The 144179-nt window shown below is 28.1% G+C and overlaps 1 protein-coding gene across 2 annotated transcripts; it reads right to left on the reverse strand.

Moving 5' to 3' along the window:
* Positions 1-30788: 30788 nt before the first annotated feature.
* LOC107450101 (uncharacterized) lies at positions 30789-92040 on the reverse strand. 2 transcript variants are annotated; one of them, XM_016065829.5, is made up of 4 exons: positions 91314-92040; positions 54506-55988; positions 43308-43367; positions 30789-33227 (listed from the first exon to the last, which is right to left on the reverse strand). In XM_016065829.5, the coding sequence occupies exons 1-4, from the start codon at positions 91449-91451 to the stop codon at positions 33022-33024; spliced, it is 1887 nt and encodes a 628-aa protein (XP_015921315.3). In that variant the 5' UTR covers positions 91452-92040; the 3' UTR covers positions 30789-33021. The 2 variants fall into 2 exon arrangements, with proteins under 2 accessions (XP_015921315.3, XP_015921316.3); XM_016065830.4 differs by lacking the exon at positions 91314-92040 and adding an exon at positions 69961-70438.
* Positions 92041-144179: the final 52139 nt, after the last annotated feature.

Here is a 144179-nt window from a genome sequence, read left to right on the forward strand (position 1 = left end):
TAATGTAAATAAATATATATTACAATAAAATTAATATATTTTTGAAAAACCTAATTAATAACTTATTAAATAATCTAATATATAAATATTAATTTATAGATTACGAAAAGGAACTTTTCACACTCAATACTATTTAATAAAATAGTTATGACTCTTATGCAGTACTAACATTGTACTAAATTTCAATAATTATGCTCATTGTGTAGTGATATAATAATAATAATTAATAATAATGTACAAATAATACTTCTTCAACGAGTTTTTTTTAATTGTATTAAATTAAAATACTTTATCATTTTCGTTTATTGATTGTCAACTGATTAAAATATTTACCGTCTGAGATACTATTGTTAATTGATTTAATTATTACAATAATTATAATAATACTCTTAGATATTATGTAATTGCTATAAAGTTTAAAGAGTTCCTTTCAGTCAACATCAAATTAAACTTTGAATATGAATTCATTTTCTAAAAAAATATCTAATTACGTTCGAATACTAATTAAATTCTGGTTTAACGGCCAAATTTTATTTTAAATTTATATTGAAGTTAATGAGATGCTTTTTCTTTCTGATGTTCATTTTTCCGGTGCTCTTTTCTAGATTATATCTTTCAGTGTTTTTAAGTTTAGGACAATGTTAGTTATCGAATTTAGTAGTTATTACGAATCTTCGTGCTTTTATGTTCAGTAGGGTAGATTCGGAATAAGGAAAATAATTTTTTAAATGGTTTGAACGAATAATATACATTGAAACAGTATTTAAAACCTACTGTGTTTCGTTTAGTTTAACTCGTTTAGTTATTTCATTTAGTTCGTTTAGTTTAACGATTTTCGGTAGAATGCATCACGACAGATCCAAATAGTTGAAAGCAAATGACATGCGTACATATTCTAAAAGACAAGAATCAGAAAATTTTTACATCTAATTAGACGAATTAAAGACAGCAAATGGAAACAATTCTGAAAGCGTCATGCTTTAAAAAGAAAATGTACTGCCTAATGTGTCTTTGATAACTCGACAAAATTTATTAGAGTTTGGTTGGATCATCCCATTCACTAAATTAACAGACTCTGTTCCACCGATTTCAAACAATCTCCATCATTATTAAATTTCCTTTACGGAAAAACTCGTTTGACAGGATCCAGGAAAAACAGGATTTTCAAATTACCTGAACCATAGAAAAAGTTATGAAAAAGTATGCCACCTAAATAATTTCATAAATATATACCAAAATTTAAGCTCATTACGCTTTAATTTTCACGAATTTCCAGGACAACCTTACATTTACCATTCAATGGAAACTGGAATGATACCATTTCAAAAAACTTACTAAAAATTATTAAATCTATAATGTGTTAACTGAAAAATATAATAAAAGAAAAAACAATTAAATCACTAATTTGTTGTACGCTAGAAAAATGTACAAGTGTTTGCTTTCTATGTGCATCAAGTTTTTTTCGCAAAAAAAAAAAAATACCATCTGATCTTCTTTAAAATGTTTGAAACCAGATTTGAATCTCTCTCTCTTTTCTCACAACACGAAATATCGAATTCGGCACGTATAGGCAATAAAGAGTCGCACGCTCAATTAAGTTTCAATAGGTTTCTTAAAAGGGGAAGAATATGCCGCTTGAATGAAAAAAAGTACATCATGTGCTTTCCCTTCTCCTTGCATCCAATGAAAAAAATATATACTATTCAAGTTGAGGGAATTTTCCCACACATTTATCCTTAAAAAGAACTTCTGCCCTTACTGAAAATGAAGTATCTCTTCAATTTAGTAAAATGTCAATTATTTGTTAAGTGATTCAAGTGATTCCGGTAATGATCTCTCACTCTCTTTAGATTCCATAATTGCTAGCAGAAGTCAAAAGAATGCACAGAGCACTTGCACTGTACACTTTCAGAAAAATCGGCTCAATGTTGAACCATTTAGTAATTTGAATCAAAATACCATCCTAAACTCCACAAATTTATCCTTAAAATCTCCTGCCCTGAGTGAAAAGGAAGTATCTCTTAATAATGTCAATTATTGAGAGATACTTCCTTTTCACTCAAAATGTCAATTATTTCTTCAGTGATTCCGATAAAAATACGGCACTCTTTTTCGATTCCATCATTGCTAACAGAAGTCAATAGAATGCACAGTACACTTTCAGAAAAATTGGTTCAATGTTGAACATTTTAGTAATTTGAATCAAAATACCATCCTAAACTCCACAAATTTATCCTTAAAACCTCCTGCCCTGATTGAAAAGGAAGTATCTCTTCAATTTATTAAAATGTCAATTATTTCTTCAGTGATTCCGATAATAAATCGGCACTCTTTTAAGATTCCATCATTGCTAACAGAAGTGAAAAGAATGCACAGTATACTTTCAGAGAAATTGGTTCAATGTTGAACCATTTAGTAATTTGAATCAAAATACCATCCTAAACTCCACAAATTTATCCTTAAAAACTCCTGCCCTGAGTGAAAATGAAGTATCTCTTCAATTTAGTAAAATGCCAATTACTTTGTTAAGTCATTCCGGTAATGATATTTCACTCTCTTTAGATTGTTGATTAGATTGTTTAGATGTTGATTACATTATTTTTTAAAAGGGCTTTCAGAAAAATCAGTTCAATGAACCATTTAGTACTTTAAACCATTAAAAAATCCTAATTTGATGCAACTTTAATGTTAAATTGAACCTTATTTCCAATCAAGTTGAACCATAATATAAAGTAGTCAAGATTGAAAAAATTTTTAACTCTTTAACGCAGAATTTTTATTTTACATATTTTCATAATTTTACATTAATTTAGGTCAAAATAAGTGAAAAATATTATATTCAGCATTTTAATGATTTATGATTATGAAATGCAGTATGAAGCAAATGCGTCCTTTTCAGCGTGGAAGGTAAAATTTTCCAAACACGCCTCACTTTCAAGCAATAATTTTTCAAATTTGCACTTATTTGCAGTCATTTAGATCAAAGAGAAACAGTTATTCATCATTGAAATTTCTTTGATTTACAAAATCAATTATTGATAAATTTTTGAAAATGAATGAGGAAAAAAATTCTAACTACTTTTTTTGCTCCTTATATTTTAGAACAAATATAACTCCGATAATCTAACAGTTTTTTTAGTAACCATTAGACTTTTTTTATAATTAAAATATAAGAAAATACATTTTTGCTTGCAATTAGAGCATCAGAAAAAAACATCAAAGAAACACTGGTGTCCCATCTGCGTTAAAGGGTAAACTTGTACAATAACTAGGTTCAACTTAAAACAGTATTAATGTTGCAGCAAATTTGAACTATATTATAGGTAAATGTGGCAATTTTATCATGATACCTTGGAGTATGGCATAAAAACTATTTATTTGATTAACTTTACTTTTCAGTTTTGAATTTTTTGCTAAATGTGTAGCAATATGAACTATAATTTTGAAAATAAGTATTTCCGGTCAACAGTTTTCATACGAATGGTAAAAGTGCCAAGTGTATGGTTTAAATACCGTATATTTTGGTTCACAAAAATGATGTTTTAATTTATTATGTCAATAATTTTACCAAAATTTATTTCTCCGTGTGATTTGATTAAAAACTTGATACGTACACATGCACCTTAGTTCAAACGAATCCATAAATTAGTTCGTAATTTTATTTACATTATTATTCTTTGTATACATATACTTTGTATGGTTCAATTTTTAATTTGAGCAAATGTACAATAAATTTGTACAATAAATTAACGCATATTAAATAAGATTGTAAATTTTGTGCAAAAAATTATGTTAGCAAACTACAACAGAGTTTGCCAAGAAAAATAAACATGTAGTTTTTAAGAAAAAACACAATAAATAAAATTTTTCATATTTTTAATTTGTGCGGAACACATATCGTATGGTATATATCGTCGAGTTGTATGCAAAAAGTATTTGTGAACGATTTGAAAATATCAGATTTCTATCACATTTCAAAATCATTAATTAGCACTGACTTACTAGTGGTAATATAAGTAATTTTAAAATGCTTTAAAATGTGTTCTAAATTACCCTACCTCACTAAAAAAACAGCAACTTGAAATGGTTATAGCCCACAGGCTTTTAAAATTGCTGCAGAAGTCCTCTTAAAGTGTTTTTTTAAGCTCATCTTTTAAACGGAATTTTATAACACGTCTAATTATTAAAAAAAAAATCTCACTTTTATTATTTATTTTAAATTTATTTTTCAAAACTGTTATATATATAAATACTTAATCATACGTCAGAACAATAACAACATAATAAAAAAATTTTGGGTGCCTATTTATCTTAAATATATTTTTTTCTTTTAAATCCTTCCAAGAGCAAGGAAAAATAATATCCACCTAAAAACAATAGTAATTTAATTTTTTTTCTTTCTATTCCACATCCGTATGCGCCCACTTTTCACATTTTATGAATTCGTACAAGATAAATACCACATCAGAGAACAACAAGTCACAGCTCACATTATTGGCGTTAGTTGATGAAGTGTTCTTTTCGAGGCAGAACTATAATTTAGTGATTCCTGATACTCCATCACTATCAACAAAATTAGAGTCTTTAAGCCCTCTTTGTTCATTTCCCCACCCCCTTTACCTTTCTTTATGAGTGGGAGGGTTTATACCAAGCTAAAAGCAGAAAAACAATACCTGTCTAGTGTTAAGTGGAATTAGGTGGAACTCACGGATTTCCGTTAAGACAGGTGAATTTGATTTAGTATATGTTTGTATTTTTTTAAGAAAGTATAGGCTTTTTTTTTTTGTATTCTTCTTATAATCAAATATGATTAACAAATATAAACAAGCGTAACATAAGTTTAAGATGCTTAGCATGCTGTGTCGGCTTCTTATAACCACCGCTTATCTTCTCAATGGCACATTAAAGATTATTTTTCTTGAAGTTAGTGTTAAGTCATTAGCGTATTATAATAACGAAATAATATATTACTGATTATAATTGAAGTTTATGCATATAGCTTCAAGCTTGGTCACAAAAGAGGGTTCATACTTATGTATTTAATTTTTTAAAAGTATTAAATGTGACTTGAATACAATTTTTTCAAACCTTTTTTTGTTTTTATGTTAATGCACTCAAAAATTTATGCGTTATAAATTTTATCACTTCAATTAGTTGCCGACCGGCCTGTGTAGGGGTTAGGGAACTGCCCTTGCGTCAGAAAGGTTCTGGGTTCGAATCCCGGGCAAGGCAGGGATGTTCTTTCCTTCTCTGTGCTATCTGTCCTTACTGTGGGATCAACGTTGGCCCACCTAATATGGTGCCCCTGAAAGAGTGGCCAACAAATCTACCCTTTAGATGCCTGTATGACGTAAGTCATTCCCCAGGTGGGCATTGGAAAAAAGAAAAAAAAAACTTCAATTAGTTTGACTAGAGTTGCAAACTCGCAAAAATTCAAGCTACTTTTCCCTCTGAGAAAAAATATGGTAAAAATTACCAGATTATCGTAAAATTTACCGTTTTTCAGGCCCTATGGGAACACCAAAAATCTTGGTAATTTTTACCGATGCACTTTGAAAATGATTTTGATAAAATAAACAATGAAATATAGTTTTATAATATGTGATATATTTTGGTAAATGTGGTAAAATTAGGTAATTTTATCATGATACTTTCGAGCATGGTATAAAAATAAACCATTTATTCGGTTAAATTTACTTTTCAGTTTTGTATTTCTTAATAAATGTGTGGTAATATGAACTAGAATTTCGGAAACAAGATTTTCCGGTTGACCGTTACCATATGAACGGAAAAATTACCATATTAATGGTTTGAATACTATATATTTCGCTTTTTATTAACAACAAACAAAAATATCATTACCATACAGTACATTAATTTATTAGATTTTTTTCTCCGTGCAAGATTTTAAAGTTAAATTTCTCACCATTATTTTTTGGTTGTTAATTGGGTACTTAAACTTTCGCTGAAAGCAACAACTATGCTCTACATTCTGTTTCGCATTTACGTGTTTCATTAAATAATATCTGTTTTTAGGAGCGTGGAGAATGTAAAATTGTCTAATTTAAATATCAATGCAACCTCATAACTTACATTTACCAATGATCTGAAGATAATTTTTAAGTGTGGCTTCTTTTAAGTAAATGTAGTTATTCTCATTGTTATTATAAATGACGAGACAAATACGAAAAATTATTATAAATGACGAGAAAATATTTTAATGCTTTTTATGCATTTGTCCATTTTTAAGCATTCTTTTGGATAACATGGTACACTGAGTATAATTTTTCAGCGTCCACAAGGATGATTGAAGACTAATTAAAAATTTTTAATGTATGATAATAATCATTCATATGCATAAAGGATACAGCCAATAATTATATCACTGTTGTGTAGTTTTCCCTAAACAATGAAATCCTCGTTTGCCCTATTCAAACGCATATTATGTTTATGAAACTTCATTTATCCGTTTAAAAACATTATTTTGATATTCTATGGTATTTTTCATTTTGAATACCTCTATTATATATATAGCCTTTAATTACGTTTTATTTTAATCTATTACTACACAATTTTATAACAATTTCAAGTCTCTCTAAAAAATTTCTGCTATTTGAACATAAGATTTTTTTTTTATTTAAAAATTTTATTAATCCGAATGTTCCACTTGATGTTAATTTTATTTATCTTGTCAATTTTGCATCCATTCCATTACCAAAATTGAAAATTTACTATATTTATTCAGTGCAGCACAGTATGTATTTATTAAAGCTGAAACTCAAGAAAAGGAAATAAAGTCCATATAAAATTTACAGACATTTATAAATAAAGTTCTTTGCATAAGAAATTTTTGACTAAGTTACTAGTTTTTGCATTAATATTAATGTAAAGAAAAAAAAATTACACTGAATGAGAAAGAGAGTATTGATTAGAAAGCATTTATTTCTTCAAAAATATTTTTTGAATTTGAAATATTATACAGAGAAAATGCTAACGATCAGTCTGATAGTCATACTCTGGTAAGAATCTTGAGTTTTCCGCCAAAATTAACATACAAATTTAACCATAAAATGCTCGAGTATGAATCATTTTTAAAAGTATTTGAAAAAGTTTAGGTAAAATAACTATTTGCAGCACAACTAAGAAAACTGATAATTCCCAGAACACAACAATGCTAATTAAGCACCAATTACTTTCAGCATTTCATTTGCTCTAAAAGTAATGACTAAAGATTCATTTTCAAACGCTTTTCTCCAGCTAAAAGAAATGAAATTTACTAAACATTAGAAACTATTCATTTTACTTATAATAATTTTTTGTGCTATTAAAAAAACGAAATATTTCAATCGTTTACTCGGTGAGGCATCTTACGTAAAGTAATGATGCTTTTACTTCAATGGAGTTTGTATCTTAAGGTTTCATTTCAACAGAAACCACTTCGTAAGTATATAAAAGTGTAACCTTGAAGATAATTCTTTTCAAAATACAAGGAATTTGCAGTACTGTCAAGTACTGCAAGTCTGGTAACTCCCAGAATACATCAAATCTAGTCAAATACAACTCTTAATTTCTCTAAAAAATAATGGCTTGAAACAACATGAACATTATTGCCTACTGATATTTTTTTTCTCAAAATGCAACAGCGAAGAAGTCTAATAATTCCAAAGTTAATCAAGCTCCAGCTACTATAAACACTTCAATTTACCTAAAACTAATGACTCGGGACAAATTAATGTCCCACAGCTGATATTTTTACTCTAAAAGAGTCGGCACCTATATATTCAACAGAGGCATCTTAATTATGAAAAGGTGTGATTTTAAGGATCATTTTGTAAAATATGATTAATTTGGGTGACGAAAAATTAACTCTGAGGAAAAATATAATCTTGTTTTAAAGAACAACCAGGTGAAAGATTAATGACTGTTTCTGAAACAACAAACCTCCCTCTTTCTTAGAAAAATACAAACAAATGCATTGTTTCTTTTACAAAAATTGCAGTGAAAAAAATAATAATTTAGTTTTTTTTTAACTCGCGAAAAAAATAGCTGATAACCACTCTTATGGAACTGTTTCAATATCAATTGATTTCTTCCTCAACACTAACAGCACCTTATTATCCTTTAGAAATCGCCAAATTTGGCGATGATGACTGGCAAACAATTCGTGAACTTCGTGTTGGCCTCACCCCCTCCTTTTTAGCGCACACTCCAAACCCGGCACTCTAGGGGAAAATTAATAGGGGGGAGTTAATGTTCGAAAATAAGAAGAACAAAAAACAAAATTAGAATCGCATAGTTCAAAAGTCAAAGGTACGATGCACATTGCGAAGGATTACTGTCCAACATGCTTCCTGCTAACCCCACGACCTGACTGTGGGTTGCTCGCCCACCATATTGCCTGAAGCACTTTTGGGATCCATTAGTGGGTCTATAAGTTGGGGGTCTGATAAAATCGTGCTTTACCACGTGGATAGGCACGCGTAAGGTCGCGCGAGTCCCTGCAGGTATATCGTGCCTTGTCGATTTTGTTTTGTTTTTTTATTTTGTGGTGTTAGAAAAGATAGATGAATGGTAGAGAAATTACGTACGGTATGCAGGCTTGCTTCATCAGTATCTAGTTCCGGGGGAAAACTGTTATAAGTATTTGCACCCCGCATCATGTTGTATTAGACGAACCACTTATAAAGAGCCTTTGTTATTATTTCGTTCTTACATTCTATTTTTATAAGAAATCTTCTGTTGTGGTCAGAAGTAAAATTGTTTTCTCTGTATGAAGTAATTGTAATAGCGGTTGGTATCGACATGTCGTCGCCAACCCTTGCAAGGGTTCAGAAGCAAGTAAAGCACATTTCCGTCTGGGGAAACCAGCGGTTAATGTATTGTTAATGATTCCCAGATCATATTAGTTTCAAGGAAACATTTATTTCACTCGTTGTTTCAATGAAAGGGCAACTTTATCAGTTATACAAGACTTTTTTTCATTTTCTGTCTAGTACTTTTTTGAACTTGTTTTCTTTTTCTTACGACTTACAGAAATATTTTACTACTCATGACTGGTTCAGTGCTATGAAGAGCTTGGAGCAATGACAAGCCTAATTTCAAATTGGGAGTTAAGATGTGACTGTCAATTTATTTTCATGGTGTTTATGGGAAGTTTCAGAAACATGTAGTGCACCCATTACTAAGGAACACTTTGATGTAAAAATGCTCATGCGGGTATGAAGCTGGTTTTTAAAGGGTTAGAATGTTAACGTTTACAACCTGAATAGTTCATTGCTGTGAAAAGTTTGGATGAGTAAAATGCTAAGACTAATTTCGAGTTTTCTCAGGCAAACATTTGTCATGAAAAAACCCATGATTTCAATTTAGGAAACAAAATGTTTCTGTGAATCTATTATGTTGTTATTAAAAGGAAGTTCTAGAAATTTGCAAAGTACGTACCTGTTGTTAAGGAACATTTTGATGTAAAAATGTTTATATGGTATAAAGTAGGTTTTACAGCTGCTAGATTAAGGGTTAAAACGTTTATACTTATATTCAATCTTTGAAAGTAAAACCAGAAGCAAGACACTGTAACAAAATTTTTATGTTCATCCATGTATTTATGCTTATCTGGAAGATTACTAAAATGGCTTTAGCTATCTTGTAGTTGTCGTTAACATCCAAAAGACTATTAACATGACCTAAACTAAGAGTGCTTGTTACTATTTAGAAAGCTTTTTAAATGATTCTGAACTCTGTGCATATTTTCGAAAACTGGGTATCAGAACTTGGGAAACTGGGTACAGAACGTATATTTTGTTGGTTAAAGCATGTATAACAAATTGTTTTTTCAATTTAAGATTTAAAAAAAAGAATTTCTAAAAATATTTGAACAAATAAATTTGCATTTGAAAGTCATTTGAGTTTGGGATCCGATTCGGAATTTCTGTTCTTGTTTTACTAAATGTTTACAATATATGTGATTATTAAACATAAATGTTGAAAATAATTCATTTTATTTGCACAGCTAGTTTTTTTTTAAAGTTTTTTAAAAATATTTTTGTTGTATTTTACTATCTGAAGTTTAAATTTAGCTCTGAAATAAAAACGTTTTCATAATATCATAATTGGATTTATAGTGGAGGGAAATTTGTTGTCGAAATACATATCTTTATAATATTATATTTGTTTCTTTTACTTTATTTTAAAAAAAAAAATGATTTTATGCTTTAATGAAGTTGAATAACTTTCGACAGAAAGTGAAAAACCGAGTTAACTAGAAAAATTTAAATATTTTTCTTCCTAAATGTATTCTACATATTTCTTTGATATGAAATTTGATATTTTCAATTGCTAATAAGAATAATTACATACTACGGAAAAATCTCACTGAACTTTAATTTCGACACAAATATTATAGTTTTTCTTCAATTGTAAAATTTGTTATCAAGACATTAACGCTATAATTATTTCTCAAAAACTATAAATTATTAGAATTTATATTACAATTGAAGCAACATCAGCTTTAAAAATTTGATTTCAAATAGGGAGGAGTATAATTCAAAAGGAATGCTAACTTGGAATTATCAAATAATTCTTTTGGGGCCTACGGCAGGGAATTCATTTTTTATCCCACAATTCCCTTCCTACATCCTCCTACTACAGTTTTATCTCTCGTAGAAATATATACATTTCTAAGTTTAATTAAATTTTTATCCTGCTGTGAGATCTTGGTGTCAATTTTGGTATCCCTTTTTGTTAGTTTGAGTGTGATCCCTCCCCCAATTCATTGCGTAACCTTGCTGCCCTCATCTTTTCACTGAGTCCAGCCATGAAAAATCGTGATTAGTATACCAACTAAGAAAATGGCTGTAATTTTTACTACAAAGATATTGTCCACACTTAAGGGACCTCCTCTGTATGTTTTTTTTTCTTCCGTCTCTCTCCAGTCGAAGTAATTTACGATCGTAGAACATAATGGGTAATTAATTAAAAAAAGCATTACTTTATTCATTAATTTGTTATTGCTAACATCTTTAGTATCTTAAGCCTTAACAGCTCGAAAATATTTTTGACTTAAATTTTTATTTGACGCATATTAACTATCTTAAGTTTTAACACCTCAAGAATATTTGAGACGTACATTTTTATTTGAAACATATTAACTGAGTAAATGCTTATGCAGTAGAATCTACAAAAAATAGAAATGGGTAAACCAAAACTAATTTTTCAGGGACGGTGTATTATGAAATGAAAAGTGATAAAATCGCAAAATTATATAATATGATGTATTAAGTAATATTTTCATTTACTGCAACATAGAATCAGTAGTTTTTTCATACTTTTTTTAAATACTTTTACTTTGAACTAGGTAAAAAACTCCCCATTGGAAATTTCTATGCTACTATCTGGAAATTACTGCATACTTTACACTTTCTATCCCCTCTTTACAGCTTTGAGATTGCTGAAACTTTTACATTAAACAGCAAAAATGTCATTTGAGCTAAGGTAATTTTTGATTAAAGTTTTCGGGGAAAGAAAACTGGTTCCTTGCTAAAGCTTACTGGAGTCATCCACTCTTTTTTTCTAATCGATATGGTGCCTAAGTGATTGGGATTTTTCAACTCTTGATTATCTAGTATATAAATTTTTAATTATCTTATTTAAAAAGTAATTTTGATTTTATAAGTTATTCAAATATTTAGATTTTTTTTAATATTAAGAATAGGCATATTTTTTTCTTAACTATAAAAATGAATATGGTATTAAAAATTATAAAAAGTGAACAATAATAAAACTTCAAATATTTACTGGTCTCTAAAAGTGTTAAAAGGTACCTTACCTTACTCTAAATTATCTATTCAATTATCATTAATGCACGCGGAAAGAAAATTTAGAAGTTGCATCCACAATGTAAATTTTGTCAGTGTAATATTGTAAACGAAATTTAGGAGGCACAATTTGAATCAGACAATTTTTTTCATAAACATTAATAACCAAAAATTGGAGAAAAACATTTTTATAATATTTTCTCTAATTAAAAATAGTTTTTTTTTATCCCTTTGAAAATTGCGAAATTGCTTTAGTAACTTACAAAAATATAATACGATTAATAGATTTTTAGATCCATACTCGTTTCAATATATTTAAATTTATTTGTATTAAGTAAAGCGTTTATTAATAGAAAAAGGCATAATTTTTTCAAAGTAAAATATTCAGTTTTTTTCTTTCGAATTCACAATTTAAAATAAAAAATAATGCAAAAGTTATAGAAAAAAATACATTATTATAATACATTCATATTTGCGAAAAGTACAACCATGAAGGAATTATGCAAATAGAATTGAACTTATAGGAAATGTAAAGTAAAATTAGACATGCAAATGATTAGAATTACAAAGCGATATCGCATTGTACAACTATTGCGCATGCTTATTTGTATCACTATAAGTATTATGTGGACTTCCTTCATGGTGTTGCAGTATTTGCACAAACATTAGTGTACTGTATTTCCACCCAAACTTTACAAGAGAAACTTTTTAAGTTTGTTTCTGTTTTTGATAATCCATTCTAGTGTAAAATTTTCAGAGAAAAACAAAGCACCTCAACATTTATTTCGTAAATATTCAAAAGCGATTTGCATTTAATTTCAGAAATTTAATTTGTGGAATTTTAAGGATATTTTTATATGCACTTAAATCCACATCTTTTTATAAAATATTTTTAATGATTAAGTTCTTAATACTTTTTATTATCATAATTCATTACTATAATTTTTTAACGGAAATAACAGAAATTATATTGTATGGTATAATTTACCTCATCCAACTACTTCAAAATAAATCTAATCGTGACTTTTACAATTATAATTCAAAGATTTCATTCCAATTCAAAACCTTATACGCTAAATGCCCTTTAACTTCTTTTTCAATTCATATTCATCTTTATAATACAAGATGAATAATTCGTGCGCACAACCCAAGATCGTAGTTCATAGATGCCCTTTACCTCTATACTCTTCAGTGTATAAAATTAGTACTTAATACCCATAGTCAAAGCAAGATGAAAAAAGTATAATCTGTCTTTTGATTGTGACAAAAGAAAGTAACAAAGGTCACCAAAGAAGATGATCTCTCCATTAATATGAACGATAGTCTAAAGCAAACCCAAATGATTGTAGACTTCAGAATCAGAAGTTACAAAAGATAACACATTCGTAACAAAAAATGTGTTGTTATTAACACTGATGTCCAAAGGCATTTTGTTGTGGTTAAGGCGAGACTAGAGAACAAATTACAGATTGTAAATGCGTGATAAGCATGAATAGCAATGAAAAGAATCATAAAGGGTTTATAAGCGCAAAAACATTCTGAAATTCGCAGTAGAAACCCTTATGTGGTTCTAATGTTTTTATAACCAGGCATGGATTTATTTAAAATGTTCTGAATTCATTGTTTGAAGATGTTAACAATATTACTTTTTTATTTTTTTATTTGCTTCCTTTTTTTGCAGAAGTTTGTTTACTATTATTTCATTATGGCTGTTTTTCCAATACTCTGTCGTCATATGATATCATCGCGCTTTTTTTTCCTTCCTTTTTTTTGCATTAGTTCATTTACTATTATTTCATTAAGGCTGTTTTTCCAATGCTCTGTCGTCATATAAAATAATGCTTCGTTTCATACTAAAAGTATATTCATTTCATTAAGGCTGTTTTTGGAATGCTTTGTCATTTTATGATATATCGTTTTCTTTTTTTTTTTTTTTTTTTTTTTTTGCATAAGTTCGTTACTATTATTACGCTTTTCTTTTTTTTTCCATGAGTTTATTTACCATTATTTCATTCAGGCTGTTTTTTTGAAGACTTTGTCGTCATATGATAGGACGCTTTTCTTTTGCGAATAATATGCTATTTTCTTAACCACTATGAATTTTTATGACTTTTAGGTCAAGTTTATCCACTCTTTAGCCAGAAGCCCCTATAATAATTCTGAAAATGGTTGAAAACGTCACTATGTAGAAAAGTCACAATTTGTGAAAAGGAAAAACTTTGTGATTTAAATTATTATTATTTGAAAAGTTACTCCAACGCTACATTATCTTGGTTCATTAAAATAAGCAATTCATCAATTTTGATAATTTTTCTAGGTGGAAACATCTCGCCAAATTGGTGACTTTTAAATGAAGTTTAATAATTTTCAAAATATTTATAACATAAGTTATTATAAGTTATTTGCTTGTTCTAAAGCTCTAATGATTTTCTAAGGCAAGATGGTATATATAGTTTATAATTATAGCTTTGACTCTTGTATAAAACACTTAAACTGAGTCTTGAGAAAGAGCTCGAATATATACTACTCTGAAATTTTTTAAAGCATATTAAACAAAAATATCCTTTAAACTTTATGAAAGCTTAATTTAATGCTTGGCTTAATTATATTATCGTAATTCTTACACTTGATTACATGATAATATGGTTTAGTTTGAACGGACACATGGATGGTTCAATTTAACACCTTAATATTTTTGCTGCAATCATGTTGCACTTTATATTGCGATTCAACGAGCCGATATTATGGTTCGCCGTTGAATCAATTTTTTCTCATAGTATGAAGGGCAACATCAAAAATATTTTACCGAACACTATAAAAATTTAAAATTAATTATTATAATTATTTGTAACTCTGATCATCATCAACAATTTTTGGACTTATTTTGGAATTTACGCAATTTAAAAACATTTTCAACTATAGTTTATCTATTAATATTCGAAAATAAATTATATATTGTATTTTAATCATTAATGAATTCTGCACAATTCAAGTCTTATTGTTTATTTTAAATTATTTTAACAAACTGAATGACATGGGACGCAAATGGAGCGTATTTAAGTTGATATGAACCAGAAATATTTCATGATAGCATATATTTCTGGTTATTTTCGCTTAATTCTTCTAGAGTGCGTCTTTTAAATAGAAGTTACCTTTCAGATATAAACTTTCAGTATCATAAGCATAAAGAAATGAACACATTTGCCAGTGTAACATTACCATTATGTCATGGGGTTGCAAAAGCAAAAGGCAATTGTTACATTGAATGCAAAGCAAAAGCACAAAATAAAATATATGTTTTAATTAAGCTTATGTAAATAATTTTCAATACTTAAAGGGAAAATTTGAGCTTGTTTAGTTGCATAGTTCTTGAACTATGCCAATTTAAAAGCACGACTTCAAGTATGAATAATTTTTTTTAATTATTTATTAAATTAAAACATCTGAGGAGCCTATTTAACACATATTTAAAGAAAAAAGAAAAAAAAGACATTTTAGGTTAGACGAAAATTACATGATGTTTTATGAAATCTGTTTGCTCGCATAGAGTGCTTTTCTAATATCGAGTGTTTTTGCTTTATTCAGCGAATAAAAAACCTAAAATCTTTCGCATTTGCAATGCCAAGTTTTACTACTAAAAATGCTATCACCCACTATAATATACATGTAAAAGAGATTCTCTGATGCTACTTTTAAAGATGGACTGAATAAAAGTCAAATAGTCAAAAAGTTACATTCTGAAAACGCAATTCCTAATTTGCATTAAATTTGGAAATTTTTTTCCAAATAATATCATTACGAATTGTAGTCATAATATTATAAGGCCAGCATACTATAAAATATTTAGATCTTAAACATTACTATGCTGTTAAATAACTATTTAAACTTTCATTTTAAATTAAGTTTTTTATTTATGTGTCTGATACTAATTATTATTTTTAAATAGTCATAAATTATAACCTTTGGAGGAAAATTTTTATATGCTTATGAGTTTAATAATCAAAGTTGATGAATGCTGAAATTAATATTAATTTGAATATTAGACGAATTAAAGTAAAATTTTTAAGCCAATAAACTTTTTTGTTAATATATAGTAGCGTGCATATAAATTTTTGTTATAATTTGATGATAATAAAAAAATGAAAATGATTTTTTTTTCAAAACAGAGCCTTATGATGTAAATGCAGCCTGCATCTTTTTAACAAAAATTAAAGTATCCCTCTAATGTTACATGTACAAAAGACAAAAACTGACAAAATTTATAAACTAATATACTGAGACTTTTACACACCACTGCAATCAATTTCTTACCCTAAAATTTCAGGGTTACCCTAAATTACTGGATCTGAGTTAAAAAAAAGGTTTTTTCACCTCAGAATATTTATGAACGAATTTATTTCTGCTTTAATTATTTTAAAAAATCATTATGGGAAGAGTTTTAAATCCAGAAAGAAGCAACATAATTACACCAAATCATTAAATTCTGTCCGAGAATATTTAATTTAAGAATCTCAAAGCATATCAAATTCAGTTTAAAGAGTCAGGCGACAAAAGCAAATTTATATATCTAAAGAATGATAAACAAGCATATATAAACTTTCTGAAAGTTATGGTAAAAACCCTAACAAGAAAGTTTTAAAACTCATGTTATTTATTATTAAAACTTAGTGAGTGAATTCTTTTTTTTAAATGCATTCTGCTTTAATTTCAACAATATAGCACGTAAAATAACTAAGCAAATGCTATTTGGGGGGGGGGGGGATTGAATTAAGATTTTTGGAAATAATAAACCAAATACATTAAAAAATAAATAATTAAAAATTTCAACCAATGTCGTAAAGAATTATTTTTTTAAGAAATATTTCCTTTTATTTTGTTTGATAATGCTTTTTCATCTTATTCGAAGAGAAATATGATATGGTTTCATTATTAACATAAGTGATAAATTGTTTCTATTAAAAATAGAGATTGTTTCAAGCTATCTTCTAAATAAAAGCTGCTTTCACCTCGGAGCGTTTAAGATGAAAAACGCCTTCAATTTTTCTTAACGAACAGAAAAATTGTCATATTTCCGCTTTAACCTTTCTTTCAATTCCTTAGGTCAGCTAGGGCTAAGGGAAAGAGGTGAACAAGAAAATAGAAAATACTGTGCGAGGGAGAGAGAGGAAAAAAAAAAAAAATAAATGAATCCCAAATGGAAAATAAATAATGAACACGGAGATCCTGAAGAAAATGAGCATCTGTAGTTTGGACAGAACTACTAAATGAATGAAACAAAGCTAAAGAATAGTTGTTGTCTTTGATATAGCAGAAGCCGCTTAACAAATCTAAACGCGACCTCTACTCAAAGGGATAACCTACCACACCCAAAGTGTTTTATGGTCCAAGTGCTAAAAGTGACTTCAACCTATTTCGATCACGTACCATTCCACACTCGAATGTTAAGAAGATTAACTCAAACGAAAATATTTAAGTATTTTTTTAATGGCGGCTAAAAACTCACCGAGGAAGGGTCATGATTAAAATGGTGTCCAACGATATTGTTAATGCATGCTATATTCTTGGAGCATTTTGAAGTGAATTATTTTGACGTGGGCTGTTTAGTCCTACATGCTAATCTTGCCTATAAATAGATTCTGTATAGATTTATTCAGTCTTTCTTGTGCTTTTGACTATTAAGTAAGACTGGTCATCATTTATTGCATCTTTTCTCGGTGTACGTGACTCTTTTGTTGCTGCAACTCTTTCTTAAAGTTAGCTGGTGACAGCAATGCTAAAATGTTGAAACCATTTAAATCTTTTTTCCGGTTGAATATATAACATTTTGAATAGGTTTTTCTCACTCGATCTCATGATTTGCTTTGGCAGTTTACTAATTTGAGTTGCAAGAAAAGTATGTAATTTATAGATATATTTATGTATATCGGGAAGTCTCGTCGCATTTAAATAGGAGTATTTTATGAATATTCAGTAATAATACAGAACATTTTAAAGATTTGAACTTCTTTAAAATGTACTGAAGTTGACATAATTTTTAAATTTATAAAATAATTAATAAGACTGGTCATCATTTATTGCAACTTTTCTCGGTGTACGTGATCTTTTGTTGCTGCAACTTTTTCTTAAAGTTAGCTGGTGACAGCAATGCTAAAATGTTGAAACCATTTAAATCTTTTTTCCGGTTGAATATATAACATTTTGAATAGGTTTTTCTCACTCGCTCTCATGATTTGCTTTGGCAGTTTACTAATTTGAGTTGCAAGAAAAGTATGTAATTTATAGATATATTTATGCATATCGGGAAGTTTCGTTGTATTTAAATAAGAGTATTTTATGAATATTCAGTAATAATACAGTACATTTTAAAGATTTGAACTTCTTTGAAATGTACTGAAGTAAAAAGCCTGAAGTTGACATAATTTAAAAATTTATAAAATGATTGGCAATCAAATATTTAAAGTTTAAAGAGGAAAAAAAGAATGGATAATGTCTGAAAAAATGTCAATGATTTAAATTGTTAATGTCTCTTATTTTTTGACTTTAGAAATATTAATTTTTTGAAATTAAAGTAACAGGTGAAAATAAACCAAGTAGTAATTTTCTTAGTTCTTTCTTATTAATTTTATTTTGCATAGCTTTTGTATAAATGCATTGCAAAAGCATTTATCGTATATGAGTTAACAACGTTAATGCACAAAATTTTTCACTCAAACTATTTCCCTACAGCAAGAAAAATTGTGCTTGCAGAAAGTAAGCATGGAAAAATTGTGTAAATTTTGCATTGCAGTTAATTAGATTTTGTAATAATTTTTGTAATCAAAATCTGAAGCATAGTTAGTGTTTGATGAAAGGGAAAATATGATTAATATTGGGAAATTATTTTATAATTTAAGAAATTTACGAGCATTACTTAGTATTATCGTTATTATGAGATTAAATCAGAAGACAGTTTCAGAAAATGATGAGTCTGTGCTCTGTGAATTAAATTTTCGTTGCCAGTAACAATATGGAATCAAATAGTTTCGAAAAGGGATTTTCCAAGATATTTTTGTCTTATTTTACTTTTCATCATTGCTTTAAGATAATTCTTTCTCCCATTTAAAATCAGAAAATATACAGTTTATTAGATTTAGAATACTTTTTTTATCAAACAGCAAAATTATAGAACATGTAGAACAAATGTAGTTGATGTTTATAAACTGAAACTAAATATATAATAGCTAAACAAAGTAACCCCAAGTTCAAATAATTAAGACTTCGATTGCGGAACCATGGATTTTGAAGGTACTGCGTTCAATTCTGATCCAGATCTGGGTCCTATCCAGAACCCCGGATCAACTTGGATAATCGAATTCTGTTTCGCAACAACTATCACTATGCCAATGTAGTGATCCAAGTTCAAATTCTAGCGATGGCTGATCGGAACGAATTTCGTTTCCGTCTCGCACCCGATCACAGAGCTGACGTAAAATATCCTCAGAGGTTGACAGATCAGGGATTACAGTCCCCTTGCCGTCAGGAAAACCGTGGAGGTTTTCGTGGTTTTCCTCCCCATGTAACGCAAATGCGGGGTAGTTCTATCATAAGTCCTCCACGAAGGCAAATTTCTCCCAATACTTGATCCAGGAGTTCCCTTGTTTTAAGGATTGGGTTAAAAACCGTAAGGCTACGGAGTTGAACATTGGTAGTAGTAAAGTCAAAATTGGATTGGCTCTTCAACGACTGTCATATATATATATATATATATATATATATATATATATATATATATATATATATATATATATATATATATATATATATATATATATGACAGTCGTTGAAGAGCCAATCCAATTTTGACTTTACTACTACCAATGTATATATATATATATATATATATATATATATATATATATATATATATATATATATATATATATATATATATATATATATATATATATATATATATATATATATATATATGACAGTCGTTGAAGAGCCAATCCAATTTTGACTTTACTACTACCAATGTTCAACTCCGTAGCCTTACGGTTTTTAACCCAATATATATATATATATATATATATATATATATATACCAAACAATAAATATTTGCACACTTGTAATCGAAGCATTTCGAATGCTAGTGAAAATTAGATTGAATTCATAAATTGGTTGGTTCTAATGCCACTTGCCACACGGGCAAGTCTGCTTGGTGAAACCGAGAAAATTTAAGGCAGAGTGTGTACTTCTTGTTTTTCAGTGGCGCCATCTATGGCCAAGAATTCTACTTCTGTCACACCATGCGTCGCACCCGCTTATGGGGCGGACAAATTCATACATCCATTCATTCATCCACAGATCGTAATTTTGACCTGAATCAGAGAACGATCGATCTCCAATCCAGTACCCCCATAGGTATTGATTTGTTATGGGAACATGGAGGACTTTTGCGACTCGACAGATTTAACAGGCATCAGTCACTTTACGACTCGGGGAGTCTTCGGCCGGCGGGGCTCGAACCCACGAACTCTCGGACATAGGCCCAGCGCCCTACCAACCAGGCTATCCCGCCCCCTGAATTCATATATGTACTCATCAAAGGGGGGAGCAATTTTTTTCATGATTTCAAAACCTATCTTTACTGAGTGCCGTTCTATTGTTCATAGTTAAAGAGAAAAAAAAATTTTTAAGGTTTAGCACTGCAGCAATGGACATTTTTTCTCCGAAGTTCATTAAATAGTTTTTTAAAAAAAGTTTTTTATTCATTTTTGATTGTTTAAGTGGTAGAAAAACAATTGTTTTGAGTCTAAAATCATCTAACCAAAATTACATTTTTCCATTTTTTTCAAAATTTCAATCCCTTGCAGAAAGTAATAAATTTCAATATTTTTCATTATTTATTTATGTATTGATTTTACTAATTTTCCTGCTATAATTCACCTTTCCTTCATGGGTAAATTCTGATTAATAATATTTTGATAATTTAACCAAAAATAAATAACACTTTTGAAAAAAACGTTTAGACAAGTGAAACTACCTACTATTAAGCTTTGAACTTGGCAGCATCGAATTTAAGACTTGTGGCAATATCATACTTTCAAATAATTTTTCAGTTGTTCTTGTGTTCTCATTGTTTTTCTTTTAATTTCCATATCATAGAACGTCTTTTTTGAAAATGTAGATTCTGATTAATAATAATGTCTTTAACGTAATAAGTTTAGCTAAATATTGAAAATAAATATACATACTAAATTTTTTTAAAAATGCACTCTAGAACTTTTTTTTATACAAAAATGTTTCACGTGATTATAATTTTATCAAGATCAGTCTTAGCTGACCTAAATATAAGACTACCTGTTGCTATTCTGATAACCTTTCAACGTAACTGAGAAATGGAAACCAAATTGGATTACATACATGTACAACAAACCACGCTTTTTTCATGTACTCAAATCAGTCATAAAATACAATTATTTTGTTTCAGATATCTTCTTGAAACATGTTTTTTCGTGATAAATTCATTTAGATTGAAAGAAGTGATAACGCGTTTAAATTGATATGATTTATAATAGTTCAGGATGAGCGAAGTAAAAAGTTAAAAATGTGAAGTTCACTGCTTTAATTTTAAAAAATAAACTCTAACCAAAGTTTCTATTAACTTTAATACTGTCTTTTTAAGCTTTGTTATAGCTAAACAATGACTGTTTCCTTCGGATATGGTTTTAATAATAGTAATATATCTTTAGTGAGATATATTTGCGCATTCTAAAAACTTATTCTTAGCTAAAATTGAAAAAATTATTGCTTTTTTCCAATAAATCAATAGTTATTCACCACACTGAGAAAAAACGTATGATCAAAACTACCAGAATATGGTAACATTTACCGTGTGTCTGGCTCTATGGAAACACCAAAAAGCATAGTAATTTTTACCGAGGTGCTTTGATAATGTTTCGGTAAAATTTACAATAAATTATTGTTTTATAATTTGTGATAAAATTTGGTAAATGTGGCAAAATTTAGTAATTTTATCATAATACTTTAGGACAGTTTTTTCCAACCCCTAGACCGGTTTCGGTCCATTGATCAAATGCTACTGGGCAGCCCAAGGAACATTAAATTATTTCAACTTTATTTAATGGAGTGTATTTCTCTCAGGTTCGTACGATTTTCCATTGATAAGAGGTTAACCGGGAGCTGAGAGATGTCACCTAAATCAGTACAAATACAGTGCACGTAATTGTATTTTATTTTGAAGGCATGTTTAAATACAATTAAAGTTATTAAATCAAAAGAATCTAAAATATAAAAAAATCAACATTCTTCACCCCCTCATTAGGCCGCGGCAAAATTATCAAACGTTGATTGGTCCATGGCGATAAAAAATTTGGAATGCACTACTTTAGAGCATTATATAAAAGCCATTTATTCGGTTAAATTTACTTTTCAATTTCGTACTTTTTACAAAGTGCGCGGTAATAAGGATTATAATTTTGAAAACCAGAATTTCCTGTGAACTATTACATATGAACGCAAAACTTACCAAATGAATGCTGTAAATACCGTATATTTCGGTTTTATTAACCAGAATAATTTTTTTAACCAGAAATGTCGTTACCATACGGTACAGTAATTTCATCAAAATTCGTTTTTTCGTGCAGGGAATGAAGCTTGAGCCATACTCAATCTTTGTAGAAATGCCACTAGCATTAGCTACTATCAAGTAATTAAAATTAAATAAAGTTTATCAAAAGACCAGTTCACAAATTTATATGAGATTCTATTGCTGTTCAAAAAGAATGATAAATTCGTTTTATTTTCTCTTTGTGTCTTTAAATGTGTAGAATTTTCCTTAACTTGTTTTTAACAAGGAAGTCTATGAGAAAAAGTCTAAGTTCTAATTAATGTTATTTTTATTTTAAATATAAAATTTTTTAATTATTGCTTTTTTACATTAAAATTTATGTGCATAATAGAAGAAAATTTTTCTGAAATCTCTTGTTTGTGTATTTTTACTTCGATTGCAAATTTAGGACATAAATTCTTTTCCCTAGCAATTAAACTTGACTACCATTCGAAGAACTTGGAATTAACGGAAACTACGGATAGTTTTACTGATACTAAATTCGTACTTAGAGCATTAGATTAAGTTTTATGTTAACCATAAACTTTTAGCGTTGTAGAGAAATATCATGGAACGTTCTAAACAGAACAAAAATAAAGAGTTGGTAAAGACAATAAATTAAAATTGTTATCTCTAAGAAGAACCGGTCGTCTCAAGTCTGAAATGTGCTGATTTATGTTGCGGGTGAGACTCGAATCCAATTCCAATTTACAACATGACCCCTAGAATCGAATATTTAGCTCCTGGTGCTTCTTTTGATCTGCAACGCCCACTGGATGCTTTAAAAAGGTTTGCAAGTTGACGAACTTTTTCAGCGTGGAGTGGTTTGCGATTTTTCGGTGCACTTGCGTTGGTTGATACTAATGTAGGGGTGGTAAATTTGAATCATTATTTCAATCGTAGAAGTTATGGAAATTTTAGATGGCGTAGGCAGTAAATAGTCCTTATTTTATGTTTATGCGAAGAATCATGACCACGTATAAAGAAATATTTAATAGTTTCATTGTACTTAAGATATTTGTTTTTGAGATTAAATAAACTTGAATGTATCGTAGTTTATGATATAGCTTAAAGGAATAAAATATCTAATCCCTCTCTGACTTCCGTAGTGGAAATATTTAATTTTTTATATCAGAATATCCTATTACGATTATTATTCTACAGCTTAAGACAGTTTCGCTGCTTGGGGTCCACATATCCCGGGGATAACATTGTTTGTTTATCAGATCAATGGACTCATATAATTATACAAAGTTTTATTATTTACTGAAGCTTTTATCTTATTAATTTTTTTATGCAGATTTTATATGTTTGAAGAATACACTATTTAAACTTTTGAATCGCGCTTCCGAAATACCGATAGTTTGACGAAATATTGAAAAATGCAATGTTGTTGTCTTAATTCCTAATTTGTAAAAGCTTTTAAAATCTTTTGCTGATTAAAATAAAAAATAAATTGAATGCATCAAAAAGATAACACTACAGCCGGAAATCTACTATTTCATAGAATTATTTGTTATTTTATGAGAAATCTGATCTATTCATTAAAATGAGTTATAAGATTTAACTAATAGTTTCACATTTTTACTATTCATTCCACAAATAACGGTAATGGACATAATTTAACAAATGGTAAGCATTTACAGCGTAAAGTTTGAATAAATCATATGCAGATAGTGATTTCGACAATAGCACAATTAAATCATATGTTTCAATGGTAGCAATTACACTGTAAAATATTCCAGATCAATTTACGGTAAAATATTTCATCCGTAAAATCTATTTTACCAAAAAATCCATTCTTACTGTAAAACTTTATGCCGTACTTTTTCCAGCAATATTTATTTATTTACAGTGATTAAATGATTTTATTGTAAATATTACTGCAAAAATTGTGGTATATCAGATTTTTTGTTTTGTAAAATTTTACGGTAAAAACTTAGCAGCACTTTTCACAGTAACTTTGTACAGTGTTCTAAAAGGAAATACTCACAGACAGTTCGTTCACTTGCTTCTTCATTTTAAAAAAGTGTCTCACAATTCTTTTTTCCTACAGGAAAATCTATTTTAAGCGCTTATTTTTCAGACATAGACACTATTTTGCAAAAGTAATGTAAATAAATTATTTCTATAATTGTTTTGATGAAAAAATGCAATTTTTATTGTTTTTTAAATTCTTAAAAATGTTGTTGCTGCGAAATTCTCAATAAAACTTTATAGTTCATAGAAAGCTTCATAGTTCATAGAAAATCGTTTGATTGTTTGATATCTCACTAGTACCTTCAATTAAGTAGTGTTGGCTTCCGTTTTAAATTTTCAAAATTACAGAGAAAAGCTTATGTGACGAACTTTTTTTTTCACAAAGTAATTCAAGGAACACGAGAAGGTGGTCGATAAAATATTTTTTAAATCATTCGTTGATTTTGATGTCACGTTGATGCTTGACTTTGTAAAGTCAATAAGGGATTATAGGGTGTAAAAAAACATTAAATCTACCAATTTGTTCCTGATAACAGTAATTTTGAAAGCCTGAAAATTAAATTTATTCTCACTTTTCGTTCTGTATTTTTCTCTATCTAAATTAATTTTTGTTACTTTCAAATCAATATCTTTTAATATTTAAAAATAATCACTCCAAGTAAATGAAGTAAAATGAATCACTCCAAATAACGAGAAAAAAAAGTTTTATCGATTTTCCATAAATACAGATTAGTTAATGTATATTGTACAGCTTAATAAGCTAAATACAAATACTGAACTAGAGTAATAAAATACAAAAATTGAACGATATCAAAATACTAGAGTTCCAAGGAAAAAAATAATCCATTAGATAAAAATAAATAAATATTGTTTCATTTTATATTGATCACGTCAGGTTCGAAAATTATTAGTTCTGCTTTTTTCTTCTCCGTTACTTAAGAGAAATGAAGTGGTAGTTTCAGCATAAATATTATTATTATTTGTTTTTTTAAACTGCTGCTGAACGCACAAATTCAAATCTTGATCCTAATCTTTTCTTAAAGCTGTCTGCATTCATTTTATTTCAAATGCATAGTTTCACCAACTGAATAAATTTACCTATGTCTTATATATAACCTCTCATGTATTAAAATAGAGTTATTTATACAGATACTGCTTATGGGTCGCATGCTATGAGCTCGTTCTTAGTATTTTGGTGATCAGCTGGAGCTAAAATCTGTATCGTAGCCATCTTCAGAATCTGTAGAAGGCAGAATTAATTTAAAAACAATCCTTCCTTTTCATATACATTGCAAAAGCTTCCATACAATTCTTGCTACAGATAACCCAAATTATTTAATTTTATACCAATAATAATATATAAAGTGTTATTTGAAGTAAATGAATTTAATAAAACATATGTTTCATTGTACCACTTTCTTAAATTATAGGGGAAAAAATATTAAAAATTTTCTGATGTTTATTTACTTTATTTTATTTATTTATTTATTTTTTTTTTGTTGCATTTGTTACCATTTTTATTAAAAAACATTTAGTAAAATAAAGAAAACTAAAAAGTAAATTTAACCGAATAAAAGGTTTTTACGTAATTTTCTTAAGGCATCATAAAAAAATAACCACATTTAATAAATTTTATCACATATTATGAAAAAAAAAATTTGTTGTTAATTTTACCAAAATCATTACGAAAACGGTAAAAATTACCGAGTATTTTGATAATCTTACAGAACCAGATACACGGTAAGTTTTACCATATTCTTGTAGTTTTGTCCATAATTTTTTTTTCTCAGTTTGTTGTAAAAGTGTGAATGTATCCAAATGAGTAATTAAAACATATAGTTATATAATATATCTTTATATCGCAATTTTCTGCGACAAATTTAAATAATTTTAGATTGAATGTTTTATTGTGCCCCATGTTTCATCAGAGTCCGAATTTTCCTTAAATATTCACACCAGTTATAAACAAATAACCTTAATTACATACCATAGAACCATAGTTCTTAATCTGCAGTCTGAATCAAGAAATTATAAACTAGAACTCTTCATAAAATTTATAAAACATGCTATAAAATAAAAAGGAAATTCAATTGTGTACTTAATTTTGGCGTCAGAAACATGGTATTTTCGTTATTTAAAAAAAAGAAGAAAAAACTTCAGAGACTAAAAATATCAGACAATCCAAAGATTATGTAGACTCTGAGTGTGCGCTAAGTTTCAGTCTTCATAGTTGTTAATAATGTTCTCAAAATCCTAATTTGTAACTTTTATAACTTTATTTTTACTGGAAGAAAAAAATTGTGTCTTGCATTTTTCCTACTAACTGTAAGAAAATAGAAAGGCGGTCCTCAGACACCCTTTCCCTTGGATTTGCACTCAAACCGTCAAACAAACGTGGAAGAAGAGGGGGGGGGAATTTCTTAATCGTTAATATTTAATTTTCACAACCAAATTCATAATTAATATTTACTCAACCCATCAATATCTTAGAAAAAAATACAAGGTCATCGTCCAAGCAGAAAACAAGAGAAGTTTAACGTTCGGTATTTCAGATTTTCTTCTAACAAATTTATACCAATGCGATTCTGAAATTAGTATATTTAGGAAGCTAGCTTTGATTTATACCATTGTCTGATTTAAGAGTTTTTAAATATCTTTATTTTTGAGTAAGTAAAGTTTAAAGAATTTTTCAGCTTCATGCAAATCGGTTTAATTGAGTTTAAACCAAAAGAGTAAATTTTTAAAAATATAAACACAGACAAATCTACAGAAATGAGTTACTTATTCATGGTTACTTGAAGCATGATTTCTGTAGTTTATTTTTTGGAGAAAAATCCGTAGAAATGCTAAACGTCATCAAGCACTATTCTCTCCAAACGTAGACAGAATGAGAAGAACGTTCCTAACCCCCACTTTTTTTTTTCCTTTTTGGAAGATGTGAAATAATATTCTGTCATGAAAAGTTTATTTAGTACACGAAACTCAAGCGAAACTGTTCTCTAAAATCAAAATTTTGCACCATGAAACCCTTATTTTTTGAGCATAAATAATTTCTGCAAAAGTAGTATTCTAAAATGTTGTAATACATTACGGGTTTGAGTGTTAACTTTAACCAAAAATAGAAATCAAAAGTAGAGTTTTTTTTTCTAAGCTTTAAGCTTAGAAGTTCTAAGCTTTTTGCAATACAGTTGTACCTTTTTCCAAAAAAAAAAAAAAAAAAGTAATAAAACTATTCAATGTGTTGTCCTTTTCTAACTACTGATAATACCTTTTTCTAACTACCTTTACTTTAATTACGTGTGTCATTTTTTAAGATATTGCCATACACTCTGATTTTTTCCGTTTTAACTTTAATCAAAAAATGGAAATCATACGTCAAGTTTTTTTAATTTTTCACTAAACAGAGACTTAATTTGTAATGATAGCAGGATAGCTTTAGAAATTGACTTCTCAAATTTGCACAACAAAGTTTATAATTTTAAGATATAAATATTTCAAACGAGTATCGCTCCTTAATAGAAAATGGCATTCAAATATAAAGTTGTTTTCATCAAAACGTGTTTTAACATTACAAGAGTCACTTCAGAAACTAATTTCGAAATTTTTCATGCACTTTGAGTTTGCTTTGTTAATTTCACCAAAAATGACAATCGAATATTGATTGAGTAATTTATTTATTAATGTTTAACGAAATAGTGACTTAATTTCAACGGAAAGGTGAAATTTTTAGAAATTGAGTTCTGAGATTTACACTACAAAAATTTAAATTTTAAAACATAAATATTTTCTACGCGTTCCATTCTTCAAATGATTCTATGCACTCGCATTTAGGTTTCAATTTATGGTAGTCAAAAAATTTTCTTAAGGGGGAAAAAAAGCTGTTTTTTAAGTTTTAACGCTGCACAGGAAACTTTAGATATTAGTTTGCACCGATAAGCCTATATTTTTAGAAAGTACGAGATTTTACGTGTGTTGTCCTTTTAAAAAGTGCTATTCACTTTTAGTTAGAATGGTAACTTTTTCCGAAAATAGCAATCAAAGGTCCATTGAGAAAAAGTGATTGAAATGGAATAGTCACTCAAGTATCTGTTACACAAATTTTTACCATGAAACTAATATTTTTTAACTTATAGAAGGATTCTCCATAGGTCGCTATTTAAAATGTTGCCACACACTTTGAGGTCGAACTCTTATTTTTTCGAATAATAGAAATCAAGAAACTTTTTTGGATTGTTTAATTATTAAATTGTTAATTCGATCGCTTTTAGAAACTATTTTAGTTTAAAGCAATCTAAAGAGAAAAAGTAAGAAAAAAGTATGACCAAAACTAATTAATAATGTAGAATTTTTGGAAAACTGTTACCGTATGAAAACTTATCAAATAAACTATTTAAATGCCGTACATTTAGTTTTTATTAACCAAAATATTGTTTGTTTGTTTTTATCAGAAATGTCATTACAGTACGGTAATTTAACCATATTTTTTTTCTCTGTGTAATATTCTCTATGTATCCATGCACTTAATTCTTCTATTTCGACAAGATCACAAATTCTGAGATGTAAAACAGGGCTGATACTTACCCAGAAAATAGAAACATTTAGTAGTAATACAATTTCATTTTTATTTTTGTTCGAGAGAAAAATGTCTTGATAATAACTTTTTGCGAAATTTCCTGCTAGTAAATATATGTTATTACAGTTTATAATTCATAGAAGTCTCTTCCTTAAAATAATGTAAAAATGAGATGATTTTACTACCATATTATTTTCCGGGTAATTTACATTTCTGATAAACGTCCACGCATACACTGTAAAACTCCACTCGACAAAAATATTTCCGAAAATCTCAGAGAACTTCATTTTAATATCGCACATTTGGTGAAACAATGACGTAACTGCAAAATCAAGTTACGTCATTGTTTCACCAAATGAGCGATATAAGAAATATTATTTTTCCTTTGAAAAACAGTGACCACTGGCCAAAAAAAGTATAAATTCGGATTAATTTTGTATTTATTTTATTTTTTATTATTTTTTTAACATCTCTTTTGATATTTTAACGGGAATAGAGTGTTCTATATATCGCTCATTTGGTGAAACAATGACGTAACATGATTTTGCAGTTACGTCATTGTTTCACCAAATGAGCGATATTATGTTTCCAACCAATTGAGAATCATTTCAATTATTTTCAAAAGTAGGAAACTGAATCGCATTGACGTCCATTTAGTTTCAAAGTGTAGCGTAGCTACCACTACAACTATTAAATTCCAATTCACTAGTATATAAGGCATGTTAACTCAACTCAGCCTTGAGGTACCCTAAGATAGATGGCGGTAGACATTATTAGTAGCTTAGCCCTGTAAGAGTTTTCCGAAATATTAAGAAGCGCTTCAAAATATGAAGGGAAAAAAATTCCGAGACTGCATGAAAATGATTCGAAATATTTCTGAAATACTGCGAAATGTTTCTGAATTTTCAGAAAGAGGTTTACGAAATATCCAGAAATGTTTTAGACAATTACATGCACCGTAGCTTCCCCATATATTCAGAAATGTTTCGGGTTTTTTTTTTTTTTGCAGTGCAGCAATTAAAATTTTGTTACCAATTTTCCCTTAATGCTTAAGCATTAATACATATATTGATTTTTAAGATTCATTTTCCTTTAAAACAAGATTATTTGTCAGTGAACAAATTTGTCAGTGATTATTTGTCAGTGATTTTTACTGTAACAAAATCACGTCTCTTAAAAGATTTTGAAATTGTTGTTGTATTTGTAATTACAAGCTTTGATGTAAAAAGTTCGTTTTTTTTCTTTTCTTTTTTCTATTTCGTAAAATAATAATCAAAGAAATTTGACGGTAAAAAATTTTAATTTGAGAACCGAGAATCTCGCTCCGTTATTTTAAGCTTTAACTACATTTTTCTCAGTGTATATTCATTCCCTTTGTTTGAGTTCTAATGTCAACATTTTATGTATACCACTAACTTGGATGTATTTTTCTTTCTTCTTTCGTGAATTTTTTTTAAAGTTTATCAAAGCAATATAAATTGAAACTTAAATCCAAATTACGCATTCCCGTATAACGCAATCATTTTGATACGTTTATTAAACTGAATTCGTTACAAAGGAATCGTTTGTTTACGTTCATTAAATTAAATCTGTTAAAACGGAATCGTTTGCATACTTTTATTTATTTGAATTTGTTACGAAGAAATCGTTTATGTACGTTCATTAAATCAAATTCGTTGAAATGGAATAGTTTGGATGTGTTCATTAAACTGAATTTTTTTACCGGAATCGTTCGGATGCATTTGTTAAACTGAATTCGTTTACAATAAAATAAGCAACTATTTTACTCACAAAAAATCACAATCCACATATTGTTATAATATATTTAATGGCACTTGAGAAACTCATAACAATGCAGTAACTTTGCTCTAAGAGCTTTCAATGTAAATACAACTTATAATGTTCCATAACTGCATCATAAATTTCACAACCAGACACTTGTGTAAGTATTTATATATAAGGCACTATTAATAAAAATTACGAATGAAAAAATAAGGCACAATATAAATTATACATTGTGAAAGACATCCAAGTGCAATTTAACGAAATTGCTACATGAAGCTTACAAAAAATTTTGAAAGTGGTTTGACAGATTAAACAATTTCAAAGTTTTTAAAACTTATGTACATTATTTATTATTAAAAACTAATAAAATATTAATTTGCAAACATAAATTTAAAAAATGCAATACAAACTACGTGATATTAGCTGTGCAATTTTTACAACGAGTCTACTAGCTCTAAATATTCAAGCCTTAACTTTCTTTCACAACAAATTTTTTTGCAATTTTCATTTTTTTAAAATAAAGACAAAATTAACAAATAAATTTAAAATATTTTTTCAAGAATAGTTATTTATTCGATGATAGTAATTCATTCTTGAATTATTTTTTATAAAATATGAAATTAAAAAAAGTTTAAATTGTTTGGGCAAAACTAAAATAAATATTAATTTTCAGAACCAGTGCCACAATTTCAATGTTGATATTTGTAATATTAATGTTTCACCTTTTAGATGTGCATTAAAATTCTTTTTTTTTTCATTTATATGTATATATATATATTATGTACTTGTTTAAAGTTTTTTAAAAGAGATATGCCAGCCTAAGGCATATTAAATATGCCCTTTTAAGGCACACCCATAGGGGAAAAAGAGGAGTCACATGCTCTTAAAAGTTCAGTAAAATTTTAAGATTTTTGAAATTAGCTTTTTAATATTCACAATAATGTTTTTATTTAAGTTTGCTAAAACGTTTCAAATTATTGTACGAGTAAAAATAAAATTTTAAGAAATAATTTTGTCAAATGCACCCCAGCCTGCCTTATTCTCCACTAAAAATTTTAAAAACACTAAAATGACACTGCTTCTGGGCAATTTCCGCAAACTTTATTTATAAAAATAAATAATAATTCTTCAAATCATTATAAAATGTAACAACAGATTTAAAATTCGAAATGAAAATGTAAAAATTATTATTATACAGTTAAAAATAAATATCAATATTTTTGTAAAATACTTGATTTAAAAAAATCGTGTTCAATCCGTAACTTTTTCTAAAATCTAATTAATAATTTTCGTCTATCTCATATCAAGACTAAGAATGAGATCTTTGCTATTAAAAAGAAAGTAATGGTATAAATACAAATAATGAGTATGATGATACAATTTTAAACAAATGCTGCACGTGGACATCCAGAATTTTAGACTTTATGTTGCAAATCTGCATGAAGCCATTCAAAATGAGCAGCTTGATATGCTTTATTCAGAAGCACAAAACTGTGAAAGTGCTTCAAAATAGGAAATAAAATTTGTGCTTTTGAGGAGAAAAAAATACAATTGCTAATTTAAGATTAACTCAAGCTATAACTACTTACAAAAATTCATCGGAATTTTGGTAAATGTACAGTGAAACATTCAATTTTCCTAAAAATAATATCTACCCTTCAGATGCTGATAAAATTACAAAATCTGGAACATGATTTGACAAATATACATTACTTAAAGTTATCAAAGATTACCAAATCATTGTCCATAAATCACAATGTATGGGTATTGTCTCAAACTAACTTTTGAGCACCATATTGCGGTGGTTATCACTTCAAGAACAATAATGTTCGTCATACAATATTCATAACCAAATAGCAAAATTAACAATAACAACACAGAACAGTTTCATTTAATTTTTTAAAAAAAAAACACAACCTTGGCTTAAAATGATTCATTTTAAGTTATTACTTGAAAAACAAATGCTGACTGAATTCGGTAAAATAACTTTCCAGCAAGAGTTCGTAAACACGGACGGTGAAACACTGTAAGCTAGTTCATTTCTTGTATTTATTTCTACTAATGGAGCGTAGAATCAAAAGTAGAGCAGAAAATATAGTCAAGATGAACGTTTCAAAATCTAGTAAAAAAAAAAGATGAAAATTGTCTTACATCACCCGGTAAGTTTCCACTACAAATCACCAATGATCTGCTAATGCGACAAATTTCTAACGTGTGATCACTTCTAAAACCGATTTACAACCAGCAGTTTTCCCCATCAAGCTGTAGTGGATGGCCGGTTTAGTTTCGGCTGATGGCGCTTCATGTGCAAGGCGAGATGGTCGGAACGTGCAAAAGCACGCTCGCAAACCTGACATTTAAAAGGCTTGTCCCCAGTATGCTTGCGCGTATGCCGAGTTAGTTCATCTGATCGTGCAAACCTCCAATCACATTCAGCCCACTGACACTGGTAAGGTTTTTCACCTAAAAAGAAAAAGTAGATTATTTTACGGCTTTAACAGTATTTTAACTAAAGAAAATTAAATTATACGTGCACGGAGAAAAGAATTTTTGGTTAAATCACCATATTGTAAGGTAATGACATTTCTAGTATTAAAAACCAAAATATACGGTATTCAAACCATTCATTTTATAATTTTTTCGCTTGTATGGTAACTGTACCGGAAATTTTGGTTTCAAAATTATAGTTCTTATTTAGTAAAAAATCCAAAACTGAAAAGTAAATTTAACCGAATAAATGGATTTTATGCCATGCTCTTAGTTAACAAGATGAAATTATTACATTTTCCACGTTTACCGAAATTTTAGCAGATATTATAAAACCATATTTTATCCGAATTTTTCCAGAATCATAGCCAAAGCTCTTCTGGTAAAATTTAACAAGCTTTCCTTAGAGAAAGAAATATGGTAAATTTTATCATATTTTGGTACTGCAATACCCTAGATTATAACATTCACAGATTTTTCAGACAAAATCTATGTAAAAAAAATAATAAATAAGTAAATAAAAAAAAATTGGAATATTAAAACACGTTACAGTATTATTAAAGTCATTACCAGTGTTTTTTTTTTAATTGGATATTTTAAATCTACCATATTAGGTGTAATTAGAGATACTCGGGTATTAAAGGTATAACTTTAGATAAAAATCGAATTATTTTTATCCAGTTTTTCTTATTCAGAATTTTTATTTTTTCAAGAATTTGATAGATGAGAAATTTCAATCCCTTACGAAAAAGAACGAAATGACCGGCGTGAATTAGATTTCTTGGGGGACTAGATTTCTTTGGAATTGGGGGACTTAAATGAAACTTAAGAAAGGGAGGAGTTAAATGAATCAAAATACATTTGTTGCATAGTAAATACGTTGCAGATAAATTGCAGAATAGATTGAATACTTATTTAGAAGCAAAAATCATAGGAATGAATCTTCCCCGCTCGGCTTTTTATCACACAAATAATTGGGAATATTAGTACAGAAATCGCCAAAGTTTAATCAAACTTTTAACTACGGAAAATCTATATCCAACAAAGCACAAATATTTTAAGGAGCCTGGGTGAATTGAATCTATATTTATTGCAATATCAAATTGATTAAAGTAAATAAAAATAGGCAAATTAAATAAATCAATATAGTAATTTTTCTAACGTTTTATAAATAACTTTAAAAGTTAGCGCTTTTTAAAATGAAAAATCCACTGAACAAAGGTAATTATAATAAATGGCGGACACGTAACTTTTTTATTTAAAATCCTTAAATATTTTTCTTTGGTTATCTTTTTTTCTGTCTTTTTTTAGAAAAAAAAAATTTTTTTTTCTAATTTTTTCTCCAAATTCTTAGTAAAAATTAATGTTTTTCGAACTCTTAAATATAAGTTACATATTTTTTAAAACAAAATTTTTTTTAAAAAAAAATAAATAAATATTAGAGCTAATTTACTTTAAATATCATGGGAACGAATAATTTATAATACAGACTATTAGTCTACGTCTACCGGAAAAGACCTCAAAACGGTAAAGAGATTGACAGTAAATCTCTTGCACTAACTTCTCACCCCTCGTTCTTTTTTCCTTTTAAAAAATCCTCATTCAGACAGAAAAGCAAATTTTCAAACAAACTTTGGGAATTTGCCTTTCGGTAATATTTTGAGGCTAACACGAGGCAGGAAGCTAAGTTAGCTTTTAGATTTCAAACGTTTAAAGTAGGGGATTTAAGATGGGGGGGGGGAATTGACTTCTCTAAAAAGTGGCAAAAAATTTCATCCGGGAAGGTTTCAAAATTTGGCGACAATTCGCGATGGATGCTCTATTGCATAATATTCTTCAAAAATTGTTAATCAGTTTAAATTCACATTGGATGCTAGATTACAAGGTATTCTTCGAAATTGTTAATCAGTATCAACTCACGTTGGATATTAGATTACATTATATTCCTCAAAATTGTAAATCTGTTTTAATTTGCAACATATGCCCTATTACATATTTTTCAAAATTGTTAATCAGTATCATATCGCGACGGATGCCCAATTGCATATTTTTCAGAATTCTTAATAAATCAGTATCAATTCGTGACAAATTCTCTATTGCAGATTTTTTTTTTAAATTGTTAGTCAGTATCATATAGCGACGGATGTCCAACTGCATATTTTTCAGAATTCTTAATTAATCAGTATCAATTCGTGACAAATTCTCTATTGCATATTTTTTTTTAAATTGTTAGTCAGTATCATATAGCGACGGATGTCCAACTGCATATTTTTCAGAATTCTTAATAAATCAGTATCAATTCGTGAAAATTCTCTATTGCATATTTTTTTTTTTTAAATTGTTAGTCAGCATCATATAGTGACGGATGCCCAACTGCATATTTTTCAGAATTCTTAATTAATCAGCATCAATTCGTGACAAATTCTCTATTGCATATTTTTTTTTAAATTGTTAATCAGTATCATATAGCGACGGATGTCCAACTGCATATTTTTCAGAATTCTTAATTAATCAGTAACAATTCGTGACAAATTCTCTATTGCATATTTTTTTTTTAATTGTTAGTCAGTATCATATAGCGACGGATGTCCAACTGCATATTTTTCAGAATTCTTAATTAATCAGTATCAATTCGTGACAAATTCTCTATTGCATATTTTTTCAAAGTTGTTAGTCAGTATCAATTCATAATGGATGCTAGATAACATATTTTTTTAAAAATTTTAAATCAGACATATATTTGCTATGGATTCCCAACTACATAACATTCAGCAAAATTGTTATTTGCTTGTAGTCAAGTTTTATATAAATGTACGTTAGATTATCATAATACTTTAATGTCACAAAAAGTTAACTCAAATAAAATTTAGATTTATTTTCATTAGTTAAGACACGCATGATATGTTATTAGACCATGTTTGTTCGAATCTTTAATACCTATGCAGAGAATGATAATCAAATTAAAATAAATTGTAATCTTATAAATAGTAACAGAGAACAGAAAAAAAATTAACTTTCAAATTAAATGATAAAAAATATTTTTTACATAGCTCTCTTATAGAAAATTAGCTGGTTATTGAAACTTATCAATTTAATATTATCTACGAAACGAAAAAATAAATTAGTTTGATTAAATAGTTCATCCAAAATATATTACATTATTTACTAAATCTAAAAAAATATAGACAAGAATGATTGCATTAGAGCAGTGTTGCAATAATAACATAATATAACATATAATTTAAATAAAAATAAGAGGAATAAAAATTTATCTGCCCTTAAATAATCAGTTATTTTAGTTTAATCATCAACAGTTCCTAATAATTTTATTTTTTTAATTACAAGTAACGTTTTATCAGCTAATGTAAAGTAAAATAACTTTTATTAATTTATAAATATAGAATATGCTTCAATTTGCGAAATAAACGTAAAAATATACTTTGTAATTTGTTCGTAAAATTCTATAGGGTTTGAAACTTCTATTTAGTTATTATTCTGCTGAATACCGAATATTAAGTGCAGATTTAAGCACACCATTTTCGGAGTTTCAAAATTTTTAAATGAATTAGTAGTTAAAATCGTACTTTTCGCAAGTTTAATGTTCTCTAAGCGTAATTATAACTTGGCGAACATTTAATTTGCTCAATATTCGCCAGAACGAAACAGGTAACCCAAGCATCGCTCACCCCCCGGGAAAACACCGAAAAAGTATCTTAAAAAAATTCGTGGGGGTTTCCCCAAAAACAAGATTCACTCGACACCCCTGAGTCCACTGATTAATCGTTTTTAGTTCTTCCCCTGTTTGATCCCCTTTTTTTATTTGTCCTAAAAGGCGACATGCACTGCTTTATACTTCGAGATTAATGGCCAATTGATTGCTTATGGGGGGAAAGATATGTATAAGGAAAGATGCTCTTATATATATCTAAAAAGGAAGTTGGGGGTTTGAGGCATGGGCGCGAGTACTTTTTCCCCATTTCCCAATACCGAATTTCGTTCGCCAGAAATTTGTTGAATTTTCTTTTCATTTTTCCATTCTCCCGTTCTAATATCTCCTGCGTAAAAGTGGTGGTCACAATATATCCGATCATTTGTATTCTTCATTCCCATAAGTGTCATTTAAGGAAAGGAAATGAGCCTTCTAATGTAGAAAGGGGGCCTTCCACTTGGTAAATATACTCATATTGCTAGTCAATTAGGAGGGGCTTTCCCCTTAAGGGAACACCTTTTGATTGCAATAGGACTTTTTTTATCAACAAGTACTGAGACAGGTGGTAGCTATATTTTCAACAGGGAATCGCTAATTTATTATTATTATTATTATAATATATATATATATATATATATATATATATATATATATATATATATATATATATATATATATATATATATATATATATATATATATATATATATCTTCATGTAGATGTTATTTGTAAGATAACTACTGATAAAATGGTAAAAAATCTTACAATCTCGTGCATCTCTTTAAAGAACTTGAGGAATCAAAGTGGTAAATCGTACGTTTTTTAAGAAAGTTACTACATTTGTTTTCCCTAGATAGGTTTTTTTAAAGTTTCCTGATTTTTCAAGTAAATAACAGCTCAATACACAGACATCTAATTGCCTAGAAGAGAATCGTCGAATTTTCCACCAAAAACGCTTAAAAATGTATTTTTAATGCTCCTAGCCCATAATTTATGGCTTACTAAAACACTTGAAGTGTATGTTTAGTTTTATATAGCTTTAACGTACACTGTAATAAGCTTTAACGTACACTGTTATAAATTCCGGATCAAATTACGGATAAAGTACCGGCACTCATGTAAACTCATATGTACTCCGGTAAAATCCCTTTTTACCGGAACGTGTTATGGAACAAAAAATCTGATATACTGTAGTTTTAACAGTAATAATTACCGTAAAATCAATGAATCAATCTAATTAAATAAATATTACTGCAAAAATTTGTGGTAAAATATTTTACTGTAAAAATTGATTTTACGGTAAAATTGATTTTATAGATGATCCCAAAACTACTTTTTAACCGTGATTTTTACAGTGTATGTTACATCGAGCTCCAAAATAAGTTGTGAAAAGAAGGTTCTTAATTTGATTGTAATATATTATATTCGTTGTATGAACTATATCTTAGAGGGAAACTAACTCTTATCAAGTTAAAAAACTAGTTGAGGAACCTTTTGTATTCAATCAGTAATTGACTCATGCGTGCATTCGAAATTTGGAATTTTTTTTATCCCGCATTGCTTATAGATTGAACTAATATTATTTTTTATTTCAATCTTATCTCAAAAATTAATAAAATGATTCAAATTATATATACAAAAATACGTATAAAAGCCTAGTAGTTTTAAGAGGGGATTTAATAATAAAAAAGAGTAAAACAAAGTTCACACTGAAACATATTTTACTCCAAACACCAAATAATACTATAAAAAATTCGAAATTTAATAATGGTATAATGTAACGGCACTTTGGGTGCATCATCTATAAAATACATTTCAGCGTAAAATCCATTCTTACCGCAATTTTTAAAGTGATAATTACTGTAAAACCACTGAGAATCTAATTAAATAAATATTCCTGTAAAAAATACGGCTTAATATTTTACGGTTCCAATGATTTCACAGTAATTAATTTGAAAAATACGGTAAATCAGATTTTTTACCCCGTAACATATTACGGTAAAATAAATTTTACGGTTAAAAGCACCGGCACCCTGAGTGCCTAGTATCCATCGATCTAAAGCTGGAGGAACTTCAAAGCAGGAAAACAAGGATGGAGCCCAAGTGTAAGTAGTTGAGCTAAGTAGAGTTATAAATTTAAATTATGAGTAAGAAAAAAAAGAGTAAATGCAACACACAATTTTGAATTATTAAGTTTAGGGTAGGGTATAAACAAATATCAAGCTCATATTACTCATCATATCGCTAAACATTAATTTTGTTCGTTTTAAGCAAGTTTATTCGAAATATGCTCACTTTTCAGATTTCAAGAAAGAAAAAAAAAAAAAAATAAATAAATAAATAAAAATAAACTAAAATTTCGATTTCAGACGTATAAAAACCGTTAACAAATCATTCGAAGAAATTCCACGTGTGTTTATTAAATTTTGTTTGAATTGTTACTTTCATTAAGAAGAATTATACTTGATGGTAGAACATGCTATTTATCTGTTTACTAAATATAACAGACCACAACCCTAAGGCCATAGAGCAATTCCACACTAGGACAATTAGATTATTTTTAAAATATTATTTGAATGGAAATATTTTCACATATTTTCATTTGATAATACAAACATTTTGAGATAATACTATTTCGATAAAAAACTTTCTTCTATTTTTAATTATTTTCATTTATAACAAATTATTTATAAATTAATCAATTCAGTACCGGCAAAGTTCCGGAGAAAAATTAGTGTTTCACTTTCACAAAGAGTGGCTACACTGCTACTGACCTGCAATTTTCGCAAACGCTATTAGTATGTATTTCGGATACACTGTAAAAAATTCTGAATCAGATTACGGTAGGGTGCATCATCCGCAAAATCCACTTTACCGTAAAATCCGTTTTTACCGTAAAATATTACACCAAAATTTTTTTCAATCATATTTATACAATGCGAATGATTCAGAGATTTTACGGTAATTAATACTGTAAAAATTACAGTTTATCAAATTTTTTGTTCCGTAACATATTCTGGTGAAAATGGATTTTACAATAAAAAGTACCGGCATCCTGAGTACCGGTACATTTTACGGTTAGGTTTTACAGTGTAGCACTTATTAAAAGTCCATTCGATGGTAGAGAGTTTGAAACGATCAATTACGTTTTATAAACATCTCTACATTATATTATTAAAAACTCCTCAACATACGTTTAAATCGATTAAAAGAACTAACCTTTACTGCGATAATTATATAATAACGCAACATTATGATGGTCGCAATAAATGTAATTATAATGAAGTTTTAGAAAAATAGTTTTTTTTTAAATTTTATTTGTATTAGTTTATTTATTTATCATTCTTAATTATTTTTGTTAATATAAAAACATTTATTTCTTATTGAAGTACTTAATTCTGTACTCACAGAGTAGTTTGTTTTTTGCATCATGAAAAATATCAAGCATCATGAAGCCAAAGAAGAAAAAAAAAAATTTTTTTTTATGTTTCTTTTTATAACGAGTATAAACTCCAAAATAGATAAGATTTGTCGATATACATCTCATCAAGATTTTGCAGGTGTCTCTAGACCTACACGCGAAATTCGGTAATGTATGCAGGAGCCCCTCAAACACTAGAAAGTCACATTTTCAAGGAAATCTTTAAAGGACTTAGACAACTCGGAAGTAGAACGACATCTTATCACTCCCCTCCTCCTCTACTTTTTTAGAAGAAAAAAAGCGCATAAAAGAATGAAAAAGCATCTCTAAAAGAGGGGAAAAAGCATAAAAAGCGTCCAAAAATCGAGGCGTGAGACTTTCGGGCTTGCATGCATATTATCGATATATATATACGCGCACATGCACAGACATTCATACGCGAATGCGTCCCCCATCCTTTTAACTATAATAATATACAAAAAGTGGATAGCGGTGAAAAAGAGAAAAAAAATTGTTAAAAAAATCCCGCGGCACGCGAATTTCTACCGAGATTAGTGTAATCCTCGCTAAGTCCTATTTTGCGGCAATTTTAGGGACCGACAAAAGATTTCTGCAAGCGGTTTAAAGATATGAAAACATAATTTCTTTTAACCTTCCAAGGGACAAAAGGATTTGTTGGGTTAAATCTCCTTCAATTTCGCGACTTTTTCAGCTTTTCTTTAATTCTAAGCTGGGTCATTTATTTTTTACTCGCATTAACATATTAAGATGATTTCCAAATGTGATGAAAAATATTGGAGGGGTGTGAAAAAGAAAAGATAACTGTAAGCCAGGATTCGAAGGCGTAACCCACACACCTATGTTTTCGCGGTGAACTCGCAATCTCTCTAAAGAAATTATGAAAAAAAAAATCCTGTGTTGTATGGTGTTTATTGTCAAGTGCTCTAAGTGCATTTATTAAAAGTGACAAGCGTTTAGTACGCGGTACTTATTTTGTCCGTGAAAAGTCATTTTTCACGGTATTAATTCTCGCTTACATTTTGTTATACTTTTATATAATGATAAAATCTGTCCTGAATATATGGAAAGCTTTGTATACATTCTAAAAGAATCTAAAGAATTACAAGATGACTAAAGGACATTATACTCGTTCTCACGTTTTTATATTCATTTTGGAATCATTAATTTAGTTAAGCTGCATTTCGATACACGGAAATAGTGCTCAGCAATAGTGATAGATGAATGAAAAAAAAAATTTCAAAAACTTGTTGCAAAAGTTTTCTTTTGCCAGTAACTTTGCAAAAATATTGGAGATTCATTTAAACACTAGACCTTAAATTTCCTACTTCATTATAATAATTTGAAGGAAATCATTAGAAAAACTTCGTGCATTTTGGAATGAAATCTCCTATAAATTCAGCATCTCTAACTTGTTTAATTTTAAAATAATATGAACTTCATATTTTAAAAGAAAAAACTATTTTAAAGATTCGCGGTGAACTCGGGATGACTTTAAAGAATTAATGAAAAGAAATCCTGTGTAGTATGGTGTTTATCGTAAAGTGCGATAAGCGTATTTATTAAAAGTGACAAGCGTTTCGTACGCGGTATTTATTTATACGCGGAAAGTTATTTTTAATGGTAGTAATTCTCGCTTGCCTTTTGTTATACTTATATATAGTGATAAAATCTGTTATGTATATATATGGGAAGCTTGATACATCCTACAGATTATAATTAAATAAAAAATTAAGGAATTATGAGATGACTAAAGGACATTATGATCGTTCTCACGCTTTTATATTCATTTTGGAATTATTAATTTAGTTAAGTTGCATTTTGATACGCGGAAATAGTGTTTAACAATAGGGATTATATGAATGAATTTTTTTTCAAAAGCTTTTTGTAAAAATTTCATTTTACCAGCAGCTTTGCAAAAAGGTTGGCGATGGATGCATTTAAACACTTGGCTATAAATTTCATATTTCATCAAAATATTTTGAAGAAAAACTAGATGCATTTTGAAATCAGAAGAAAAGCTTTATTTATCATTAGAAAAACTTTATGCATTTTGGAATGAGATCTAATATAAATTCAAAATCTCTAGCTTATTTAGTTTTAAATAAATTGCACTTCATATTTTAGAAGAAATAGCTGTTCTAAAAATGTAAAAAATGCTTTAAAAAAAAGTCTAGTTTTGAAAAACTTTTTCAAAACTGGAGACTTCTGGAGATTCAAATTTTGTGTTCAAAATTCATTCAAAATTAATCTTTCTTAAATAAAAAAAATATATGATTGAAAAAGGGGGCCGTACAAATATTACTTAAAACACCTAACAGAGGAAGAGGTTTATGATATGCTTATTTTTGCTCATAATGGGGATCTGTACGATCAATGCTTACATTAGACATTAAAATTCCGTATTTTTAAATTTTCTTAAAAAGGAAATGAAATTGTAACAAAAAAAACATGCATGAAAAATTTTCAGATTTGGAATGAAAGTTGTTGTAATTTTTAAGCAATTTATAAAAGAATCCAAAAGAACATTCTACTCAAAATTTTATAAAATGAATCAAAATGTCATTTGAATTTAATCCAGAAATTAGATACTACAGTAAAAGTCAAAATTAAAGCAAGAACCGGGATTGCTGTTGCGACGTTTTTACGTAAGTAAGGGAGGACATATGTGATTTGCTTATTTTTGCTGACAAGGAGGAAAGGCAGTCCAAAATTCACAAAAAAAATATGCTTACGTAATATTTGAGCAGTAACAAATAACATTCAGTACCTGATACACGTTGTATAATATATTGCTTTTTTATATTATACAACATGTATCAGGTTGATCCATATTGTATAGTATAAGTTACAATATGTATAATAAAGAAATTATGATAGGGAACGTGATTAAGTGATTATACGAACCTGTATGAATTCTCTGATGAGCCTTCAGATGAGAACTTTTAGTATATACTTTATTGCAACCTACAAAACAAGAACAATCATAAATATTTGAAAATGGAGGTTATAAATACTATGAAGTAGTTAAAATATTTACATAAAAAAACGAATAGTACAATAAATCTTTTAAAACGATGGTTAAAAATGCAATTAAGTAGATTATTTCAATAAATAACCAATAGTATAATTATATTTACATATATAAAATTTAAAATGTTAAAATTTTTATTAACTAAGATTTTAAATTTTATCGAAGGGAATAAAAATTTTATTTGAATTTTTATGAATTTAGAATATGTACAACACTTTACATATAAATCAGCTCTAATTGGAACTCAAAAAGAGCATCCATTCTGAAGATTTATAAAGCTGTATATAATCACATTAAGAATGGAATGAAAATGGGAATAGAGCAAAGAAAATAAAGCTTTAAATATAATCCTAGCTTAAATAACATGCCTTGAATAAGCTTTCACATAAATTATACTGATTTTATAAAAGACCTCTTTTCGAGATAATTGAGGATTAAGTTTTCTTTAAATTAAAAGACCTGTCTGTCTGCAGGTTTAATTAAGTTTAGATTTGACCTTAAAACATGCAGAAATTGTAATACGTTTATCTTTAAAAGGAAATTTATTGTTACAAATTCATATTCACACATTATTCAAAGAGAAAACTGGAATGCAATTATAATTGGTTCGAAAATAATTATACTAAAATTATAATAATGAAATGCTTTGAAGGCAACCTCAGTAAACTAATAAACATCAGAGTTGGGAAATATGTAGTTGATTACAAGTAATCAATTACTTTTAAAGATGATTTCCTGATGTCTTGAAATGAAGGTTGCATGTAACTTTACTAACTTTTAATCAAAGATCATTATTACTTTTAATCGTAAATTACCATTACTTGCATTTGTAAATTATGATAGCTAATAATCATGATTACAATTGTAATCGTAAATTTTGATTGCTTGTAAGCAGAAACATGATCTACGATTGTTGCATAGATTACAAGAAGTTGATTAAATGTAATTAAACATATCATGCCCAACTTTTATACATACATGCATAATGTACGTTCAGACAAACCTAGAGTAAGACATGAAATTTCAAGTATTGAAAAGAAATTTTCAAAATACTCGAAATAACAATAAATATATTATAAGACAACTTAAGATTACGCAATGCAGAAGTTCGCTTCCAATAATTTGTTCACATTTTGATATTTAAATTTTTTTTCTTTTTTTAACAATAAAAACTGACTAAACTCACTTTTTCTACTCTATAATAATTCTATAATAACTTTAAATTAGTAATGGAGGTAAAATGGAATTTGTGGTTAAAAGTTTCTCCCGCGTAAAGGCGTCCTCTTAAATAAGCACTTTGTTTTGTAATTCCTACTTTCGTATTTTATTTTATACCCGTCGTTGAACAGCAGACCCAATTTCTGGGTTTACGACTACTAATGTTCAACTACGTAGCCTTGTAATTTTGAACCCAATCCAGAAAACAAGGGGACTCCTCGATCAAATTTAGGGAGAAATTTGCTTTCGTGGAAAACTTTTTGATGGAACTAACCAGCATTTGCGTTACATAGAGTGGAAGACCACGAGAACCTCCCACGGGTAGCCTGACGGCAAGGGGCTTCTAACCCAAGATTTGTCTACCACTGAAGATATTTCATGCTAACATTGTGGTCTGTGCAAGCCGGATGCGGAATTCGTATCGACCAGCCATCGCTAGGATTCGAACCTGGTTCACCTCATTGGAAGGCAAACGCTCCATTCCCTGAGCCATCAAGGGTCTACTTTCGTATTTGAAAAAAAATTAATTAAGATATTTCAAATTTTAATTTATCCGCCTCTTCAAACGGTTTTATACACTTTAATGCTTTTTATTATCGCAAATATACACAAATACGATGATTTTCAATTAATATTGTTTCAATTTATGTTTTTTTTTTCTTTAAAAAAAATATGCCATCTATAATACATTTAAATATCTAACACAAAGCACTTCCGAAACATTTTAGTTTTGGGAATTTTTTAGGATAGATACTAAGCCAGTGAATAGTTATTTCGCTTTTATATAAAGAAAAAAGAAATTTTTTTTAATCTTAATACTGATTTTAATTTATGATCTTTTAAAACTATATTTACACATCGATCCTTCTGCTTTCTTTTGCCTACCCTGAGATGTGGATAGCCACTCCCCTTTATGAATCTCTCAAAGTGTTCTTTGCTAGCACCTTATCATCTCCTCTCGAATACCTTTTCTAACATCACCTTTAAGTCAAAATAGCTCATGATTGATTGCAACATACATTATTCTTAGGACTACAAAAACTGACGTTTTTATGCTGCTAGTTTCGCCACACGAGTCAACAATCGACCACCTGCAGATTAACAGAATGGGGTCCCCCTTTAGATACAAGTTAAAAACTTTTATTAAAACTCCAAACAGCCTCAAGTAAAACATAAGTGTGTCATGAAATATTTTCTCATAAATTATTTCAACTCCAAATTAGGTATCTTACGTTACATTGCTGTAAAATAAATTAAAAAATGTTTTCGATGGTAAGTATTACTGATTAAACATATTTAATGATGAAAGATTAAAAAAAGTTTCAGCGGTACCCAAAGTGCTGTGCAGTTATAATATTGAGTGATTGAACAGAAAAAGTTATTAATTTTTATTAATTTTCTTTTAAAAGAAAAATAAATAAATAAAATCTTTAACATTGTCACACAAGAATTTTTAACATTATCTAAGTTAGGTTTCTGCTACGATAGCATTTTTACCAAATTACTAAGACTATTTAAAAATACTAAAATAGAAAAGTTTTCAAGCTTTTGCTAAAGCATTTTTTTTTTTTAGATTATTTTTACAAGACTAATAATGAATTAATAAGCCCTTTAATGAAATAATCAGAACGAGAATTGCATCTTTCTGTAAATTCTTGCGATTGTTGATTCTCCAAATTGTTACGATTTCAAAATAAGTAGAAATTAACTTTTCTTTAAACTTTTTTTTAAAAAAGGACATTATTAAGCAAAATAGTATAAGAGTTTAAAATTTAGCTGATTTTGCTCATTATTTATTTTACAAAAGTATACATTTTTCTTTATTATGGCAGATAACTGCTCAAAATAAATTATGTTAAAAAACTTAAAAATTAACAATATTTTTTGAGTAAGTCACTTTTGACATCTGGATAATCTTTTGTATTTTGAAACTTTAATTAGTTTTGGACTATAGGTTATCTATAATTACATGCATATGCAAATGATTCTATGGTGTGTAAAATAAATTAGCAACATTCAAAGTTTGAAAGAAAGAGATTGAAAATTCAAGGGAAATTTTATTTCAGTTATAATCTGTGAAATTCAATTTTAAGCATATTCTTTATACTAGACATAAAGCACATTATAGTGATAAAAAATGTCATTATTTTTAAGAGAAAAAGCGTAATATACCGTGTTCTTTATCTTGTAGAATTATGTGTGTCCCTATTTATCAAGATAATTACTTAAAACAAATTAATTATTGGAAAGATTATGATTTTTCTTAATTGTATTATAAATGTACAATAAAGTTAAATTATAATTTGACTATAAATAATAAATTACAGATAACGTTATAAAAGAAATACTCTCGGATTATTTAATCTAAGTGAGTTTAACAGTTGTGAAAAGAAAAACATGCCTGTTATTATTATTAAGCAACGAGAAATGATAAAATCTTTAATGTGATACATATGCTTGATAAATTAATAAGTATCACTTCTAGTTATTATAAGATATAATAATGCTCCAAAAAATCTTAACATAACATTGCTGATGATTAGAAACAATTATGAAAATAAAACTGTGCTACCGTTCAGACGGATCTCTGTTTTATTATCCATGAGTATACAACTTAAACGCAGTTCATCTTGTCAAAACTTTAATGAACGTAATTGTGTCTTCTGTTGTATATTAAACAGATCAATACTTTAACCATAAGGATGTCTATCTCTTTTGTCACAGCCAATTTCCGAGGAAGTCCTTAATGATGTATGACGATGTCACGATGTGTCACTTTATGTCAATGATTGATGAATCGGAATAATTTTACTTTCTATCTTGTTTAAGAAACACTTGACAATAGGTTGAGGGTTTTTACCTGAAGCAATGATTGACTCGTTTGGATCTTCATGAGAAAGAAATAGGATTTTTTTTAATTATTTATTTCTACTTTTGGGTCAAATGTCACTCCAAAAATCTTGCGTTTTATTATCGACTTTGTAAATTACATTGTGTATGCTTTATAAAAAGTTATATGGTATTACAATAAAATTATATAATATGGTATTATAATAAATTTTATATGGTATTCTATTTGTTAATAAATTTTCTTTGTTGTAAAAGTCAAACTTTTATTAATGTTAAAAATAAGTAATCGGATAAGATTATTAAATTAATAATTTAGGTAATGTGGGAACCAAACGTAATTTTTTTCTGGAAATTTTTCGAATTTTTGCACTTGAACCTATGATTCTAAATAAAAAATAAATTAAAACAAATATAATTTTTCATAATAATATTAGATAATGATTAAGTATTATTTTCTACGATGTTAACGTTGCTGCCATTCAAAACATTTCCAATATTGCATTTCGTTTTTATTTTTAACTATAATAGAATTTTCGAATATTAATTTCAAGTTGTAGGTAACAAATTTTAATACTAGAAAAAAAAATGTTTCATTAAAATAATTTTAGTTGCAGTACATTTAATTTAAAAAAAAGTATTACGTTTTAATATACTATCACAATATCCTTCTAAGATACATATATATATATATATATATAGTAAGTAAAGTTCTTAAAGCTTGCATTATAGTTACTTAGTTATGGAGTCCAGCCTTTCATGAGTAAGGAGCCAAGGAGGGTAAAGATTCACAATTTTGCGATCAACAGCTTGACGGTAGCAATGTGCAGAATTGCTCACAGATTGTCATTATCTGTAAATATGCTGATACACGTTGATTTGATACTGGATAGGTTTCAAACCGCCACCGGTAATAAAAGCCCATTTCTTCATAATTATGTTATATGTAATTTAGTATCTCGAGTTTAGCCATGTCCATCACAGGCATTAACTGCTATTTGAAAACTGATAATTTTAAAAAATGTGCATATGTAACAAATAAGAGCTTTTAAAGGAAATAGAAATAAAACTGTAAAAAAAAATGTTTCGTTGGGAAACATAATTAACTGACTATTCATATGGAAATCGAAAGCTTTGTGCACAATATTTGCTCTAAGACTTGAGCCATATTTTGTGGAAAATAAATTTTTTACAATTGGCAATCGCTTCCCCCCCCCCTTTTTTAAAAAAAAATTAGTCACGAAAGAATAATTAAAGAGTGAGTAGTAAGCAGATAGAAGAGTAAAAATAAGAAACTTTGAAAAAGTACATGTAAAAAAACGACTTCTTAAAGTTTAAGGAAATGTATTTCATCATGTTAAATATACTTGGGTAAAAACATATTTGATTACGCTTGAAACTTTACAATTCTTTTAAGAAATGGCAAGCTTTGTAACTATATTATCCCCTAACATACAAAACTGACATCTTAAAACTCAACGATAATCAAAATGATATCTGATTCTCAATGAATGAAAGATAAATGTTTAGAATAAAAAAAGAAGATGGTTGGGATGATAAACTTAGCACATCCTCAACTAAAAACGCACCAACCCGCTGCTTTCCTCCGCGTGAAGTTCCTGTGTTTCATACCCGAAGTTCCGTTGATGAAATAATCATGGGATTCAAAGCCATTAAAAAGGTTAAGTTTACAAAATAGAGCCATCGAACAACCTACTTTAGGAAAATATCTAACTGCCGCTTCCATATAAATTCAGTGATTAACTCGTAAACGGTGAGGTTTGTTAATTCGTGCGTATGTTACGACACGGCGAGATTTAATAAATGCAATTGGATTATCAAGTACAATAAATAAGATACACGTAAAGGAAAAATCATTTTAAGCATCTATTTATACGTAATTTGTTCTTCAGAAACAGCATGTCAACACAATTTCCAGTGGAGTCACTGAAATAAATATATATATATATATATATATATATATATATATATATATATATATATATATATATATATATATATATATATATATATATATATATATATATATATATATATATATATATATATATACACACACAATCAATGATTATATCACTAAGTAAAAATTTCGTTCGGAATACTTAAATTATGTATTATTACTATTTCGATTGAAAATCTTCGTTCATGTAAAAAAAAAAAAGTTCAAAGAAATATGGTGTTCGCTTAGTAGGTTAATATAAATTTTAAAAAGTTGGAGGACTTTATTGTTTAATAATTTGAGATGCATTTTAAAATCGTATAATTTCATTGGAAATTTCGTCTATGATGAATTTAGCTAGACTGATATTTTACAAAATACACTTGTTTATTCTTGATTGATTTTAATATAGATCAGATAAAACAAAAAAAAAGGGCTGCATGACTCCTTTTATTAAGTATAAAATTGTTTATTTCTTATGTCGGTTTTTCGACATTGACGCGTGATTATTCTGGGCATAATTCAAATAAAGAAATTTCAAAAAAGTATTATATTTAAATTCACATTTCTCAGGAACTATTTGACCTATTCTGTTCAAATTTTGCATTTTGTTATTTAAAATTTCTTAATATATAACGAGGTAAAGATATGCATCCCTTATAATTCAGAATTTCTTCCCCTATTATTAAATTAAATAATAACAATTAATAAATTATCTTAAATTGTACTTTACATGAAATTATCTGTCTGCAAACGAGTTTTTTGATTGTATGCAAAAAATAAATAAATAAATATAAAAATTTATTCACTTTAATAGTCCCAAAGATATAAGCTACTAGGTTTAATAGCTACGGTTTCAAAACCATTTTTACTTCTTAAAAGGTTTTTCACCACTATTCATAATTTTGGGAGGAAAAATTTTGACTTATTTCGAAAGTTTGCGAAGATATTTATATAAAAGACAGGCTTCCTCCATATTCACTAACTATATTCACTAATTTTATTTAGTTAATATTAATTAAAAAAAATATTGTCCTATTTTAATTATTTTTCAAAGATATTAATACAAAAATTCCTTTTGTAAGTTTAAAAAACTTTTAAATGCTTCTCACTCAAAACTTATTCTATGTAATAAATTTGTACAATCTTTTTCAGACCATAACAGAATCTGTAGATTCATTACATGAAAGTTTATCTGTTTCTGATTCCATATATTTCAAAAACTATTTCATGCGTAATACTTTTTTAATCTTTAATTTTTTCATGAATAAATTGAGTTTTATAAATGTTGTGTCACATAAATGTTTGTGAAGCCTCTAGTTTTTATGACTGAGTTTAGAATAAGAGCACTCTTTAAAGTGAAATGTATTTTTATGAAAATAAAGTACAGGAAATTCTCAATCATTCGCTGAGTTATGTAGCACGACAACTGCTGATAAGCATATTTTGCAAATAATCTACAATTCAATAGCTTTCACAAATAATTCAATCTCACTAAAACAAAATATCGAAGATCAGAATCTCACTAGGACAAAATATCGAAGGTCAGAATCTTACTTGAACAAAATATCGAGTAACAGAATTCTTTCCGAAAAAAAAAAAAATACTAATAGTATTTAATAATAGTACTAACTATATTTTGTGCTCGCTGGTTTTTATTCCAAAAGTAGACCGTGTATTACTTGAAGTTTACTAAGTTTAAAATTCTAAAACCGCTTAATAAAAGAATATTGGATAAGTGCTTTTTTTTAACAAGATCTTGGTGCCTTTATACCAATAAATACTGAAAACTAACATAACGAAGTTGACAATGTTTAAATAACAATAATCAAAATCCAAACCTTCCAAAATATTGCAACTCATAAAATCTTCAGGAGCATATTAAGATAATTGATCTGAGTAGTTTCATGAAAATTTCATTTCTTGTACTTTAATCTACTATTAAAAAAAATAATGAAGCTGAAATCGAACTCTGGAGGAAAACAGAGGAAAATGTGTAATTAAGGTTAATAATCCACCATATCAAAATATTGGAGACATCTCCTGCGAGTAATTGAAGTATGTTGAAAGAAGTTACTCTGACAAAATTTATAAATGCTAGATCATTCTGATAATCCGATCCCGTTAATGCCGATAATGGTTGATCGGCTTCATGATGGGCGTTGATGCTTAGGTATAATTTCCATAATCGCCATCATTATCATCATTATCATTTTTTCACATAAATAATTCCCAGCACTAAATCAATCTAGAATCTAAAGTTATGACCAAGAGTAAGTTAGAAAATTATACATTTTTTATAGTTTTCGGGAAAAAAAGAACTGAAACTAACAATTATTTTACTTTCAACACGATGTATAAGATTTTGTGGGTAATTATGTAAATAAGAATACGCAAAATTTATGAATAAATTTGATTTTTCTTCATTGGAGCAATGATAATTAGAGCAAAATCATTGTTTTTATTTCAAACTAGAAGCTTTAAAAAAAATGAATGTAAAGAAACACAAGAAAAATTTAGTAAGTACTATTTTTCGCACACTTCAAGGATTTCAAGTATGTTGCTAAATCATTAAAGGATTTTGATAAGAAAGTTAAAAAAAAAAATATTATTTTCACAGTTTTATCTGGAACTATTAAGATATTATTCTTAATCTTAATATCTAAAAAATTTCTGGAAACAAAACAAAAAAGGAAAAACCAAAACAATAGAAAATAAGGAATAATATACTGGTTTAAAGTATTGCTAACTTATTTATGTTGATATAATTAACTAATTTCTGCAACTATCGATCTTATTTGTATAAAAATATAACTACTCACAGCAAAATAATAATTATTTGAAATATAACCTTGTTTTCATTTAAGGAAATAATAATAAACATGAGATTGTTCCAATTGATGAATTGTTAGTTAGTTTTTCTTGATTTTCTAAAATGAATTGGATTTAGCTACCTTAAAAATAGGTTAAATATTTTAAGGCTTTAAATTTAAAACTCTGTAACGCTAATTTTATATTTTCTTTCATCACCTCTAGTATTCTGACTTATGACATTTTATCTCGTTTTAAGTAAACCAAATTCTCATAGCACTAATTACGAATTGTCTAAATACGTAAACACATTGAAATTTAGATATCTTTTGTTGCTACGTAATCTAAAGATATGTGTAAGTAATTAAAAATAACTTTCGTGAAAGAAACTTTACTTATTAACCCTTTTTATTAATTATTACTTGGAGCATCGTTATAAGATAACAAAAAATCTAGTTTAAACTTAAAATGAAAACGCAATTAAAAATAACTTTCTCAAAACAAACTAAACTTTTTAACTCTTACGATTGAATATTACTTTTAAAAAACAAAAATCTAATCATTTATAACTCTTAAGACAGAAATTCGAGTTTACGAGACCACGGTAACAGTTACGATGTGCAAAAACATCAAATTAAAAAAAAAATAAAAGGTCATTAGTTACAAGATAATAAAAAAAAATTCTATTTAGTTTGAAATGAAAAAGAAAAACAATTAAAAATAGCTTTCTCAAAGCAAACTTTACTTATTAAATCTTTTTGTAGATTATTATTTTTAAGAAAAATCTAAGCATTTATTATTAACTCTCTTGTGATAGAAATGCAAGTTTATGAGACAACGATATCGGTTACGATGTACAAGAACATCAAATTAAACTTAAATAAATGTTATCCGTGAAGGTAAAAAAATTCACTTTAGTTTAAAATGACAAACCTTGCGCGCTAGAAAATATCAAACATAAGAAGAATTAACCAGGCAAAAAAAAGTAAATATAATGAAGAGAACTCACTAACGAAGTCACGCAACTTCAAAAAGTTACTTTTGAAATCTGTGATGGCCACCACACCCATAATATTTATGTAATATCTTTTTACTTTGCTTGGTTTATGTCAACGGAACGAGATATGAACGGTCAGCCGTCACCAATTAAATTTTATTTGTCAACTGTGTCAGGCTCAATAGTTTCGTTAAGATTAAAAGGGAAAGACAGCATTAAGACAAAAGTTAAGAAGTCACGTTTTGAAACTCAGATTCAAATCTTTTGACAAGAAGTGACAGAACTTCCTTTGACAACACTTTTTTGTGTTCACAAGAAAAAAGTTAATTTGTTTATCTGATTTTGAACATATTTCTATTCAAATCAGTTATCTCTATCGAGATAACTATGTTTACTTTTTCCAAGCAATGTTTGTTTAAATATGGATTTCAATTTATCATTTACGAGTTGATACTATGAAAGCTAGTTGTTTACTTGTTGAAAAAGTTGTTGTTTCAGTGTTATTTAAAGAATTCAAATTGTTTTTGGAACAATGATGCAAAAATGTGAATTGTTTGTAAAGCAATTTTTTACATCGACGAATAGATTGTTTATAGAGTAATTTTTTTTTACTTAGATGTATGAATTGTTTGTGGATCAATTTTTTTGCATTGAGGTGTAAATTGTGTAGCAATTGTTAATGTAGAAGTGCAATTGATTTCTTATGCCCCACTACACTAAATCCATATTAAACACTTAATCATAATTTAAGAATTATATAGTGCATAAATTGCTCTAAACATTTATTTATTTATTATAAATGACTTTTTACTAATTTTTAAGCATAATTTATTTCTAAAAAGCAGACTTAATAACGCCACTTATTAAAGCAGCACTTAAATAAAGCCACATGTAGCTAAATTTAATTATTTGACAAATAAAAAATATAATATCCACAAAATTTGAATGTAACGAGGAATTAGTTTAAATTTTTTTCAGAAAAAAAAATCACCCAAATGTTTGCATTTTTGTAATCTAACATTAATTAGTAAAGAAAAATAAATGCAAAACTATTTGATTCAAAAATAAAATTTTAAACATGGATGATTTGATGTTAAATATGCTTTGATAATTTGACTGAAAGGTGAAGAAAACTCACGATTAAAAACAATTTTTTTTACGAATTTACATAGTAAAATTCGTAACATTTTTACTTTAATTGATATTTAAAGAAAATATGTATTTAGTATAAGGCTTACCTGGAAAATTACAAAAATGAGTTCTCCGCTTCTCCAGCTCAGGATTATTTCGGCGATTATATTTTGGCTGTTGATCTCCTGCACCTTTAGATCCTGAAAATGGGGCAGGATAAGGTGGGGGAGGAGTTTTCCTGGGCAAACTTTCTAAAGGTGGGCTTGTATTAGGTTCTGAAGGAGGTGGCGTGAGTGGTTCATATGGTGTGCCATTTGGTGTGGTGCCATTGTTTCCCAATCTGAAACAAGGCTGCCTTGTTGGATCAGAAAACTGTTGATGCGGATGAGAATGTTGCAGACTTGATGAAGGTATTGATGGAGAACTAGGATAAGCACTTACAGCAGCAGATGGTAATCGAGATCGAAAGCAATCGTCTTTGGCAATTGGGACACTTCCCATAAACATTTGTTGCTGTTCTGGGGCAGTATATACCCCGTTATTAGCACCGTTGACTGTAAATGGACAGTGATTACGAACTAGTTCAGTTTTTACTGATACAGCATCTTGACTAGATGGCATAACTGAATTCGAGCCATCTAATTTATGACGGATACTTGAACAATTTTCCCCAAAAGCAGCGGGCTTAGCGAATACATCGGTTGTACAATCTGCCTTTGAAGTTTGATGAGAATGATAGAGAGGATTATTTGAATGGTTGGGGCTTTGATGAAAACTAGAATTTACTCCTGTATAATTAATTGAACCCATTTCAAGGGAATTGCCGTTCCCATTATTGTACCCTATTCCGTTACAATGGCTATTATAACAAGATCCATTGCTTGCATTTCCAAAGTTTGTACCGTATTCTGTATTTGCGCTATGGTAATTTAATCTGATATCATTTGGGTATGCAATAGCCGATCTGTTGAAGTTGGGGGTAAGCTCTGATGCTGAAACGGCCATTCTACATGACGTATCAGAATAATTGTACATAGATTGGTTGCTAGAAGATTGTCCCATAAAATAAGGAGAATTCCCAAAGTGCCCAGACTGGGAATAACTACCATTTATACTACTACCAATCATTCCATCATGTGGAGCACCATTAACTCTAGTTTGGGGCATAAACATTTTCGGTACAGAAAATGTATCTTTGTTATTACTATGAGATTCTTGGAGAGTAGATGTGGAGTCAGATGCCAAATAATCTAAACTTCTTTTCGGAATTTCCGTCTTTTCGCAACTTTCTTCGGATTGTTTTATTGGAAATTCAGCTTCAGAAACAATATTACTTTCTTCAGTAAAAGAATTGGAATCACCATTTAAAAATAAACCACCAAAACTTTTTCGAAATATTTCTATTGTCTTCACAAAATCACTGTAATTCTCTTCGGCCTCAATGTTTACTTTTTTAGCTTTAAAATTTTCTCTTTCAATGGAACTGTTATCAACAATCGAGTTGTGTGTAATATATTCTAAACATTTTCCTGGAGTTTTACTATAAGCTGATTCAGACAAAATGTTTGAAGCATTATTTTTCTCATAACCCTGAAATAAAATAAAAATATATATCAGTTTTGCAGTTTTAATGACATTAATTAAAATAGTTATAGATTAATACACAGTTAAAAATTTACTTGTAAATAACATCTGGAAAAGTAAAACATATTTATAGGTTATTGGCATTATCTCTAATGGGAGGTATTCATGTTATATAAGAATTTCATTAAATATTTTTAGCATCTTAAGTTAAGAATATGTGTTTTATATGTTTTAAAATTTACAAGGTATTTTAAATAAACTGAGAAAGAGACAAAATTTATGTGAAATAATTGGCAAAGTAATACGAAGAATAACTCAACTTTCAAAATATTTCTATGAATCACACATAGCATCGATAATTCCAAGTATTTTTGAAAATATAATTCAAAAAGATTTCAACGACCGGGATAGCAAGAAAGCTTATTTTCGTATTGAAATTACGGAAATAATCAAATTTTTTAAAACCTTTTATTTTCAATGTTTTCTTAAATATTTTATATATTTTACAGTACAAAATACTTTAACTCAAAAGAATAAAAAAAGATGATTTTGCAGGTTTTAATCGACTTTAAAAATTAAAAATATATGTATATAAATATTTACCCATTTTCCATCGATCTAAAATGCAATATGCTAATATAAAAGTTATATTAGCATATTGCATTAAACTCAACATCGAAATTTCTGTTTATTTACCTTTTTGCTTCCGGTATTTAAAGTACTTTGTACTATTGAATTTGATCTACACTGCAAACTAAAGGTTTCCTTTTAAATAAAAATGAAAGCAATAAACACAGAAATTCATAATGCATGTACATATTCTACAATTACATTAAATGCTCATATTTATTTTTTAATATAAATTCAATATTTTGGGTGAAAACATTTTAAAATTTGTCGAATAGTTAGCTATCACATAGTACTGTTACAAAATAATTAACAGACACAAAACAATAATTAATGAATGTCTAAACATTTTCATTTAGCCTTTCTTTATTATTGTTAAATATAATTACTGAAACTGTTTTAATCAGAAATTAACAAACTGAATCTTTTATATTCATCCAGTAAACGAACACTTTTTCAAAGTTCAGTAATCAATAAAATAAGAAAAACATATATGTTTCTTTTTTTATTTTATTTTAAATGATGCAAAGCAAATTGATATCCAATTTTCAGAGCTATTCGAAATGCGTTAATTCTAGATACATGACTTGCATTACTTTTCAAAAAAAAGAAAAAATTATAATGATTGATCGAAAATAAGCATTATACATATTTTAAATCCGCTTTTTTGAGTTTCCGATTTGTAAAACCATGGTAACTTTGCCAAATTTTTAAAATAAGATTTATGATATTCTCTTAAACTCCTGAAGGGAATTTTTTTTTAGCTCAAGGAAATTAAATAAAAAATTATAATAATTAAAAACTGAAAAAACTGTTCAAAGTCTGAAAAATATGACATTTTTTTTCATGGGAAGAAAATATCTTTCACTTTAAATACCGTAAAGTAAAAGGCGCCAGAAGTACCATGCATGTAAAGTTTCCTTCAATGTCTTCAAAGATAGGCTTCCTTCTAAGATAATCTTAGGCTTCCTTCAAAGATAGTCTTAATGACGAAGTATCGCTTACTTTATTTAGATTAAATTTTTCTAAAAATATTGCATAAATAATGCACCTTTTATCTATAGCATTTACTCTTGTAATTAATAATTAAATATCATAATATAAGTGTTTTTGAGTTGAAGAAAAAGTACTGAAATAAGACTACTCTGTAGTCATCGTTGATTAGTAACTAAAAACGTTACGTTCATTCACATACAAAATAGCTAACGTATAATTCCAAAAATAACTCTTATTGTAGTGCATAAGCATAACAACAGGCATACATGACGATATTTATATACATATTAAGGCAAGTGGAGGTGAATAGAAAATCATACAGATAAAGTATTGTTGACGTTATGAAATTTTTTATTATGATCATAGTCAAAGCAAAATAAAAGTCGGGGTGCATCGTCCGCATATTAATACACCGGAAAAATGAACACCCAAAGCAATTATACCCGGAAAAGGACTCCCATATTGCTGAACAATTCGGGAAGAAAGAAAAATGATAGAAAGGAGACAGACCCACAAGATATTCGCAGAGGAGGGTGCTTAACTGATAATAAACCGAAATCCCCAACCACAAAGCACAACTTGTCGGTGTTTCAGAGCTTAAGCATGTAGGGAAAAAAAACTCTCAGAAGAATTAAAAAAAGAAATACGACATCAGAAGTAAAGATGAGAGAAAGCGGAAGCACTGGAGATGAGACCGGAAGTTAGGGTGGATAAGAGAAACCGGAAGGAAGCTTGACATCCCAACAAGATGGACAATCGTCCGCAGAAAAATGCAGAGGGGAGGAGGAGTTTTACAAATGTACGGAGTTTTTTTCTTATTATTAATTTTATTTTATTTTATTTTATTTGAACAGGGTGCAAGGAACTACGGCAATTTTATGGTATTTCAATCAGAAATGGAAATATATATTAAAAAAAAAAAAAAAATTATTCGTTGAGCAATAGGATATTAGAATTAGCGAAAATAATCTTTCTCACAAGGAAACGATTTTGCTAAAAAAAAGAAGACTTCATTTTGTCCGATTTGAAACTTGATTCATAAATTAAGTACTTTCCATTTTAAGGATTGATGTATGAAGTCACATTTACTATTTCATAGAAGCAATATTATTTTAATGTCCATTAGAATAGTTTGTTCCAATGTAGTGATCGAAATTTAGACAGTTGATTTATAAATAGTTTATAAGAAGTTTATTTAAACTATTATTTGCTTCGATGTTACCACACAATAAATGTAAAGCACCTTTAAATGAAAGAAGAGTGATATGACCCGCTAAATTTTCTTGCAGAGTCCTAAGTGGTCCTAATTTATGATCATTCATAATCTAGGTAACTTTCCTTTCAAAGGATACAATATATTTATCAATCATGCTTTTTTTTGTTTTGTTTTTTTTGTTTTGAAACTGTATTCACGCTTTTTGTGAAATGTCTGTACCCTTGTGGGGGTTTATTTTTTAGTAAAAATGCGTAGTCTGCGCAAATAACTTGACGTATGTTGTTTTTCGAAAATGGCAACCACAAACCGGCATATTACTTATAATTTCTGTTAGTTACCAAGTTATTAAAGTAAAGCATTACTTTAGTGAAATTGGTCACGTATTTTTTTAGCTCTGAGTTAATATTCTTTTTTATAAACTGCATTGAACAGCCGACCCAATCCTGAGTTCACGACTACCAATTTTCGACTCCTTAGTCTTGTAATTTTGAACCCAACTCAGAGGACAAGAGAAATCCTGGATCAAGCATTAGGAGAAACTTGCCGTCATGGAGGGCTTTTTGATGGAACTACCCCGCATTTGCGTTACATGGAGAGGAAAACCACGAAAACCTGCCACGGTTAGCCCGAAAGCACGAGTTTCGACCGTAATTACTATATTATAACGTTTTTTTATATCACGTATGACATACCAATGTGAAAAAAAATTTTACTAAAATATATTTTTAATTCATGAACCGCCATCTTAGATAACAAGTAAACAAAACAAATTTTGTTTCATCATTTTTCTCATTTAAAAACAACCATAAAACAAGAAGACATTACGTATAAATAAGTAGCAAAGAAAACTTAATGATTATGTAAGGTTTTTCAAGATATGTAAGGTTTTTTAAGTAGGAGGTGGAACCCAAAATGTTTAACTGAAAGTTTAGTAACATAAAAATATATTAGATATTTCTTAACCTTGAATATACAAACTGAACTAAAACTTTTCATTAAAAAAGTGTGAAGAAGAGGCAAACAGTTTAGAAAAATGCTGCAAAAATAAATATTTCCATTTTATAATAATCAAGTTGTTTACACTCTTTCCAAATCCTATCTTCACTCAAAACTAGAAAACTTTTATTTAAGCTGGAATCGTCGATAACATAATGGAAAAATTCTTACTGTTACCTATTTTAAGCTTCTTGGATTTCTATAAGGTCAGGAACCAAGGTCATGAACTCGGATCGAAGATTTTCTTCCTATTTCACTTCTTTTTATGCTTTTCTTTATGAGTTACAGCACTCTCCCCACCGATTATTCTATTGCTGAGTATTACGGAGAAGACCCCCTGCAAAACTCACACCGAATACTAAGCTGTAAATAGTGCACCTTTATGCCTAAATCAAGATGCGATTAAAAAGACAAAAGTTGGTTAGAGCGATCTACAAAATATTAATCGCATCTTGAAGTCTTATCAGTCAAATACTAAAATTTCCTTTCTGTTATGCACATCTTATTCATTTATTTTTTAAATTTTTATCGAGTTCAAAAATAAATGCATTCAAAGACATTAGAAAAGTTTGAGTAAACTTTGAAGTATTAATCGCATCGTGGGGTCTTATGAGTCAAATATTAAATTTTTCATTTCCATTAAATATATATTTTTTTTTAAAAATGTATCGGGTTCAAAAATGAATGCATTAAAAGTATTCATTTAGATAGATTACAGAAAAATGTCTTACCATGCATTTTCACTAAGCTAAACGCTTTTCAGAGATTTCGTATTTATTTTAAATTAATAAAAATATTTGTCTTGCATAAAATTATTTGTATTACAAACTTTCCAACCTCAAAATTAAAAAAGGCTAAGAATTTTCTTGATTACGGTAAAACACAAAAAATAAAACAAAGATTTTCAAAAAATAAATTTACCCATTCATTAAATTATATTTAAGTAGCTTTTTATTACCCCTTAAAATTACTAATAAAGTTTATTTATTGTATTAAAACAAATTGAGTGACTGATTTAGCATTTGAAAAATTAATAAAAAATATTTCTGAAACTTTTTCTGGTTTCCTTAGACAGTAAACACATTTTACTAAGTTTATATTGACCAAGAGCAGAATAAGTCTGGATTTTTATTATGTAGCAAATATTTTCTCATTACTTGCGTCGCTGTGTTTAATACCACCAGCTTTAACTGAATCAACACACCGTAGGCATTAGCTTACCCGCTGCTTCACTTTACACTATTTTAAATCGATCGCATCAAATGAATGAAAGAATTCAAATGTTTTTTAACTGTGAAATACAACACTGAGTTTTTAAAATATTAAGAAACCAGTTCGTTTTCTTATTCTTAAACTCCTACTAACACACAAAAACTATCAACAAAAAACGTGAAGCTTGAAAGAGAAATAATTAATATATTAACTTAAATGAGCTATTTTAGCGTGAATTAATTATCACCTCGTGAAAGAGAAATCATCCGTACATTCTTTGTTAAAAATAATGTTACTTTTATTTAGGTTTATCAATTAAAATAAAAGTTCTAAAAAGGAATTAAAGTTACACCAGATAAAATCGACCCACAAAAATTGCTGTTATAAAATAGGGAACTCACTTTATATGTGAAACGTAGTTTCATATAACGTATACATGTAACTATGGTCATTGATAGTAAGAAAAAAATATTTTGAATAAAAAAAAATTTAAATAACTAGAATTAATATTATATTTGGTAATGAAATTAATTTTTGAAAAGTATGAAAAGTTCTTCATCGTAACCTTCCAAGACCATAAAATGTGCTATATGAAATTTCTTTTGTAAGACTCCATAAAAATAAAAAATTAGCAGAAAAAAGTTTTGAATGTGTGCAGCATCATTTTTTATCACTATTAAAATTCGAACGTTTATCTTCATTTTCAATCATATATAAATTAATTTGAATGTATGCGTTTTAAATTGTCTCTCTCCCCTTCTTTTGAAAAAAAAGTTTGTTTGTATCCTACCATAACCGTATGACATTGAGCTAGTTTGAGCAAGTCATAAGGTTGATTATTTCATATAGTGTTCTTATAAAAGAGCAAGTAAAATTAAAATGAAACTAATTTGATTCTTAAAAAAAAATTTAAATTAAAAAAAATCCTAATACTGCTTATTTTAATTAACATTAAGGCATAATAAATAATAATTTATAATTAAGAATTTGCCTACATTCAAAAATTCCTTCAAACACGGGGAATGAAAATTCCCCGTGTAGTAAAGAATGAAAATTCTTTCAAACACGGAGAAAAAGTTTTGGTAAAATTACCGTACTGTACGGAAATAATATTTCTGGTTTCAAAAAAATAAAATAAAAAGTAAAATAAATTTAGAAAAAAAAACATAATTCTTATAATTAAAACAAAAACATACGGTATTTAAACCATTCATTTGGTAAGCTTTCCGCTAATACTGTAATGGTTTACAGGAAAGTCTTGTTTTCAAAATTATAGGTCTTATTACCATATATTTAGTAAAAAATATAAAACTGAAAAAACAAATGTAATCCAATCATTGGTTTTTATGCCATGCTCCAAGATAACATAATAAAATTATCATATTTTATTGTTAGTTTTATAAAACCATATTTTATTGTTAATGTTTGGTTCTATGGAAGCACCAAAAAGGTGTTTCCATAGAACCAAAAACACTAAGTATTATCCTATTCTGGTAGTTTTCTAAATGTTATCATATTCTGGTGTACTATTTTTTTTCTCAGTGTGAAATAGCTATGATTGCATTCAGAGCTTCATTCTCTACTTAATTGCTGAGAAACAGCTATTATTATTTAACTCTTTTTATTATCACATAAACCCTCTTAATGTCCGCACTAACTCCATTAAATTATTTATTCGTTATTGATTAATTAATTAAATACAAATCAAAAGCGGATGTTCAGATATTTAACAAGAGCAGTCATTTATAGCGCATTCATTTAAAATAAGATAAATAATACTAATTTCATACTTACTAGCATTAGTATTTCGATAACTTTTGCGCAGAACTAGATCTAATATCTCCATTTATATTAAAAAAGAAAAAAAAACTGCACTTACACATGAATATAAATTGCATTAAAGTAAAGCATTTCCACTACAGCCAGCTCGCCGATAAAAAAGGGACGAGGAGGTTAATTCTCTATTCTCCATCCTTCATAATTTCAAGGCAAAATGGTATGGTGGTGGCAATGTGGTCAGCAATGCACACCAGCCACCTTTACTTCCCAGAGTAGCTGATATCGATCCATCGTAAGCTGGGCGAGTAGTTTATGTCACCGGAGATTGAACTCCCGCTTTTTGCAATGCCACTTCTGTGCTTTAACCACAGTGCCATCGCGGCATAAAGTGCACTTATATGCACGAATATAAACTCCGCTTAAATGTGAATGAGAACTGCTCTTGCATATAAATATAAACAGCAATAGAATATAAATATAAACAGCACTTGTATATTTATATAAACTACACTTTCATATGAATAAAAACTGCAACTAACTATAAAAATTTTGGGAACTTTCATCAGTATAATATATTAGCCCGTCGCTTCCTAATGTTCACTCCTGATTGTCCAACACTTTCTAAATTTATTTTACTAGTTTAATCTGGGTTAAAAATCCGTATGAAATGTTTTCTTTGAGAATTCCACGTTTGTTTTTCTTCTGCAATAATCGGAACAAAAGTAAACCTTAAAGGATATAGCACAATAGTGCATTAACAATACAATAAAAACAAATATCTTAATACAATAACGTAATGAATGCCTTCTTTTTTTTTTTACAGATTCGCGAACATAGCGTTCACCGGTAACCCAGCTTAGCAAGTTGAATACGACGCAATGCCTATTTTATTCTTACTTCTCTATTTTTTTTATTTTTAATATTATTTTTGAATCTTTCAATCTCCTCGTATTTTTCAGAGCTTTTCAATGGATTCAATTGCTCTTTGCCCTCATACAGCTAAAGCTCCACAATTGTAATTTGGGGGGCGTTTTGTTGTAGAGGGGGTCACTGCGGGAGACTAAAGACCCCCTTAAAGGAAGCACAACAGGGAAGGAAGATATTTTTTGCCAGCCTTTCTTTCTATCCCTGTTTTTTATTTATTTTTTCGAAATTATTTTTTTATAGAAATAATACAGCAAAACGTTACAGCGGAATCTGAACAAGGGTGCCTTAAAACGAGGATTTAGGCTCAGGTGCTAAAAATTTCAGGGGTAGGTGGGAAGGTAGAAGAAACTTTTGATCATCTATTTTTTTATATATTTATAAATACTTTGCACAGGGTCAAATTTCAAGCGGTTTAAACAGGTGTTAGACTTAGGTGAAAGTGCATAAATGACATCTCAAGAACACTTTTATCAAAACGGAGTTATCGAAATGAAAAAACACTTTCCAAAGCCTAATGCTATCTTTTAATAACGGATTTCTTTCGCAAACTTGCTTTTCCAGAGCCAATTAACTATACATAGTTTATAGTTTATATTGTTAGAAAAAGAATGTAAAAACCTTTTTATGCGCAACTAATACAAATTTATCAAAAAATAAATTAAGAAATAAAAATACATTGGTACCATTTTACTTTAAAATTATTAAAACTATCTTTTCACTTCTAACTAGTGCTGTACGTGATTGTATTAAATGTCAATCGTTGATAATAATAATTACCATATTATCCACGCTCTTATTATCGTATGTTTAACATTGATCGTAATGCATGGTTTTCACGGTGTATCGTGAGAATATTTAAAATATTGTTATAGCGAAGTTTTAACAATATTGATATTTTGCAATACATCGAATAGCTTCACTCGTAACTAATGCACAATAAAAACTCACAAATAACAAAAATAATAAATACAGGCAACAAATAAGCCTTAAAAGTTCTAGAAAAAGCAACTTCGTTAAAGTAAAGAAAAAGTTTAAAAAATTTATCTTTTTTGTTATTGTTTTTGCTAACAGGATATATAGTTTTAATATTTTAATGAAGGTGTAACAAGCGTTTATATACTTACTTATTATATCTACATTTTTCTTTATTTTTACTAGATATTCATTATTAGGTATTTTAGTGCCCATTGCGATGATAAAGTGAAAATAAATATGTTATATGTTCTGTATATTATATAATAAAAATATCTTAAACAACATTTCAGTAATATTGTCTTTCAGAAAAAGTAAAATTATTAGCTTAGTAAAATTTATTCTTTAATGTATGTAATATCACAATCACAACATACTACAATTAAGTACGATTGTTTTAACAATTTAATTGCAAACATTTTATTTATGTTACTAAAAATTTGAGTTTAAAGAAATAAAAACAGTTTGTAGATAACCTTTGAAGAAAAGAAATAATTTTAAATGAGCTTAAATAATAAATTCTTTGAAGATTATAATATTCACTCGAAAAAAGATTACCTTTTTTTATAATTTTGTAAAATGGCATCATAACAGTTTATGCCACAAAGTCATTACTTTATAATTTTTATCGATACATGTATATACAAGTTTTGAATCTACGAAAACATCATACATTGATCAAAATTATATCGATTCAATACTTTCTCACGCTTATTCAAATAATTAATATACAATTACCAATCAGTGTATGTTGTTTTATTTAAAAAAGATTTAGACTTTTTAAATCAAGATAAAATAATGACATTTAAATTTATTTTAAAAATTCAATTATGATTAAAAATTAAAAAATATGAATGATCAATAATGAAAGGAGATTTTTGAAAATGCCCACAGAGTTATGAACATAATAGCAAAATTAATTTTATAAAACTGGAGAGAGATTTTATTTTAAAACCCCTCAATGTTCATTAATTTTGTTTATTTAGTTTTTCGGTATCCCCTGTGCAAATTTTTTTTTATAACTTAATAAGAGATCAAAATAAAATTCAATGGAAATTGTGATAAATATTTATTATAATCAAATTTACAAAAGCTCGTTTATAAAAATATCAGATTTAATTCTAGCTATACATTTCATGTTGCTTAAATTTAATGAATATTTTTTTCAATTTGTGAAAATAAACAAAACAACATTCTATAGTGCTGTTCATATAAGTAAATGTTGCATAATAGTCGCTTAAACAGACACCTTTAAAAAATTTCATTAATTCGCTTTAACAATACCTTTTCCAGCCATCATTTTTTTTCTTTCACTAAATCTATAAATCAGTGATAACACTTTAGCGGAACACCATCATAAAATTAATAGCACATTTCTATTACACACACATCAACATATATGCATATTTTATGTATGCATATTTATATACATATTTATGCATGCATATTTATCTATGCATATTTTATGTACGCATATTTTATGTATACATATTTATATATGCATATTTTATGTATACATATTTATATATGCATATTTTATGTATACATATTTATATATGCATATTTTATGTATACATATTTATATACATATTTATCTATGCATATTATATATAGATATCAATTGGACACCTGAATAATTACAATTTTTCTAAACTCACGGAACACTAGCGTACTGCATAATGTCGGTTAATAATCACTACTGCACCAAATTTTACAATTAAAAACCCCCATTCATTTGACGAGGCTTCTCTACCCGCTTATTAACATTAACACAAGTTTCATACACTGCAGTTGATTGCAATGTTTACTCTTGTAAGTGCAGATTTAATTAAAAACAGAGTTCAGTAAAACAGAATCTATTTATTATAAATTAATATCAAGAAATAAAACAGCATTGCTAGTTTGCGATCAACAACATAACACCAGGCATAACGACAGAGTTCAACGAAAGAACCAACAAGAACTATACCAGTTTCGTATGCAGTGGATAATATATTGTTACATTAATTTGATAAGAATAAAAAGCATTTCTCTTTAAAAACAGCCTCATGTTTTCAAAAAGTACTTGTGCATCTTTAAAAAATTTGCGTCTCTTTACAAAATTACATGCATAAAGAGCCAAAATCTGAACGAAGTTATAAAAAATGTACTAGTCGGAGACTTGTAGCGCTTCTGTACAACAGCGTAATTAAATGTACGAAAGATTAAATTGCCCTCACTATTATGGTCCAACTTGAGGTACGGTTGCAGATAATAAGTGGTTTAAAGTGCACCAGTATTTTTAACAGCATAAAATCTTCTCATTATACCGATGATAATTCTCAGAATAAAACCTTCCTGACTGCAAGAAAGATTTTTATTCACACCTGAAATCGGGTATTGTTGAAGAGTGTTAAGGAAAGGGGATCAATGCACCGGTAGAAAAACATCCGGGGTATTAATGCCGTTACCACATTGTTACGTCCATTGCGCCATGACCTGACCATTCATTTAATTCAGAAGTTGAGAATCACACAAAAACTAATAGGATCCAACAGAAAAGGCGAAGATGACCGGATGGCTCCTACTATAACTGAGGAGAAATTATACCTCTTTATACGTAAACGGAGAAAGGAAATGCATTTCAAGATTTATTAGTTTGAATGTTATGACAGAATTTGAAAGCTAAGGAGTTTAAATCTGATATAAGGCTTTGGTATCACGTTTTCAGGAACATGAATATAACTTCTTCTAATTCAGCTTTATTGAACATTTTCTGTTCAATTAAGATGCATGCAAATTATATGTTTAATTTAATACCAAGTAATTACAAAATAAATTTCTTTTAACAAGTAAAATTATCTGGGTTTTTTTAATTGGTAGAATAGCATGCAAAATAACTAATTACATTTCTCTGGCGCGAAATTTAATGTCAAAAAACTGGGCACTATGGATTTCTTCTCGATTTTCAGACTTAATACTGGTGACTCAGGAGATAAATGCAATTTGAAATAGTAGAACACAGTTTAAATATTTCGAAAATACCGAAAACAGTACTACAATTTTAACAAAACCTAATACACTGAGAAAAAAAAATATGATCTAAGCCACTTGAATATGGTAGAATTAACCAAGTTTCTGGCTGGATGGAAACACTAAAAAGCTTGGTAATTTTTACTGAATCGTTTCAGTAATGATTTTAGTAAAATGAACGCTAAAATATATTTTTCTAATAGGTGATGAAATTTGGTAAAAATAGATAATTCTATTATGATGCCTATAGAAACCATTTATTCGGTTAAATTTATTTTTCATTTTCTTATTATTTAATAAATTTGTGGTAAGAAGAATTATAATTTTGAAAACCAGAAATTACAGTACTACGTTACTATATGAACGGTAAAATTACTAATTGAATAATTTAAATTCCGTATACTTTAGTTTTAATTACAAGAATTACGTATTTTTAAAAAAAAAAAACTAGAAATGTCATTATACAGTTTTATAATTTTTTCTGAATTTTTTTCTCAGTGTAGTTAGTAACTTGTGCTGTTTTAATTGGGGTAGATCTTACAAGAAATTGAGTTTTTTTAAAACTCCTTGTAAAACGTTAAGTACAGTGTAAAGTACTAGAATTTTTCAATTGTACATTAATTGTACAGCATTTGAATTTTTTATCAGCTGAGCAATAATTGTACTACTAGTCGGCAAAATTTAACAATTGCTTTATTTAACGCACGTTGTAAATTTATTGAAAATGTAAAACTAACAACCCTTAACAACAAAGATCTACAGCAAAATTACTCAAGTGTTAAACTTTTATTAACTCTAAAAAAAATATGCTTTTACGATTTTTAATTCTAAAAGTTTGAAATTTAAACATTCAAAGTATGGCTGCATAATGAGCAAAAAGCCAGCTGTTTTTCTAATAATGAAACAGCTGGCTTTTTGCTTATTATACAGCCAAATGATATCCATTCTCTTCTTAAAACTTAACTACAAAAGGAAAATGATGAATGTTAATAAAAGTAATCGTTCTAAATTAGTTAAAAATTGTTAAACAGGTTCTAAATTTGACGAAATTTTCTTATGAAAATGAGTGGGGAGGGGAGATTGCCTACATATTCCGTCGTTTTTTTTTTTTTTTTTCTTTCTTAAAGAATGAGAAAGATGAGATGACAGTTGGTTTCATATTTGAAGATATCGACTGAAACTTAACGCTTTGGAAATTAGTTCCTATCTGATATCGAAATAATTAGTTGCTTAGTTAGTAACAAGTTAGATTCTAATTACAATAAGACTTCATTACAAGAAAAAAAGTTGATAAGTGCAAAAATAAATATCATAAGCAATTAACGTTATTTTAACCTTTGCACGTCGTACATTTTTTGATCTTGTAAAGCCTTCAAGGAAATTGCATATTTCTGTATAATAATATCAACAGTTGAGATGTGTTGAAAAATAAGCGACTAGCGGGGTACTGAAACATCTTGACACTGATTGACAGAATATTTTCATTCATTCATGTAATGCTTCAGCAAATTTTCACATCCTGAATAGTATCATTAATAACATCATAAAACAGGATATCTTTGAGATTGGATATTGAGACTTTCTTTTTTTCTTCCGCAGTCAAAATTTTAATTGTCTGCATTATCTGAATACTATTATTGCGTTTTTTTAAATATCGATGGATTTCATTCAAAAATAAGGGTTTTAAAGTAATTATTTTTTGATTGTTAACGCAATGTTTTGTAGAAAATTCTTTATCTCAATTTAAGGATAGGTATTTGAACAGTTTTAACTGCGAAATAATTTCTCTTGTGCAAACAAGTTCACAATTGAGTTAAAACAATACAGCAGAATTAAGGTCCTATTAAAAATCGGTAAATTAATAAAAAAATTATTTAATTTTATTTCTTTTTTTCATGATGATAAAAGATGAAGAGTACTTATCGATTTTATCACAGTTATTTAACTATTCAATATGAAAATCATAACTCTTCGGTTTTAATCAAAATATGTTTGTCATGAAAATGTATTTTCAATTTATAAAGAACACTGTAGAGAGACACTTTTGATCCATTAGCTTTATTTAGTAAATAAATATTACAAAATTCAAGTCATATAAATTACAAACCTACTTTTCTTTCCTAAAACGGTGACAGTTCCTGTAAAATAATGAGCTTTATCTTACCTTTCAAACGTGAAACGAAAGCCATCAAGTATCATTGCCGGTCATGAAACTAAAATATCTTATTAAATATAAATTACCTGGAAAAATGGAAGTTCTTCTACTTTATTTGAAATACATTGCGTTTTCCTGACAGCAATATACAACATAGTTATTTTCTTTTACTCCTGAAACTTTTCTTTTTCTGTCATGCTCTTGGTTCTTTATATGGCAATATACAACAAAGTTATTTTCTTTTACTCCCGAAACTTTTCTTTTTCTGTCATGCTCTTGGTTCTTTATATGGCAATATACAACATAGATATTTTCTTTTACTCCCGAAACTTTTCTTTTTCAGTCATGCTCTTGGTTCTTTATATGGCTTCTTTTTGACAAGTATTTCGAAATTAGATAATCGAATCCTTTAGAAAATCTTGGAATAAAAAGCTTCATCAATCAGTTAAAATCATCACAAATGGTGTTTTATGTAATCCCACATGTATCAGTCATTATTTTCCTCAACATAAAGGTTACAAAATTTTTCTTGACCATATCTTCTTTCAAAATAATTTCGTTTACCTAAAAAGAATGAAACTGTTAGAATACTATGAATTTAGTGAAACTTAACTTTAAAATTTTATTTTTAGATTTTTAAAACTGTTTCAGAAAGAAAAATACAAAACGAAAACTAAACCGAAAAACAGTAAGAATATTTTATAAAATAAATCTAGAGAATTTATTCAAAAACATAAGAGTTACAGAGAAAATGAATTACTAATGAAAAATATTGGTCAAATAAAAAGAAACAAAAACATAGAATTGAAAACTACTTTTGTATATGAAGTTGATCCTTAAGACTAAAGAGTTAGCATAATTTAACACTATTACATACCATCACCATGCAGCATGCAAATTATGATATGTTCAAATTAATAATTATTTTAAAATGAAATATAGTTCTTAACTTACCTCGCATTTAAGCTCGTTGCCACAAGCTAGCGTCTTCTTCTAAGCTATATTTAACTGAATTTCTTTCTAGAATATATAGTGAGTGATTATTTTTGACATAGTATAATTTGAAACCCTACCCTAAAAGTTAGAAAAAAAATTATATGCAAGCATGCATAATCAATTTTTCATTGATACAAAACAATAGCAAATAAAATAACAAATATTTAATGAAAAAGGAATTTTCTGTTGCTGAAAGAATTACATTCACTAAAATCTGAGAATTATTTTCCAAATCAGCAATAACATTAGAAGATTATTGCCGAGGCTCGCAAAATCAGGGAAATAATGATGTAACAAATTTCAATTAGTATGACACTGAAATTTGTCATTTAGTATAGTTTATTATCAAAGTTACAATTCATATTTATTTGATTTTTCTTAATTTAAAATTTTATTTTCGAAATTAAACTTTTAAAAATTTCAGTTAAAATTATTTTTCCTACTTTTATAGTGTTCCCAGAGCAGATCTGATTTAGAAAAAAAAAAAAAAAACTAAACAAAACAAAACTCACCTCGCTGAAAAATTGCATAGTACTTTCAAGTAAAATCCTTGTTTAGATATTTATTCAATACATCTTCGGCTTTAATTTCAATGTTGGGAAAATTATTAGATATTAATTTATTATTTTATTTTAATGTATATAAGAACATTAACAAATTAATAATACTTCCAATAGGAACTCTTGCTGTAAGAAGCAACAATAGTTCAAAATATTTCAAGCAATAAATTTTCATTCTAATGCAGTTATTTTTTAAAAATAAGCATTCTTTTACAACATTTGTTCAATAATACGCATTGAAATAAAAAGAATCATATTTTGATCATCTTATTCTCCACCTTGGAAAGTTTTTTAGGTATTTGAGCACTTGGTATTAAGTGCTGAAAAGTTCATGAAAAATTGATTTTTTTTTTTCTAAGCATTTATTCTAGAAATTATATACCGAGTTCATTTTTTTAACTTAAAAACATGTTAAAACAATCCGTTAAGTAAATCTCTTACGTGTTAAATGTTTTTCACATTAACATGTTCTTATCTTGTTTTCGCCTCTTCCTTATAGTGTTAATAAGTTATTTAATTTCGACTTAACATATGAAATGGGTCCTGAATTATATTTTATTTAAAGTACTCTAGAAACAAATTTTTTTCTCTTTTTAAGTTAATTTTTAATAATGGGATCGAATGTGCAATTTTTACTATGTAAATAAATATTTATCAATTAAATATTCATACATTCTAAGAACTTAGACTAGGCGGAAAGTGCACTTGAGTCCTTATCATTTTTATTTATTTATTTTCATCCATTATGTTAATAATTACCTCAATCACAAAATTTAAATTGTATTTCAGCAAAAAATTACATTTTAAAATTTGGATAACCGCAATGTAGAAATTAAAATGTCAAAAATTTAGAATGATAGTTTTATTTCAACTATGAATGAATTCCAACAATAAATACACACCCCAAAAAATGTTTATGTTTATGAAGCAGTTAACTCAAAATCAACGATTAATTAAACAAATATCAATATAATAAAATATTGCTCAGATATTTTTAGCATTAAAATCAGTCAAATAAATGCTTTAATGTTAACTTACCTGAAAAATAAGTATAGTAAAATTTTGCCTTTAAAAGAATAAAATAAAATCATGCAAAACTTACCTCCCTCATTTTGTGTTCTTGTTTTAATGAACAAAATGCAACTAACGAACAATATTCTTTTTTAAAAAAATTATGTGCATTGGAAAAGGTAAAAACATTCATTCAACCAAAATTAAAGTCTTCTATTTTAAAACTACACATTTTCCAGCTTTTTCATCTAATACAAAATCTCTTCATCTAAAAAATAGCTTAATTTCCTAAAAATATTAAAAAATTACAAGCCCCGTTAAAAAAAAAAAACTTTACCAAAATTTTTTTTTTTAAGTTGTAAAAGTATCTTCAACTAACGAAAACTTAGTTTTTGTTAGCAAGTATTATCGTTTGTTATCAACATAAAGACCTTTATATTCACATATTCCAATGCAGTTATGTGAATACGTTATAGCTAGAAATATATATTTTTTTCTAACTTAAATAAGACCCAAAAAAGTCTCCATATTCTTATTAATATTCTAGGAAAAACTTGTTCAGCACTGTTGGATAGCAGTCCTTCATTTCAAGTACAAGTGTCCTGTGGTTTCAAAGATGCCTCATGCTGTGACGATTTAAAAGTACACATGAGAAACATAAAACAAGAATCACTGTAGGTAAGGTGGTCCCGAAAGAAATACGAGTTCATTTTGAAAATATATATAACCCCATAGATTATTTTATATTTAGAAACTTAGGACAGAAATGGGTGATCTTATGGTTTATATTCCACACATTAGATTTTCTAGATATCTGGCAACTTAATTGTAAAAAGGGTGTTACTAGCGCGGTAGTAGTACTTCCAGCTGGTTTTCAAGCGATAAATATGATAAGAATGATTTATTCCAAAGATTGAGACAGTCATGTTTTACAGTTTAAGACGAAAAGCTTCTATCATAAATGGACTACCTGGAGAGAATATTGCCAAGAAGTGCTTCCGATTTTATGTGGTCATTTTTTCTTTTATAGATATTTTTGACACATCTCAACATGAAAGAATTTGCAGGTGCTAAAATACGAAAACTAATTCAAAATTTTTTTCCTATACATATTTGTCATTACAATGTCAAAATGTTCAATTTCAACATCTAGTTCAAGTAGTTACTTTATATAACGGGGCATAAGTATACATTAGAAAAATTCCAGATCAAATTACGGTAAAAAGTACCGGTACCCGGAGTGCTAATAATTTTTACCGTGAAATTTATTTTCACCGAAACATGTTAAGGAACAAAAACACTAATATACAGTAATTTTTACAGTAATAATTAGCATAAAATCACTGAATCACTCGAATTAAATAAATATTCATGTAAAATTTACGGTATAATTTTTTACTGTAAAAATGAACTTTACGAATGATGCACCCAAAGTGCCGGTACTTCTATACCGTAATTTCATCCGGAAACTTTTTATCGTGTTTGAAGTGCGAGATAATCAGTACATACCCTCCAACTGCTACCGAATTTCCTTAGTTTAATAAAATATTTTTCCTAGTGTTAGGTAATGTAATAATATTTTAATAGATTAGAATTAAAAGAATTTAACTCACCACTTATAAATAATTTTAAAAATGAAGAAAAAATATAAATGGTCAAATTCTTAAATCCTGATAAAAGTTTTGTAAAATTTATATTCGTTTTAAAATTTTCTGCTTCAATTCATTACCAATTGAAAATATTTCATACAAACCTTAAATGTTGAAGGGTATATCAGTAAATATTTTGCCTAGTTATTGTATAAAATGGATATAGTTTTTCATTAGTTATTCTATAGAATGCATAGGCAATGGTTGAAATATCAATCACTTCATAGTTTGCCGGTTTGCCATTAGTTATTCTATAGAATGCCACTGCAATGTGCAACATATTAGTCATTTTATACTAAGCTTGTCGATGATGTTGCAGAGCTAGTTTTCATACATTTGCGATAAAAAATACAGAAATATCATTGTATTTTTTATCGCAATGGTTAAATGGAGAAAACTTCAGAAACTTGTAAAATTCCAATTTTAAAATAATACTAAGGAACAATTTGATGTAAAGATGTCACTTTTAAAAAAAGTGTAGCTTATCACTATTTTACCCACAAACACTTCAATTATACGCAAAATATTACCACTAAAAGTGTGATACACAAAAATAGTACAAATTAGAACCTTTTTTAATATAAAATATAATGGGAACTGAACTATTTAGCTGCGAATTGGAACAGAAGTGTTCACAACTCTGTAAGAACTATACACACGCGTTTCGAACATATAACAAAAAACAAGGACGTTTTGAATCACTATAAAAACAAATATTGAAACAATTTAAAGATAACATTGAGCCACAACAATAAAGCGGCATTATAAATAAAATAGAAATGATATGAAAATAAAAACGATAGAGGAAAAGTCTCGTGTAGATTTCCAGAAATCAGGTGAAAATGATTCACCTTTTATATCTACCGACAATAACATTGAGGAGATCAAACTTAAGATTGATATATTTTAAAAAATAAAATGATGTGTTTGTGCTTTTTAAACTGTATAATGAGCTACTGTATCTTTTTAATTCAAACTAATATTAACTACATTGATTATATTAACTTTATTGATTGATAGATTGTACTACTACTATGTATTATTATTGTGTATTATGTAGCAATACTTTTGTAGTGCTTCATTAAGTACTACAAAAACCATCCGTAAAATTTCTTTGTGCAGGAAGCCTTATTTCCGAGATTTATTTAAGTAAATCAAATTACACACATGATTAAGAAATTGTAAAATTTTTAGAATAGTTTTAGTGGGTTATTTTTAAATCTTTCAATGGTTTGAGTCTGAAATACTGTACCATTCATTTCCTCAACGAAATAATTCTTATATATATGATATTAAAATAAAAACTTTGATTAATTTAAGCATTCAATTACAATATCAAAGTAATCAACTACTTTTTATTTAAAAAAAAAAAGAATACTCGAAGAAAAATGACTAATACGCATGCTTAAAATTGTTCCGCATTCGTTTGCTTATTTATTGCACAATATTACATCACTCTTTTTGCCAGGAATAGGCAGAAAATTTTATTCAATTCAACTGTAACATCATTCATTTCTAGAAAAATATATGAGCTTTCAAGACAGGAAACAATTGGTTACTGTATCTGGGTGTGATTTTTAATAGCAGGCTTACGATGAAAAAGTAGTAAGATCTTAGCGATCTGATTTTTATTTGCAACACTTTCAATATTTAGTTCACGTCTGAAAAAAGACCTTTATTCTAAAGATTGCAACGATTAAAAGCTTTAACATAATGGTTTTCAAAACTATTGACAGTAATGAATGCTCTTCGGTTCATTGCTTAAGATAATTGCAGCGTTCCTCAAGTCTGAAACCTAGACAGATGTGCATGTCAAACCGTTGTGGGATGAGGTATTCATTTCTATTCAATGAAGACGTTGCATCATGACAATAAAATACACCACGAAAGTAACTTATGATTTACAATAACTTGGTAAAAAAATCAATCGAGAGGTAACTCTGGGTAAGCATTAATACAGAATGGACACGCAAGTCCCAACTACTCAGATGGTGTATCATGACATCATAGAGGTTACAGATGTTCTTCTCAACTTATAAATTTGGTGCGCATCTTCGGATGACCGCACCTATGGAAATTGGCGGTGGGATGGAAATAAATTATTGTAAATTGGTGTGGAAAGTTGTGGCACTGGATAGATGATATTCCCTTTTTTGACATTAATATATACCAAATAATATGTACAACTTAACTCATATCAGTTCAATGCTGTATTTTAATACTCGAGCAAGTTTATTACCATCCTTATTCAAATTTACATTTTTTATCAAATTTTTTGATATTATTCAAGAAATATTTTCTATAAATGAAAACATTTAATTTAAAAAATAACGAAATAAACGAAACTGCAAATGATGATTATTGATGCAATGAAACTAAATCATACAGAACTTCAAAATTGATTTTCACGGTTTTTGCATGCTAGATCTGAATTTTTTTTTTTTTTTTTTTTTAAATATTTACAAATATGGAGCTTTTTTTAATTTTTGAATAGACAATCGACGCGCTCAGTAAACTCAGCTAATGGAAAACAAATGCACTTAATTTACAATGAATTGTAAATCGTTCAAAGAATGGCAGAAACATTTGTTAAACTAAAATACAGCTTTTTGCTCAGTTGTTGCTCTTTATATTATTCAATAAAAATATAAAAAATCGAAACATATAAAATAACTATTTCATTACATTAATTTATTTCGTATTAATGTGACAATGAAATGTGAAATTTAATTAGTAATGCTTAAAAGCAAGTACGTTCGTGTCCGTGAAAATAAAAGTCTTAAATAAAGAAAAAAAAAAGGTACGATATCATGGAAATTGTGTTCTGAAATAACGTAAATGTTTATGCTTAGTGTTGTAGAATTTATTCTCCGATATTAAAACCATTTAAACCATATTAAAACCAACAATTCGGTCTTTAAATCAAGTCATTTGTTACTTTTTCCGTTTATGTGGTAACGGTTTACTGATAATTTTGGTTTTCAAAATTATAGTACTTATTACCACACATTTAGTAAAAAATACAAAATCGAAAAGTAAATTTAAGCAAATAAATGGATTATATGCCATGCTCTAAGTTATAATGATAAAATTACCCAATTTTATCACATATTATAAAATCATACTTTATCTTTAAATTAACCGCAACAAGCGCTTCGGTTAAAATTACTGAGCCTTTTGGTGATCCCATAAAACTAGAAACGCAGTAAGTTTTACCCGCATTCCCGTAATTTTAACCCTAATTTTTTCCTCAGTGTATTATCATTAATTTTAAATTTCATAATTAAGCAACAAAAATTAAATCTTTCTGATAAATTTAAATTAGTTCTAATATAAATTTCAAAATGAAAACTCATTTCTGTGAAATAATGCAAGAAGCCTTACTATTCGACAAAATGAGTGATTAACCAAAATCAAACTCTAAAAGACTATACAGAATATAGCTTTTGAAGAATTTATGCGACTCCGTGAGTGCGTGAAGGTATTTATTATAACGCTTTTGCAAGAATTTTGAAAACGGCATTTAGCCAGATAACGTGAATTAAAGAAGGACTAGATTAAATCCTCCCAGAAACTCTGAAGCAGATAAATTTATATAATTTATTGAATCCCACCACAATAACTAAGACAAGTCTGAAAATGATAAATAGCCTCTTAACGACATTCAACAATATAACTTTAAAATGGCTTCTTACTAAGAATGTCACGGATGAAGTAACAGGCAAATTATAGTAATTTAAAAATAAGCTACTCCAAAATATCAATTTTCTAAATTGGTAAAATACATAGTACTGATGTCATGGTGCACTCTTTAGTACACCCTAACATAAAAACTCCCCCATTCTAACGAACAATGTATTAATTCCCGTTTGCTATACCATAGAGGCAACGTTATTTTAACGCCCATTGGAACATCGAACTAAATCACTCGTTCTAATAAAGTGACCGAAATTAAGTTTATTTTACTTATCACAAACTGAGAAAAAAAGTATAGTCAAAACTACATGAATAAGGTAAAATTTACCGTATTTCTAACTCTATGAGAACATCAAAGAACTCGGTTATTTTTACCAAAGCGATTTGGTAATGATTATCGTCGAATTAACAATAAAATATGGTTTTGTAATGTGTGATAAAATTTGGTAGATGTAGTAAAATTTAGTAATTTAATCATGAACAAAATAACATGAACGAAGTAATTTAATCATGAACCTTACAGAATGGCAAAAAAATCATTTATTCATTAAGTTTACTTATAAATTTTGTATTTTTACTAAAGGTTCGGTAATAAAAACTATAATTTTGAAAACCAGAATTTCTGGTAAACCGTTACCAGGCGAACGAAAAAACGAATGAATGGTTTAAATACCTTATATCTTTATTTTTTTTACCCAGAATTGGGTTTTAATTAGAAATGGCATAACCATCCGTGCAAGTAAATCACTTGAGAAACAACATTTGCATTCTCAATACAAAATTTTTTCAGTGACTAAGAATTACACGAAGACAAAAATTTCAGCTTCGAATGAAGATGAAGTGACACGACCCCCCAAAAAGAATAAGGTTATTCTAGGTGGTCATGAGCGTGACCTATGGTCAAAAAGTTAGTGAAATATAGACTACTTTACATTATTGATGCAAAAGAGGATATTGCATCTTCCTGGAGAAATCCCCATTGTACAGTATTTCTTCAGTTTTAAAAAGATGCATTCTTAATCTTTGTAAACGTCTTTTCTGAGACAATACACTTATCAATCATAACTTTCTGGTTTGAAAATTCTATTTACTTTTTCCTTCTTTTGTCAAATGGCATTATTCCTATGGGTGGTTTATTTTCTAGTTAAAACATGCATTCTTATCCCTCTTGATTTTGTTCAGACTTCGCATTTCTTTGACCGTATGTTATTTAGCGAAAATACATACGCATACATATTCCTTTATCTCTCCTAATTGGAGCATAGGGCTTCTATCATAGCTTTCCATCTCACTCGATTTGTGGCCAGATATTTTGCCTCTCTCCATGTCTTTCCTGTTGTTTTCAATTCGTTTAAAATCGTCCTGCGCCAAGTATTTTTAGGTCTTCCTCTTTTTCCATGGGGGTTCCACTCAAAAATTTGTTTTACTATGAAATTATAGGGTTTACGTAGAACATGACCAATCCATTTCCGTTCAAATTTTTTAATTTGCAGATCTATTGGTTTCTGTTTAGCCTTTCAAAGGATTTCTGCATTGCAAATTTTATGGACTTACTTGATGCGCTAGATTCTTCTTAAACAGTTCTTAATGAATATTTGAAGTTTTTTCATATTATTTTTATTGCAATGCCATGGCTCAGATCCATATAGTGGAACAGATTTAACATAAATATTGAAAATTCTAATTATTGTTAAATTTGTTATGCTTGTTTTTCCAGAATTTATTGAAAATAGTGTGACTGCTTCGGGTTTCATTTAATCTATTTAGTATATAGTCATCAGTTCCTCCTTAGGCGTTAATTATTTAGCAAAAATGGTTGCTGTTATCCAGCATATTATTTTTCAATGCATTTCTCACCTTTATACTATTTTATATGTTACTTTTACGTACTTATTAATATAAAACAAACTGACAAGTTATCAATTATGTTAGTTTTTGAATTTTTATTTTTTTAAACATGCAGGGTTTTGTTAAAATTAGTTGGGCATTCATTAGTTACGAGTAAATATGAAGTATATTTTTGTGCATTTATATTGCAGTAAAATTCACTTATATCGAGCCAGAATTTGAAGAGATTCTGGATTTAACGAGCGAAATGAAATATTTTGTTTGGTTAGCAAACGTGAAGATTAACTTTTAGGTGACGTATATGGCTGTGAGGCTACCTTTTGACCTTTTCTACGATTTTAAAATGATCCGAGTATCTTGAGCACCTTGCGAATTGACGAACCGAAATCTGAAAATCTAATTTATTTCGTGATATGTCTTAGTAATTTTAACACTTTGAAAATTGTCCTCTTCGCGAAATGAACTATCTTGAGTTGAGGCCAGGACATCTGTTATTTAATATCTTTAAGCACTATAATAACTTCATAAACAGAGTTTTAAATATATACGTTACTCACACATTAAAGTAATTTTTTTTGTTTTCAAAATATCATCACAAATTCCTGAAATAAAAACAAGATGTTGTTGGAATTTAAAGTTCTTAAATAGACGCAGTTTTATTGAAAACTTCTACACATCTGAATTCTAAATTTCATTTTTTACATAAAAATTTTAATTACTTCTAGATTGCTTTCCTTCAAATTAAAAAAAAGTAAAGTAAAGCTAGGAGAATTTTAAAAAATTCAACACAAAATAATTAAATCAAATCTTAATATTAAATTATTGCTTAAATATATCCATGAATAATGTTGATTTCATTTATTTTTGATGCATATATTTTAATTGATATTTTATTGTTTTTCTTTAACGCTGTTATAATAAACCCAAGAAAACTCCTCTGTGCTACTTGTTCTTAAAGGTTAGAGAAGATTGTTAACAATTATAACTACAATTAAACTATCAACAATAATAAATGCATTTAAAAGACAATGTTCAAAGATTTTTGTAAACTATTGAATTCAATTTTATAAGTAAAAAATTTTTACTATGGATGAAATCTTAAAGAATCAGAAAATGTAACTTATGATGAATTGGATTGATGACTCTTAAATAGTTGCCATACTTTATCAGTCACTTTTTCTTTTTTGTCAGTCCGAACTTTATGTAATTTCTTTTAGCAAAGAAAGAACACTCCATATTTTAGTAGCCGACGAACAACCTCTCCGATTTTGGTAGGAAAGATTACGCAGTTTTTTATTTAAACATGACCGTTTCAAGAAAAAAATGTCCGCACCGTTAGTCAACGTTCGTATCTCATGAGAAATAATTTTAAAAAATATTTTATTCTACTGCCATTCTATAGAAATTCAGTGAAAGAACTATGAAAATATAAAACGAAATCAAATAGCTATGTTTTATACTCAATGCTCGTAACAATCAGCTTGCTCATTCAAGAACACACTCTAGTATTGTTGAACCACAGCGAGCGTACTGTACTCCTCCCTCCTGATCATGCGTAATATCTCACAGTTTTACTTAACTCTCATAATATAGATAGGTACGCTGAAAGTTTATATTAATTAAACAAAATTATAAGAATGAATATTGACGTGTGATTATATTTGTAAAATAAAATTTAAAATAATTTTATTAATCAACTTATAAAAACTATAAGAAAACTAATTTAGAAATAAAATAAAAGAATAAGCCAAAAGCACTACAGTATTGAAGAGAAAACTAAAATCAAATTTTTCATAATTTCAATTTTAATCGAAGTATTAACTCTACTTCCATATGATTAGGATAGAAAATAAGCTTTTCGGTAATCAAAATTATTTTTTACCTTTTTGTGATTTACAAATTTTGACTTATGCGATATGAACTTCGATACTGAATGACATTTTCTTTTTTTTTTTTTTTTTAAATAAAGAATGTCATCTTGTAAGTAATTCGCTTATTATTTCAACGTGAAATAACGATTTTTACAAAATTTACGTTAACATATTACTAAGTAATATTCCCTTACATTTATTCATATGGCTTTTTTTTTTTATTAAAACATTTGTTTCAGATTTTATATTTTTAGAAAATTCCCTTATAACGTCTCGTAAGGAATGTAAGTATAAAAAACGTCGTATATTCAATTGTAACATTAACTATGTGTTTAACAATAGAAGATTTATATATCTTCAAAGTTTTCATATAAATTTACGAATATTTAAACTTACTGAAATAAATGTTATTATGACAACAACTAAAACTTTTTCTGCTTGAATAACATTCTATATATTTAAACATTATGAACTATTTTGATTAATTTTGTGAGTACAGAGAGAAAAATTCTGGTATAATTATGGTATCATGACACTGTTTAATAATGACATTTCTAATAAAAAAAAATTATTATTGTTTTCAAAACCAAAATATACGGTCATTAAACCATTTATTTGCTAATTATTCCTTCCATATCGTTACGGTTTACCAGAAATTCAGGTTTTCAAAATTATTATTCTTTTTACCACAGATTTAGCATAAAATACAAAACTGAAATGTGAATTTAACCGACTAAATGGTATTTATGTCATGTTCTTATGCCATGATAAAAATTACCAAATCTAACAACATTTTCCAAAACTTATCACTTATTATAAAACCATATTTTATTGTTAAATTAATCAAAATCATTATTACTAAGCACTTCGGTAAAAATTACCGGGCCTTTTAGTAATCCCATTGAGCCAGAAACACGGTAAATTTACCCATATGCTGGTTGTTTTGACCATACTCTTTTCCTAGTGTAAAATTCTCAGAGAAGAAAAAAATATTCCCGTAATTATAATCAGTTAAAACTTTTTTTTTCCTGCATAAGAGGCATCATTCTATTTATTTGAACTTTAAACACTATGTAAAGGTAATGAAGAACACCAACTTTCACTATTCTTCATTTAAAAAGTAGAGAATTGCCCGTAATAAATTACGAATAATTTAATACTATAAATGGATAATTTTAAAAAGTTAGATTGTAAAAGAGCAAAAGAATAATTTAAATACCACTCCCAGCATTAAAATAAATTTATAATATTATTTTAACCTTCTTTTAATGCAATCAAATAACTATTGTCATAGCCACTCCTTGAATAGAATTTCATTATACTAGAAGACCAAATCATTAGATTTAATATAACGCTAGAAGAAAATTAAATAAATTGCTTGCAATTAATGATTAAGATACAAAAAATTAAAAAGAATGCTTTTAAAACATGCATTTTCTTAAATAATGTCATGTTTAAAAACTGTTGTTGGTTTTAGGCAAGTAAAAGTTAGGAAATTTGAATTTTTTCTATTGTCTTCTGCTGTGATATAAAATGACACAAAAATAATTTAATATTCTTTTCCTTTTTTTTTTAGGATAACGTTTTCTACTGGTTTTAGGAAACCCAAAACTATTATAGTAGCCTATTAGTACTTGAAAAGTTCAAAAAACAAAAAACATCATTTATTCTAACTTACCTTGAAGTGCATTGTTTCATTGCAATTCATTACGACGTTGACTACTGACTTCCATACTATTTCTTACGGCACAAAACATACCATTTTAGTGTCATTTAATACTATAAATGGATAATTTTAAAAAGTTAGATTGTAAAAGAGCAAAAGAATAATTTAAATACCACTCCCAGCATTAAAATAAATTTATAATATTATTTTAACCTTCTTTTAATGCAATCAAATAACTATTGTCATAGCCACTCCTTGAATAGAATTTCATTATACTAGAAGACCAAATCATTAGATTTAATATAACGCTAGAAGAAAATTAAATAAATTGCTTGCAATTAATGATTAAGATACAAAAAATTAAAAAGAATACTTTTAAAACATGCATTTTCTTAAATAATGTCATGTTTAAAAACTGTTGTTGGTTTTAGGCAAGTAAAAGTTAGGAAATTTGAATTTTTTCTATTGTCTTCTGCTGTGATATAAAATGACACAAAAATAATTTAATATTCTTTTCCTTTTTTTTTTAGGATAACGTTTTCTACTGGTTTTAGGAAACCCAAAACTATTATAGTAGCCTATTAGTACTTGAAAAGTTCAAAAAACAAAAAACATCATTTATTCTAACTTACCTTGAAGTGCATTGTTTCATTGCAATTCATTACGACGTTGACTACTGACTTCCATACTATTTCTTACGGCACAAAACATACCATTTTAGTGTCAAAATTATTCTTTAAGACCCAAAAACCTAACACTAAGCGTTCGGTTTTATAAGTGTTTCTTAAAAGTCTAACATCTTTCCCGTAAATAAAATATTTAAAATAATTGACTGACTTTTCCAAAGCTTTAGAAGCTTCTGAAATTGCTTCAAAAGAATTATTCCTTCTGTGCTTTACCTCCTTATTTATTAAAAACATTTCTAGGATTAATTAAACACTTGAAACGTTTCAAAACTTGAAATAGACATATTAAACACGTTTTGAAACGTTAAACAAGCACAAAAATATATCACAAAGTGATATATTTGTTATATTTCATATCATTTGTTATGTTTGAAACCTAATTGCATTACTCATCAATTCAGTTAATGGTAAAACTTATCAGGGATTATACTAAATTCCTATTTAATAATACTAAATCTCAAAAGGTAGCTCATTTAATAAAAATGGTCACAAAGAAATATTAAAAAATCGGATTATTTTCTCTAGCGTTCGGAAACTTTTTAAGTTACGTTCTTAAGAGATTAAAAATATATCTTAAACATAAATTAGAAGCTCTGTGCTAAATAGACAAAAAAGTTAAAATAATGTTAACTTTTTATAAATTTTACTTCTTCATAGTACTGTGATATATTTGCCTAATACTTTGAACAAATATCCAGCTGAAACTACTCTAAAAAATTTTTACAATTAACAAGAATTAAATGGATATTCCAATAAAATACACGTTTTCACAAGTTTATAGAATTTTAGACGCGTTAAAAACGATTTACTTTTAAAAAATAAATTAAAATTTGCATTGTTATGAATGTTTATTTTCCCTAAAATTTATATTAGTTATTATTTAAATGATCTATGATTTCTCATCTTATTTGCAAATTTTTAAATTTGCTTTCTTTCATAATTTATATTTTTATAATTCTAAATAAGTAAAAAAAGTCTTTGTCAGAAGCAAAAACGATCAACACTAAGACTGTTGCTTACACTTTATTCTACGTTTTATTTGTTCAATTGATACTTTATTCTTTGATAAATAAAAATTATAAAGCTTATATAGTTTGATAAAGAAGATAGAACACGTACGGTTGGATAAAAATAATTATGAAGAAAATATAAAATTAAAAAAAGAGGATATATATGTTATTAAAATAAAATTATCATCCATGAAATCGAATCACTAAAGAGGACAAAAATTAATCTCATTGTTAATCAAACTTTCTTGATAATTAAAATTAAAACTATTGGAATAACTAAAAAATAATAAATTATTTTCCAAGTAAAGTTTAAAACAATTTAGAATATTTTTTTTTTCTACAAGGAAATTCTATGAAGATATGACGGAAATGTTTTCACGTAAAGGGTAACTTCAAGGGGCATAATCATACGGCTGGCCAAGCACGCGAAAAACGGAAGAAGGGCACATTTTTTGAAAAAAAGAGGGAAAAAGAGCTGATGTAAGAAAAATATTTTAAATAAATAAAAAGAAATAGGAAGGTCAGATTGAAGCAGCTCTCAAAAAGTTAAATATTACAGTGGAAAAATATTGCAATAATAGTACAATTTTAAATTATTTTGTACAATGCTTCTCTTTCCCCCTTTAAATAATTGATAATTTAAGCCAAAATTTACTTTGTTGACTAGTACTCCCACAAGATGTAAGCTTACCAGATTTAAATTAAAAAATAATTATTGAAAAACTGAAATACGTCATATTAGTGATATACTGAATACCTAACAACAATCACTAAGTTTTTTTACGTTATAAATTAATTTTTGTCTAGAACTGTATCAACACGTTGTCTTTAGAAGACAACTCACGCTAATTTTTAATCAGTTTGTAGTGCTACTAAAAATGTGAACTGAATGATGAGAAATAATTCGGGCATATCACACTTGTCCTTTACATTTTTAGAAAAAAAATTGATAAATTTTAGCTGACTAGAAAAATTTAAAATCAATGAAAGAGTTTAAAAAGTTTATCGATTTAAAACTTTAATAGTAAAACTTATTTTCGAACCTTTCCTTTAAAGAGATGCTGAGATAGTACATCTTTTCGAAGTAATAATACGAATAAAAATGCTATATTAAATCCACTTCTTCCTCGAAATTGGATTTTGGCATCCTTAGAACTCTATAAACTCCTAAGATTTTTACAAAAACTGTGCCAAACCATTCTTATGTACCTACTTTCTGTGATAAAAAAAAATTAAATAATAACATTTTAAGAGTAATTTAATTTGATTGAAATATTGAATATGATTGAATTAACTAATTCATTATATTTACTAATCATTCATTAATTAATCGTTCATTAATTAACCAATATTTAATTTGATTGAAATTAACTAATGCTTCATAATAAAATTAAACATTTTAGGTATTGTACAATTTTTGTGTATGTGGAGCTTCATAAAGGCTGCATTTTCGGAAACTATGTGTAAAATTGTACACATTTAAGACACTAAAAACCGAGGAAATTTATATAAGACCCCAATATGTTATAAATTAGTAATGTGTTTTTGGAAGAAATGTAATTATGAAGAATTTTTTTTTTTCAAACATGAAATTACTCTTATTCGAAATAGAATATTATCTTAGATTTAAAAATCCGGTATACTTTATTAAAAAAATTATTGCCATTTTCAAAACAAGAGAATGAAAACATTAAAGATACTATATTTTATAATAGATACTCACATAAAATTACTCTGATAATTAATTACACGGTAGTTATTACGAAATACTTATGGGAAAGTTAGCTTTCCCATTATCTCGCTATAATCATCATATAAATCACAACATTCACAGTACACATGTGTGTGTGCGTGCTTAATGTCCCACAATACATATATAAATTAAATACCGTGATTAAAAATGTGCAAGTTAGTAAAAAAAAAAAAAAATTAATGTAAGTAAAAGTGCGAAGTTTAAGAGTCCTTAACAACTTTCCTTGACTCTGTTTAGTAAAGTAAATAGTTTACCAAACTGAGGAACAAAAGTTATGTGAACTACAGTTTTAAAGATCGAAACACACTAACAAGACGAATTAATGCGCACAAACAACTAATTAAGATCAGAAAAAAGTATCAAAGATATCGTCGACACCTAAAAAATATAATACACACAAAATACTTTTATTTGTGCACAGCAAGTCTTATTTAGGAAAACAATTACGAGGTGAATTATTTAATTGACTTAATCCCTTAATCTTTTCAAATTTTAGCTCTTGGTATAATAGATAAACGCTTAATATCATTTTTTTTAACTTACTCTTGATGAAGTAATAGGCTTAAATTTCTATTTTGCAATGATATTGTATCTTTAAGTTTTTACTCTCAAATTAATACATAATTTAATGGCAAACATGAAGTATTTTTTCTTTCAATAAAAAAAATATATATAAGAAAAACGCTATGAATGTTGTGCGTTTTTTACTAACTGAAAGTGCATAATAATTAAAAATTTAGTATCACATGAAATTTTCTTAAAATAAGTCTATTATAACTATTGGCTTTCATTTCATAAAATTTATGCTAATTTCCCATTTGCATATTTAAAACACAAAATAAGTCAAGTTTACCGAAAAAGAAGCTTAACCACAGTTGTCTTTCATGCAGTACATTTAACCGCGATTTCGAATGAATAATAACATGAAACAAGTTAAGAAAATAACTTCATTGATTCTTTTTTTTTTCTCTTAAAATTTTTACTTGTTTGAATAAAAAGCTTTTCAGTAGACAGAAAGTAGAACAAACATTTAATTCTTCTTGAGAAGAAGTTATTTGTTTTCTAACTCGCCTTATTCTCGGGTAGAAAATATCTTTACACAATGCAGAAATGATTGAAAACTTTTTCCACCATATATAATCAAAAATGGTGATTTCCAATCCAAACGGTAAATATCCATTGTATGAAGGGTTTGGTTAACATATATTTTTAAATGTAGATATCAAAACACAGATAACAATTGAAATTTCTCGCCATAAATGTAACGATAATTAAATCATTCTGTGTCTAGTAGTACATTCAATTTATTGTACTCATGCGTACCAGATTTATACATTCAATTTGTGGTAATCATGAGTATCAGTTAAATTCCAACAATTTTGGATTCCGTATAAAATTGTTAACAGCTTTAATCATTTTGGTCTTAATTATTACAACTTTAAACAACAATAATAATTGAACTCGGTGCACATTTTGCAATTTTAGAAACATTTAATTAACTAAAACTGAGTGGTATTTTTCCTCGTGTTTTCTCATTATAGTTATTTCCATAGAACATTACGTTATTATTAGTTAGATTCTATAAATTAGTTTTCAGTGCAACAAGTTTAAATATGGATAGTATAAATATGGCCAGATAATAACCGAAACACACACGCTTTTCCGTTATAAATAAGTATTTCATAAAAAATAAGGTGTACTCTGCAATATATTAAATTTATAATAATAATGAAGATAAGTTAATTACTATTACTGTTAATTAGCTACCAATAAGCATTCCACTATTGAATGGAAAATATGAAATTACTAGAACAATATAAACCGTATAATGGCCTTTTTTTTCTAACTTATTTTTTTTATTTTTATTATTATTATTTAGAGGGCAGGAATTGATTCTGCTAGACTTATACATACTACGATTCTTTAGAACCCAGGACTTCCGAATTTCTGGATGCTTTATCATAATAAAAGCAAATATATATCTTTATTTTAAAGATATACATAAAAAGTTAATATTATATAATTAGAAAAAAGAATGCAATTAGAAACTGATTTCGTAATAATTAAACAAATTAAAACCAAGCTTACCGCGCCTCTAAAAGATCAAAATCGAATGATCTTTTCAAAAGATAATAAGAGACATGATATTCTTCTTGATGCGTAAACGGCCGATTAGACCATTTACAACAACACTTCGCAAAAGGTTTTACAAAGCAAGTAACACAGAAAACAGATTAGTATACATATATTTCTAGTATGTAAAAAGAATTAGCAAATACCATTAGGCTGCTTTAGCATAATTTTAAGTCAACAACAAATATCAAATTACCATATTCTCATAAAGATATATATCCTAATAATAGATAATTTTCAATGAGTTTTAATTACCACTTAATTATAATGAAAAAATACTACTAATAAGTTGCAACAGATTCGGAAGGAAAATTTGGATTGTAGCAACTATTTGATCTGTCAAATTCTGAGTGAACTTATTTTATTAGATCAATGAATAGAAATAAGATTTACTTTTATTTTTTCAGTTATTGACTTTTTGATTTCATGTTCTTCAATTACAACACTCTAAACTAAAATCGAAATAATTGTCTTAAATTTGTTGGCACGCATTCTGTTAGAGGCATGAAGTTTAAAAATATTTGCTTTATTTTTTTTTCCACTAGCAGAAATCCCCATTGATCTGCAACATCATGGAATAACTGCAGTTCCAAAATCATATTTAAAGTAAATGAAGAAAAACTATGCAGTAAGTACAATATTAAGCAATCACAAAAATAATTTTAGTGATGAAAAAAAAAAAGACACATTATCTGAGCAGCTTGTGTTAAGACAAATTCTCATCTGCTTTCTTATTCATCTATTAATGTGAACATTTATAATTTATTCTAACTAGTGATAGACAAAACAAATAATTTTAAAACAAGAAAAAGAGTTATATTTGAACAAACAAGGTTCATAATTAGAATAATAAATTAGATCTAACACCTGCACCAAGAAAAGAATTTGGACTTGCTTTTCTTAAGGCAGTTATACTATTTAATGAAAACTCAGCAGCTTGGTGGTAGTTTTACTGTTTTATTTCAGATCAGATTTATTTTCCTTTGGTTTTTTTCGCTTATGTGAGTACTTTTTGAGTCTATTTAATTTATTTTGCTATTGCATGTAAGCTGAAGTTTAACAACTAGAAACCCCACTCGTATTGAAATGCAAACAACTTTTAAGTATTTCAATTATAAAAAAAAAAAAAAAAAAAGAAATAAGGATTAAGGGAATGAATGTTATTTTGTCCTATTTAAATATTCCAGTTAAATGCAGTTCCATCTTGCAACCATATTGTCACATATTAATGTCAAAAGTGTAATGAAGTACAATTGAATAAGTAATCTGGTGTTAATATATCTTGTTTAGAGACTAGTAATTCTATATCAAGAAGAGTTGAAACAAAAAAGTTCAAATTTAAAAATAATAACTCGGTTTTATTGAAATCCCAGTTAATCAGCCACGAAATTATCGGCCTTTCACAATAGTATATCAGAAAATGAGAGCTTGAAATATATTTTGATAAATATAAGTTTATAATTAACCAATGAAATATGCAAATACGGAAGCATGGCATTATGGTGGAATTTATGAATATTTTTGCAATCGATAAAACAACAATAGCTACATTATTATGCATTCATAAGCGCTTCTGAAGGGGGGGCGGTATATATGCCCCCCTCACTAATTAGAAATTTCTTGTAAGTCCCAATCAATATTTCACACCAGGAAAATTACTATCAAATTAAACTCATTAAAGATAGAAACAAGAAAGAGATAAAATAAGGAATCTTTATTCAAATACTTTAACACAATTAAGATATTGTTTCTCAATGTGTGAAATTAAGAGAACCCCCTATTGTGACTGTAATTTAATTTCGTCCCCCTTTAAACATTCGACCTCTGCGACACCCATGTGCACACAGCAGCACATAAAGCTTGTAAATCAGGCGAATTAGTTACATCACTAATTTATCAATAAACAATACCTATCGCCCAAATGTAAATTGAAACATTTCAGTCTTATTAACAAAAAGTTTTTTTTTTTTTTACATATCTCTTGTGCACGCCGAGAAACACAAGATATGTGTCTTGGACTCAAGATTTACAACCCCTTCTAACAAATTTCTGGCACTAATTTTGAAACAACAACTTGCATCAACGATTTGTAACAACGTTAAATCAACTTGGGTATTTTACAACAAGCAATGTTTTTTTACAACAAGCAATTTTATAATATTTCAGTAGAAATTTCTACTTAAAATTACAAATCTAATATCTATTAAAATTTAGATTATAAAATAATAATCTAAAATCACGAATCTAAACACTAATAAAAGCAAAGAACACCGGATTACAATATTTACTGATATGAACCCAGTGTTAGTAATTCTGGTCGTAACAAATTAAACTTATAAAACCTTGATTTCGCTTTAATATAAACGAATTCCTAGTCAATTCCCCATTGAGTATTTTAATATTATAATGCAAATTACGAAAAAAATTTGTTTTTAGTTAACTAAATAAATTTTCAGATATAAATTTAGTCTTTAAATGTACATCTTTAAAATGTAGATTGTGTAAAGAATTTTAAACAAGTTATCTACAAAAGAAAGGTAAATAAAAATGTTTTACTTACAGTCAAAATAGAGGGCTTGAACGGATGTGGTATTTCATACTGCTTATTAGTTAAAGTCAATTTTGTACTTGGCACAATCTGATCACCTAATTCTTCACTGTTTTCATCTGCTGGTACAAAATAAAAACTAGCATCCATTGTTTAATTACACTACAAAATGTTTGACCCCTTCGATGGGTCTGAATTCGCTTCAAAATTTTTCTGCATGAGTCAAAAGTTTTACTTGAACAAAAATCAACTAATAATTGTTGACCAAATAATAAATGGACGGAGCAAAACTATCACAGTCACAAACGTATCACAAATATCAAAACAAGTAAATATCCAATGTCTATAGATGATCAAGCCGGTCGTCCGATGAAACAGCGAGGCATTTAAAAAAGCTAATTCTTTCTGATACCTGCATCGGTAGTAATTATACAACAGGCGAATTGGCAGGTTGGTTGAGCGAGCACCGATCACGGACGGTACTGCGGCATGAGACGAATTGGTATGTTTCCCCTATGGGAACAAATTCCGAACTAGCCTATTTAGAGCTTTTAGGACTAGAGATAGAGAGAGGGGGAAAGATTCGAGGACGATATTTTTAGGGATAGATTATTAGAAAAAAAAAGTTTTACAACTTTTTCCCTCTGAGGTACGTTCCTCTCCTGTGGTTAATTTGAAGATCGAATCGCGGTATGGATGGGTGGGAAAATTGTGACGTTCAGTATGACGTTGATATCATCACTCGCTCTTCATTGGCGGAAAGAGTAAAAGTTTTGATATAGGGTTGCCTTAGTAATCGTTGGTATTGCTAGTTTGCGCTTTTTCTCATTTTATTGGCGTAAAGCGTTGATTAATTATTGTGACTTCCAAAGCATTTTATCATACTTTGTCACGTAAGTGGATCATTAGAAAAATTACTTAACTTAGAGCTTTAATTAAACTGAGTGCTTAAAAAATAACTTTTTTTAGCGGAAATCATTTTCCGTTTATTACTTTTATGACACATCATTGACTGATGAAATAATATTTGAATACTTTTCCGTTTTGTGCGTAAGGATAGATTCTGGGGCCCAGGACACTCTTTAAGCAATTAATAAAATAAAGAAATAGATTATTAATATATAATTATGGTGATTATAAAAGCAAGCAAGGATTATGATAAAGCTCTTGTCACAACAAAATGTCTAAGAAAGTGATGTGGCTTAATAGTGTAATAGAAATATTACAAATAATCAAATGAAGTTAAAAAAAAAATTTAAATTGCTATTTAGAGGACCCTCTCAAGTTAGGGACCTCGGGCCGCGAATGCTCACTCTTAATCAGTCTATGTTTATACACTATGTTTATACACTATGTTTATACACTATGCATATACATCGGATCCAAACCTAATAATATTACTCGATATTTCGATTATTATAATTCTATATAAAATCATATTCTTTATATCTATTTTAGTAAATAAAATCCTACGCTACTTCCAGTAATTTTTATAATACAAAATTGGTGAATTATTTAACCTAATATAAATGAATATTTTATATATATATATATATATATATATATATATATATATATATATATATATATATATATATATATATATATATATATATATATATATATATATATATATATATATATATATATATATATATATATATATAACTTCGACTTCACAATGCATGTACTCACACACAGGGTAAGCAATTCTTTGTAGAGCGTACTAGCTATGAAACGAAATATAGCCGAATGTGAAAAAAACCGTGAAAAATATTAAATATAAAATAAAAAAAGAGAATTAAAAAAATAGATTAAAAACTAAAAATGGAATGAAAACTAAGAATAAAAAAAATAATAATAAACATTTTTTTAAGGAGAAAATGTGGAAAAAACACTAACTTAATTCACGTGTTAGTAACAAAATTTAAGTGAAACGTCAACTAAAAATATGAAAAGTTTTAAGTATAGTAACATGTCGTAGTCTGTCAAGGGGGTCACCGTCAACCAAAGGCAAGAATGGTTTCAAGGTGGTCAGCATTGAACGGTGATGACACTTGCTTCTCAGAAAAGCTACTAACCATCCATTTGAAACTGGGTGGTCAGCAGCCACCAGGATAGAACTAAATCCCTAGAAAACGTAAAAGTAAAGTGAAATTAAATTAAATTTCAAGATTTAACTAAACTTCATTAAGACATACAGAATACTTTTTACCTGTTAGTATTTCAAAAACATGAAGATATTAATCAGTTTTTTTTTACTCAATAAAATATATTTAAATAGATATTTATAAACGAAAGAGAAAAAAATGAGCACTCATAAAAAGTAATATCATTGATCATAGCAGCTGTTCTTTTGATTATTTTAATTTTTTCTTATTTATATCCGAGAGTGTTACGCTTAAAACGTCACGTTTAAAACATTGAATTACAAAATCTTGCTTTAAAAGTGTAAAGCATTGGCGAAACATAATTACACGTGTCACATTGATTAAACAAAAGGTTTATTTTCCCTCCTTGTATGTATAATAAAATTAAATAAAATAACTCTAATACAAACTATCATTTTCTATTGTGTCTTCATTTTTCAGCAGAATGTTCCGTAATAACCACCCTTACTATGTACTTTTTATATCCTTATCTGAAGTGCAGTCAAAAATAGAAAGTATTGCATTAAAGATTGCAAAATAATACTTATGCCAAAAAAATCGAAAACGTTATTTTAATCTTACGAATCTCTACTAAGGAAAGCGGAATTGAAAACATCAAAAACGGTTTGATTGCCAGAGGCCAGAGGAAACAGAGAGGAGTTGAGATGGTTATTAGAACAATAAACACTTCCAAAATTCATCAGGCAATCAAATTGGTTTTAATGTTTTCGTTCCCATCTTTCTCACTGGAGATTTGAAAGATTTCGATATCGTTTTTATTTTATCAACACCTTAACATTATTTACAAACCAATTATGTATTTCTTACTTCTTTTTTTTTAAATTTTCAGCTAAGGACTCTAAAAATATATATAGATTAAGAGCGATCTTTAAGGAACATCCTGTGCATACAGAGTTTCGGGCTCAGAATTGAAATAAAATTAATTTATAATCCCAGTGTCTTATAAATATTCCATAAAATAAAATCTATTTTCTTTCACAGTTTTAACTAAGAAATAACACAACAAAGCTTAGGCAAAAAGTAAGGCAACGTAAAATATGTATATTATTATTCCTATTTTAATTTTTAGTATAAATCTCATCTAATAAAATTAACTTTGCCTAAAAATTTGTAATTTTTAAATTTCATTTGTATGACCGCATAATTTTTACAATGTGCACCAAGTTCTTAGTAATTACTTTTTATACTTTTTTTTAACTAAGAAAGATATTTTATTTTGAAAATAGTAAAATTTTTGAAATAGTTTTGATAAAGACTTCGTAAATATATATTAATAAAATGTTTCAAGTAATCCAACTATTAATTACATTTCAAAAATATAAAATACATTTAAAACTGGGGGGAAAAAACGTTTTTTATTTATTATTTTTAAAAAAAATAATGACTTTTTTTTCTCCTTACCTTAATGCCTATGTTTATATTGTATAAAGATCTGAAGACCTCTTGAGGACCATATTATCAAGAATATTTTATTAAATATTTTGGATTTTTTTAATCATTTCTGAGACTTTTACCAGCGCCATCTTGAATTTTAGGTTAAATTTTTTTGTTTTCGTTCTCTTAATGTTCTTTTGCGCTTAAAAAACTTTTGATGATATAGTATTATAAATTATAGTATAATTATTAGTAACCCCAGCATAATGTCTTTTTAAAAAAGTGAAAAATAAAGAGGTCGCTTTATTTGATTAGGAAGAAATAAAGCTTGATAATTTTTGAAACATTTATGAAATTCTCCTCAAAGCTTTAAATCAATGAAAATCTGCGATTTGTATCTTTGAATCAGTAATTTAAAATTGCATATTTGTTAGCTTTTAGATTTTACAAAATTTAATTTATTATGATTTAAACTGATTAAAACCCATTTGGAAGATTCTTATAACGTAAATAAGCACAAAAATAAAGATATTTATAAAAATATTTAAAAACAGAGAATTGTATGTTATTGTATTACCTTTCAAAAACTACTGATTGCAAAACCGTATTAATTTGATTTTGTTAGAAAAAATTTTAAAGATAAACAAATATTAAATTAAAGTTCAGATATATTAAAGCGATCCAAAGTTTGGAACCCTGAATGTTAATTTTACTTTTTGCGTATTTCCCCATATCTTGAGAACTTTTTAAGCGAATTGAAAAAATTTTGCACACAATTATAAAATCCGTCTATCCAAAAGGAATTCCATGCAAAAAATGGCTTTTAGTAAATATTTAATATTTTATTTAATGATGATCGAAAAAAATTTAAATTGTTAGGTATACAATTTTTCCTATATCTTGAAGAATCTAATTTTACGTGGCAAAGATACAAAATTTGAGCAAAAAAGGTTGAATAGTAGTGAGAAATTTAATTTAAAAAAAGTCAGATTATTTAAATTTCAACTTTTCAGGAACTATTCGACCAAATTTAGCATTTTGTCAAGTAAATTTATATTCTTTGAAATGATACAAAAAAATTGTATACCTTACAAATCAAAATTTTTTTTAACCGCTGTTAAATAAAATAATCAATAAATACAAATAGTTATGTTTTGTGTGGAGTTATCTTTGGACAAATGAATGAATTTTATAATTGTGTGCATAGCGAAATATGCAAAAAGTAAAATTAATATTCAGAGGTCCAAACTTTGGACCGCTCTCCTGATCAAACTACTAGAACCATATTTCCCAGATTGCTGATATTTCGGGGGTCAGAAGTCCGATTCCGTCAAACAAAGATATGTTTATTCAGAAAAAGTATGCTTTTGTGTCTTAAAATATCGTTTGCACTTTTTAATAAGCATGTTTGAGGTCACCCCCTCGAGCTATGAAGACAGAGTATTAGAACGTGAAGATCCGATCATTAGATCAAACGTTATTCAGGTTGGTCCGTTTTCTTTGCACACTGTACATATCCTGGCGTGTATGCTCATTACAAAGTGCGGTTTATTGTAAGGCCTAGTCAAGTTGAAGAACAGATTGCTCAAATTAAAGAAAAACTATCTATTGTAATGTGGAAGTAGATGTTTCGAATCCGACCAGATAGCCGGATATGCGTTTGTGAAGTCTTTCTCTATTTTGTGCTATCTGTATTTCGACTTGACAAGGGCATATAAGCCGAGCTTTTCTTTTTTTTCAGTGCGATTTATTAAAATTTTGATTGATGAACTATAAAAATTTCTTTTCCAATTTTTAAGTATTTAAAATCTCTAACTATCTCCTCATTTCAATCTTACGATTTACAAGAAATTTAGGGTTTGATATCAAACTTTAAAAAAAAAAAAATGAAGAAGAAGATGAAGTGTTAAAAGGACATTTGAAATTACAAAAGTCAAAGAATTTTATTTTATAAATATACTGGAGTGCTTAAATTACTTAATAAAGGAGGCCAGAACGAACACTAGTTTACATTAGTAAAATTGTGTACTAACAGTTATCAACAAAAATGATTTTGAAAAAAAAAATTTTTAACAAAAATTACTCTTTTTCAAGTTTAAATAATTTTTCAACTATGCTTTTAATATCAAAATTAGATAAACTAAAAGAGATTTTTGAATAATTACATGAAATAACCTGGCATTTTCGTCGCTTGGTAAATATTAGCACTAGAAAGACGGAAAATTAGTATATACCTATATTGCCTAAAAGCAGTCAAAATGACAGGATTGTAAAAGCGTAAATAAATTTATTTCAAATAAATTTTTAAAATTTTTTACATTATATACAGTAATATAACAAGTTATTAGTAAATATTAACAATAAAAAAAATTATATGTTGTACAAAAAGTCACAAAATTCTAAGAAATTGTCTCATTATATACATCATTGTTTTTCTAATTGAAATTAAAAGCAGTCAAAATGACTTCCTTAGGCAATCTAGAGTTAATAAAAAGATCAGTTAATTGTATTGAGTTTATGGACCCGAATATCCAAAGAAGACTAAATCGCTCATAGCACTAGTTCCGAAATATTAATATCTATAATCAAAACAATAATTCACCTATCAGTCTGTGTGACGGGTTGAGTTTTCGGCAGCATGGGCAGAGATTCAATTCCCCATGCTGCCTGGGGAATTGGGGAAAACCCTAAAGACTTGGTGTTTGATCGGATTATATTTTTTCTTTGACTGAAAAATTTTCTTAGTGGTTCGGAAGCCACTCTAATGTAATGACATCGGCTGTGTCAAAGCAAAGGAAAGTCCTAACACTATTCGGGAGAGTAGTGCGGAGACCGGGTGATTACTACCACCATATAACCGCTGATACAGAATGCGCATGCGCCAGTATTGTCTTTGGATCATCATCAAAGATGAGTCCGAGACCATCGCCAATAGCCTGCTAGTATAGATCTAGTGCGATATTGAAAACCAAACCAAATCAAAAACACAATTGAAATGAATATGATATGTCCAGTGATTTGAGAAGAATATTGTCGAAAATAATATACTAGTTTCAGGAATTTCAACTTTATCATCGCTTCACTTAATTATTAGAAGTAATTCTACGTGATGTTTCGTGCTATATTCGAGTGTTCAGAGCCTGAATCCTCAAAATCCGATTGAATATTACATCCTACACCGAAAAAAAAATTTTCAAGGAAAAAAAAAACTACATTGGCACGGTAAAGACATTTCTGATTAAAAATTACCAGACTTTTCTACAGAATAAACGATTTTACGATTTAGTTGATATTTTTAAGACTGCTGGCAATGCCTTTTAACCAAATGAAATTAAATTCCTGTTTACCATGCCTTATGGTATGGTTTATTTAAATTGGCGTCACTGTGCTGATAAGAGTTAGATGACATAGTTTTTAATTGCTTTGTCACACTATTTCTAATTATTTCTTTTTCCATTATAATATTTTTTTTAATTTTTCCTAATATATTTCTCAATTACAACAGAGGGAAAAGGGACGGTGATGATTTTTTTCACGTATTTAATTCAAGTGTGTTAAACCTTCTAGATTCCTGTGGCTTTGAATTTACGTAGTGGTCAATGGTACATATTATTTCTGTATAGCGATATGAAACTTAAATAAAGTTTCAATATTATATATATATATATATATATATATTGAAAGATAAATTTTATTTATTACGCAGCCTATTACTTTTTTTTTTTTTTTTTACATAAATGATTTTGACTGACAGTTGTGATGGCCGAAGGCTCTCGTTATTTGTTTTAATGCTCGTATCTGCCTCATAAAATCTTTTTATTAAGCTATAAATTATAGTTTCATTTACATATGTTTTTGCCAACCTTTTGAAATCTTACTGGCTCCAAATATGAGCAATTTTCTAGTTAATATATTCTAAAAAAGGAATCTGAAACAAATTCCGTTTTATTGTTATTGCTAAGTTAGTCATCATTTTATTGTACAAAGCTTGAATAAAACTAGTACATCAAAGTACTTGAAGGAAAAATAATAATCCAGCGGCCCCAATCAATATGGGCGCAGTTCTCAAAACGTGGGAGCAGAAAACTAATAACTTTAAACTTTGGCAACAATTAAGTTAAAATTTAATTCGCAGTAGAATTGTAGAGTAAATTTGGAATTCTGTTTAAAGAGAAAAATTAACATAAATTATCGCAATTTTTTTTTTTTTCATTTATATCTTAATTATTTTTTTTTCTATTTAAAATGGCCAATTTCAGATATTCATGCTTTAAACTGAGCTAATGTAGAAATCAGCAAAAAAAACTTTTTTTTTACAGTTTCCAGTTGTTTTAAAATAAAAGAAAATGAATTCAGCGAGATGATTACTTGATAATATTCCTAACAAATGGAAGCATTATAAAGTAAGTTATATTTTATTGTGCGGAAAGGCTTTAGAAAAAGCAATTTAGTGATTTGACGCAGTCTTTAGATTCAATGATTTTTATGTTTTTTATTTTTTTGTTACTCCAAATTAATTAATACCAAAATAAAGGTAATTTGATTAATATTTTAGAATAGGCAGAATGTTTCACAAGTAAGAAGAACAATTTATGTACTTATACTTATGTAGGTGTCATAGCTATCTAGACGTGTGATGCATTGTTTCTTATGTATAATTTTGCTCTTAATTCAATAAAATCAAAAGTAAGTGAATAGAATTAATAGTTTCGAAAGCATAAATATTTTAAGCGTAACAAAATATAAATTAAAAATTATAATTTTGATACTTGAGACTCTTATAACTTCTAAACTTTTAATCCCATTAACTTGATTTTGGTCTTATTCAATACAGCATAAAACAATACTTTTCTCTCTTATATAGTAATATCATATACGGAAATAGGTATGTAAATGTAAAACTATACTTTTGTACATAAATACTTTAATAACACCTGAACTATTAATTTTATAGAATTTGTTTCGGTTTTATTCAATTCAACGCAAAAAGTAAGGAAGGAATAATACCTCATTAGTCTAGTTAGGTGTTTTAGACGTATTAATAGGTATAATAAAAAATTGAATTTTTTTCTACTTCATACTTAGTAAATTCTTAATAACTTCAAAGCTATTAGTCTTATCAATTTGATTTTGTTGATATTAGATTTAGCGTAGAAAATACATAGTAAATAATACCCAACTTGTCTATATGGCAATATTTAAATTTTCCGCCTTCTTGATCTCCTCTCATACTCAATAAATTCAAGATGGCGGATAAGGCTCACTTCGGAGGAGAAGGGCACTTCAGGTATCCTAATTGGATTAAAACCGCATATATTTAAACCATTTCCTGCTTTCCTTAAATTATTTTTTCTTTCAACTACTGAGGAACTGGCCATTACACATTTTTGCAAACAAAGGAGCCTGTTGAACAATAATAAAGAGATTTTGCAAAGCGCTTATCTATCCGTAAAGCTAAACCTTATGCGGCACTACAATTCGCAGAAATATATTTGCCCCTGTATTATTGAGCTCAAATAGCGTTAGCTATAGAGTTAGTGTAAACCGTAAAGCTTTGCAAAATTTCTCTAATATCTTTCAAAGTTGCTACAGCCTTAATATAGTGCTAAATTTAACTAATTATCGCATTTCTTTAAACTTGATTTCACTATACTATGGTTCAACTTGAACGGCAAAATGGTTCATTTAACATATTATTAAAGTTGCAGTAAATTTACTTAGTATATTATGGCTCAAGATACCGATATTAAGGTCCAACGTTAAACCGTTTTTCTAAAACTGTATATGGAAGACAACTTACTTTACTAATATAAAAACACAGTTGTAAATGTTTCAAAATAAGAACTAAACGATTACCATTCTAATAAAATATCATTTAAATTCAAAACTTTTATCGCGTTTAAGCTGTTCTTAAATATCGAGTAATAATGAACAGTCACTAACTTCTTATTTTCTTGATTTCATTTCATCTTTTGGGAATAAGTTAATGAGTAAGATCATATGACCTAAGAAGCATATTTAATGTACTTAATGAGCAGGTCAAGTCAACTGAAAAGTTTTAAGTCATTGATCCGGTTTTATAATAGAGAAGCTTGTTAATCCAATTTTAAAAGCAATAATGTATCACTGATTGATAGCAGAACATGAAGTATGGCTCTGCTGATTTGATTCTTACACCACCCGCAGAGATGGGAAAACTTCATCTTCATATTTTGTTCTTTTTTTATGAATTTACTGTCCAAGTGTACAGATTATTATAATATTTTCCTTTTGTTTTATGGCCTTCTCATCGTTTGTTCATTCTCAATTAAAAAGAAAAAAAACCACTCACTTAAAAACAGCAAACACTAACAAGTAAAATAATTTATTGCTCAATCGGAGTGGATTTGCTCAGGGTTTTTTTTTTAAGGAGTGCTTTATATTATGAGCATATTGAAATAAAACTAAACATGAGTGCGTTTTTGAATAGAGCGGGAAAAAAATAGCAAACACAATTAATCGTTAAAAGTAATTCGAAAATTAAAAAAACCAAAAACCTTAATAAAATACTAGTTTAAGTTTAAAGTTTATTACTAAAAATAGAAGAATTTTTTTCAAAAAATTCCTATAATTAATCATAATTTTCTTCAAGCGACTAAATATTAAACCATTTTAAAACGTAAAGCATCAACATTAAATGGAAAAAAATATTTTAATAATCGATTTTACGAAAAAGGAAAATATTTCTTTTGTGACAGTTACAATTATAATTATAGTTGTTATATTATACGAAAAGGCCTTATTATTGAGACAGTGATAAGCCACAAAAAGTAATGGCGAATTTATAATTAATTATAATGGATAGTTTCTTCTTTTAGCAAACACTGAAATTTGAAAGAATAATATTGGTAAAATATTAAACCTAAGTTATAAACTTTTCATTATAAACTTTTTGTACCTTTACTTCAGCAGGAACTGATTACAAATGAAGAAGTTTCGCCACCACTTTTCTTCTTTTTATAAATGTGTCAAAAATGTGATTTATCACTGACTCACAATTTATCCCTTATATACGTTTCAAATGCAAATAAAATACGCAATTTGTACAAGAATAAAAAAAAGAAGTTGCTGGTAATTCCAAAGTATAGTAATTATACTCTAAACCATTGTATCTCCCAAATGTGAGTTTTCACAAATTAAAATTTCTATAGGAGGAGCGGTGGTGGCTTAGGGAATATAGCGCTCGTATCCTGATGAGGTGACCAAGGTTCTAAGCTCAGCTGTGGCTGGTTGATGCGAATTCTTCTCCCGACTCGCACCAACCACAGTACTGGTGTAAGATATCTTCAGCTGTAGACGGATCATGGGTTAGAATCCCTTTGCCATCTGGCTAACTGATGGAGATTTTCCTCTCCATGTGACGCAAAATCCGGGTAAGTCCTTTCAAAAAGTTCTCCACGACGGTTAGTTTGTCCCACAGCTTGATTCAGAAGTTTCTTTGTCTTCTAAGTTAAGTTCAAAATTACAAACTACGGAGTTGAATATAGAGTGTCGTAAACTCAGAATTGGTTCGGCTGCTCAATACCGATTATTAAATAAAACTATAATGGTGACCTTCGAACGTGATGTGAACACGCCTACCTTAACAGAAACTCCTACTACGATTTGAAGACGCCTACTTTGATGAATGTTCCCTATTGAACAGACTTGCTATTTCTGACTGCGACATTGACCTCCTCACGTTGTTGCTACTCAGTCTCGATCACACATAACGTACTATTCATACGACTGCTAAAGGCAACATAGAAGCAACCACGACCGTGAACTTAATACAGCTCTCACGATCAGCACTCAAAAAGTACGGTAATCTTAATACAGTTATTCCAGCTTCTCACAAAGAAACTTCAATGAATCAACTAGGATCTGTTCATCGAATTCCATCGCAGATAAATTTCTGGTAGGGGAGTACTGTAGCGAGTCCATCACTACAAAAATACAGTTCCAATTTCCAAGTATATAAGACATGTTAACTCGATTCTATGGTGGGATAGCTTTTCATAGATGAAGGTTGATATTGTCGATATCTGCTCTTCCCACATTACTGTACTGTAGTGTGTAGAGTACCGTATACACATAGAGTACTGTTGTGCATCTACCACTACAAAAATGTAATTCCAATTCACTAGCATCTAAGATATGTTAACTCAATTCTATGGTGGGGTACCTTTTCATAGATGAAGGTTGACATTGTCGATAATTACTCACTTTCCCCACATTGGTGACCCAGGCGTGGTGTGAACGCCTACCTTGACGGAAACTTCCACTTCGATATATAGGAAATTTATATCTATCTATACATTATGCTCTAATATGTATTACAAGAGAGTTACTCTTGTAGCAACTCCTCTAATCTAATGTAATTCTTATACTATAATTCTGGAAGAAATAGTGATCGATCTGATTTTCTTTTAGTGGAACTGCTGGTATTTTGTCAGTACATGCAGTGTTTAAGTTTATTGACACAGATATAAAATACTTAAAAAGGGGTATTTGGGTACCAATTACAAAAAAGAAAGAACTATATTTTATAGCATTAAGTACCAGAATACAAAAATCTAAGGCTGGACCATAGAAAAACCTAGTACTACATTTTGTGAATAAGCCGTTCACACCATGTGACTTCTGGATGAATGTTTATATGAAAAGCTTGATACACCAAGGAAACGTTAATAGTTTATCTTGAAAACCAAATAATGATGTTAATGTACGTAATAATAATGTACGTGAAGTAAATTGGTGGGGATTTTCGAAATTCTGCCATGAAACATGTGGTCCACGTAATCCTATTTTTGGATGAGACTAATAAAGGGTTGCTTATTCAAACTTATTTGTACTCAAGTTTATATAAAATTATTTTCAACTGCTACTGCAACATAACTAAGTTTCTGCTTCTTTATTTTTCATTTCTAGTGAGTACTTTCTTGTATCAGTCACATTTATATTACGTTAGTCTGAAACATAGATCAAGAAAACATGGCTGCATTAACCACCTTATTAGAAACCTAACTTTAAGCATTATCAATAAAGAGAATGTGCGCAAAGTAACGACGGATCCCCAAGGGTTTTTCAAAGAAATCCCATTTTGCGTCAATTTTGCAATTTTTTTTTCATTAATTTAAGTTTATTTTGTTTGCTTTAAAATTTATTTCTGTAATTTTTTATAACTCGCATTTTTTCTTACTTTCATGCTTTTTTACTATTGTTTTTTTAATTATTATTATGGTTCTTTTTTTCTTTTTTTTTTTTGCTTTTTTAAAAAGATGGCTAAAAAGAACACTGTAAAAAATTCCGAATCAAATTACGGTAAAAAGTACTGGCACTCAGAAGGCCGGTACATTCTACCGTACAATCCATTTTTACCGGAACATGTTATGGAACAAAAAATCAGAAATACCGTAATTTTTACAGTAATAATTACCGCAAATCACTGAATCACTCTAATTAAATATTACTGTAAAAATTAAGGTATAATATTTAACGGTAAAAATAGATTTTACGGATGATGCACCCGAAGTGCCGGTACTTTATACTGTAATCTGATCCGTTTTTTTTTTTTTTTTTTTTTTTTTTTCATAGTGTAGAAATTCTGTGAGCAATAACATTCTTTGCTTTTTTTCTTCTTCTTACCTTAGCCTTGAATTTTCGTATGAATTTAAGATTTAAACGTCAAAAGCTCCACTTTAAAGTGATTATGCATAATTTAGAGAATTTGAAAGCAATTGCCGCTGGAAAAAAAAGTTATGCATTTTATTTTGAAAAAACTGCTCATCAAAAGTTGTATTTTACCGCTTGTTACTATTTCGTTAAAACTGATACTTTAATTCAACCTTGCTTTAACGTATTTTAAAATTATTTTCGTAGCATTCATAAACAAAACTTTCGTATAATTATGTATTTATGGTAAAATGATGTTGATGAAGAAAAATTGATCGAGTTTTGGACATCAAAGACCGAACGTTACCCAAAATTGGCAAAAGTGGCGATTCGATGTTTGTCGGTGCCTACTAACAGCGTGGGCGCAGAAAGATCGTTTTCTAAGTATAAAATGTATTAAGTGATGAAAGACGAAGCAATGAGAATAATCTGACAGTACTTTGTACCAAATGTACAATACTTTATGTGCAATACTTTGTACCAAAATTCTGTTCATTTAAATAAAAAAAAATTAATATTGCTTGAAATTAAAAGAAATACTTTTGTTGTACATTTTTCAAGATTTTTTTTTTATTATTTGAGCAATTTCTGTCTTTTGCATCATTTATATAGTAAATTTTTTTATGTTTAGAATTTACGTAATTTTCAAAATTTCACGCGAATTCTGAGTCTTTTTTCCCGCAACAAACTTGCAGACCTAAGCATGGATCATACAACTTCTCCTCCTCCCTCTCCTTTAAATGAAAATAAGCAAATTACAATCCCCTTCTCCCTTTTTAGGTATTTGAACGTCCTCTCAGGGGTCTGTCTTTATCGTACAGTGAGCAAAAAAGTCCTAATATGATTCCTAATATGTGAAGAAAAAAAATTTTTAGTCAGAAAAAGTACGTTTTTGCGTTCGATTTCGTAACTTAATTAGTAGTTAGCATATTTGAGATCACCTCCAGGAACCATTAAGATTGACACTTAGTACTTGAAAATTCGATCATTAGGAACGAAAGTTACTTAGGATAATATGTCTTTTTTTTTTCTTTGTCCACTGTACAACGCAATTTTCCACCACGTAGTTTCAATTTAAAAGCCAAAAAAAAAAAAAATTTAAAAAAAGCATTTAAGAAATTCCTTAAGTATAAATTTAATTAATATTTAAAATTAAAAAAACTACATAAAATTTATCAAATTAAAATAATATTAAAATTTCATTTTGGATTTATAATAATTACTGCAAGGGTGTTTAAAAATGAATTCTTTTTGGAGCCAAAAAAGAAAAGTCTTAGGGAAATTATAATAATTAGGCCCGTACTATATATTTAAGTCAGAAATATCTGTGTCAATATTTTTCAATACGTTACATTTCTTCCACGTCTGTATATTTCCTCATTCCTATAATTTCAAGGAGTAGTTTAAACGAAGCGGCGCATAATATAAAGCATTTTACTGCCGTTTATTGTTTCGCTACTATGCCAAGAAAAAAGGTATGGTCAAAGCTACCAGAATATGGAAAAATTAACCGTGTTTTTGACTATGAGAACATCTAAGAGCTCGATAATTCTCACCGACGAGCTTTGGTGATAATTTTAGTAAAATTAACAACAAAATATGGCTTTCTAATGTTTGATAAAATTTGGTAAATGTGATCAAATTTGCTAATTTTATCATGATACCTTAGAGCAGTGTCCCCAAAACGTTTCATCGATACTGACCAGAGAAAATTTGATTATATTGCCGCGGCACGCTGGTGAGAGGAGGGACGTTGATTGTTTATATTTTAGACCGTTTTTAATTAATAATTTTAATTTAATTGTTATCTAAGCATGCCTTCACACACGGTATTACTGAGGCTTTAGGGGACGTTTCTCAGCTCCCGATTAACCTCTCGTCCATGGCAAGTTGCAGAAACTCAAGAAAAATAGACCACAGTAAATAAAATAGAAATAATTTAATGCTTCATGAGCTGTTCGGTCCCATTTAATTTACGATCCGCGGACCGAGGGTTGGGGATCACTGCCACAGAACATGGTATAAAAACCATTTATTTGATTCAATTTACTTTTCTATTTTGTGGTACTAAGAACTCCAATTTTGAAAACCAGAATTTTCCGTAAACCGTTACCATATGAACGGTAAAACTACCAAATGACTAGTTTAAATTCCGAATATTTTGGTTTTTATCACCAGAATTATGTAGGGATTACCAAAAATGTCATTATTTACAGTATGGTAATTTTGCGAGGAATGTTTCCTCCGTGTACAGAAGTAACGTAGCACCAGGTAGCTACGATTCCATACAGAAAGAAATAAGATGAATCCTTTTAGAAACTTCGTTTATATGAAAATTATCAATATTGAAGTGGTAAGAATTTTTCTGGCAAGTACTTATGATTCGACATGATATCCACTTCTTTGAAAGTAGTACAGTTCAGTAATTTCACCGGGAATGCTTCCTCAGTATACGGAAGTAACGTAACACCAGCTAGCAATAATTCCATGAAGTAAGAAATAAGATGAATCCTTTTAGAAACTTCGTTTGTATGAAAATGATCGATATCGAAGTGGTAAGAATTTTTCTGGCAAGTACTTATGATTCGACATGATACCCGCTTATGATTCGACATGATATCCACTTATGATTCGATATGATATCCACTTCTTTGAAAGTAGTACAGTGCAGTAATTTTACAAGGAATGTTTTCTCAGTATACGGAAGTAACGTAACACCAGCTGGCTACGATTCCATAAAGTAAGAAATAAGATGAATCCTTTTAGAAACTTCGTTTGTATGAAAATGATCGATATTGAAGTGGTAAGAATTTTTCTGGCAAGTGCTTATGATTCGACATGATATCCACTTCTTTGTAAGTAGAATAGAAATAGGGATCTTTTTTCGTTTTCACTTTCACTCCTTACACCTGTATACACATCATGCTTGATGGACTGCGTGCAATAACTGATTAGCTGTGTAACGGGAAGGGAAGTGAGTGCTACCAAAGAAAATGAATAATATGAAAGGTTAAAGGTTAGTCCTTTTCAATATATTGGAATTTCACTGATTCCCCCATGCAGTGGTTTTCAAGCGCATGGTGTCAATTCCCCCCTCAAGATTGTCCAAAAGAACCGGTACCACACAGTTCTTTACCAATGGGCGATGGAAATATTGGAATATAAAGATTTAGTAGTACCCCAGCTGTGTAAAACCGGACTGTAGTGTCAAACAGCGTCCACTGCTTGATGGACAAAAGACCGAGACTATTGTAATTCCTGGAGTCAGGGGGGTAGAAGAGAAAATGAAAAAGAGGCTACAAAATTGATAGCGCCATATTTCAATGTTCAGTCTACTGGCAAAAAGAAAACGAAGAATTGTAAGGGTGAATATTCCCCTCTTTCTTAAATCAGACCAGTCTTAAACTTCGCGAAAATCGTTTTCCTTACTTTCTTTTTTACCTGTTAAAATTTTGTCAGGTAACCCCTAACTAAAGTTTGAAAGCAATCCTCGTTCACTGCAGCGAATTTTATGAGCTCAATAATTTCCACCTTTTCGAATATAAATCAACAATTATAATCCCACTAAACATCCCTTCAGATTCTTTGAAATGTAAAAGAATTTCAAAAACACAGTTGGTTCATGCAAAAAAGTAGCAAATAAAAGATTTCAAAAAAAAAGAGAGAGTGAGAAAGACTCATTTAGACTCTTTTTCCACACGTTTAATAGTTCATTTGATTTTAAGAAATCGAATAAATGAAAATAAAATAAATCTTTTTTGTTAAATTTTATTTATTTTTTAATTAATGATTGCCTGTATTTTACTATTCAAAAGTAAGAAGGAAGAGAAAAAAAAACTGTACAATAAATATTAATGCAGATCAGCTAAACTTGATGCATAATCATGCTTCAAACTTCATGCATTCCCCGCAATACTTTAAAATAATGATTCTTTTGAGAAACTCGCAGTGTCTATGGATGATTATCAAATCTTTTACTATTTTAATTCTTCGTTCTACAGTAATTTGTACATTCTTCATTTTTCGTAAAAATTACAAATTATACAGTGAATTCTTCAAAATTTATTACGACTACAGAGTGTGGGGGCCGATAAAAAAAATAAATTATTGTGTCTCAACATTACAACGTTTTAATAATAAATTCTCTTTCTTATTTGTTCATTTAAATTTCCCATTTTTTTCTTCATGTTAAACTTTTTTTTCCTTTACTCTACTTTAGACCCTATATTCTTCAGTAATATCCTCATTTTTCGTAAAGATTACAAGGCAAGGGTGCCTATATAAAAATTAATTACTCGATTTCAACTTTATTTATTCTTCAATCTTAACTTCCTTTACTCATTTGTTCATTTAAATTCCCCCTCCCCCTTTTTTTCTCTTTCCTTTCAAGCTTCTTCTTTTTTTTTTTTTTTTTTTTTTTCTTTTTTTTTTTACTATTTCAAACTTTACAATCAACAGTAATCTGTTAATTTTTCGTAAAGATTACAAATTATGGATGCCGATAATAAAATAAATTATTACGTTTCAATATGAACTTCCTTTTCTTATTTGTTCTCTTAAATTTCCCATTTCTTTTTCTTTTAAACTTTTTTTCCTTTCCTATTTTGAAATTTATATTCTATAGTAATTTGTACGTTCCCCATTTTTTTTGTTAAGATTACAACGCATATGTGCCGATGTAAAATAAATAAATAAATAAAAATCCTGAACTAGACGGCTTTTTAATATCAGCAATACTTTATAAAAAATAGATCTATATATAAAAAAAATTAAATCAGTATGAGTAAAAAAATTTGCCTTCGAAAACATTAATATTTTTCCAGTATTTGAAATTTCTGCTACAGTGTGCTAAAAATAAATAGGGCTTAATTTATTTAATTATCAAAACAGATTGAAGATAATCTTACAACGTCATATGAAGGTTAGTGAGAAGATTAAAAAAGATATTTTGAATTTAGGTAACGATGATTATTTTCCCCCTTTGTTAAGAGGTTGTTATTTTTCATACTTTATTTTCTATTCCATATGTGTAAAATAAAACTATCCTTGAAAAAATATCAACGCTTTTCCCCTTTGTGAAATTCCTGCTACATTATGTTAAGATTAAATAGGGGTTAATTGGTTTAGTTAACTTATTATCAAAACAAAGAGAAGATAATTTTGTATTAGAAGGCTTTATTAGAAGGTTTTTAGAGAAAGGATTAAAAAAAAAGGTATTTTAAATCTCGGTAGCGATGATTATTTTGCCACTTTGTAAACTTTTTCCCCCCTGATTTAGATTTATGAAAGAGGAAAATAAAAGTGAATCAATTAGTAAAACGTGTTTTAGCGAATAAATAAAAAAAATGAAAGAAAAAAGTTGACACAAATCTCAACACTGCGAAATTTATCAGTTTCATTCCAAAGATAAATGTTGAAAAACCAAAAATAAAGAAAGAAACAGGTGTAAAAAGCAAGAAGAATAAAAAGAAAGAAAAATAATTGAAAATGTTTCTTTTTTTGGTTGTCATCCAGAGGCTATAAAAAGTCAAAAAAGAAGTGCTGCTAAAAATTAACCCTGAAATAAAAACTTAGCGTTCGAGAGATTTCTAGGTCAAATATTGCCAATTATTCTTAATTACTTTTTATAAAGGAAGACTTTTTCATATCTTAATTTAAAAATAATTTTAACTCTTTTAATAATAATTAAATCTATTAATGGAGAAACTTACGTTTTTGAGTAGTTAGAAAATTTTAAAATGAAAAACAAGTTTGTAAATAGCACGCTGACTTTTTTTTTTTTTTTTTTTATACATTCTAAACCAAATTTTCTCAAATAATCTAAAATGCCACTTGATATATTTTACCCCTATGATTTGATAGGTTGTTCATTTATAGTAACCTATGGAAAACTGAAAAAAATGAGGGGGAAAAATTCTGTTTGAAACAAACACGGATTTTCTTAATGACTTAAAATCTTTTAAAAGTAATCTGCTTCTACTTTTTTTATTTCATTCGTTCCCGATGTTTGATTAAATGACTGATTTGAATAATTCTTCTTCTTCTATTGGCATGACAGCCCTTTGTGGGCCAGAGCCTTCCCTAGAACCTTCCTCCATTCTGTTCTTATCTTTGCAACCGTTGATTTGATTAATTATTATGCAATATTATTATGCAAAAGACAATGGCTCATCTCATTGCTGTTATAACTGTTCCCCTTCCCTTTTGATTGTAATGTAAAAACTTTGCATGCACATTTCAATTAGGATTTCAAGGTCAAGATAGTTGATGTTTATTACTTTGATTATGACTGATTGATTATGATTACAACTAATTAATTATGATTACTTTGGATATGGCTTTGATTATGTTAATATTATTATAATTATTTTGATTATTGGAATGATTATTATGACTGTTAACATTATCATTACTTTGATTATGAGTGTTAACATTATCATTAGTTTGATTATGACGGTTAATATTATAATTACTTTGATCATGACTGTTAATATTATTAATATTTTGATTATTATTACAATTACTTATGACTTGAATTAATGACTGAATCTCTAACTTAACTAATTCTTGAGTTATCGTTGACCTATTCTTGTCATTAATAATATCAGTTAGTGTTTTCAAGATATTTACTAGGAATTTTATTCACAACTTATTTATCATAAGAATAATATAAAAATGATTTTAAGTTTAATGGTTAGCTTTGTTATAATTGTTTTAACACTCTTAGTAGGTAATGAAAGTTATGAAGTGCTAGAATTTGTGCGTTAATTACAGGATTTCAATACAAAGTAGTATATGAAGTTTTAAAAATAAATAAATAAATAATAAAAAAAAAAAAACATTTTTCAGATATTAAAAACCAAAATATACGGTATTTAAACCATTAATTTGGTAATTGCTCCTTTCATATAGTATTGAAAAATAAATTAAACCAACAATGAAAAGTAAATTAAACCGAATAAATTTAAATAAAACCGAATAATATTATTATAATATTATGCTGATATTTTTTACCAAAAGCCTTCGTTAAAAAAAAAAAAAAAAAAAAAAAAAAAAAAAGGTTTGTTGGTTTTCCCATAAAGCCAGAAACACAGTAAATTTTACCATATTCTTGTAGTTTTGACCATACTTTACCACCAGAGAGAAAGAAAAAAAAAACATGTTGAATTAAATCTGATTCGATCATTTACTCAGGAAAGAAATATTGTATTTCAATGTTGAGACGAAATCATTCCAATGTGCTATAGAAATGTCATTCAATGATCTTATTGATATATCGTTTTTTAAAATCGTTGTATAATGTTAGTTCCATGCTATCTTTCACAGGTAAAACCAGATATGAAGTAATTCAATTTAAGATAAGACTTATGTGACACAAATTAATGTAACCCATTATGCAGAAATATTGCAGAGCCTTTTGCAGTCCATAAAGAAATTATAAAGTCACTTTTATTTTTGAAATTAAAATATAAATAAAAATTCTAATTCTAATTTAACGCATAATATATGATACTATAATATATATTTTTGCAATTAGTTTAAAATAATTTTGTAAAATACAATAAATTATTGAAATAAGATTAATATAAGAATTATATGAAAAAATATTGTTCACAAATTATTATATTATTTGTCTAAAAAATGAACCTCCTTCCCCAGTTAGCGTCACATTTTTTTTAACTAGTAGTTACCAGGTTGACCCCCGGTGGCTGAGGGGTAGTGCTTCACGCTCTCGTGCCACAGGACCTGGGTTCGATCCTCGGACCGGGCAAGGTTGACATACCCTTTCAATGGTGATAAATGAGTACCAAGCATGCTTGGGAGCTAAACACAGGGGATTTCGCTTTTGGCTGACCACCAAGACGGATCATCTGCTCCTGCACCCCAGAGCCCAAGGTCAAGAAAACTGAGATGGGCACAGTAGGCCTTGGCCCTCTATGGGCTGTCGCGCAACTGAGTTTAGTTTAGTTACCAGGTTAAGTTCAATTTTAGAAACATTGAGCTGTACTCATAAAATGGCTATTTTCATTTTATTGGCAGGTGGAGACTGTTTATTATAGCTTTGTGATAACTCCGAAAGTAATTTTGACCATTTGACACTTTTTTGACCTTTTGATACATGGGGAAAAAAAACATTGTGTAGCATGATTTAAGAAACCGATGATTCTTTTCAAAATTTTCAAATATTCACTACTATTTCTTTAAAAAAATTAAACTATTCTATTGATAAAAATAGGTCAATAATTTAGAAATTTAAAAAAAAAATCGTACGGAAATATTTAGCACTGATAGAAAAAAAATTTTTTGCCTCACTGTTTCACAGTGCTGACGTAAAATATCCTTATTAGCAAACGGATCAAGGGGTAGAATCCCCATGCCAACTGGTTAACTATGGGAGGTTTTCCTCTCTATGTAACATAAATTCGACTTAGTTTCGTGAAAAGTACTCCGTGAAGGCTACTTTGTGTCAGTGATTGATCCAGGAGTTCCCTTGTCTTCTGGGTAGGGTTTAAATTTACATGGCTACGGGGTCGGACATTGATAGTTGTTATCTCAGAATTGGGTCGACTGTTCAACGCCGATTATAAAAATTAAATAAAATCCATGTAAAAAGAGTCGCGGTGGATCAGGTGATAGAGAGCTCGCCTCTTAACAAGGTGAAACACGTTCGGATTCCAGCGGTGGCTGTTTGATAAGAATTCTGCCTCTTGCTCGTACCTACCACAGTTCTGAAGTAAAGTATATTCAGTGGTAGACGAATCTTGCGGTAGAATCCCCTTGCCGTCGCAGTAGTCGTAAGATGTATTTGTGGTTTTCCTCTCCATCTACAGCAAATATGGGTTAGTTCCATCAAAAAGTAATACACGAAGGCTTGTTTGTTCCAATTCTTAATACAGGAATTCTCTTCTTCCATAGTTGGGTAGAAAATTACAACGCTACGGATTTGAGCATTGATAGTCGTAAATTCCCAAAAATAGATCAACTGTTTAGTGATAAGTTTATTGTGTGTCCTGAGTTTTTTTGTTTATTTATTTCATTTTATATAAACATTTCAGAGTTGTTTTCACATTTCCTGTACGTCCAGGACAGGCAAATCTGATTCGATCAAAGTGTCAATTGTAAAGTAAATTGAAACGAAATTTGCGCTGTCATTAACTAAAATTATTACGTATTTAAAATTAATTCGAATCGTTAAGCTTGCTGATATGTCGAACTTGCCACGCATTCCACGTAAATTGCATTAGGGCTAATATTTTTTCGAAAATATTAATTTCTTAAAGAGAAATAAATTAAGATCATCCTTTTAAGACGCATAAAAAGCGATTATTACTAAAGAGACACGTGTGACTTATAGATAAAAATACTTCCTAGAAGAGATAGAGACAGGAAATTCTCATCTCTGTCGACAAAGTTCACAAACAGGACACTGAGTTTACTGGAAAATATCCACTCCGATATCTTTCTGGGTTTCAGAGTTGATCAGATTGATCTTGGAGGAAGTTATGGTAAAAGAGTTAAAATCTCCACTATTCTACACTTCTCTTTGATACTTAGATAACTTGTCTATTTTTATATTTTTTTATTATCTCATTCGTTAAACATTAAAACGGCATGAATGTTTAACTACTCACCTGATGTTTATTTTGCTGCAAAGTATAATATAACAGATTTATTTTTAACAAAACTTAATATATACACTTGAAAAAAATATTTAGCTCGATATGCACGTTTAAGAAAAAAGGAATTAACTCTAAATGCGTGCTTAAGAAAAAGAACATAGATTGTTATGCGCATTTGAAAAAATAGACAACTCAAAATGTGTGTATGAGAAAGTGTACATATTCATGTATGAAATTTCGGATCAAGTCACGGTAAAAAGAACCAGCACACAGGTTGCCAGTAGTTCTTATCGCAAAACCCATTTTTATCGTAAAATTTTATCGAACAAAAAATCTACTATACCGTAATATTTACTGTAAAAGCACTGTAATTCAGTAAAATTTACTGTTAAAATTACTGTATAATACTTTAAGGGAAAAATGGGTTTTAAGGTAAAATGGATCTTAAGAATGTTGCACTCAGGTTGCCAGTACTTTTTACCGTAATTTGGTCCGGAATTTTTTACACTGTAGTTCCTTGAAAAATAATATATAGCAGTTGTTACTGCTGTGACTATTACTGTTGTGACTAAGTTACTGCTGTAACTGTTGTCTTAACCCCTTCAGAGCGGGAGACGGAAGCGCTTCCCCAGGTCCACACGCTCCGAAAGTATATGATCACGTGAGCGTAATCTTGAGCCGTAAGAATCAAAAAGGCTCGTTTCATATACAGGCATGATGCCGTGGGCAGAGAAGGGAGAATCGCGTAATCACGTGCATGTGATCACCGTCCTGAAAGGGTTAAGAAATTAATAAGATTTTTTTTTAACAAATAACAAAATAGCAATAAAATTTTTTAAACAGTAATTCTCTTGACGAATAAAATTATTTTTATGTATTCACATTAATTATTCACATATCTCAGTCATACATGCTTATAAATTTTTTTTTTTTTTTTTTGACAAATGTATTTATTAATTTTGTGCTTCACATTGAGGGAAAAAAATGTCAAAAAGCTAATATAATCAAAATAAATTTGATTGCATAAATCACTTTGTACAGAGCGCAAAATAAAAAACGAATCACCCTGAATAATTTTTGATCTTATCATCAGATTTTCGCGTACTAGGACTCAATCTTAGTCGTTCGAGGGGGTGACCTCAAATATGCTAATTAATTAGTGCAGGTGATATTTAAAGTTACTAAATCAGACACAAAAATGTACTGTCTCTGAATAATCAGACCTCTTTCCGACGGAATATGATTTCTGAAACCAAAAGTATGAGGGGTTGTCGTAATTTGGGAAATAGGGTCCCAGTAGTTTAATCAGGAGTGCGGTCGAAAATTTGGACCCCTTAGTATTAAATTTTCTTTTGCGTATTTTGCCATATCTCAAAAACTTTTTAGGCGAAATGAAAAAATTTTGGCACAAATAATAAAAATTATTTGTCTAATGTTAGTTTTATCCAATAAATAGTTATCTATAATTTTTTATTATTTCCTTGAATAATGGTAAAAAAAAGTTAGAACTGGAAAGTATGCACAGTTTTGCAGTTTTTTTTAAAATATATTTTTAAATGGCAAAATGCAAAATTTGAATTAAATCAGTCGAATAGTTCCTAATAAATCAAATTTTAAAAAAGTCAAATATTTAAATTTCGATTTCTCAGGAACTATTCGACCAATTTCGTTTCCAGGAAGAACTATTGGGATCATATTTCTCAGATTGCGGCTACCCCTTTTACTTAAGAAGTCTAAAATTATAATCCGTCTAAAAAAAGATATGTTTATTCAGAGAAAGTACGCTTCTGTGCCCGATTTTGTAACTTAAATTATCATCTGCACAAATTAATTAGCATCTTTGACCCCCTCCCACGTGAACTGTTAAGTTTGAGTCCTAGTTCTTAAAAATTCGATCATTAAATCAAAAGTTATTAAAAGCGTTTTTTTTCCTTCTTTTGCCCTGCACATACTCTTAATCTAGGTCTTATTCAACAAATTTGATTTTAAAGGGCGACATTTTTTTTTCCCCTTGGAAGAGGTTTTAATAAAATCCTTGTTCATTTATGATTGCTTTTAATGTTAAAAAGTTAAGCTTTTGCACTCAAATGGTGCCTCTGGAAGAAGCACCTACAAATAATCAGTACTCTGAATGCTAAATTTTTACGCCTTAATGTTTAGTGACTATTCTATTTAGTGATCTCAAGGTGTAATATGATACAGATGTAAACGATGAGTTTTGTCTTATAAGCTGTTAGAGATGGTATCCGTTTTTTTTAACCATTGAAAGGATTCGAGTGGAAAGGGTTAAAAGAATAATTAAATGACATTTAATTAAATTACATTTTGAAAACAATCAAATTTTTGTTTTTAGGAATATGTTTGGTTGGCAGTAATATTAATTTATTTTGATTTATTTATAACGACAATTTGCAATAAATAAATAATAAATTTGCAATAAAAAATAGATTTTCTGAATTTCCAGAAAACGCATCTTTTTATTCGTTCTTACAAAAATTTCTTCAATTAAAAAAAAAAAAAATTGCCCAGAAAAGAGCCAATTTCTATTAAAATTTTATATAACGATTAGAAACAAAGAATTCTTTTAATCCTAATTATGCACAGACTTTCCACCCCCTCCCCCCAAAAAAAAATGCATTATGTGATTTTTTGAATGAGCAAGCTTGCTTTTGAGTTATAATATTATTTTTTTTTACTACTATTATAATAACAGATAAAAGCAGCTTATCTTGTCTAGTTGCTACGTTTTTGAAATTATGTGAACAATGACAGACTAATTTTTCTTTTAATATTTCATTCTCTTAATTACGTTTCAAGTAATTTTACATGACAAAATTACAAAATTTGAACAAAATCGTTGTCAGATATTTAGAAATCGATATCTCAGGAACTATTTGACCGATTTGTTCAAATTTTGTATTTTGCCATATCAAATTAATTTTCTAAGATGATGTAAAATTTTTTTTAATTTACAATTCAAAATTTTATTTATAAGCTATTATTAAATAAATTAATAAAAGATACCAATTGATTATTAAAAATCATTTTTTGCATGGATTATTTTTTGCATCTTTATTCTTTTGCATAACCGAATTTCATTATTGTGAGCAAAAAAATTTCATATATTATTTTAGAAGTTCTGGAGATATGGCGAAATACGCATAAAGTAAAATTACTATACTCCGACCCGCACTATAGGGACCATACCATATATTTCCCAGATTGTGGTTACCTCCTATATCAGAAATCGAATCCATTTTTTAAAAAAAAGTATGTTTATTAAGAGAAAGTGCGTGTTTGTGTCGTAATCTTAAAATAACGTCTGCACTAATTAATTAGCATATTTGTGGTCACCCTCTCAAACCATTAAGATTGAGTCCTAGAACGTGAAGATCCGATCATTAAATCAAAGTTATCCAGGGTGGTGTTTCATTTTCCCTTCTTTAATACTGTATATATCATACTAATATAACTGATCAAGATAATTATTATTTTCCAAATTCAGTTTTTGAGCAATTTAAAGCTATTTGAAAAGAAAAAAAATTATGCAAATAGCAAATATAAAATTTTACAAGAAGAAAAACTTCAATAAACCGGGAAAATTCATAAATGTCAAAACTACCATGAGTAAATTCATTGAATAACGTAGCATTTTATGATGCATTTAGTACAAAATCATTTTTTACTATTTCCGTTTCTAAAATTTTTAATAATCAAGCATCTGGAGATAAGTTGAATAAAACAGTTAAACTATTCATAAATTTTTGGCGCCAGGCAAAACGTGCTCTACAGCCTTCCTGTTACACCCAGGATATAACCAAATTTACTAATGCGCCATATAACTCGATCTTAAATGCTATGATACTATGTACAAAAACGCTTATGTACCAGATGCGGGCCTGTAGCCGCGAATATTTTTTACTTCCTTCTCCAAAGTAGAACGAGAAAAACTTTAAAGCGCGTTGACAAATTCGAATTGTTTGCCGTATCACCCGATTGTTCGCTCCATTGATTATATAGCTGGCAAAAAATCCACGCCGTAAAGTTTAACTTTCGTATTTAGTGATAACCTTGAACTATTCCTTTCAACGTTTTTATTAGGGCAACTCATAACTACGTTCTTACTTCTTCGGACAATGCTTTAGCCACCCTCCCCCTTTGCTTAGACCCCCTCAGCAATACCTTTTATGAATTTCCGATCTCCCCCCTTCTAAGTCCTATTCTTTTTTACCTGTTACTCTTAATAGTCATGAAAAGCTGCGATAAAAGGCTAAAGTAACATTTACTGCTAATATGAAGACGCTGAAAAAAAAGTTACGATCACTTGTTTGATGAAAAATTTTTTTTTAACTGAATCTAAGTGGTATACATACATAAGAAAAAAATGGAAAGTTCGAAGCTTCAGTTACACTATTCCATAGAAAGGGGAGGGGGGGATTTGGAAAAAAAAGAACGAAAAATTCTTTTCGTCACGGATAGTAAAAACTGCCCCTCCCTCTGGCGGTGAGACATTTTACTACTCTCAAATCGGCCAATCGAAACTATGGTTGCCAAAAAATTGATCACCTGCCCGTTTATACAAAACGTTTAAGACATTCGCCAATAAAATCATTAAATTTCACAAAAGTTTACAACCTGTGATTATGAAGATTGTGTAATCTTATTGTCCGAAATGTAGTAAAATAAAAAATTCAACTCACGAATTTAATGACATAAAATTTACAAAACTTACCAAAATTATGATGAATTACTCTCTAAAAGTAATTTATGTCGATCGTAGCGGATAAGAAAAAATTTCTGATAGGGTTATACTGTAATATCATTGATTGATATTGCTCGAATATTGTTTGTATAATAAGAATGGGGGGATGTTTTTCTCAAATGGTATTAATAATTAAATAAAATAAAAAAGGAGAAAAACTAAAACTGAAAAACACCAGTGAAGTATGAAGCAATTATTTAATTAGATATTTATTTATAAAAGCATCAGACATAGATTTTCAGTGTGACTTTCAAAAGTTTGAAACGACATAAAAGAAAGAAGAAAAAAATGTGTGCCGTAAATTAATAAAATCTTTCAATATGCCATGCAAATGATTTTATAACAAAATATGTTTAACTTATTGATAAAGTTTTTTAAATTTATCAAGAATAATTTAAAAAACATACTTAATGGTTGCTTTTTCAATGAACCAATTAAACATAGCTAGTTTTAAAACACAACTTCATTCAATTCAATACAATAATTCTTCAACACGTGGAGTCAAAACCAATGAGGCCAATTAGCATGTAGAGAGCTTTTATTTATTTATTTATTTTAATCTAAATTTCATATTTCCTAGTGTACAGAACAGTAGGTCATACATAGAATCAAACATATTAAACGTTACCACTTGAAACGGGTAACTGAACACTGTAAATTACAAAAACAATTTCATATATACAAGTTTATTATTCACTTTAAAATTACATCATTCATCATATACTTAATTTTAAATATTTCGTTTAATAATGAACAAAAGATCTACGTACAACTTAGGCTTTCTCCCACCCACCCCAAATAATTCGACACGCAAGATAATTAATGAGCATTATTATTATACACAAATTATTACAATACAAACAATCCAACAAATGATGTTAGTCTTTTTAAATAATTTATCGATATAAATTATAGATATATTAAAATGCAAATTATATATTTGAAATACTTTTGCAAGTTTATTAAAAAAATAATTAGAATATCTGATAAACCACATTTTTTTAGCTTTAAACAGAGTATGCAAAAGCGGAAAACAGTTTAATAAAAATAAAAAAATAAATAATTCTGAAATAGCAAAAATTTTCAAGAAATGAATTTGTTCCAAAAGACTATTGCCAGAGAATAAAAATAAAAAAATAAATAATTCTAAAATGGGGAAAAGGTTTCAAGAAATGAATTTGTTCCAAAAGACTACTGCCAAAGAACAAAAATTTAAAAATAAATAATTCTAAAATGGGGAAAAGGTTTCAAGAAATGAATTTGTTCCAAAAGACTACTGCCAAAGAACAAAACTTTAAAAATAAATAATTCTAAAATCGGGAAAAGGTTTCAAGAAATGAATTTGTTCCAAAAGACTACTGCCAAAGAACAAAAATTTAAAAAATAAATAATTCTAAAATGGGGAAAAGGTTTCAAGAAATGAATTTGTTCCAAAAGACTACTGCCAAAGAACAGAAATTTAAAGATAAATAATTCTAAAATGGGGAAAAGGTTTCAAGAAATGAATTTGTTCCAAAAGACTACTGCCAAAGAATAAAAATAAAAAAATAAATAATTCTAAAATGGGGAAAAGGTTTCAAGAAATGAATTTTTTCCAAAAGACTATTGCCAAAGAATAAAAATAAAAAAATAAATAACTCCAAAATGGGGAAAAGGTTTCAAGAAATGAATTTGTTCCAAAAGACTATTGCCAAAGAATAAAAATTAAAAAATAAATAATTCTAAAATGGGGAAAAGGTTTCAAGAAATGAATTTGTTCCAAAAGACTATTGCCAAGGAATAAAAATTAAAAAATAAATAATTCTAAAATGGGGAAAAGGTTTCAAGAAATGAATTTGCTCCGAAATATTATTGCCGAAGAAAAGCGATAAGTTGCCAAATAGAGAACTGCTACAGTTTTGAAAAATGTCCTATCCACGTGCCTTACCTGCTCTCCCAAGAAACCTTTTATTAGAACTGACCGTATAAAATTGGCCGACAATACGACACCCTGGTCGTAAAAAAAGTCATCCGCTACAGCCTAACGTACCGTTTAGCTAAAAAGTAAAAAGAAAAAAAAAAGAGGGAATTTTTCTTCCCCTTTAAAAACAGGATTATATTTATTGCGACGCTTGGCGGTCATCTTAGGTCGCCAATGAAGCGTATAGGTGACATCGAGAACAGAAACCCATAAAAAAGAAGTCTGAAAATATGAATGAAATAGCTGTTTGCTTTGTTAAAGCACATCGTAAGTTCTGCGGTTTTCTTAATTCATTCATAACTTTTTCCACTGGTTAACCATCGCAGATGTTGCGAATCGTTTATGTCTTGGTTGCACTAGTAATATGCGTAATAAGTTACATAATAAAGCGGAAACATGTATGCTCAATTTATAATTATATAGGATATACGGTTACTCTACGAGTTTCCCAACTTTAAATTACATAAGTTATATTTTATGTAACATTGTAATTGAAGGAATAAAAAGTATCAAATTGAAACAAACGGATTTTGTGTTAAATTTTGATATCATGATTATTTAGTGAAATACGAAAATTGTTTATCAATTGTTAAAGAAGCAACACACAAGCCATTAAAAATACAGTTGCCAGTTTTAAAAGATTAAATTTTCATATAAACGCAATTTAGGTTTAGGTAGCTTTCTGAAATATTAAGTCACTATTGCTAAAAAAAAAAATATTTTTTTACCAATTGCCAATTTTGATAAAGATGTCATTTTCGAACTAAATTTTTATCAAACTCATATAAAAATTTATTTTAATAATTCGTAAGAAATGCTTAACGTAACACGTTCAATAAAACCTAAATTCTCTTTAATTTTTTTTCTTTTTTAAATTTAAAAAAATTCATTACCGTCACTTTTCAATTTAAGACATCTGCCAGTTAACAAGTATTAAATTTAGAGATTAATTAGTCGTTGTGAAACTTAGGTCTATATTTTACTTTATGTTTACATCTATGAAAGTTTCTTAAAACATGTATGTTGTAGGGGGTGATTAAAGTTGCCCCTCAATGTGTGGTATTTCAAAGAAAGGGGTATAAATAAGGATTAAATCTTACTTAGTCTGAAGTACTGCGAGAATACTAGATTTCGACAGAAATAGGCATCTAAGTGATGTTTTGTTTGCAAAATTTACGTGTCTCAAGTAAAGGGAGTATTCCCTGTCTTATAGATTTTCTGAGTAAGATTTATTTATAAATAATTTACACTCAAAAAGTTTCCTCAAATTTTCAAAATTTCTAAATTTGCAAAAAAAAAAAAAAAAAAGAAAGAAATTTTAGCTGTTTAAATGATTTAGATTCTTAAGATGTATTTGCATTGTCTATTTTGTTTTGTATACTACGAATTTCTGTCTCCTTGTACCTTCATTTTTCTGCAATCAACATTAAGCTTAGTCTTTTTTTACATTAAGCATAGGTTTTTTACATTTTTAAATAAAAAATAAAATATTTTTAAAATTAAAATGGTATATATATATATATATATATATATATATATATATATATATATATATATATATATATATATATATATATATATATATATATATATATATATATATATATATATATATATATATATATATATATATATATATATATATATATATATATATATATATACATAAATAAACTAAATTTAAATGAACATATGCGCTACCACTTTCTTATAGAGTCAGTTTTTCTACCCCTGCGTTGACATTAACTAATTTAAAGGACTTGTAGTCCTCCAATAAATTTTTAATGTAATACGTAGTAATTAGCGATTCAATATGGAAAGATTTTTTGAGCAATTAAAAAAGGTTTGAAAAAAGGAGTCATATTAACTTATTTTTTGCCAATTTTAAATTTGAAAAACAAATATTATGAATAACAAATTTAATTAATTTAAATGTTTAAATTTGTCTATTTAAACACATTGAAGGAGCATCAATTGAGTAAAAATCGTATTAGTTGCATTAAGAATTAGTTGCAAATAAAATAATCAATATAAATACTTAATTAAGAATTTCTGCAATTTGGAAGAGTATCAAAGAACTGTAAAACTGAATTTAAAAAAAAATCTTAAAATGAATAAGCCTTTTATAACACTTTGTAATTATTTATTTATTAATTTTTTTTTAAAAATACATCTTTTTTTTTTCATTCATTTAAGATTTATTTTATAACAATTAGACGACAAAAATGTCTGAGGATGTTCTAATATGAGTATTATTCTGATATAAGCCTTTAATTACGCATTCAAATGCAGCGTATCTTTCTTAAATCTGTACTTTTTCAACGGAAAAAAATAATTCAGATAATAATAATATTTTTATAGAAATCAAATCTGGTTCAATATTTTAGTAAATAAAACAGGATAAATCAGATGTTTTGAAAAAGTAAACAAAAGGAGTTTGATATTCAAAATAAATTCAAAACTGATATTCAAATATGAAATTAAGAAATTTGCATTTTTTTTAGTTAAAATAGTAAGTAGAAAAACATATTAACTAAATTTATATGGAAATATATGCAACCAATTTTATTGGATCAGTTTTTCTACCACTACATTGGCATTAACTAATGTCAAGGATTTATAGTCCTCCAATTAATTTTTACTTTAATACGTAATAATTAGACACTCAATATGGTAAGATATTTTGAGCAATAAGAAAACTTTAAAAAAATTGTCATGCAAACTTATTCTTTGTTAATTTTAAATTTGAAAACAAAAATAAATAATACATTCAATTAACTTAAATATTTAAATTAATATAAATATTGAGAAGAATATCACTTTAGTATTTAAGCATCAATTGTAAATAAATTAATCAATATAAATACTGAAATTAATTAAGAAATTCTGGAATTTAGAAAAAATATCAAAAAACTGTAAAACTGAATTAAAAATTTATTTAAAATGAATAAGCGTTTTATGATATTTAGTTAATTTTTTTTTCTTTTGTAAAAAGTTAAGATTTATTTTATAACAATCAGACCGCAAAAATTTCTGAGGATGATCTAATATGCTTATTATTCTGATATAAGCGTTTAATTACATATTCAAAGGCCATGTGTCTTTCTTAAACCTGAATACCTTCAATAGAAAAAAAAATACGAATTCAGATTATAATCAATTTATCTTTTTTATAGAATTCAAATACGATTCAATATTTTAATTAAATAAAATAAGGTCAGCCAAATGTTTTGAAAAAGTAAACAAAAAGAGTGGGAATTAGGGTGGCCTTAAACATTTTTCTGAAGCAGAGATAAAACTCATTCCACCATATTTCACCAAGTGCGTTTTGACATAGCCGATTTATAAAACAAAGATTGAGTATTGTAAAAATTCAGACCGAGTATTTTTAACTCTTACATGCCCAGCCGAGCTAAGAAACATTTAATCAAAAATACTGTGAAATATCGATATTTACCTGTTTCTTTTCTTTTATTTGCTCACTGTATGTATCAAAAAATCAAAACATCATCTAAAAAATGAATGTCTTATAGTCATACGATTTGTAAATAGAGACAATTATATTACTACATATAATTACTATTGAAACTATTATATTTGAATATAACAATAATCCAAATTGATGGAAATAACCATAGATTTTTTTTCGGATAAAATTAATGAAATAAATGTATAGGGCAGAAAAATAAAAAGTATTTTCAAATAATATTACACACGCGTACAAAAAATATTGTAAATAAATATATTGTGTATAGTGCGCAAAGTAAAAATCGGACCACCCTGAATAACTTCTGACTTTATGATCGAATTTTCACGTTCTTAAACTCAATCTTAATGTTTTAAGGGGGTGACTTCAATTATGCTCAGACGATACTTTAGGTTACGAAATCAGACACAAAAACGCATTTTCTCTGAATATAATACCTTTTTGGGACGGATTTTTATTTTTTACCTCCGAAATAAAGGGAGCAGCTGCAATTTGAGAAGTATGGTTCCAATAGTTTATTCAGGAAAGCAGTCCAAAATTTGAACCCCTTAATGTTAGTTTTACTTTTTGCGTATTTCGCCACATCTCGAAAACTTTTAATTATAAAATTTGTTTATCTAAAGATAATTCCAAGCAAAAAATAATTTGTGGTAAATATTAATAATTTTTTTATCATTTTATTTAAAATTAGTTGAAAAATGTTTGAATTGTAAGGAATAAATTTTTTTACATAATTTTAAAATATTTATTTTACATGGCAAAATTTAAAATTTGAGTTATATATAACTCAAATTTTAAATCGAATAGTTTCTGAGAAAAAGTTCCAAAAGTATATTTTTAAAGTACAACTTTTTTAAAATTTGATTACTCAGGAACTATTGGCCGATTTTACTCTAGTTTTGAATTTTACCATTCAAATTACATTCTTTAAAATGATGTAAAAATTTGCATACCGTACAATTCAAACGTCTTTCGACTAATAATGAATAAAATAATAAAAAATGATAAAAATTTACAAAAAGTTATTTATCGCATGGAATTATATTTGGATAAATGAATTTTAAGATTGTGAGCAAAAAATTTTCTATTCGCTTAAAAAGTTCCCGAGAAATGGCGAAATACGCAAAAAATAAAATAAACATTAGGGTGTCCAAACTTCGGATCGCTCTCCTGACCAAATTGTTGGGACCATATTTCTCCGATTGCGGCTACTCTCTGTATTTACGGAATCAGAAATCCGAATTCGTCGGGAAAAAAAAGTATGCTTATTCAGAGAAAGTACGTTTTTGTGTCTGATTTTGTAACTTAAAATATCGTCCGCACTAATGAGCAGATTTGAAGTCATCCCCTTGAACCATTAATATTTAATCTTAGAGCGTAAAAATTCGATCATTAGATCAAAAGTTATTCAGGGTGGACGTCTCTTTATTTTGAGGCTCTGTAGATTTATAATTTAATCACATTATTAGTTTTCTGCAAAGGAATTTAATTATTTTGAAAAGGCAAAGACTTAATCATTACATCTGATTAACTCAACGTATTACATGGCATCATTAAAAGTATAAAAACTAACAACTATCATTAAAAGATTATAGATAACTAAAAATAAACTTAATTGAGGATCGTCTATTGCATCTTAAAAGTTGCCAAATTCTGACTTCAGTAATATGTTTTTCTTACTGTCTTATTATTCCAATTCACAGATATTCTACCTGCCTTTCAACATCGATGAAATGTTTTCCAATTTCATGAATTAAATTTTTCTTTTGAAACACAGGTTTTAATTATCTTCAACAGAACTTAATTAATTTTCTACCCACAACTCTTTCAATAAGAAAAAGTTTTTTAATAATATGAAAAAAACACAAGTTGTGTTCGTCGAATATTTTAAAACCGACGGTAAACGACCAAATCAGGTTCCGATCCGCGGTGAGTATTTTTATCTAGACCTGAAAATAACCACTCAAGTCAACAACAACAAAAAAAAGTGGCGGCTTTAATTAAATAAACAACAAGTCACTTTTCCCCATCTTTTTTTTTTTTTTTTTTAACAATCATGTAATGATAAAAGTACATCAATGCAGAAGAGAGATTCTTGAAAATAGAATTTTTATTAAAATGTTCAATGTCTTCATTCAAAATTTTGATTCTTCATAATCCACCAATTTGTGTAGGAAAGAGAGTTCCTTAACAATTCACATATTTCGAAGTTGTAATGTTTACATTATATTTATTTTTCCTTCCCAAATACAGTCAAACCCCACTATAGTGAACACGGTTTATAGTGAACTCCCGGATATAGTGAACGAAATGTTCGGTCCCGTGCCTTGCTATACACGTATAATGTTATTTTGTGTGGATATAGTGAACCAAAAAAAAACGAGGAAGTTGGCTATAAGGAACTTTTTTCTGTCTTCGTCTGATTTTTTTCTTCATTTTTTTTTTTTTTTTTTGTAATAATTTTGAAATTTCTACTTCAAAATAAATACATATACCGATTTTCAAAACCCAGGTTTAAAAAGCGGAATAACAGAAATTCAGGAAAAACTATTTGAGAGTCGGGAAGAGTTTCCATATCTGATGTTGAGGATTGCTCATCAGCTAAAGATTCCAAATTGATTTTTGCACGCAAGGCGAAGAGTAATTAAAAATAACACATTTTTTGCTACTACATTATATTTTTCAGTCATTTATTTGAATAATGAGTAATAAAAGGGAGAAGTTTGGGAACCATTAGCAAAATTGCCTGCTTAACGGATATAGTGAACTCCCGGTTATAGTGAAACGAAATTTCGGTCCCTTGAAGGTTCACTATAGCGGGGTTTGACTATATTTCTAAAAAAATTCTTAAAAGTTAGTGTGTTTAATTAAATTTTGTCATATATTTATATTGTTTTTATTGTGAGATAAACTTTTTTTATAGCCATGGATTATTTCTAATATGAATTTTTTTTTTAAAATATATAATTTAATAAAGGAAAAAAGTGGCTATTAAATAAAAAACACTTATCTATATCGGTTACCGGCTCATTACGTTTGAGGAAAAAGTGGATACCAAGCTATTAGTGTCTACCGGCCACTTGCTACTTACAGAAAATTTAAATTTTCAGTTCTACTTACAATGGTTGCCTGGTTAAAAAAAAAAGCTGATTGATATCACACCAGAAACTAGTTTTAATTTCATCGTTAAGCTAAGATGGGTAGAAAAATGCAGCATATTTTATACCGTGTTACTCTACCACCTTGATAACTATTTAGGTCTTGCAAGTTAATCCAGGCTTTTTTTCATAATTTTTGGGATGGTTTTCGGTGTTTACCCACTGTTCCAACGTATCACACAGATTATGTACGCAGTTTAAGTAAGATGATTTTGCAAATCAATTGAAATGTAATATGGTGTGTGAGTGTTCATGGAATTATTCACATATTCTTTCAGCCAGATGCAGTCTGTGATCGGGCAACATTCAAGACTCATTAAAACGCGTCGGGCTCAACTTTTACTTAATGACCCTTTTTATAATTTCCTTGGGGTAGACTACTATTTTAACCGTTTAACTAATATTAAAAATTCTTCGAGAACTGACAATATGTACAGTGCACAAAAAATTACGGACCACCCTGAATAACTTTTGATCACGTTCTAGGACTCAATCTAAATTTTTTGAGGGGCTGATCTCAAATATGGTAATTAATTGGTGCAGATGATATTTTAAGTTACGAAATCCAACACGAAAACATACTTTAATTGTGTAATCTTACTTTTAAATGTCATTGGACCACTTTTTAAAAGTTTTTAAATTTTTTAGGTCTCAATAAAGTTTTAAGTTAAGCACATTAATAGCGTATGCAAAGCTGAGTGGATTAAATCTCCTGTTCTACGGTGCCTTGATATTTCTTTAATAAGTTTTAATTCTAGAAAACTACCAAAGTGAAATTTATGATTTTAATAATTATAATGTAATTTAATTATATATACCACTATTTTAATTACTGTTACTTCACTGACAGTGAAAAGCATTCACTAAGAAGCAATACAAATCTTAGTGTTAAATTGAGTCAGGATGATGATAAAAGCTGAAAATGAGTGAATAATTTTAGATATAAGCATAATTCTGATTATTAAGAGTTTTTATCACCTGGCTATTACAATGTTAGAAATTTCTCGGAAAAATGAAAAAATAACGATTTATTTAATTGTTATTTTATTATACTCAAGCAAAGCAATCAAATGACCATATGAAAGATGATATTCAAACTGCTAAGTATGAGTAAAAATTTTATTGACTACTTTCCTCAAAGACATTTCAAATACAAGAATTTTATTATGCCAACTTGGCCCACCTTATGAAGCCACTTCGTTCCTTACATACTATAGCTGAAGAGACTTATCTGTCAATAATCCCAGCGTTGACAACACAATATTTTTTCTATTTCTTCAACACACGAAGAGTTTTCATTGTCCTGCACTCCCCAACTAGTTACTCGGCAGTTTTAGAATACAAAACTCTCATTCACACATAGATGCTTAAGACGCACCACAGAGCTTCTTAACACAAAAAAGTTTAGTATTTCTCAACTCTTTAGGGAGGTGGCACCCCCAGATAAACTAATTAAGTAACACTCCATGCTTCATTTAACAAAACCCAACTCAACCGCAACCTAACTTCAATGTCTATCACCTAACGAAAAGCCTATCTCCAATGTCCAATTAAATTGCATTTTTATGGTTTTGAAACCAGGCTACTTGTAAATGGTCACAAAACCAAAGAGTTTTGCATTCATAGTTTTTAATCATACGAGTTATAAACGGTTTTAAAACCACCGTAAGATTAAAAAATGTCCCTAATCGTAAACTTTATGGTTAATTGGATGGACAGACTGTTGCCGGTTAGTTTACCGTAGTTTTAGAATGAAAATTCTAACACTGTGGTAGCCGTAGATGATAAGTAAATAATTTTAGATTTATGCATAATTCTGACGCAATTTATTACTAAGTTTTTTTTTTTTATGACCGGGTCATCCAAGTTATTCAGAAAAGTAAGAAAGATAAGAAAAAGTAACTTTTCAAAAATAGATTTTGCTTCTTATTGATCTGAAAAATAACAATAATGAAGCGTTAAGTATTCTACCTTGTAACAACCTTGAACATAATTTTTTACATGAAATCATTTACCAATTTTTGATTGTTTTCTTCCACGAGCTAAAATCTTTACATTTAATCACTCAAAGAACTATTAACTTTATAATAAAATAATTTCTAAATTTTATTGTTCATAACTTTTAGAATAAAATTAATTGAGAAATATTCTGCGCATTGAAATAGTTTTCTAATAACTTGAAGTCCATAAAACTTATATTATTATTTTTACATTGAAAAATAAAAATACATTTCATTGTTCATTCATTATTGCGTATCAACAGAATAACAAAGCATCCTACGCTTTAATTTACCAAAGTTTCATGGCTAGAATTTTCAATAATATAATTTAAAATAAATAAATAAGAGCAACTCAAACCATTTCATTTTGTGTAGACATAACAGCTCTGGTGGTGTAAAATAGTGTAATTATAACTGTAAGGAAAGGAAAGATAAATTAGATTTCTAAAGGTCAAGATGTTAATGGACCCGGAGTTCACTGTTAAAATTAATGATTCACAGGGACTATTCTCTTCCAAACGTATGACGGTTTCAACTATCTGATTTTTTCAATTTAAATGCAAATCTATAGTTATTCATTATTTATAAAGTCTAGATTTAATTTAATTTTAAGTGCCTTCTCACAGAAACAAATCAAATAACCTTCATCTAAAACAAAATTGTTCATCAACCAAACCATTCATTTAAAACTAATTTACACAAATCGACTTTCAAGTTTTATGATTACAATTGCATTGCGTGTGACTTTTTCGCAAATGGAAATAATAGTTAAGATAAATAAAATAAAAAATGCCGCAGTTCTTTAAAATTTATTGAGAAACATATAAATAATAAAAGAAGTTTAGAAAATATAGTAGCTGCGGTTTTTAAATTTAAACAGTTAAGCACACAGACTGGCAACTGCATGGAGAAAAAAATCTGGTAAAATTACCGAACTGTATGGTAATGACATTTCTGGTGGATAATAATTCTAATAATTAAAAATAATGATAATAATTAATAAAAATAATGATAATAATTCTGGTTTAAAAAAATGGTAATTAAACCATTCATTTGGTAATTTTTCTGTTCATATGGTAATGGTTTACCGGAAATTCTAGTTTACAAAATTATGGTTCTTATAACCACACATTTATATTAAAAAATACAATGCTGAAAAGTAAATCCCAAACAGTGTTCCGCGGAACCTAGGGTTCCATTCAAAGGTCTCAGTGGTTCCGTGAGTTAGGACTTTTTTTTAAACCAGTAATAGTTTTTCGGAACCTGTGATAGGTTTGTATCCAACTAATTATCCATTATTTGTTTGAGATATATAGGTTATTTTTATGAAACTATTTATGTAAAATTGCTATAAAATTGAAATAGGGAATCTTAAAAAAGATATTCTTTTCCAATGCATTAAATAAATTGCTAAACGATATGCATTTACAAATTATTGCATCAGTATTTCTCATCGAACTTTGAAATTCAAAACAAACTAACCAAATTCAAGAAAAATGAATTATTTTTCCTCTGATAACCTTAATCACAATTAATAACAGTTCTTTTCAAAAACTTTAATTTTTGCCAATCTTATTCAATTTCAACTTAAACGGCAAAAACTACTAGACTCAACTTATAAAGCAAAAAAACGTAGCCTATGCAGACTTGCGAATTCATCTGCTTAACATAAAATCTAATTTTAAGACTTACTGATGAAACAGGGAAAAATTTCATTCACAATAAATGTTTCCGAATTAATTTGAAGTTTTCTTTATTTATTTTTTTATTTTTTTATTTTTTATTTACACCTACTAATGAGCGTTTTTTAAAAGTTAGGGTTCCGCCTAAAGAAGTTCGATCGCTTAGGGTTCCGTAACGGAAAAAAATTGGGTATTATGGTAAAATTACCAATTTTTTTACACATTTGCAAAATTTCATCACAGATTATTAAACCTTATTTTATTGTTAATTTTACCAAAATCATTACCAAAGAGCTTCAGTAAAATTTACAGAGATTTTTGGTGTTTTCATAAAGCCAGAAGCGCAGAAAATTTTACCATATTTTAATAGTTTTGACCATACTTTTCTTTTCAGTGTGGTTAGTTATCTAGTGACCAAATTTTAAATTATTTGAAATAATTTGAAACAATTTACTGAAAAAGAAATGTCGATAAACTAGAATGCGAACAACAGAAACTTACAATTTTAATATATTATATTTGCACTTATAAAAGGGTCTAAATATTCTCGTAAGATTTGAATTTCTCACCATTTGTGCTATAAAATGTGACCTAAAAAAAGAGAGGAAAAGACAGATTGACCGCTAATAGTTCAGGGCTATTAAAAATAAGAGGACATATGAAAAAACAGCATATTATTTTAATTATTGAGCACTGTTTTTAGCATTGTTGTGTCATTCTGTGATTGTTGAATTTCTCCTTTTGTGTTATGTCTCATGGTCGCCCAGTTCGTGTGACTTAATGTTGTAAGACTTTCTCATTAGAAAATTTTTTGAAATTTAAATTTTATGTCAACAAGACCAGGTTTCGAAGGAGGACATTGAGTGTCGTATTAATGACATTCATTGGCATTCATGCAAAAAAAAAAAAAAATTACATTTTAAGATTTTTGACAAAAGAGTGCGTACATGCATTTATAAGATACACTTTTCCGTGTTCAAATCTTTTTTTCATACTCATAAATTAATTAAATATTCACAATTTATAATTAAAAAAATCTATGTTTTCTTTCACAATTACTTATTGCATGAATTTGGGACGTACCCTACTCTGAAGAAAAAAGTATGATCAGAACTACCAGAATATGGTAAAATTTACCATGTTTCCGACTCTATGAGAACATCAAAAAACTCGGTATGTTTTATCAAAGCGCTTTGGTAATGACTTTGTTAAAATTAATAATAAAATATGTTTTTATAATGTATGATAAAATTTGATAATTTTATCATCATAACTTGCATAAAAACTATTTATTCGGTTAAATTTACTTTTCAGTTATGTATTTTTTACTAAATGTGTGGTAACGAGAACTGTAATTTTGAAAACCAGAATTTCTGGGAAACGGTTTAAATATTAACAGAAAAATTACAAAAGGAATGTTTTAAATATCGTATATTTTGGTACCATAAATGTCACTGCAATACAGTACCGTAATTTTACCCAATTTTTTTTCTCTGTGTTCTTTTTTACAGAATTGATCTGAAATATTGACACAGAACATATGATTGTTTAATAATTTAATCATTTATTGATTACTTATTTAAAAAAGGCAGGCATTTACTAAAGGCAGATCAAATGATTTAAATTTGTTTTTAGCTAAAAAAAATTATAATTCGAGATTTAGACAATTTGGCAAGAAAAAAGTACTGAGAAATTTTAAAATATGAATAAACACTATAAAAAATAATTAAAAAATAAATGAATAAACAAAAAGGAATCAAACTGATTCCTTCTTTTCGTCTACATCAAAAAAAAAAAAAAAAAAAAAAAAAAAAACTTTAAAAATGAATTTTTATGTTTCTTTTTTTCTTTCTCGAATTTTCTCGTCCATAAGATGTTCCTGAAATTGAAATTTTTATTCAATTTATATAATTACACAAAATTCAATTTAAGAAACAATAACCAAAAATTATGATGATAGATTAATTTTACTTTGCTTATAAACAATCTTTCACAAGTCACTGTAATATATTGTATTATTAGATAATTTTCACAGAAATAAATAAATGAAATAACTGCAATTTTTAATCAATGTGAAAAGATTTTGTCCCCCATATTAATTTTTCATGACTTACAATAGTGTTAGAAAATTTGCAGCGTGGTGAAGCATAATATCGTTCACATTTTTTGTACTCTTATTATGGTATTAAATCGAACCAAGTGAACGTACTTCTAAAACTTGATAAAAGAGTACTATCGTTCAACTCAGCACCTTATTAAGGTTACATCAAATTTGCACCGTATTGTGGTTCAAGGAGCCGATACTATTATTCACCATTGAACCGATTTCTCTAATAGTGCATGCATACAAATAAAAATAATTGAATTTCTTTTACTTTTATGAAAAAGAGATACCGCGGCAGAAAAATATCATAACAAATGTTTTCCCTTTCATGAGAAATTTAAAACTTAAAGTATAGAAAAGATGAGTTTAGGCTCACCTAGAGTTAGCCATGAAGTTTCAGATATTGAAAAGTAATTCTCAAAATATCAGAATGAAAACCAATTCTGCGAGGATAACTTAGAATTACACAAGTTCTCCTCAGTTAATTTATTAACCTTTTGATATTTTCAATTTTTTTTTAGCAATTGAAACTTTGGGACTTACTCTAGGTTTGAATGAACTCATTTTTTCTATACTTTGAATTTTTAATTAGTTATAGAAGTAAAATGAAATTTTCGACGAAAAGTTTCTCCCGTGGTATAGCATCCTCTTAAGAGGACATTGTACCACGTGAGGTAAACCAACAATAAACCATGAAGTTTCAAAAGCTGAAGGAAAAAAAATTTTTTTTTAAACATCAAAATGCCAAGAAATTATGGCAGAATCATTCAAAACTTTTGAGTGGAAAATAATATTGCAATAATTTGCTTGCATTTTGATATTTTGAAAACATTTTTTTTTCAACATCTGAAACTCCGTGGTAAACTCTAGATTTACATGAACTCGCTTTTTTAAATTTTAAGGTACCAATACAGGTGGGACAGAATTTACCATTAAAAGTTTCTACTGTGATAAAGCGTCCTCTAAGGTTGTTTTTCGAAGGTTCTATTACCGCATGGAATGATATTTTCTTGCGAATAATAATGCTATTTTTATAACTGTTGTGAGTTTGTAACAGCAACTCATGACTGCTAGATCAAGTTTAGCTTATCTTTAGACAGCGTCCTCATGCTCATTCTGAAAATGATGCAAAACGTCAATATGGAAAAAAGCCGGAGTTTTGAGAAAAGGAAAAACGCTTGAGGTCTAATTTTTTAATATTTTAAAAATTACTCCAATTTGGGCTCAGAAAAATTTGCAAAAATTTTTGTAAAGCATAGATTTTGATAATTTTCCTCTAGAAGGAAAAATGTCGCCGAACTGGCGATCTTTTAAAAAAGTTTAATAACTAGGAAAATATTTAAGCAGTTTGTCTATTCTAAAGCCCAGATAATTCCTCGCAGTAAGATGGCATCTTTGCTTCAAGTGTAAGGGGCTTAAGCTGTGGCTCTTTAATTTTCCTTTTTTGAAGATAGCCTGTAGCGTACATTTTTCAGTATTTACAGTGATGCATTTTCAGATAAAAACACAGTAAATTCTTCAGTTTGTTGAATGCACTTTTAGTTTAAATCTAAATTGTATAATATCTTTTATATATTATATATATTTTTTTAAATTCAATGCCGCATAATTGGAAATATTTTCGACTGCTCTTAAACTTCTTCATAGTGCAGTCACGTTTGTCCTTTTCGGGAGATTTATTTGACTACGAGGTTAAGTGCATTGATTAAGTGTACACTATGAGTGCATAGTTTTAAAATAAATAAATGATTTACATTTCGCAAATAATTTACCGAAACCAGAACTGGGTAGTTGGACAAATATTTGGCTATCTAATCAGGTATAAGTAAAAAATAAACAGAACTGCTCCTTTTCTTTCTTTTTCTTTTTTCTTAAAAGAAAATAATGTAGTATGGACCTATATATTAGATGGATTAATCATGGATGGATAGATCATATCTCCTATGTAGTAATTTACCAATTTCATAACCAAAATTATTTAAATTTTAAAAAACATTGTTGATCTTATTGGGTTAGGAAAATTATTATTTTACGTTCTATAAGTATGCCCCGGAAAGTAGCTGTCTGTGAGTGAAAAATACAAGTCATTCCGGTTCGAAATATCGCCACTGTGCGTAAGAAAACAACAGAAAGAGTTTCAATCCTAATCTCCATAACCGATGAAATCTTCTATTTACTACCAAAGATCCCTCTTTTAGAATTTCCGTTTCCGATACTAAACAGGACACATTCTTCAAAGTGTCTCTATAAGGTGACCATAACGATAAATCCCCCTTCGTTGATCCAGGATCCAACGATTCGCACCTAAGTCGTAAAATTCTCAACTCATTCTATTGCATCCAACTGAAGAAGATCTATTTAAGAGAACTTGAGTATCTCTTTGAATTGACAGAAGAGCTCCAGGGTGGGACCGAGGACTGATCTCCTCAGGACATCTGCCCGAAACAATGCACTGTGAAAGGTCAGGGGTGTTTATATTTTTGAGGGGGCACATTTCATTCAGAAGTAAAATACGATCCCAGAATTATTACGAAAGAGAAAATGTTCGAGAAGCTTGGACCAAGAGTTTCTATTCATAGTTGAAGTTATCTCTTGCAATACAATAGAAGCTTGCAGCATCTTCTTAGCGGGATAGACAACAGGGGGATGGCTTCACTTCCAAAGCAAAATTTATCGGACTCTTCAAGATGTTTTGCTAAGTCAAAGCTAGCAGCTGTATTCGATTATCAAATGCAAACTCACTTACTTATTATTAAGTTTTGAACATTATTTTTCACTTTTAGCGTAAATAACTTTAAAGCAAATACAAATTTAAAATGAGTAAAAAATTTTACGCTGCGTTCAACTATTTATTAGCTTAGTCAAAAAGTTTTTTTTTTCTTCTTCGGATTGAAAATATGCCAAAATATGCCCCAGAGCACTTTAAAAAACCAAATTTTCATCTTAAAATATGAGAGAAAGATTTTTTTTACGGATTTCTAAATAGGTTAAAAATGCCCCAGAACATGCAAAACTTAAATTTAAAATGTAATTTATAAATAAAAATGCAAGAGATTTTCTTTAGGTTTTGAAACTATATTAAAAATGTGCGAGAATATATAAAACACTTTAATTGAAAACGAACTTTATAATTTAAAATAAAGAGGAAGTTTTTTTTTTCGGATTTGAAAGTATGTCCCTTAGCATACTTTCAAATCCTTTAATTAAAAATTTAATTTATAATAAAAATGTAAGAGGAAGTTTTCTTTCTGATTTAAAAGTATATTATATGATGAACGTAATAAATATACAGATAATAAAATAATTTAATTAAAAATCTAGTTTTTTTATTTCAAATCTAAGAGGAGAATTTTTTTCTGATTTGAAAGTATGTTAAAAATGCAGGAGAACATGTAAAACATTTTTAATTAAAAATCTAAGTTTTATCTTGAAATGTAGGAGAGAGTTTTTTTTCAGGATTTGAAAATCAAATATTATACGATAAGGAGACACATCTCTAAGATTGATATAGTTATATTTATTAAAAATAAATAAACTATATGCAACTAAAATATTGATTGTAAAGTTGTTAAAACAAGTTTTTTAAACAAAGAAGTGCACAAAATAAATCGTGGAAAAAATTAATTTAATTAGCTTATTTATTTATTATTTTTAAATCTATTTTTGATAAAACTAAAATGTGCTTTTAGCTTCTCCGAGGTTATAGAAAAGGATCAGTACAATTTAGAAAATTTTGCTAAAACTCAGTAGGGAACTTAATGATGAATTTTTAAGACTCTAGCGTAGAATTTTAAATCTCATTGAGGGATATAGTAAATTTTTAAATATATTTTTATGTTCGATATAATAAAAACATGTTAAAAAGCAATCATTTCTTTGGTTTATCACTAAGCTAAAAGCAATTCTCATTACTTTTAGCCAGCTTTAATTAACGAAATTTCTACAAACTAGTGAAATAAATATATATTAAAAATACAAGTTCAGGACACGCTCGATTTTTATATTAAAACAATTTCTATTGTGAATAACGATCAATTGTTAATAAAGATGCTATGTGATATAATATGTTGATTATGTAGTCAATTTACTAAGAATTACTTTAAACCATTTTAAGATGTGATGTCTTACAGAGAAAAATGTGATTAATTTTTAAACGTTTCAAGGGACACTAGAATTATTTTAAATTTATTAGAATTACTTTTAGAATTATTTTATGGACATGAATTAAATGTATTTAAAATGTTTACTTTTTTTACATCTTTAAAATGTTTACTTTTTTTTTTAATTTAGTTGTTACATTCTTCAGATATTACAGTAAAATGCGACTCACCTTAAATCTCACCTTGAATCGGCAACCGGAATAAAACGGAAATGTCTCACCTTATGAGAAAATATACACTCTAAGGGACAACTCGTTTTATGCAGATAACAAAAGAATTAGTAAACCAAATGATGTCGAATTTTACGTGAAAATATATCAAAATATGACAAAAATTATAATGAAAAAAGTAATGACATGGACTCAAGATCATAAATCGATGGGGAAGACTGCAAGATGGTCCGAAAATTATAAAGACAAAATGGCTCTTGTGGAGGATCCTTGACGATCTGGCTGGCTACTACAATTATTTGAGTATCTTCGGCTACAAGGTATTCCTAGGTTAGTCCAGTCCTGTGTGTGTGTTTCGCTAGAATATTTAGGGGCACCGACAGTGCCCCTAAATATTCTTACGTGGCCTTCTTAAATCTCAGCTCTGCATCTCAGAGATGTCATTCCGCTTTCCTACTTGGCCGTCCAACCTTACGCCGGAACAGACCATAAGACCTTCAGGGTGATTCATTTCCATGATGTTGGAGGAATAATGGCAGATCCATGGTTCTCTCTATATATCAACAAGTCGAGAGTTTTTAGACTTAATCGGGACTTATCAATGAAGAGAGCATTGCTTAATGCTTCAGTTTCCAAAATTGCTGTTGTTAGGATGTCAGGACAGAATCCTGACTTCTCCAAGGTATATGGCTGAGATCTTAAACCCCTAAGTAAGATTGTTTAGAGGCACTCTTTATGCACAGTTTTATTTTTTGGATGACAACGTGAGTTCATGCAAGGCTTGGCTAATTGAAGAAATACGTTGAAACCGAAGATATTCAGAAATTACAGTGGTCAGCCAGTTCTCCATATCTAAATCCCATACCTCACGCATCTCTAAGATGCTCTTGGTAGAGCAAAAACAGCTCGCTACCTTCTTCTTAGATACCTTCCTATCTTAGGAAAGGAGTAGGATTAAAGACTTTAGATTTAAGACTTTAGATTTTTTGCTCCAAAGCATCGTAAATGGCATGAAACTTCGTTGTAAGAACTGCATAGCTATCAGGAAGAGCCATACCTTACATTGAACTGTTTTGAGTCAACATTTTTGGACTAACTTGTTGTGGTGCCCATTAATTTATGATCTTGAGCTGTGCCATTACCTTTTTATAATCATTGTTTTTTTCATAATTTAATGTATTTTCATTAAGTATTTCCCTTTGATTTGGTTCATTTTTTCTCACGTTAACTTTTGGACACTCTTTATACGATTCCGAGCATATCAGGGCTAATTATTTACTTACTTACCACTAAGTACTGACTACTTTTATTTGACTTAAAGAAAATTGAAAAAAAAAATATTTCCAGTTAAAACATGCATTTTATATCTACAATAACTAATAACTCTTACTGGTTAAAGTTTTGACTTAAAATTGTATTAATGACAAAGGATAAATTATACGCTTTAAAAAACTTACAAATACCTTCAAGACTTTTATGTATTTTTAAATAGCTGAAATGAATTTAAAGTTTCAGCGAAATGAAAAATCATTTTTTTTTTTTATGTAATCTAAGAAAATGAATCTCTATAATGCGCATAATAAAATATACTGACCAGCTTTTTTAAATTAAAAAATATTTTTGAAGGAAATGATCGAGTACTTAAAACCAAATTATCAAACGAAGTTCCTGTACGGAGTTTTATATTTATTACGTTTTCTTTTCTTCTTTTCTTTATAACACAATTTATCAATTTACAGTTAAACATTTTACACTTTACACTATTAAAATAAATAGTTAAGCTATAAAATGAAATACACAGCTCAGTACTTTGCGTGGACTCGAATTTTGTTAACTTTCAAGTTTCAAAACGCAAATTAATATTTTTGTGGTATTACCTCTAAAATATTTATACATTAGGAATCAAAAACTAATTTAAGTAGAAAGGGGAAAAAAAATCTCTAACTGATCAATATTGAGGCCAATTAAAGCGAATGAAAGATTAAAATTATTAAAAACCAGTCTTTTACGTAATGTATTTTTCGTACGCATTCCAACGCATTTTCCGTAAATAACTACCTATCAATTTCCTCCTCAAATCAATTGTTTTTTGAAGATTTCCATTATTTTTTTTAAACCAACCTCACTATTGAATGGTCGAAATTCAATTATGTTTTTGCTTTCTCTTCTTACAAATTAATGTGATATCCTTAATGTGAAAGTTTTTTGACAACATTATTTACGAAGATTTTGAAATTATACATATTCAAGGTTAACAATACGGTATATCCTGTAAAGGTCCATTATTCTACAAGTAAAGTTTTAGCTTTATGTCAAATGTGCAGTATTTTTTATTTTTTTTAAATTGAAGATCCCTTAAAGTTTGTTAACTTAAAAAGTTCTTAACGATTTATATTTTTAATTAATATTTCCAGATTCAAATAGCTTAATTAATAATATCGTAAATCGACGTTGAATTTCAAATGTAAGTAATCTAAATAATAAGTTATAAATTTCATACATAGGTTACTTTTTAACTAATTTCAAATTTTTTTTAAAAAAATACAGGATAAAACATTAATTTTATAGACTTTTTAAACCATATCAATTTTATCTTTAAGTTTTAGATTTAATTTGGAAACTATAATACTCTAATCAATTTTTCTGGCTTGTTTTCTTCTTTTGTTTCCATATTAGGAAATTTAAATTAAAAGCTGTATGAGAAACAAGGTCAATTATCTGAACTCGCAATTAGTTGGTATTCGTCTTTTCGCAATTCGTCTCTTTTTCGCCATTAGCTGGTATTCGTCTGATTTATAGGCATTTTCAGAAAATTTCACTACTCATATTAACCATTATGATGTTTGAAGAAAAATGTATGGCAAAGGAGCGTTTTTTTTTACTCGAAGCTTTTTTTTAAAATGACATTAATAATAATACGCAATTATGCAAATAAAATAAAAAATGAAAATATAAAGTTGTATTCGTGTTTCCTGTGTTAAGCTGGAAATCATTATTAGTTAAAAAATAAAGAATAATAAAAAATAAAGAATAAGAAAGCATTTTAATTTCGGCGAAAATGTTATTCAAACTTTGAAACCAAAATGAGGATAGAGTTTAATCTAGATTTCCCAAACCAATTATTATGTTTGTCTTTTTAATTATTCTTATTTTCCTTTTCGTCAGTAATCAACAAGAACAAAATTACAGACTGTTAGACAAAATGTACCTCATTATATATATTATACATAAAAAAAGAAAATAAATTTAAAATAGAAGAAGAAAAGTAAAAATTACTAAACGTTTTTAAAAAAATAGTTATAACAATTAGAAAATTTAATAACAAAAAAATATAATCTTCTCACACGATTATATCCGCAAAAATAGTGCTCTCTAATACTGTATTCATAAACCAAAGCAAATTATGTCATTACAATATTGTTAGGAGTACCAAAGTGGAAAAAAATAGAAGTATTAAAAAAGAATTATTAAAGTGTAAATTTTGAAAAAGAAGAAATATCTTCTTTGCTGTTATATATAATAAAAGGAATGATTTTAAGTTAAATATATAAATAAACTGGTTACAAATGGAATTTTAATGTATTTAAATACTATTTTTAATCAAATAAATTGAATCAAAAGAATTGGTAGTAATATTTATTTACCCAAAAATCAAATAGACACACTTTTTCAAAATTAAATTAAAAACAATGGATATTCAACAATTGTAATTAAATTCTATACAAAATCATTGAGTAAATAATGTTTTAAAATTAATAAATGAATACATTTAAATGAAAAACTTTTTTAATTATCTAGATAGATTTTTTTTTGCCATGTGCAAATCCAAATCGGGCGAATCTGTGGCTAAAAAAATCTTATAACTAACCAACAACATTCTCCAATATTATACAATTAATGTTAATTATTTCTATGAAAGTCATCGAATTAAAATGATGTATTTAAAATTCAACCTTTTAGTAATTATATACTTTGAAATATCCAATATAATATATTATTACCTTGCACAAATCCAGTTTTCGGGCCAATCTAAGGTAACAGATATGTCAAATACAGTTTTCAACATGAACGCGCCTTAAAAATATATCCCACTACCCTCTATTTACACTTTAATTTTCTATTTCGAAATCTGGCAACATAGCTACGATAATATTTTTAAATCTTTTTTGAAAGATATCAGTAAGTACATAACACCCGTTCTGCCTTCTCGCTTTATATATTCTTGTATTTTCCTATTTGTGTTTTATTATGCACTTTTCTTTAATTTTTGTGATTTTTCTTTCTTTTTTAATCGGTTTCCTTTTTTTTTCTCCTTTGGTGCTCCTTACACTATTGTATTGACATATTTTGCTTGACATACTTGTATAGATTTGTATTGACATATATTGCGGACGTGTCAGCTACGGGATGCGTACACGTGAGCTGATGACAAGATTATATCTGTTTGTTATTATATTTTTTAATTTTGAATGGTTTTTAATTTTTTTTCTTCTCTTTGACATTTTTTATTTATTTTATTTCTTCTTTTTGCATTTTATATATATATATATATATATATATATATATATATATATATATATATATATATATATATATATATATATAATATATATATATATATATATATATATATATATATATATATATATATATATATATATATATATATATATATATATATATATATATAAATGCTACACTGAAAGCATTAACATGGCAAATTCGCAATGTTGGTGCTTATTGAAAATAGATACAAGAATATAGAGAAAAATATCTTCATATTTTTCTCTCCCGGAAGCTCGAAAATGAGAACATTACTGGTGGATAGATAGAAAAGAGTCCTTGGAAAAAGGGTTTTTACATCTTTCTGGACAATACATTTAAATACTATTACTAGGTCTTAAGTAACGTGGGACTGATCAATTTCCCATGTATTTCACTTTTACTAAGTGGATTTTCTGGAAACTTGTAAAGTACCTACTCGGAATCAATTATAAGTGATAGTTTGATGTGAAAAAGTAAGGTTTAATATTTTGTCCGAGGCCCTTCATTTCTCTATTCACCCCTAGAACTTGTAAGAAAAATGTTCTGAAATATGTTCATCGCAAAACATGGAGGGGAGGGGCAAATTTTAATTTCACTTTAATGTTCCCCTCAGCTGATGGGAGAAATTTTTTCTTCGCAAAATGAAGAAAATTTTAAGGAGTTTAATTTTAAGGTTGTTTTTGTTAAAAGAGTAAACTTTTCATAAGTTAAAATCAGTTAGTTATTTTTAGTTTCTTCATTTCTAAAGCAATAATTACGTTTTGCTGTAAATAATCGATTTTTTTTTTTCTATTTGTTCAAAACCTTTCCCCTTTACTGCTATAACCAACTCTATTATCATATTTCTACTCTAGACTATAGATTTACCCTCATTGTGTAAATTTTTTTATTCGTTTTATTTGTTTGTTTTTTCATTCACTTTCTTTTTTCATGCTTTCTCGCCATGATAGGGGTACTGGAATTATTAATGACATGATCTGGGTTTATCAAAAACTCTGTAATTCATAAAAATTCGCATCTTTTCCCTCTATTCTTTTTATATAAATTAACATAAAAATTTGAGTTGTGTTTTCAGATATAATTATTCTTTTGTATTCACACATTTGATTCAAAGATATGTTAGGTGAATTTACATCTTTAGAAAATATTTTTGGATTAAAATATTAATGTTTTGCATGCGACACACGTAAGGGAAAGGGTGAAATTGCCCTTATTATAAATCAATATATTAGTAATAATAACATGGTTTTTCCTATTTTATCTAATTTTTTTAGTAAACTAAATGAACATTTTTGTGTGTGAGTGTCTGTGTGAGCACAGCAGAAGAAAAAAAGAAATATTAACTTGAATAGCTTTTGTACTAATGTTAGGATTTTTCATGTATAATTTTCCAATCTTACATTGTAATAAATTTCTCGGGAAAAAAATCGTTAAATAGTAATTTATTTTATTGTTATTTTACCATATTCTACCAAAACAGTCAAATAACAATAAAAATGGTATTCAAACTGTTAACTGTGAGACAAAATTGATTGTCGACTGTTTTAACCAAATAGGGCTAAACAATTAGAATTTCATCCGGGCCAACTAAGCAATAACCAGTTTGATTTTCTTTTTATGGCTTTGAAACTATCCTAGTTGTAAAAGCTTACAAAACTATATAGTTTTGTATTCACGGTTTTTTAACCATACCAGTTGTAAATGGTTTCAAACCGTAAGGGAAATGTCCCGAAGCGTCAAGTTTACAGTTAGTTAGATGAACAGACTGTTGTCGGTTATTTCATCATAATTTTAGCCAACCGTGTATAATAGTTATATATATAACTTATATTCTGTTGTTGTTTCTAATGACACTTGGTGAAACCAATCGAATTTAAGGCAGAGGGTGTGCTTCTTATTTTTCAGTAGCGCCATCTATGGCCAAGAATACGACTACAGCCACACATACGTCACAGTCCATTTATAGGTCACAGTCCATATTTCACCATTCTC

The sequence above is a fragment of the Parasteatoda tepidariorum genome, chromosome 11 (assembly GCF_982258835.1).
Source record: "Parasteatoda tepidariorum strain Cologne lab strain chromosome 11, Ptep-v5.0, whole genome shotgun sequence".
NCBI lineage: Eukaryota > Metazoa > Arthropoda > Arachnida > Araneae > Theridiidae > Parasteatoda > Parasteatoda tepidariorum.

Bases quoted from the DNA above. Each gene is read 5' to 3' on its own strand.
- LOC107450101 (XM_016065829.5), bottom strand. From the start codon at position 91,451: ATGGATGCTAGTTTTTATTTTGTACCAGCAGATGAAAACAGTGAAGAA. The intron at 55,989-91,313 runs GTAAGTAAAACA...ATTTTATTTCAG, and splicing joins TCAAGCCCTCTATTTTGACT to GGTTATGAGAAAAATAATGC. The intron at 33,228-43,307 runs GTTCGTATAATC...TTTTCTTTTTAG, and splicing joins TCATCAGAGAATTCATACAG to GTGAAAAACCTTACCAGTGT.